The sequence below is a fragment of the Lynx rufus genome, unplaced genomic scaffold (genome assembly GCF_022079265.1).
Source record: "Lynx rufus isolate CCGP_SWC_20201006 ecotype Redwood Valley unplaced genomic scaffold, mLynRuf1.p SCAF_4, whole genome shotgun sequence".
NCBI classification, from domain to species: Eukaryota; Metazoa; Chordata; class Mammalia; order Carnivora; family Felidae; genus Lynx; species Lynx rufus.
The window spans coordinates 90,869,348-91,013,526 of record NW_025814856.1 but is presented as its reverse complement, the minus strand read 5'-3'; the positions used below and the strand labels follow the sequence as shown (position 1 = coordinate 91,013,526).

The 144,179-nt window shown below is 36.9% G+C and overlaps 1 pseudogene; it reads left to right on the top strand.

Annotated features, from left to right (window-relative positions):
* Nucleotides 1-59,856: 59,856 nt before the first annotated feature.
* LOC124523412 (ras-related protein R-Ras2-like) lies at nt 59,857-91,008 on the top strand (annotated as a pseudogene).
* Nucleotides 91,009-144,179: the final 53,171 nt, after the last annotated feature.

The window sequence follows — 144,179 nt, the reverse complement described above, 5'->3', positions numbered from 1 at the left end:
TTCCTTAGGATGTATAGATTTCTATTTGGTAAATATAGTCCCTGAGCCATGAAATAAACATAAAACTAAAACAGCTGTATCACAACTGCTCAAAGCTAATCAGAAAACTTTGATAGAATATATATCCACACTCGGTATCTACAATTTACATTTTACCAATTTATCTTTTTACAATTTCAGGATTAGAGGTCATGCCACATAGTAGTGGTAATTAATCAATATTGATTTTACAAGTAATAACTCCCTGGAAAGCTCAGGATTGGGGGATTTTACTTCGGGTCAGAGAAGACACTGAAGTTCTAAATCAAAACAAAGTGGTTATATTTGCAACATATTTGCCATATCTTGTCTTAAAGATAAGAATTCAACTGACTTGCACAACATGAGGACGATTTCATAAAAAGCTGTGAGTGGCTTTTAAGAAAAGCACCCTCTGTATTCATATGATTATTTTTACAGTGCCTGAGGAAACTAATAAAATCCGGCTTATCTCCTTATCTACACTTCTATCACTGACAGGGGAGAAAATGGCAGGGAAATTGATCCTATTGATTTGAAGATTTTCTGCATTCTCCTCAACTTGCTTGAAAATTGAGGTGTAAAAACATCTAAGTGGGTGCCTGCCTTTTGTTCATTACTGCCAAAATCCTAATTTAATTTAAAGAATGATTGGTCTACTGTCTGCCAGAGTTAATTTTAAATTCTACTTGCACAGTTCATTCTCCTGGTTAAAGTTTCCTGTCGGTTTCATTTTAAGTAGGCTGATCTGTTACATGTTTTCCCTTCTTTCTCCCATATCATGTATACTTGTAAGTTTTTAAATTGTTCTTTATTTTGCTATCGTTTCATGCCAACTGTGGATGTAAATATATATATACATATATATATATATATACACACACACACACACACATATGTGAGTACATAATGTTTATAATATATAAATTATGTGTAAATTATATATAAATATATATTAAAATATAATATATAAATATATATTAAAATATAATATATAAATAAACATACAATAGATATTATATACATTATATATTATATATGTTAAATATATAATATTTATATATTGTATGTTTATATATATTTAATCTCTTGAGGCACATGCCTGGTATAGTCTGTGTTGGTCCATGGCACATTTCCAGTGAGATTATAATAGTTTCTACAAACAGACATCTACCCGAGCTGAAAACCTTACATGAATTTGACGGCAGTAGAATCTAAATGGTAAAGACTGTACAATTGATTTCCACTGCCCCAGAGCAGGAAAGATCATGATCTGAATGCTGTGCGATTCAATCAGATGTGGAAAGCCATGTTGCCCCCAACCTAAGTGCCTTCCTACTAGTAGCTAAGAAAGGTCACTGGCATTTTTTCACTGCTAAGGGGCTGCCTGAATCAATGATATTATATTTAAACCATCCCCTCATGAGAATCTCATAGAAATTAATAAGTAAACTCTATAGAGGAGTATGAACTTCTTTGGAAAGTTTGAACTTATCAGACATTGTAAGAGCATATAGTATAAAAATGGCACCTTGTCTCCCAAACTGTCTTTTGCATACTGCTGTCCCTTGCGCTAGATTCCTCTGACTTCCCAGCATTCTTTTTTTTTTTTTTTAATTTTTTTTTCAACGTTTTTTTAAATTTATTTTTGGGACAGAGAGAGACAGAGCATGAACGGGGGAGGGGCAGAGAGAGAGGGAGACACAGAATCGGAAACAGGCTCCAGGCTCCGAGCCATCAGCCCAGAGCCTGACGCGGGGCTCGAACTCCCGGACCGCGAGATCGTGACCTGGCTGAAGTCGGACGCTTAACCGACCACGCCACCCAGGCGCCCCTCCCAGCATTCTTTGTGACAAACCTTACACACACGTGACAGACTTCCATAAGCAGATGCTCCCTTTGCGACTTGAGAATCCAAAATGAAAATAGTGTGCGCTGCTCATGAAGACGTGTTATTTCCACAGTAGGCGTCCTGGAGTCTGTTCCCTGACATTAAAAATGTCCCGCAGTGGCTAGCCTAAGTACAATTCTGTTGAATTATGAATAGTCAGAAGAATATGCCTCGAAGAAAACTTTGCTGGCTACTGGCATGTCAGGGTTTCGGGCGGATTTCCTATTTTTCATTTTCATTTGTTCATACCTTCTCTTAAAGTAAGGCGAACCGTGAACATCATCATAGCAGAATTAGCTCCACCCAGGACCACGTCACGTCTGTCATAGAATCGGCTGAAAACAATCGCTAAACGCAGTTTTAAAGCTCAATATTGGGGCACCTCCGTTGAGTTTCCACCTCTTGGTTTCGGCTGGAGTCATGATCTCATGGTTCATGGATTCCAGCCCTGTGTCAGGTTCTGTGCTGACAGCAGGGAGCCTGCTTGGGATTCTCTTTCCCTCTCTCTCTGCCCCTCCCCACTCTCTGCCTCTATAAATACATACATACATACATACTCAATTTTGTACCTTATGAGAGCTAGGTCTGCAACATAAGACCTTATGTTTTATAATACATTTTTTTTAATGTATTTAAAAATAGGTTACCAAGATATTTCTACAGTAATCGGTGTAAAAGTGATTTTTCAAAGCCCTAGTCTCAGAAATAATTTAGCAACATGGCAGCAACTTCATTAGGCCTTCTTAGTGAAGTAGCTTCAGCAAATATAAATTAGCTGGGAGACCTTGAGCGTGGGGGTCCTGGACCTCTGTACCTTAGACTGAAGATAGGGGCAGGCTGATGAAAGTGACATGGGGAAAGGTTTGAGGACATGAGGAAAAAGAGAGAAGAAATGAAAATCCCAGAAAATCCTACTAGGATCCCCAGATCTGAAAGAGTGAAGGCCAGAGACAGAGACGAACAGTGTGGAAGACGATCATTCCGGATGGAGCCCATTGTATTGCTGTGGCAGAAGGTTTAAAGACTGTGGCAACAGGGATATAAAACCACAAAAGAGTCCATCTCAAATATGTTTGACCTGCTCTGCACGTACAGGTGGGAGGTGGGGAGTAAGGGCAAGTCACAGGAGAATGGAAAGCCCCCTACTAAGAAACTCAGTCCATGACTTAATGGTCAGAGATTTCTCTAGCTGCTTTGAAAAAAAAAAAAAAAAAAAGTAAGTGCAGATAAGCCAACATGATACTTGAATGTTTATGACCAGAGTTCTTTTAAAAAATGGAAGTTTGATGCCAACTTATGCGGTAACCTTCTGTTGAGAAAAATATTGATTCAATAGGCAGAAATTATAGGAAAGTCTAGAAATATCTATGCTATATATATATATATATGTGCAGAATGAATATAAAAAACCAGATATATGGAAGTACAGCGTTTTGAGAAATGGATTTAAGAACTAGAAGTAAATGTGTATAGAAATGATATTCCTCTCCCATGAGTGCTTCAGGTCTGTGCTGCTTCTCTAAATAAATCAAAAGGCTAAGTAGCTGAACTGATGATACAAAGCTGCCAACGAAGACCCACAGGAACTTTTCCAGCAGCCTGCGGCCTCTGTTGTATCTAGTGTGGAAGGAATTACTAAGTATTGTTACTGTTAGGCCAACTCACCACCTATTTCTCTGTGAATGTGGATGAGAGCAATAAAACAGAATAATCCCAGATGATTAATTTCTCCTGAGGGAAATGGAGACTTGGGAAAGCCAGACTGGTAGACTCAGGATGCACTAGGAAACAGGAATTGGGAGGGCACATAATTGGTCACAAGACTCAACATGCCTCAAACTAAGAGAAGCGTGTAGTTATAACAAAATAAAAAAAAAAAATCAACAAGGCATTTTGCTTTTGGAAAGATGCAGTCGATGTTCTTTCCCTTAATATTCCAGCTAATTACAACTGAAAACCCTGGACGTGATAGGTAAAACAAACAGAAAAGAATGAAAAGTGGAAAGAAGTCAGTCAAGCGTGGGGCCCAAGAAGCAACATGGTGAAACTGTGTATCATTGGAGACCTCACAGGGAGCTGAGACTCCCTCCAGAGACAGAGAGGGATTGCAAGGGTGTTGGTAATTGCCTTCCTGGGTATGTATCCCAGGGAAATAAAAGCCTGTGTTGATACAAAACACATGCATGAACGTTTGTGGCCGCTTTATTTGTGATAATCCCAAACTAGAAACCATACAAATGTCCTTCATTGGTTGAATGGTTAAGCAACCTGTGGCATATCCATATCATGAAATAGAAGTAATCAATAAACAGAAACAAATATTGACCTATGCACCAACCTGGATAGATCTGTAGAGAATTATGCCAAGCAGTCAAAAGGCCATTGTCAAAAGGTTAGAAATACTGTAATTTCACTTCCTATAAATAAATAACTCAGGAATGTAAGATGTATTAGTTGTTGGCAGGGGCTAAGAAGAGCCGGAGGGTAGAAGGGAAATGCTCACGACAATAAAAGACAACACAAGACACCTTTGTGGTAATGGAAATTGTTCTGTATCTTGACTACCGATGCGAACATCTTGACGGTGGTAGCATAAGAAATAAAACCCATGAGACAGATTAGAAAAGAAGAGGGACCTTACAGCTCAGGAAAGAACCAGAGACTTAAAACATGAAGTCAGATACCTGAAAAAATGGGCTCTGACTCTAAGAATCTAAGATATTTTATTTTATTTTAATTTTTTTTCCCAAGATTGTCTTTGACTTCCAGTTAACTTATAGAGTAATATTCGTTTCAGGTGCACAATATAGTGATTCAACAATTCCATACAACACCAAGTGCTCATCACAAGTGCACTCCTTAATCCCCATCACCTGTTTCACCCCCCCCCTCCCATCTCCCCTCTGGTAACCATCAGTTTTTTCTGTACAGTGAAGAGTCTGTTTTTTGGTTTGCCTGTCTCTTTTTTTCCCCTTTTGCTCGCTTGCTTTGTTTCTTAAATTCCACACATGAGTGAAATCATAATGCATTTGTCTTTCTCTGACTGACTTATTTTGCTTAGCATAATACTCTCTAGCTCCATCCATGTCCTTGCAAATAGCAAGATTTTGTTTTTTAATGACTGAATAATATTCCAATGCGTGTGTGTGTGTGTGTGTGTGTGTGTGTTTATACATACACACATACATACATTCATACCACTTTATTAATTCATTAATCCATGGACACTTGGGCTGCTTCCGTAATTTGGGTATTGTAGATAACACTGCTATAAACCTCGCAGTGCATGTATCTGTTTGAATTAGTATTTTTGTTTTCTTTGGTTAAATACCTAGCAGTGCACTTTCTGGATCACGGAATAGTTCGATTTTTAACTTTTGAGGAACCTCTGTGCTGTTTTCCACAGTGGCTGCACCAGTTTGCGTTCCCACCGGCAGTGCAAGAGGGTTCCTTTTTCTTCACATCCTCGCCCAAACCGGTTGTTTCCCGTGTTGTTGATTTGAGCTGTTCTGACAGTTGTCAGGTGCTCCTTGTAGTTTTGATTAGCATTTCCCTGATGATGAGTGATGTTGAGCACTTTTGCAGGTGTCTGTTAGCCATCTGTGTGTCTTCTTTGGAAAAATCTCTTTACATGTCTTATGTTCATTTTTTTTTTTTTTGAGTAGCAGGCAAAGCTTTATTAGAATAAAAGATTAGAAAGTAAGAATAGTAAGAAAGCTCTCCTTGTAGAGAAGGGACATTCAAAAGCGAATTCCTGAAACTATCAGCAAGGGTCCTTTTATAAAGTTCTGGTTGCCCCCCCCCCCATCCTTTCTCCTGAATTCCTACCTTTGTTGGCTTGATAACTCTAGATGCTGGACTGTCCGTTCCTGATTGACTCGTTTCCATTATATGAGGGGTGGTCTATAGCTATACTGTTCCATATGAGTCACACATTTCATGATCTACTTGTTTTTAGTCTGGTCTTTTGACAAATTCCTGAGGGGAACCTGAGAGGGTGTATGTGGGGTCTGTTACATTCTTAAGAGGAACCTTACCCCTGAGAGGGTTTGCTGTGGCCAGGCACTCCCAGCATTGTTACAAAATAGCTGTTTTTCCTCACCCTGGAACCTCAGGTCCTATCCTTTCCCACTCTGCCTATTTTATCCTATCTTTTTCCCTATCATATTTCCCCCCTCTGAACATGTGACTCCTCACTGCCATTAGGAATTGGGGCAAAAACCAATATTGACTGCTTCCTGACTCAGGGGGACAGTGACAGGGGAATGGCAGTCAGGGCAGGTTCAGAGGTCGATCCAGAGGTCCGATAAAATGGGAGGGGTTCGGAACATCAAACTAGCCAAATTTTCTTGGATGTCTTATTTTTCTGGCATATGCAGCAGCTTCTACAAATGACATACAAAAAAAATATTAGACCAATAAGCATTAATATTCCAAATGCAATGCCTCCTAGGGAGGCGTTCACACTGTAGGAAGGAAAGATACATTGTAGCCATCCAAAAAATCCCTCACATATCTGGTCATTTTTTTAAAAAATCAATTGAACTATAGTTTTTCCTCCCTCTTCCATACTTATTTGGATCTTGTGATATTGCTGGTTAGAATATTTAAGCACCTGAACTAGTTTATGGTCCTGAATCCTGAATTTCTTCTTCGGCCATCCACTTTCCATAGGAACAACTCCATGAGGTATATTTAATTTTACCTCAAGGAAAGACTGATCTTCAGTATCCAGATTACTATAAATTTAGGCAGCTGTTTATCTGTCCTGGAGTTAGTAGCACTTATTTTCCCTAATTTAGTCATAATGTCTCTTTCTAGCAAGGCAGTGGGGCTCTCTGGCATTATCAGAAAAGAATGTGAAAAAATCAAGTCTCTCCAGTCCACCCCATTGGCTGAGAGAAAAAAAAAAATGTCCTAGGTTTTCCAGTGACTCTAATTGTCACGCTGTATTTGGGTAGTTGGCCTTGAGTGGAAAGGAGGGCAGAAGGAAGGAAATCATCTAGTTTTCTTTCTAGAGTTACCCGAAGCTCTGGGTTTCTGACAGGTAGTTGGTTTGAGGGAGCCACCGTGAAGAACCACTGGCCCGTCCCTTTCAGAGGCATTGGTCATCGGAGCCCTCACAGATTGAGGTCTCCGAGGGCATTCAGATTTCCAGTGATTGTCTCCATACAAGGGGCATGGCTTATAGGGTTTCAACTTTTATTGTCCCCTCTGAGGGCTGTCTCGTTTCCCGTGCCCTAAATGGCCACGTAAGTGGCACTTGGTGCCAGGACCTCAGAGAGTCTTGTCTGACACAGTACATAAGGCTGCAATTAAGACTTCATTTTTTCTTAAGCCTTCTTTCCTGTTTATTATTCTCCTCTTGATCTCGGTCGCAATATACCCAATTGTCAGCTTGTAAGACCTCCTCTAGGGTCCCTTCTGGGCCAACAGCCATTTTTTGCAGTTTTCTCTGAATATCCCAGGCTGATTGAGTGACAAATTTTTCCTTCAGAATTGACTCTGCCTCAGGGGTATCAGGGAAGATAGACTTTAAGGAGAGCCTCCCTTAACCTCTCCAGGAAGGCCACCAGGGTTTCATCCTGTGTCAAGGATAGTGGCTAATTTAGAGAAATTGAAAGGTTTAAGCTTAGACTTCCTTAATCCCTCCAAGACACAAGCTTATAAGTGGTGATGATACTGAATTCCCCAATGGGATGGTCATAGTCCCAATAAGGATCTTGGAATGGGACTGCCTGAGTTCCAGTAGGGAACTGGAAGTTCCCTATAGGACCTCCAGACCCATGATAATTAATGAGTTGCTCATCCCCCGTATCCCTCAGCCGCTGCCAGAACCCCAAGCTTCCCTGTCTCGTTAAGAGTCTGATTCAACAAAAGCATTATACCTTCCCAGGTCAACTCGAAAACAGAAGTAATATTCTGAAAAGCCTCTACTTATCTGGATCATCAGAAAATTTACCTAGATCACCTTTTATCCATCTTATATCTTGAAATGAAAAAGGTACTTGTAATCTTATCAGAGTGGTGCCTCCCTTTATCCCTCCTCCTGGCACTCTAGCTCCTTTAGGGGAAACCCGCCTGTTATATTATGGGGAGGGCCCGGATGAGGTGGGCAGCGGGGAGCAGAAGTGCGTGTTATATAGATCGGTTATATAGATTGAGGACCTGAGGAGGAGGAGGTTGATGTGGGGGGCTTCCCTTCCTCCTCCTCTAGGTCTGCCTTGGGTACAGCCAGGGGGCCCTTAGTTCTTTCCCCTCCTCATTGCTGGACCTTGCAAAGGGCTCCAGGAAGCCAAGGTTGACCTTGCATTGCCTACACAGGTCCCAATTTTTTCTTAAGGCCCAAACACTGAACAGAGGGGACTGTTCCCCATTTCGCCTCAGGTTTGCAAAACAAGTCCAATTGTAGGTTAGTATTATAATTGACTGTTTCCTCTGGCAACCAGGTTTCCTCTTCCAATTTGTATTGGGACCAAGCCTTGGTGCAAAAGCAAATGAGTTGCTTTTTTTTTTTTTTCCAGGGATTGTGGACCAAAATCATCTCAATTTTTCAGAATCCATCGTAAAGGAGTACTGACCTTGGTTGGGGAATTGCCAATTTATAGGCAAAAGGAGGAGAAGGTGTCCCTTATCTCAGTTTCCTATAGATGGCCAGGAGAAACCTCATTTCCTGGCCCTGTGCTTCGGCTGGCTATGTGACTGGCAGCCACAAGTCCTGTCAGTCTTGCGAGATTCTGGGACTGGTCGCTCTTACCCAGGCTTGACCCTCTACCTCTGAGAGCCGACCTTGTCTTGCCCAATTTCTCCTACCCCTCCGTTTCCTGCCTGTGAGACCTTGGGGGTATCGACTGACCAAGAAAGACTCCTCTGGTTGTAGAAGGATGTACTCATTTTGTTTTGGCCCAACAGTAATTTATGTATCAAAAATGATTTCTTGTAAGGATAAAATTGGGGGCTAAAAGGCTCAAAGTCGTGGTCTGTTCTCCTGCCTTCATCAGCAATGCCCACATAAATGTTCCAGCCATGTGGGTGTCCACTTTAGAGTATCTAGGTTTTTACAAATTGGCATACCCTGGGCTAAGTGTAGCAAAATGGCTCCCATGTATCCCGGTAACAGCCCTTCATTTATCACCCGTCCCTCATATGGCACAGGCATCCATTCCTCTGCTAAACAGAAACCACACAAATGTGAAACATTTGGAAGCCAGCAGCGAGGGGATCGCCACCAGGTCCCCAGCTATTGGATCAGAGGAGGGGGAATTTTAATCTTATACCAGTGTACTTTTTTTTTTAAATTTTTTTAACGTTTATTTATTTTTGAGACAGAGAGAGACAGAGCATGAATGGGGGAGGGTCAGAGAGAGAGGGAGACACAGAATCTGAAACAGGCTCCAGGCTCTGAGCCATCAGCACAGAGCCCGACGCGGGGCTGGAACTCACGGACCGTGAGATCATGACCTGAGCCAAAGTAGGACGCTCAACCGACTGAGCCACCCAGGCACCCCGCCAGTGTACTTTTAAAATCCATTCATTTTAACCTTAGTCCATCCTGACCACACAAAAAATTCCTTTCCACAGATTTCCCTTCACAAGCCTCCTGCAACTTTCCTTTGCATTTAGATTTTGTCCCAAGCCATTCCTCTGCAAACAACCAGTCTCATTTAGGACAACATTATTTTCTTTTACCTTCAACAAAAATATATTTCCATTTCTTCTCTGTATTTTTTACACATCTTTTCTACAAACAGCGTTGCTTTCCTTTTTTCCCATCAGTCTTAACTACATTTAGCAGAATTTTAACTCTTAGAAACCTTAGTCTTCAGTGAAAATGAATTACTAACCAATTGTGAGCAGTTACATCAGAATTCCTTAGATGGCAAGCTTGTAAATTAATTAAGCACAAAGCGTGTTTTCCAACAGACCCAATATCCTTAATTTTTCTGCAATGAATCAAAAGCACAGAGCCTTGTTTAGTAAGTAATGCCTCAGCATTCCTTCCAATTTGGAAAAGGCCTAAATGTCCAACAAATTTAATCCAGTTTATCATCCAAGCAAAATTCTAAAGTTTCAGGTTACCAAAGACCCTGAAAGCTATCTTAACCATTACCCATGAAAACTCTGAGACCGACAAAATTAACCATCATTTTAGGTCACCTTTTGGCTAACAAATTGCAACAGATAACACGAGCTTATTTGACCTTCAGTAAACTTAGGTAGAAAAAGTTTCATATATTTAATGCTGATAATTCTAAAGACATGTCTATCTTAATTAAACCAACAAACTTAAATTAGTTTATGTTCCACCTGTGTCCACGTAAAAATCAATCAATTTGTTCCCCATTGTTGATTTTTACCTGGGGCTCCAGTGGGGAAATCTGAAGGGGGTGGTCCAAGTGATGTGTTCTTCCCTCTTGACCTGGGGGTGGGAGGAGGAGCCAGAGGTGCCTGAGGGCACTGAGGATGGTATAGGAACCAGTTTTTAGGCAGCAGAAACAGGAGGAGACAGGGGGAGGCCTGAAGAGGTCGGGTGTTGCCAGGAAGCCTGGAATCAGATAAAAACCCAGAGGGCAGAGAAAGAAGTCTCCTAGTTCTAAAGCCTGTCAGCTCAGACCAATAAGCAGATGAAGATATATCTACCTATATCTGTATCTATATCTATATCTGCATCTATATCTGTATCTGTATCTATATCTATATCTACATCTGTATCTGTATCTACATCTACATCTACATCTACATCTATATCTATATCTATATCTATATCTATCTATATCCCAGTACAGTCCAGTTCCACTTGTTGGTAGATATATATATAGATATAGATCCAACAAGTGGCACTGGGCAGTCCATGACCAGCCAGAGAAGATAATGAAGTTCCTCGAAACAAAACGAGTTTTGGCAGCTGCTTGGGAATATTCCTTAAAGTCCCCATCCTGAGGTAAACTAAACAGACACAGTTGGTTCTAATTATCATTCTCATCTTGTGGGAGCCTGCCAAATGCCTTCTCTCCCGTCCCTGATGTGGGCATCAGGGGCAGGAGGAGGGCGGTGAGCCAAGAGGGGGTTGAAGTAAGCCCTGCTCTGTGCTCTGCAAGAGACATTTGAAAATTAAAGGTCCAAAAAATGGGGGCCTGAGAGGTGGTGAGTCATGCTGGAGTGGCAGAAATGGAAGCAAGCAGAGGACCACCTTCCTCTGTAGTTGAGAAACCTGTAAGTAGTAGGACCTCTTGGAAGTCACCTAGATCACTCCTAGGAGGATATCTGAGGGATCAGTCCTGGGCCTTTCCACTCATTTCCCAAAGGGAGAGGCTGGCCAAGACAGGAAGAGGGCAATTCCACTGGATACCCAAATGGGTGGTCAGGGATCGGGTTCTGCTAATGACCTGCAGGCATCCACCAGGGAGGAGTCTTGGTCAGGACCATCAGTTTTTGTTGGGACTCCCGTGAGTTGTGTGCATCCAGAAGTTTTTCTCAAAAGGAGATTGGGACTCCACCATACTGACTTTCCCAACTATGTTGGGGCATCCCCTGGGAGAAGACCCAAGGAGCCTGCCACTGGAGACTTTAGAATGTCAGCCATGATACTCTCTCTTAACTGGCTGAGGGGTGCCCATTGTTTGGTTTGAGACTTTTATTTAGGATAGAAAGATAAGAAGAGGTACCTGCTGCTCTTGACTTACGGTCAGAAGACCGTATCTTTATATATGGTCTTTATATTTATACCTGGGAACAAATCCCCAAAGAAATGTTGCAGGATCAATACCCAGGGTTTGTTGTCTTGCCATTTCAAAGAATGAAGAGGTGGACACAAAATGAGCAGTAGGCAAGAGTTGATTATAGAGTATAAAATTAGAAAGGAAGAATAGTATGAATGTTCTCTTTGCAGAAAGGGGGCATTCAAAGGTGAATGCCCCTTAATTAGATAATTTGTTTTGAGTTTTATGAATTCTTTATGTATTTTGGATACTAACCCTTCATCAGATAGGTCATTTGAAAATACCTTCTCTCATTCTGTAGGTTGTCTTTTTGTTTTGTTGATTGTTTCCTTTGCTCTGTAGAAGCTTTTTATTTTGATATAGTCTCAACAGTTTATTTCTGCTTTTGTTTCTCTTGTCTCAGGTGATGTATCTAGAAAGAAGTCACTGTGGCTGATGTAAAAAAAAGTTATTGCCTGTATTATCTTTTAGGATTTTTATGGTTTCCAGTCTCATATTTAGGTTTTTAATCAATTTTGAATTTATTTTTGTGCATGTATGGTGTAAGAAAGTGGTTCATTTTCATTCTTCTGCATGTTACTGTCCAGTTTTCCCAGCCTCATTTGTTAAAAAGACCTTCTTTTTCCCATTGGGTATTCTTTCCTGCTTTCTCAAACATGAGTTGACCATGCAGTTCTGAGTTCATTTCTGATTTTTCTGCTCTATTGATCTCTGTACCTATTTTTGTGCCAGTACCATACTGTTTTGGTCACTACAGCTTTGTAATATAACTTTACGTCTGGAATTATGATACCTCCAGTTTTGTTTTTCTTTTTCAAGGTTGCCTTGCCTATCAGGGACTTTTGTGGTTCCATAAAAATTTTAGGATTGTTTGTTGTAGCTCTGTGAAAAGTGCTGTTGGTATTTTGATAGGGATTACATTAAATTTGTAGATTGCTTTGGGTAGTAGATGCATTTTAACAATATTTGTTCTTCTAATCCATCAACATATAATGTCTTTCCATTTCTCTGTGTCATCTTCAGTTGTTGAAGAGCTTTCAGAGTACAGGTCTTGAATCTCTTGGGTTAGGTCTATTCCTAGGTATCTTAGGGTTTTTGGTGCAGTTGTAAATGGGATTGATTCCTTGATTTCTCTTTCTCCTGCCTCATTATTGGTGCATAGAAATGGAACAGATTTGTGTACATTGATTTTGTATGCTGCAACTTTACTGAGTTAATTTATGAGTTCTAGCTGCTTTTTGGTGGAATCTTTGGGGTTTTCAATACATAGTAAGATACACTGGCTTTCAGTTATGGCCCAAATCCCTACTGGGCAGTTAAATGGACCTTCAAATTATGGGAATGGAATATTAAGAAAAATACATGGAGCTGAAATAAAAATTAGTGGCATGCCATATGAAGTTAGGTTTTTTTGGTTTTTGTTTTGCTATTCAAAGTGTGGTACATAGACGAGCAACAGTGACATTTCCAGGTACTCTCTTGAGAATAAGGATTCTGAGGCTGCACCTAAGATCTGATGATGCATGTAGACATAGTCTTAGAAACACTGATATAATTAATTATTTGAGGGAAAATCTGGAGGGTTTGTGTGCTAGACAAAAATGATGACGAGATGAAGAAGAATATAATTATAAGTATTGAAAGCTTACCTGTTGGAAAGGGCTTCTTTGTGTTGCTTCTTTTCAAGTCAATTTAACTAATAAATATCAAGTAATTGCATATCCACATTTTTAATGTTTAATATCACTTAAGATGTTGGGTTCTTCCAGCATGCAACTAGAACAAGTTACTAGCACCCTTCAGGCTAGTGGTCCAGAGAATGGTCCAAAGAATGGTCCATATTGGAATATATTCTAAAGTTTTTGGACATCAAGGAAATGGAAAGATACCATGAATATTCAAGCAAAAAAAGAGGTGGTTTATTTACAAGAGGAAAAGTGACAGTATCTTTGTCTTCTCCAGAGCAGTAATTGGTTAGGAAAGTTACAAGACAGAGGAGTCCCTGTATGATGACCGGGTGCCAAATACATTATTCCTGGCCCCAGAATGTTACAGAAGCTCTGTCTTCTGATGTTCAAGTCAGTTACCCTTGCCTAAATGGCGACTCTTTTCTTTGACTTCTTGTCTTGAGTGAGAAGATCAAAGTGACCAGTCAGTAGACAAAGCTTAACATTTAATGTAACATTTACAGAAATTCTGGTGGAAATAATTTTCCTTCTGGGAATAAGAGACAGAAAGCACAACTTTTTCAAGTGGTTCATAGGGAATGATTATAAGCAGGACACTCCTACTTCTAAACTTTGGTTCCCAGAACTATGTATTCTACCTATTATGAGCACCATAAAGGTAGAATAATGGTTTTTGAGTTAGAGTATGGACTGCATCCTGGATAATGGTGAACTAAGGAGGACAGTGAAGATCACGGGCAGTATGTCTGCCTTCAGCTGCACCTTAAACAGGCACTTTGATTCTTCTAACAAGCCAGAAGCTTCTAGTGGTATAGTATGTGATAGCACCAGTGTATCCGAAGATCTGCATATTTTTAAATATAAACTGGGTGCCTTATGTTTGATTTAGGTAGTATACCAGGTTCATGGACAAAAACACTCTGTATGCCCTTGGATAGAGGTACAGGTTGAGAGGCTCTCTGTGCAGGAATGTTGAACTCATACTCAGAATATTTTTTGAGTAAACATCACTGCTTCTTCCACTGGAGAACAAGCCCCACGTAATCAACAACCACCCTCAAAGGATGGTACCACATTCAGGGGGCTCGGTACCTGGCAAGTTGAACTTTGATCAGTAACATCAGCTGGATAGGTGTGGCAGATAGGCCCATGCTGTTTCTTGCTGACTACATGTTGAGTATCTATAGTGTAATCTCAGACCCAAAGGATTGACATTGGCATTGGTGTCTGTGTTGTTTAATGCAGCTGTATCACATGTGTAGATCCATAGGACCACTGCTGAAATCAAGATAAGGAATTACTCTCTTAGCACAGTGATCGCTTTCATGCCACCTTTTTCAAACCACACCAACTTCCTTCTGAGAACCATTCCTAACCCTTGGAATCACTAATATGTTCTCCATCCCTATACTTACATCATTTTCAGATTATTATAAAATAGAATCATACATTATGTTACCTTTTGATTCTATATATACAATATGTCAGAAGAAAGGATGTTGGGTGAGGTTTACAGAGGATATTTCTGTACTGTCTTTGCAACTTTCTGTTACTCCAAATTATTTCAAAAAATAATAAAATACACACATTAAAGTTGTGATAATAATACTTTCTATTCTTGAAAAAATACAAATAAGCTCAGTGTCTAAAGCCTTGTTTTCCACTATAATTTTCACTAAATAAGGATCTTAGGCATATTTGGAAACAGATTGAATAGAATTTTTAGAAGTTAAATTATAACAAATGAATACATGGATTTTTTTCTTTCCTAATTGATTTCTAAAAGCCAGTAGATTAACAGTAGTGATTAAGAAATAGAATGGGGCTATAAATGGGAAAATGTTTAAAATGTTTAACATTTGGTCCTAAAGAACAAAACCAAATATGTATTAATGCATAGTATAGGCGCTCTCTATTTTTGTAATAAATTCTCTGAATTTTTATATATTATATAAAAAACAGAGAAGTCTATATTGGTAAAACACACAGCAAGTATAGCACATAAAATGTGTCTTAATGGAAAACCCATTCATTTAAAAACTAAATGATGACTTTCCAAATATTTCTGTTCAATTGTTTTGATAAATCTTTTAATGGTATAGATTTCAGTAGATTTTTCTTTTATAGTATTTTAATTTTTATATATTTATTTTTTATTCTTTTCTCTCATTTTTTTAAATTTAAATTTTAGTTGGCTAACATATTGTGCAATACTGGTTTCAGGAGTAGAATTTAGTGATTCATCACTTACATACAACACTCAGTGCTCATCATAACAAGTGCCCTCCTTAGTACCCATCATCCATCTGGCCCATTCCCCACCCACCTCCCTTCATCAACCCACAGTATGTTCTGCATCATTAAGAGTCTCCTGTGGTTAGTTTCCCTCCCTTTGTTTCCCCCCTTTCCATTTGTTCATCTGTTTTTTTTTCCCTTAAATTCCACATATGAGTGAAATCATGAGGCATTTGTCTTTCTCTGATTGATTTGATTTCACTTAACCCATTCTAGCTCTATCCATTTCATTGTAAATGGCAAGATTTCATTCTTTTATTTTTAATTTTTATTTATTTATTTTTAAATTTTTAAGTGTTTATTTATTTATTTATTTATTTATTTATTTTGAGAGAGAGCACATGTGTGAGGTTGATGAGCAGAGAGAGGGAGACAGAGGATCTGAAGCAGGCTTTGCACTCACAGCAGAGAGCCTGATGTGGGGCTTGAACTCACAAACTGTGAGATCATGACCTGAGTTTAACCAGCTGAGTCACCCAGGTACCCCAAGATTTCATTCCTTTTGATGGCTGAGTAATATTCATATAGATAAATATTCATATATAGACAGAGACCACCTCTTCTTTGTCCATTGATCAATCAATGGATATTTGGGCTCTCTCCATAGTTCGGTTATAATTGATAAATGCTGCTATAAACGTTGGGGTGCATGCACCCCTTCGAATCAGCTTTTGTTTTAATCCTTTGGGTAAATACCTAGTAGTGCAATTGCTGGATCATAGGGTAGTTCTATTTTCAATTTCTTGCAGAGCCTCCATACCGTTCTCCAGAGTGGCTGTACCAATTTGCATTCCCGCCAACAGTGCAAGGGGGTTCCCTTTTCTCCATGTGCTTACCCACATCTGTTGTTTCTTGTGTTGTTAATTTTAGCCATTCTGACAGGTGTGAGGTGGTATCTCATTGTGCTTTTGATTCGTTTCCCTGATGATGAGTGATGTTGAGCATCTTTTAATGTATCTGCTAACTACCTTGATGTCTTCTTTGAAGAAGTGTCTATTCATGTCTTCTTCCCGTTTCATAACTAGGTTGTTTGTTGTTTTGGGTGTTGAGTTTCCTAAGTTGTTTATAGATTTTGGATACTAATCCTTTATCAGATAAATTGTTTGCAAATACCTTCTCCCATTCCACAGGTTGCCTTTAGTTTCCTCATTTAAAAAAAATTATAGACACTCAAAGGACTGGAAAACCAGGCTGTGCTGTTTAAAAAAACAAAACAAAACAACAACAACACCAAAAGCAGCCACAAAAATGCTATGCTGTGTATTGAAAAATTTATTTTTACATTTACTTTTTTTGAATTTTCAGAATTTTTCCTTAATTTATTCCGTTGTCTGCTTGAGTCCTTGTACATTTCATGCAAACAAAAGCAAATGGCTGAGCATTGTTGTTCCTTGTAGAAAAACTGTAGACACATGGATAGTAGCAGCAGGAAACAGCATTTCTAATAAACATATGTTAAAATATATTTTGTATTCGAATCCATAATCTTGCACATCTTTTTTATTATTTACTTATTCTTATTTTATTTATTGTTTGTTATGTTTATAGTGTGATCTGCCATTTGTTCCCAGTTTTACTTCCTACTTCTTTAAATAACAAGAACAAAAAATCGACATGAACCCTTATGTTTATAATGTTGAAATAAAAATCAATTTTTTCTATAGATGTGATATAGTCTCACATTTTAAGTGGTATAATAGAAAATGAAACACATAAATTAGGCATTTAGACCAATTTTATATTCAAATTCACATAATATTTACTGAGCAAATAACAAAGAGATTGTAACTGTATTAAGCACTCCATGTAATCTATTTCAAATAATCCTTACAGAAGTTATGTGAGTTAAGAATTGTTAGAATCTGATTTTACATGTTTAGAAATGGATTGAGAGAGGTGAAATAATTTTTAAGTGTCTTACATATGAGAAGCAAAGCAACTTTTTTTAAAGTTTTCTTGATTCTTGAAATGTATTTGATAGCATATTTATTTCAACCTCTAATTACTGCATTATACGTGACATAATTGCACTAACGCAATAAGACTGATTTGTGACTTCACTTTATGGAAATCCAACTCTGTCCTTTATATTTAAACCACCAGCTGGAGAATATTGAAAAATAAATACACCTCTTTGTTGTTGTTGTTGTTGTTGTTGTTGTTGTTGTTTTGGTTTATGACATAGTCGCAAAAGGCATTCGATAGGAATATATCTGTCTGTATTTCTGTCTATATGTCTCTACATCTATATCTATTTGCAAATAGATGTAAATTTCTTTAGGGTGTAGAATTAGTCCTATATCTGTTTTCAGGTAATTTTGTGAATGACTCTTATTTAGGACTTAGGATTGGTCTGTTAAATAATCACTAATAGGCATATGTTCAGCTTTTAGACCACATAACAATTGCTTTAATATCCCATTCAAAGGTTCCCTTTCAGACCTTTCTGCATTTCATTTCATCTCTTACTCTTAGCAGTCTAGCTTTAGTTTTTCTGTTAAATCTCTTTTATCTATTTTGTAAAATTTTCAATCAAACTTGATTCTTATTAAATTGTATAATGCACTCTCTTAGGTCGAGAAAGACAACTAATGAAAATGGTGTAAAAAGTGCTTAAAATGAGGTAGGCAGACTTTTTTTAACATTAATCAAGTACTATTATTAGCAATGGAAAATAAGTTGAAATGCAACAGAAAAAAATTAAATTCATTTGGCAAAGACTGATGAAAAAATGATGTCAAAATAGAGAACCTGGAACTTTATATAAATACAGAATGAAACACATAAAATGACTTAAGTTGAACATAGGCAACTCTCATTCATTTTATTTTATTTAATTTTTTTTAAGGTTTATTTATTTTTGAGGGGGAAGGGAAGGAGGGGCAGAAGGAGAGGGAGACACAGAATCCTAAGCAGGCTCCAGGCTCTGAGCTGTCAGCACAGAGCCCGATGTGGGTTTGGAACTCATGTCAGATGCTTTAACTGACTGAGCCACCCAGGTGCCCCAACTCTCATTCATTTTAAACTTGAATGGGTGGCTAGTGTTAAGAAGCAAGAAACAGTAAAGATATATAAAAATGAGGTAGCAACTGCTAAGAAGTATGACAACGTAAAACAATTCCTCTGTATTTTAAAGCATAGGTAAAGAAACCTTTTTTATTTAGAGAGAGAGCTGGGGAGAAGGGCAGAGACAGAATGAGGGAGGGAGGGAGGGAGGGAGGGAGGGAGAGTGAATCTTAAGCAGGCTCCACTCAGTGTGGAGCCTGACAGAAAGCTTGATCTCATGACTCTGGGAATCATGACCTGAGCCAAAATCAGGAGTCAGACACTCAACCAACTGAACCACCCAGGGACCCCACCCCCACTCCTTTTAAAATAATTTTGTCCCACTGCAAAAACAGAGCAGAAATTTTGGCAATTTTACTGGGATTAGTGGATAAAAACTGATGATCAGCACCCACTCATGATGGGGATGTGTGAATCATTACCCACGCTTCAGGTTGTTTTACTAAGGGACACACCCCAAAATAAAAGTGAATTGGAAATATACTGGTCGTAAAATCCCAGTTTCCAAATGTCTCAAAAACTTCTTTAAATTAAAGTAATTTTGGCCACTAGACACCAAATGTAAAAGCAAATGTAAATGTAAATCCTATTTACAGGAGGTTAACATCATCTCAACCTTCCAATCATTTGGGTATTTTTACAATGTCCAGAAATCAGTCAAAAATATTCTGATACACTAAATACATGATGGCATGTTCATAAAATAGAATATTACGGAGCTATAAAATATTCATGATGCATGCAACAGCATGGATAAATCTCACAGGCAGAACACTGAGTTTAAGACAGACACAGAAAAATATGGCTATGTTTCTATGTTTATGAAATTAAAAAAAGTCAACTAAATGGGGGTGAAAAGGGTCAAAATGATGGCAACATTTCAGGGAGGGGATCAACCACTAGAGAGACTAATGTGTGATGTTTCTGCCACTGTCCTGGTTAAGGTCAAATGCTGGTTTGATTAAAAATTGGTCCTAATTTCTTAAGGTTTATTTATTTTTGAGAGACAGAGAAAGACAGAGCATGAGCAGGGGAGGGGCAGAGAGAAAGGGAGTCACAGAATCCAAAGCAAGCTCCAGGCTCTGAGGGGTCAGCAAAGAGCCCGGTGTGGGGCTCGAACTCACAAGCTGTGAAATCATGACCTGAGCCAAAACTGAGACACCCAACCGACTGAGCCACCCAGGCACCCCGAAATTGGTCCTAATTTCTAAAGCACCAGTAAAATAATAGTTCAAGGAATGCTAGTAGAAAGAGGGAAATGACAAAGATGGCAAAAGAGAAATAATCATAATTACAGTGTAATCTGAACTGAGCCAAAGACACAGTTGATATAAACTCAAATAATAATCACACTCAATTGAAAAAAATGTTCCATTTAGAAGAAAACATTTCACCCTGAATCAAAAAACAAATATATGCAGCTTATAAGAATTATAGTTGAAAAATCAACACAGGGAATAGAAAAGTAATGTTTTAGGTCAAGATAGATTGTACTAATATTAAACAGAAAAGTGGGTATAGCTCTTTGATAGCAATCATAGGGGTTACTTTCCAGGAAGACAAAACAATTGAAAATGTTTGAGCTCTTAATAACATAGCCTCAAAAGATAAGAATAAAATATTGAAGAATTTAAGAAAAGGAAATGACAAATAAAAAATCATAAAGAGGGGCACCTGGGCGGCTCAGTCAGTTAAGTGTGCAACTTCAGTTCAGGTCATGATCTCACAGTCTGTGGGTTCAAGCCCCACGTCAGGCTCTGTGGCTGACAGCTCAGAGCCTGGAACCTGCTTTGGATTCTGTGTCTCCTTCTATCTCTGTCCCTCCCCTGCTCTTGCTTGGTCTCTTCCTTTCTAAAAAATAAATAAAAGCATTAAATTTTTTTTAAATCATGAAGAGATTTTATTGTAACTCTTTAAGTAAATGTTTGAATAAGGAATCAGAAAATAAGGATGGATATAAAAGCTTTGAAAAAGATGTATAAAGTTAGTATAATTGACATAAATAGAACATGCTCCCAACTCCACCCCTTCCTGCCAAAGTGCAAAACATTCATTCTTTTCAAGGTTAGATAGCATTTTTACACAACATGCTAGGCCAAGAAGAGAACTCTAAAATCATTTCCAAGAATTATACCAATTATAGAGATAATCATACAGATCCTGTCTAGTCACCATGAAATTAATGTAGAAGTCAAAAATAAAGTTAACTTAAATATCTCTTTATATTTGAAAATTGAGCAATATAGTTCTAGTTAATTCCAGTATGAAAAAAAAAAAAATTAAAGGGCAAAAGTAGCAAATACAGTCTCAAGAAGAAAAAAATGAAAAGACTTATCCTAATGGATATCAAGAATTACTACGGTACCTCACTATTGAATCTTGGGTTCTTTGTGCTAGGATATAATACAAGACAAATACAGAGTGTCTGCATAGACTTCCATGAACAGGGACAATGGATTTATGTATAAAAGTGTTATAAAGGGGGGGGATTGCAGAAAAATGGAGAAAGAGATGTTTACCAAGCTGTATAATATAGTGGATATTTATATGGGGAAAAACTGTAACTTGACCCTCTTCCTTGCCCCATACTCAAAATCAAGTTCAGGTAAATTATCTGAATGAAAAAACAGTAGCCTTGAGAACACGAGAGAATAACTTCATGAACTTGGTGCAAGAATAGATTTCTTAAGAGAAAATTTGTAACTATAAAGAAAACATTGATAAGTTAACATAAAGTACTTCTGTTTATGAAAATGTTCTTAAGAGATTAAAAATGTAAGATCTACAGTGGGAGAAGACAGTAACACCATGTACAAGCTACAAAGGCTTGTTTGAGGCACATATAAAGAAGTCATACAAATTAGTAAGAAGATATATAATCGCTACACACATACCAGAAAATACACAGAACATTAAAAACCCCAGATATGTATAGAAATACTAATAACAGTATTTATAACAAGCAGCATTTTGGAAACATTCCAAATGTTCAACAGCAAATGGATAAATACAGTGTAACATAATTATGCAAATATTGTGCAGCAATTCAAAGGAAACCTAAAACAATTATTCTCAACACAGGAGTAAATCTCAAAAAGACAGTTTTGAGAAACAAAACACAGACACAAAACAATTTGTCCTATATGTTTCTTTTATTGAGAAAGTGCAAAAACTGGCAAAGTAAATCTGTATTGTTGAAACAGAGGATAGTGGTTACTTCCTATGAAGGGATGCCAGTGGTTGGGAAGCAAAATGGGCTCTTCTGAAATGCTAGAAAGTTCTAATATGTAAAACTCCCTTTGTATTAATGGTTTACACTTGAGATTTTTGTACTTTTTTATATTAATGTTATATACTAGTGTGAATAAGTTCTTAAAAATCCTACAAAAAATACAAATACTAAAATGTAAAAAGTGTAACAATCAAGTACACTCATAGGTAAGGAAATACAAACGAAACAACACTGACAGGTGAGTTTTTTCACCTACTAGGTTGAAAGCAAACATTTGGGCAGTGGGCCAGAACATGGATAAATAGGATATGAAGACATCATTGGAATTAGAATTTGTGTAACTTCATTGGAAGACCATTTAGCAACACATACCGAAATAAAAATGGGCATAAGTTTGATCACACTCTCCGCCTCGAGGGGTCTTTTCTACAGATATAGTCCTACACATCTATATAGTCCTATGCACCATTGTTTTAAAACTAAAGGACTGAAATCAACTTCAGGGACTTCAAAGGTAACAAGTATAACAATTGTGGTTATATGTACTGGATCACTTTACTACTATAGGCTTCCTCTACTCGGAAAGTAGGGCGTTCCTACGAAGCCTTTTATAAGCTGAAATGATGTAAGGCAAAGAAGGAATTATCATTCATTTACGTGGGAACTGGGGAGAGTTCTCAGACCCCTCAAAATAACCTCTGTGGCCTTTCTGATACTGTAGGACATATCTTGCTGCCAGATGCACAAAATAAATAGGACTAACGCACAGATACCCATAGATACAGTTCAGAGCTCTGGTGGCTTGACGTTGAGATGCAAGTGTAGTTCCTGGGGAAGGAGCTTGGTGGGGTCACTCCCCCACTCCTGGTGCGTGATGCCTCTGTAACCGCTCTCTGCAAAAACACTGTTTTCACTTTTGTCTTTTTTTAAGAGTGAAAATCCAATACAGATTTCTTTTGGTTACTGAAAACAGATACTAATGTAGGTCTTTCGTAAAAGTAAAGTGGTGACACGTGAATTTTAGAAAAGTGGGAAATACCTGCCTTCACACTGCATTTAGGTCCCTGTGTCCAGATACGGAAATGTTACCAAGCATATATGCATATCTTGCAGACACTAACGTACACAGAGGAAAAGGGAGAAAGAGGAGACATGTAGGTAGAGTTGGGAGAGAAGAGGATGGAGAGAAGTGGGGAGGGGTAGAAAGGAGAGGGGGTGTGGAGAGGGAAAGAGGGCTTTTTTCCTGAAGTCACATATCCAGAAGAATAGAAAAGGGGGGAAAGAAAGATAAATTGGTTGCCTCTCAGGTGGATTATTACGGTTTTGTGGAGAGGAAGACGACTCGTTTTAACTTTTATCATCCACAAATAACATAGGACTGTTTGACCTGCTTAACTTTACTATTTTGACATTTAAACATCAATTTCAAAAAAAAAAACACATCAATTTCAAAAGCACTCAGTCCTCGTTTTTGAGACGATCCAGTAAAATTTTTCTATGAGAAAATATAAATACGTACTAGACCATTTTTTCCTCATGAGTTTTTGACTCCTCCTCATGAAAATACAAATGAGAAAGTCTCAGAATGCATATTATGAACAATTTCAAATAAATTGTGCAGGAAAAAATAAAATTAAGTATATCACAGTATTAATGGTGATTATATTTTTATTATGGAAGATTTAAACTTTTAATATTTTCCATATTATATAAAGCAAACTCATGTCATTTTTATATTTTATAAAACGAAGTACTCAATTTCTACAAAGATAAAGGAACAAAAAGTCTTCATTTGACTTATTTTCAGAACTTTTATCCTGTCATATACAGGTTACGGCTTGTGTATAGGACATTTAGCAATCTGTATGTAAATTTGATTCTCAAACACTATGAGTAACATATTCAATTTCAAACTATTATTTACATATTTTCTCGAATACACCTTATATATATCTATCTAGATGATGAGCTAACATTTAGGTGGAACTGGACTTGAAATTTAAAATGTGTTTCATTTGGTAGAATAAAGAAATTCATATATTTGATATTTTCTGGCTTGTTTTTTGTCATTGCTACTCATGCCACGGCATTTTCAGTGATAGGGTTTAGAAGCGTCCAGCAAATTTAAGATTTGTAATAAAGTGAAAACAATGCTATTTTCCTGAACATTTAGGGTTTTGCAATATGCTCTCCTAAGAATTTCTGGGACTAAGGTAGAAATTTCAGTTACTATTTTGGTACTAGCACAGTAAGATGAGAAATATATATATATCAACTGTTATATATCATAAGTAACAGTCATATATATATACATATGTATACATATGTGTATATGTGTATATGTATATGTATATATATACATATATATTGTATATATATGTATATGTATATATACATATGTATATATACACATATATAAAACAAAGCCTGAGGGAAAGTCTGGTTGCCACTTGGGTTCAGAACTGTCATTCATCTATTCAAGCTTCAGAAGTGTCTTAGCTTTCTTTGTTCTGCAAGAGGCTTACTGGAACCACCTCACACTGTGTCAAACTACAGGCAAATCCTTTATCAGTACATCCCTTTGAAACTGTCATTGAACTGCATGAACCCAAGGAGTGATAAGCATTAATAATACCCTGTTCCTTTTATCCCTTCTGCCTTTCAGCTTTATTGCCAGATTCTTTATCTAAACTTAGGTTTTACAGCCCGGACAAATGCAATTCTCCTTGCCTTCAAAAGTGGTACTTAACCTAGCTTGTATAGATGTGTAGGCTTTTCTCTAACTGCTTATTTTCTAAAATAATCAATACTTTCTTGTAAACGACCTTGGGCTTCACTTGGAAGGTTTCATTATCAAAGATCACAACACATCCAAAATGAAGCACATCCTAAGAAAAAAGAAAAGACTCCTAAATTTCCATAAATTGCTGAATGGGTTTCCAAGGTGTGTATTCGAAGTCAGTGTTACACGTGGCTCTCACACATATACACAGACACACTGGTTCATAGGTTTAGTAATCTCAACTGCGAAGTGAATTGTGACTGGCCTGTGGATAATGTTTAAAGATTGACATGGATAAGAAATATGTCTTTTGAGGCTTTTTTTTTTGTTTGTTACATGAAAATTTCAAAATTATAACTTTTAAAATTCTTATCGGTATATTTATACTTTAGGTATCTTCAATATAAAAGATATATATTAATATGTAAATATATGTGTTCAAAACCACAATACATAAACTGCTTTATATAACTAAAAACCAAGCAAGGTATACAATTTTATTTTGCATATAGATGAAATGATGAAGACTTGATTTGACAGAATGGGGGTATTTTTTTGTTTTCTGTCTTTCGGTTTAAATTGTTAAGATATACAAATACTAAGATGTACACAAAAAACTTGATCATAATATTTTCCTACTCCTAACAGATAATTTTCATGTCAAACATGAAAGAATTATGCGTAATTATGAAGCCAGATGAATTATATTAGTTGTTATGTCAAGGTGATGATAAATTATATAAACCCAATCACCTAAGGGATCTATCATTTGCAAATTGTTATTTACAGCTTTCACTGAAATCCAGCTAAAAATTGGGTATAAGACTTGAAACATTTTTACTTCTGACTTATATAATGGATTATTTAATAAAAAAACAAAACCATCAGTGATAGTCTTTGAAAAAAAACACACGACAATGTCTTTAAGTATTTGCCTCCTTTAGCATATGCTGAAGAAGGTGTTTCCTGTAAAACTGTTTTGGCCTAACAGTGTGTGTGTATATGTGTTTTACAGACATAGGGATGTATTGCTGAAGGCCAAGTAATCCTCACAAAGTGAATAATTATTTCTTGAACTCAGTTCCCTAACTTGTTCTGGATTCCACAATTGATCATCTGAAACAACATTTTCACCAACATCCTTGAAACTTTTATATCTCTTTCCTTTCAGCCACACCTGCCAAGCAAAACATCAATACATCAATGCTAAAATTAAACTTGCTTGCATCTAAAAAATGTGTAAGACTATAATTTTTAAAAATCGAGGTATAATAGAAGAAAACATAGTAGTTTCAGGTGTCTAACATAATGGTTTGCTATTTACATATACTGCAAAATGATCACCACAAGGAGTCAAATTAACACCCAAGTCTGTGTTTGTTGAAGGCATCAGTCACCTTTTTAAATATAAACAATCAGTCAATGGTCTACTTCATCAGCACAAATACCACTGGCAAATCCTTTTCTTGACCTTTATTAGTGATAGATCATACTTATTTCCTCTGTTCTGGACACAAACCATGACTTCTTTCCTTCAAGTCACTGTTCTCCCTCAGTTTAAGCAGATTTTCTTGCTTCCTCGTTGACTGAGAAAATGGAGAAAATCACCCTTTCTCTGAGCCTCCTGCCTTTCCTACAAATGTATTTATGACCACATATGGCTTGAATTCTTTTTGTCTAGTCTGGGTGAGGGGGCTCCTCTATCCTGACCCAGGACAACCACGTCAGTATAGTTTTCGGGCTAATCCCTTCCCATCGTTTTTTTTTTTTTTTTTTTTTCTCTTTGTATCTTCACTGGGTCTCTGAGTCTATTCTACTAAAATAGTCTCCCCATAGCCTTTGTGTTTGTTTCTCCGGTCATCCAATTCATGCTTCTCAAAAATGTAGTGTGTACTTACCATCCTCTTTCTTTACTTCCCGTTTATGGAGAGCCTCCTGAAATCTGACTTTTGAACTCAGCACTTCATTCAAACTGCTCTTGATGAGGTCATCAATGGTCACCTCATGTTTTCATTCCTATCTTACTGATCTCCCTGGGAGCATTCAATGGTTAATGATTCTTAAGTGCACACTTTCTAGTGCTTTGTTTGAATTAAAAATAAATTAATATATTTATGGGTAAGTGTTCATAGAATAGTTTTCACCCATTGTAGGGGTACAGTTTTGTTTTCTGTGGGAGCATTGGCATTGTGTGAAGGGAGGTCTTGGTTCTTAGACTCCCCGTGAAAAGATTTGCATGAGGATCCACGAAGGCAGCGAGAAGGAAAGCAGCAAGCACAAAGCAGTTTATCAAACTAAAGTATACTCTCAAGCAGGACCTCAGCAAGCAGGTTCTGGGAGGTGGGACCTGCCTTTAGGTTGATTTCGGTTTGGAGGGAGATTTGTTGTGTCTCTGTGGGCTGGGAGGAGCTTCCGTCTCCGGTGGGGTGGTCACTAATGGAAGCTACTTCAAATCATGTGGGAGACTCCTCCCACAGGTTGGGAGGGAGAGGTTTTGTTCCTTTAGGGTTTTTACTGGAACATTCATGGCAGCCTTTCTCCCTGGTGGGATTGTAACAGCAATGTAAAATTCATTATGAGTCTAGGGGTTACCCTGGGAGCACAGGTGGTAGAAGAGAGTGCATGTTCTGCATCTGCGGCTCTTGCTTTGTTGTCCCCAAGGTCTTGAAAGCCACAAGGTCAGGATGTTGTGCCCTTGGTCTTTAATGTGTAACCTATTTATCATCGTCCTTGCCTCTTGCTCCTGTCTCTATAATTCCTCTTCAGTGACTTGGGACTCTGCCTCAGAGCATTTCTTCCACTGATCATGTGTACCTTCTAACTAACAGTTTGATGAATTTTAGTAATTCTGTACAGTTAACCAAAACCACAAATGAATAGAGGAAATTACATTACCCTCTAAGGGATCTGTCCCTTTTACATTCCTTGCACTTTCCTGACCTTGGCCCCAGGCAACTACTGATCTAAGTTCTGTCACTATAGTTTTGCTTTTTGTAGAATTTTATATAAACTGGGTCAGATACTATGAGTTTTTTGTGTTGATTTGTTTTATCTAGTGTAATGTTTTTGAGGTTCACCGTGCTGTGGATATATTAACATCTTGTTCCTTTTCATTGCTGAGTAGAATTCCATAGGAAAGATAGAAAAAATTGTTTATCTGTACATCTTTTTGTTGTCTCCTGTTTATTGACTCATTGAAAATAATGATGCTATAAATATTCTTCTACAAGTGTCTGTACGAACAGATGTTTTCATTTTTCTCGGGTAAATATAACTTGGATTGCTGGGTCGTATGATAATATACATATATATGCATAGCTCTACATCAGGATTTCTCAACAGAAGCACTACACATTTGGGGCTGAATAATTATTTGTTTTGGGGGATATTCCTATGCATTTTAGATGTTTAATAGCATCCTGGACAAGACCTACAGTTGATCCTGGTAGCATACTATCCCCCCCCACACCCCCCCAGGTGATAACCCAAACTAGATACTGCCAAATGTTCCCTGGGGGCAAAAATCACCTCCTGTTGAAAAACACTGCTTTATATTCTAAACTTGGAATTGTCAGCCATCTAACCTTATTGTTTTAGTGTGTGTGTGGGGGGGGGGGAGGGGGGTTAGTATCTCATTATGATGTTAATTTGTATTTCCCTAAAGACTCCTGTAGAAATAAACACAGACACACAAATGAGCACAAGCAAAGGTTGTGTATTCAGGGCTTGCTATAGCAAGGGAGTAAGCCACCATCACTTGAATTTGGCAGACTCACGGGCAGACGGAGGTGGAAGAAAGGAGAGGCTTCAGGTAGTCCCTGAGTGGGGTTTGTTGGCATGGGGAAGCTAGAGACGGCATATTGGGCAGAGCATTCTACGTGATTGATTAGGAAAGTGTATTTGGCATTCTCTGTTGGTTGTAAGTTGGAAATGGAGGCAAAAATTAGGGAAGCTGGCAGTTACTCATTAAACCCTGACCCTTTGGGCTGATTATTACAGAGATGATTATTTGACTTCTGGACTGGTTTCTGCAGGTAGTGGGTCAGAGTTCTATTTTTTATATCTGGTATGGTGGATATTTTTGTATATTCAGTCACTCAGTAATGATATTGAGTATCTTCAAGTGTGCTTTATTAGATATTGAGCTCTTTGACTCTTTTTTTTTTTTTTAGTGAAATGACTATTAAAAAATTTGCCCATATTTTTTGAAGGAGGTTTCTCTTCTCTTATTGTTGAGGTGCAAGAGTTCATTATATATTCTGGATCAGTCATTTGTAAAATACATATTTTGGAAATATTTTCTGTACATCGCTTGACTGTTCATTTATTATTTTTTTTAATATCATGTTTTAATTTTCTTTGGCTATAGAACCAGAAGTGGGATTTTTGGATCATACGCGGATTCTAATTTAAATTTTATGTGTACCTTCCATGCTCATTTGCATAGTGGCTGAACCAGTATTCATTTCCACAGTAACAACAGTGGAAAAAGGTGATCTTTTCCACACATTTTGAAGCGTTTCTTTTGAAGAGCAGATAATTTTAATTGTGATGTAGTCCAATTTTTATAATTTTTTATGTTACAGCTTATGCTTTTTGCATCATCTTGTTTAAAAATATTTGCCTAGCAAATGTCACACAATTTTCTTCTACTATTTACTTTAAGTTTTGTTTTGTTTTGTTTTTTCTCATTTGGTTTTATTTTATTTTATTTTTTCAATATATGAAATTTATTGTCAAATAGGTTTCCATACAACACCCAGTGCTCATCCCAAAAGGTGCCCTCCTCAATACCCATCACCTACCCTCCCCTCCCTCCCACTCCCCATCAACCCTCAGTTTGTTCTCAGTTTTTAAGAGTCTCTTATGCTTTGGCTGTCTCCCATTCTAACCTCTTTTTTTTTTCCTTCCCTTCCCCCATGGGTTTCTGTTAAGTTTCTCAGGATCCACATAAGAGTGAAAACATATGGTATCTTTCTCTGTATGGCTTATTTCACTTAGCATCACACTCTCCAGTTCCATCCACGTTGCTACAAAAGGCCATATTTCATTCGTTCTCATTGCCATGTAGTACTCCATTGTGTATATAAACCACAATTTCTTTATCCATTCATCAGTTGAGAAACGGGAACCCTCTTGCACTGTTGGTGGGAATGCAAATTGGTGTAGCCACTCTAGAAAACAGTGTGGAGGTTCCTCAGAAAATTAAAAATAGACCAATCCTATGACCCAGCAATAGCACTGCTAGGAATTTACCCAAGGGACACAGGAGTACTGATGCATAGGGGCACTTGTACCCCAATGTTTATAGCAGCACTCTCAACAATAGCCAAATTATGGAAAGAGCCTATTTACTCTAAGTTTTACCAGTATTTGCTTTTATGTTTAGTTCTATGATGCATTTACAGTTAATTTTTATTTATTATTTTTTTAAGTTTATTTATTTTTAAGAGGGTGGGAGGGGCAGAGAGAGAGGGAGACTGGGGATCCTAAGAGTGCTCCGTGCTGACAGCGAGGGCCAATCTGGGGCTCAAACTGAGGAAACATGAGATCATGACTTGAAGCAAAGTCAGGTGCTTAACTGACTGAGCCACCCAGGTGCCCCTAAAGTTAATTTTTTTTTTTAATTTTTTTTTTTCAACGTTTATTTATTTTTGGGACAGAGAGAGACAGAGCATGAATGGGGGAGGGGCAGAGAGAGAGGGAGACACAGAATCGGAAACAGGATCCAGGCTCTGAGCCATCAGCCCAGAGCCTGACGCGGGGCTCGAACTCCCGGACTGCGAGATCGTGACCTGGCTGAAGTCGGATGCTTAACCGACTGCGCCACCCAGGCGCCCCCCTAAAGTTAATTTTTACATATGGTGTGAGATGAGAATTAAAGTTTTTTTTTCTCCCTACATATGTTATAGCATTATTTGTTGAAAAGGCTATCTTTGCCCTATCGAATTGCCTTGGCACCTTTGTTAAAAATTGATTGAATGTGTGTGAGTTTATTTTTGGGCTCTCTAACCTACTATATCTATCCATAATATCTGTCCTTATATTAATACCGCATTATTATACCTCCTAGTTTAAGTCACTCGAATTGTTGTTTGTAAATATTGTTCTAGTTTGCCATTGCTTTTGCATTTGCATTTTACTTGTAGAATAAGTTTATCCATTTAAATTTAAAAAGCTCAAGATTTTAATGGGGATCATATTAAATGTATGGAAAAATTTAGGGAGTTTGTTAGTCTAAGTTCTAAGAAACAGCACAAGAATATTAAACATGTAAGAAATATACTAAGAAACAAGCTTGTGAGGAAAAAGTCAAGACGGAGACAGGAGACATTGGGCAAGCCATCAGATCATGATGCAAGTATAATGCCAAATGAAGTAGAGAAAGAAGAAAGAAAACGTGAATGTAAGCATCTTAGACTTTGAGCAGTTCTTTTTCTCTGAATTTTTTTTAATGTTTATTTTTGAGAGAAACAGTGTGAACCCGGGAGGGGCAGAGAGAGAGGGGGACAAAGGATCCCAAGCAGGCCCCAGGTTCTAAGATATCAGCATAGATCTCGATGCAGGGCTTGAACTCAAAAGCAGGCCCTAGGATCGGAGCTGTCAGCACAGAGCCCAATGCAGGGCTGGAACTCATGAACTGTGAGATCAGGACCTTAGCTGAAGTCGGATGCTTAACTGGCTGAGCCACCCAGGCACCCTGACTTGGGGCAGTTCTGAGGGAAGCTTGGAAGACATTTGTTGAGCGTTTGAGTCCCATTAATTCATAAGAGCATTCTGGGTCTACTAGGAATAATCCAGCCTTAGCTCCTCTGCTGTGCTCAGTTACTGGCTGTGACTAACCTGCAAGATGCATGGACATAGTACAAATGCAGTCATGGATGTCAGAGCACACAGCTATGGCCCTAGATCAATTATGGTTCATCAAGTTGGATCTGAGAGGTTGATCCTCAAGGCTTCCCCAGAAATAAATGCCATCTTAACACTATTGAATCTTCCAATCTACAAACATGGTATATCTCTCTTTATGAGATTTAAAGTCTCCCATCTGACCTTTTGTAGTTTTCACTCTTCATTTTTGGTGTAATAAACTTTATTACTCTTTTTCAGTGTCCTGTGAATGAAACTCTATTTATTTATCAACATATTTTATTTTTGCAACAGTACATTTGATTTTTGACACAATTAATATTTGTATTTTATCTTGTAACATACAACCATGCTAAATGTATTTTTTATTATCATTCCATTCTATTCTATCGTCATTTTTTTTTAAATTTTTTTTTCAACGTTTATTTATTTTTGGGACAGAGAGAGACAGAGCATGAACGGGGGAGAGGCAGAGAGAGAGGGAGACACAGAATTGGAAACAGGCTCCAGGCTCTGAGCCATCAGCCCAGAGCCTGACACGGGGCTCGAACTCACGGACCGCGAGATCGTGACCTGGCTGAAGTCAGACGCTTAACCGACTGCGCCACCCAGGCGCCCCTCTATCGTCATTTTTTAAGATTCTAGAGAGTTTTCTACCTATAGGATTATATTATATCCCAATACATTTTTTCTTAATTTTTAATTTCAAATCTTTATAATCTTAAACTATTTTTTCCCCATAATGGATTGGCTCAGATTTCCAGTGCAATAGATGAAGAATTGAGCAGGTCACCATTATAAACAACTGTGGTTATATTCTTCCAGGAACACTGGGATCTAAACTATAGTCCATGTCAAAATTATCCTAGCCAAGATGCAAGGAATCTAGTATATTGTATGCAGGGCCTGATTGTCCATTACTGGTCTTTATATATATATCTCCTCTTTCGTAGATAGTACCCTGACATAAGCCACAGAAGGAAAGAAAGTCATAGCTTCTCATCCAATTTCCAGATGTAATTCCATTCATAGACCCAATGTTCCTTGTGTGAATAGGAAAGTGGGTGCTCTTAAGAAAGATTACCCTGGGGCGCCTGGGTGGCTCAGTTGGTCGGGCATCCGACTTCAGCTCAGGTCATGATCTCACAGTCTGTGAGTTTGAGCCCCGCATCGGGCTCTGTGCTGACCGCTCAGAGCCTGGAGTCTGCTTCGGATTCTGTGTCTCCCTCTCTCTGACCCTCTCCCGTTCATGCTCTCTCTCTGTCTCAAAAGTAAATAAACATTAAAAAAATTAAAAAAAAAAAGAAAGATTATCCTAAATAGTTGATAGCAATATTTTTTTCTAAAACTTTGAGAATAACCAGTGGGTCATTCATTACTGCTGTTTGTAAGGGTAGACAGAAACCCTAGACCTCAAGAGTTGGAAGCTTCAAGGGAACAGTAATTTCTAGAGAGCTAGAAAGTCCCTATAGATCACTATGATGGTCATAGCAGTCATAGGATTAGCGAAACTTTATCCATAGCTCCTCATGGAAGGTTCTGTGGAACTTTGGACTTATCTACTAGTTAGTTATCTGTCCAGTTTCTGCCTAAAGAGATCTGTGCCACATTTTGACATAATCTCTGTCTTGAGTCCCAGAGGCTGCTATGATAGGATGGATCCAGAAGAAGCTCTTAGAGTTACTTCCCTTCTCCTAACAAATGACCAAGTCTTAGGTCTTAGGACTCAGGTGGAGTAGAACCCAAAGTAGTAGTTATGAGATGCTAAGGACTGTGTGGTGCCACCAACAGCATGCTAGCTAGATTCACCTGTGATAGTCTTGGGCTGTGTTCTCAACTGTCTTTTTTTTTATTGTGTTTAATTTTTAATGAGACAGGTACTCCAACTTTCTCATGTCTTCTGTGAGAGCACCAGTATCATTCCAAGTTAATAATTTTCTTCTTAAACTGAATCCAAGAGTACACACTTGAACAAATCCTATTAATTACTGATTATTAATAAGTAAGTAGGTCTCCACTGTGTTCCTGAGCCTTCATATCTAGTATCATTTTAAGGTTTATATAATTTTTCTCTTGGACCACTGCAAAAGACTCCAAAATGATTTTTCTGCCATGGACTGTTTCTCCAAAATTCATCTTCAATATCACTGTTACAGTTAAAAATCAGAAATGCAAAAATGATTTTGTTTTCAGTACAGGGACACTTGGCTGGCTCAGTCCATAGAACGTGCAAGTCTTTATCTCCAGGTTGTGAGTTTAAGCACTGCATTGGGTGTAGAGATTACTTAAAAATAAAATCTTACAAAAAAATCCAAATAACTTCCTCAATGCATTGCTTTGTTTAGTTAGTGTTTTCTAAAGTTCATTTTATTTATTTTTATTAAAGGTGACACACCAATGGTTTATTAGTTTCAGATGTACAGCATAGTAATTTGACAACTCTGTATGTTATGCTATGCTCATCACAAATGTAACTACCTATCTGTCACTATCTAACACTATTACACTGTCATTAACTATATTCCCTATGCTGTATTTTTATCCCTGAGACTAGAGGACTATATCTCCCATTCCTCTTCACCCATTTTGCCTGTCCCCCCATCCTCTCCCCTCTGGCAACCATCAGTTTGTTTTCTGTATTTATGGGTCTATTTTTGCTTTTGGTTTCTTTATTTGTTTTGTGTTATAGATTCTACATATAAGTGAAATCAGACATATTTGTTTTTCCCTGACTTATTTCACTTAGTGTAATACTCTCTGGATCCATCCATGTTGTCGCAAAAGATGAGACTTTATCCTTTTATGACTAAGTAATATTCCATTGTGTGTATGTGTATATATATAATAATATCTTCTTTATACATTGATCTATCAATGGAGACTGGCATTCCTCCCGTATCTTGGCTCTTGTGAATAATGTGACTGTAAACATAAGGGTGCGTGTGTCTTTTCAAATTAATATTTTCATTTTCCCTGGCTAAATATCCAGTAGCAGAATTACAGGATCCTATGGTATTTCTATTTTTAATTTTTTGAGGAACTTCCACACTGTCTTCCAGAGTTGCTGGACCAATTTAAATTTCCACAAACAGGGGGCACGTGGGTGACTCAGTCAGTTATGTATCCAACTCTTGCTTTCTGCTCAGGTCATGATCCCACAGTCATGAGATCAAGCCCTTCTATGGGCTCCATGCTGAGCATGGACCCTGGTTAAGAATCTCTCTCCCTCTCCTTCTGCCCCTTCCCACTCATGCTTTCATACCCTCTTCCTCAAAAAAAAAAAAAAAAACAACAAAACAGAATACATAAACAGTTCAGGAAGGCTTTCGTTTCTCTATACCCTCATCAACATTTGTTATATCTTGTCTTTTTGATTCTGACAGGTTTAAGGTGATATGTCACCTGGTTTCGATTTGCATTTCCCTGATGATTAGTGATGTTGAACAACTTTATTGTGTCTGTTGGTATCTGAACGTCTACCCACGTCCTCTGCTCATTTTTTAATAGATTGATTTTTGTTGGTTTGTTTTGTTTTTGTTTGGGGTTGAATTGTTTAAGTTCTTTATGGATTTTGGATATTAATTACTTATTGAACATAATTGGCAAATATGGTTTCCTTTTCAGTAGGTTGCCTTTGTGTTTTGTTGATGGTTTCCTTTGCTGACCAAAAACTTTTATTTTCATGTAGTTCCATTAATTTATTTTTATGTTTGTTTTCCTTGCCCATGGGGACATCTAGAAAAATGTTGGTAAGGCTCTTGTCAAATTTTTCTATATTTTCTTCTAGGAGTTTTAAGATTTCAGATCTCACATTTAGATATCTACCCAGTTTTTCAGCACTATTTGTTGAAGAGACTCTCTTTTCCCCATTGTATATTCTAGCCTCCTTTGCCATAAATTAATGGACCATAGAAGCATGGGTTAATTTCTGAGCTTTTTATTCTGTTCTGTTGAGTTATGTGTTTATTTATTTATTTTTTTTTGCTAGTACCATACTGTTTTGATTAGTACAGCATTGTATTTATTTTGAAATGTGGAATTGTGATACCTCCAAGTTTTGTTCTTATTTCTTAAAAATTTTTGAAATGTTTTATTTATTTTTGACAGAGAGAGAGAGAGACAGAGCATGACCAGGAGAGGGGCAGAGAGAGAGGGAGACACAGAATCCGAAGCAGGCTCCGGGCTCTGAGCTGTCAGCACAGAGCCCGACGCAGGGCTCGAACTCACAGACCACAAGATCATGACCTGAGCTAAAGTCGGACGCTCAACCGAGTGAGCCACTGAGGCGTCCCTAGTTTTGTTCTTATTTCTTAAGATGACTTTGGCTCAGGTGATCTTCTGCAGTTCCACATAAATTTTAGTATTATTTTTTCTAGTGTTAGGACAAATGCTGATGGCATTGTCATAGGGATTGGTAGAATATGTAGATTGGTTTAGGTAGTATGGACAAACTAACAATGTTAATTCTTCTAACCCATGAACAAGAAGAATATTTTCATTTGTTTGTGCCACTTTCAATTTGGTTATCAATGTTTTATATTTTTCAGAGTACATGTTTTTCATTTTATTCTTTTTGGTGCAATTGTAAGAAATTGTTTTCTTAATATGTCTTTCTGCTACTTCGTTATTAGTGTAAAAATACACAACTGACTGACGTGTAATAATTTGGTATTGTGCAACTTCACTGAGTTCATGTTACTCTGCTAAAAGCTTTTTTGTGGAGTCTTTAGGGTCTTCTGTATTTAGTATTATGTCATCTGCAAAGTGATAGTTTAACTTATTAACAGCCTGGATGCCTTTTATCTCTTGTCTGATTGCTGTAGTTAGAACTTAAAGTACAATGTTGAATCAAAGTGGTTAGAGTGGACATTCTTATTTCTGATCTTACAGGAAAAGCTCTGTTTTTTCTCCTGTGGATTTTTCATACATGGCTTTTATTCTGTTGAAATACATTCCTCTAAATGTACACTGTTGAGAGTTTTTATCATTAACACATGTGGAATTTTGTCACACGCTTCTTCTGTGTCTGTTGAGATGATCATATTATTTTTAATCTTTGTTTTAGTAATACGGTTTATCAGGTTGATGGACCTGCAAATTATGAATCATCCTTGCATCCCTGGAATAAATCTTACTCGACTACGTGGAAAGATCCTTTAACTATATTGTTGAATGGAACTTGCTAATATATTATTGAGGATTTTTGCATGTGTGTCCATCAGGGATATTGGCCTGTAGTCTTTTTGTTTTGTTTTTCATTTTGGTTTTGTTTTTGAAGTGTCTTTGTATAGTTTTGGAATCAGGGTGATGCTGGCCTTGTAGAATGTGTTTGAAAACTTTCCTTCATCTTCTGCTTTGTTTATTTTTAAAAATTTTTTTATTTGTTAAGTTTGTATTATAATTCCTGTATAATCAACATACGGTGTTATACTTGTTTCAGGTGTACAATATAGCAGTTTATCAATTTCATACATCACCCTGTGTTCATTACACATAGTCCTTCATCCCCATCACCCATTTCCCTATGGCCCCCATCCATCCCCCTTCCGATAACCATCAGTTTGTACTTTATAGTTAGGAGTCTGTTTCTTGGTTTGTCTCTCTCTCTACTTTCCTTTGCTTATTTGTTTCTTAAATTCCACATGTGAATGAAATCCTATGATATTTGTCTTTCTCACTGACTTAGTTCACTTAGCATAATACTCTCTAGCTCTGTCCATTATCTTGGAAATAGCAAACTTTCATTCTTTTTTGTGTCTGAGTAATATTCCATTATATATATACCACATCTTTTTCACTCATCCATTTATTGATGAATACTGGGCTGATATCCATAATTTGTCTACTATAAATAATGCTGCAACAAACATAGGGGTGCATAGATCCCTTTGAATTAGTGTTTTTGTATTTTTTGGTTAAATAGCCAGTAATAAGATTACTGGATTGTGGGGTAGTTCTATTTTTCACTTTTTTAAGAACCTGCATGCTGTTTTCCAGAGTGGCTGCACCATTTTGTATTCCCACCAACATGTCAGAGAGTTCCTTTTTCTCTAAATCCTCACCAACCCTTGTCATTTCTTGAGTTTTGCTTTTAGCCATTCCAACAGGTATGGGATGATACCTCATTGTAGTTTTGGTTTGTATTACCCTGATGATTGGTGATGTTGGGTACATTTTCACGTGTCTGTTGGCCATTTGTATGTCTTTTTTGGAGAAATGTCTGTTCATGTCTTCTGTCCATTTTTAATTGGATTATTTGTTTTTTGGATGGATTGGAGTTGTAGAAGTTCTTTATATATTTCGGATACTAAACTCTTTATCAGATGTGTCATTTGCAACTAGTTTCTCCTATTCAGTAGGGTATCTTTTAGTTTTGTTGATTGTTTCCTTTGCCGTACAGAAGTTTTTATTTTGATGTAATCCCGATAGTTTATTTTTGCTTTTACTTCCCTTGCCTCAGGAGACTTATATAGAAAAATGTTGCTATGGCCAATATTGGAGACAATACGTCTTGTGTTCTCCTCTAGGATTTTTATGGTTTCAGGTCTCCCAGTGAGGTCTTAATTCACTTTGAGTTTGTTTTTGTGTATGATGTAAAAAAGTGGTCCAGTTTTTCTCTTGTATGTAGCTATCCAGTTTTCCAACACCATTTGTTGAAGAGACTCTTTCTCACATTGCATATTCTTTCCTCCTTTGTTGAAGATTCATTGATATTATTGTGAGTTTATTTCTGGGTTTTCTATTGTGTTCTATTGATCTGAGTGTCTATTTTATTTGTATCTGCTGGTACCATACTGTTTTTATTACTATAGTTTTTTAGTATAACTTAAAGTCTGGAATTGTGGTATTTCCAACTTTGCTTTTCTTTATCAAGATTGCTTTGGATATTAGGGGTCTTTTGTTGTGCCATACAAATTTTAGGATTTCTGTTAAAAATGATGTTGGTATTTTGATAGGGATTGCATTAAATCTGTGGATTGCCATGGATAGTAGAAACATTTAAATTGTTTTTCTTCTTCCAATCCATGTGCATGAATGTTTTTCTATTTCTTTGTGTGTTCTTCAATATCTTTCATCAGTGGTGAAAGAGTACAGGTCTTTCACCCCTTTCTTAGCTGTATTCCTAGGTACTTTATTATTCTGGTGCAATTGTGAATGGGACTGTTAATTTCCCTTTTTGCTGCTTCATTATTAGTATATAGATATGCAGTAGACTTCTAGATGTTGATTTTATCCTGTGACTTTAGTGAATTCATTTATCAGTTCTAATAATTTTGGTGGTGGAATCTTTAGAGTTTTCCATATATAGTATCAAGTCATCTGCAAATAGTGGAAGTTTCACTTATCAACTTGGATACTTTTTATTTCTTTTTATTTTCTGACTGCTGGGTCTAGGACTTACAGTAGTGTGTTGAATAAAGGTGGTGAGATGGGCATCCTTGTCTTGTTCCTGAACTTCGGGGAAAGGGTCTCAGTTTTTTCCCATTAAGTATGATGTTCACTGTGGGGTTTTCACATAAGGCCTTTATTATGTTGATGTGTGTTTCCTCTAAACCTATTTTGTTGAAGGTTTTTATTGTGAATGAATGTATCTTGTCAAATTTTTTTCTGCACCTATTGAAATGATGATATGGTTTTTATTCTTATTGATGTGATGTTTCATGTTGATTGATTTGTGAATATTGAACTAACCTTACACCCCAGGAATAAGTCCCATTTTATTAATGTATTGTTGGATTTGGTTTGCTAGTATTTTGTTGATGACTTTTCCATGTTTGTTCAGCAGAGATACTGTCCTGTAGTTATCTATTTTTTTGTGTGGTATCTTTTTCTGGTTTTGGTAGTCAAGATAATGCTGGCCTCATAGATAAATTTGGAAGTTTTCTTTTTTTTTATTTTTTAGAATAGTCTGAGAAGAATAGATATTAACTTTTCTTTAAATGTTTGCGAGAACTCACCTGTGAATTTATTTATTGTTATTTTTTTATTTGTTTTGTCATTGTTCCTGGAATCTTTCTCTGATAGTTTCTTGTCTTTGTCACTTTTGGTCTTTCCCTTCCACTCAAAGAGTCCCTTTTATGTTTCTTACAGGGCTAGCTTAGTGGTCACGGCCCCGCTAGTTTTTGTTTGAGAAATGCTTTCTCTCTCCTTCCAACCTGTATGATAGCCTTGCTGGATAAAGTATTTTTGGGTGCATTTTTTGATGTAGGTTTTTCCCTCTTAGCACTTAGAATATATCCTGCCATTCCCGTGGCCTGCAAAGTTTCTGTTGAAAATCTGCTTATAACCTCACAGGATTTCCCTTGTATGTAACTAGCTCTTTTTCTCTACAGAAGACACCCGACATTGCCATGACTGAAGGGGGCTTTCTGGCTCTGTGCAAGTACCCTGTGGGGGATTCAGGGCAGCTAGGTGGCATGCTAGCAACGTTTGTGCACTGAGGTTCTCTGCAGGAGGGGCCCTGCTGCACTGGACTGAGGTAGGCCATCTGAAGGGACTAGATTAGGGGAAGCACAGCATGTGAAGGCTGGGCAGCAGTGTTAGCAAATTAGGTAGCCAATCCCAGCAGGTTCCTGCGTGTATGTGTTGGGGGTGGGGGAGGGAAATGGTGCCAACAAGTTGTTTTGTTCTTGGAGGAGCTCACCGGAGATGTCTGTCTTTCTGGGATGGGCTCTGAGATGAGGAAATACTTTTCCCTCCCATATGCCCCAGGGACCTTGGAAATTACTGCTTATATGCTCTATCTGCATGGGCTGTCATGCTGTCTCTTTAAGGAAGGGGGAGGGTAGGCTTAGTGTCTTCTAGCCCTCCTGGCTCTCCCAAAGCCAAACCCATTTTTTTTTTTTTTTTTAATTTCAGGCTTTAAGTTCTGCTGGTTGGTAAGGATTCATAAAATTTGGCCTCTCTGTTTTTTTTTTTCTTTTCAAAGCCACATGTTATGGGGATCCATCTTTCCTTTGCAAGTGTCCCCAGTGTGGAAATCTGTTTCTCTCCCCTTTCCATACCCACGGCATCCCCTCCCCACCACCCGGGATGGTCCTGTGTCCTTCATGTCTCTGTCCTTCCTATCCTTTTCCTATGTGGCCTCTTCTCTACATTTAGTTTTGAAATTTATTCTGACAGTCTTCAGGATGTTTTCTGAGTTATTTGCATTGCTTTGAATGTTCTCTAGTTGTATCCTTGGGACAAGTGAGTCGAGGATTCTCTTACTCTGTTATCTTCCCTGGAAGTCCTTTCCTCTTTTATTTTGTGAAACAGTTTCAGGAGAATAAGTATAAATTATTTATTTTCTAAATTATTTTTTTAATGTTTATTTGAGAGACAGACAGAGTGTGAGCAGGGGAGGAGCAGAGAGAGAGACAGAGACAAAATCAGAAGCAGGATCCAAGCTCTGAGCTCTCAGCACAGAGCCCTACGCAGGGCTCGATCCCATGGACCGTGAGTTCTTGACGTCGGATGCTTAACCAACTGAGCCAATAGGCACCCCAGTATAAACACTTTAAATATTTGGTATAATTGAGCTGTGAATACATCTGGCCCTTTACCTTTGTTTTTTGGGAAATTCTTGATTGAATTTCATTACTAGTAATTGGTCTGTTCAGATTTTCTCTTTCTTCCTGATTAAGTTTGGAACATTCAGTCTGTATCTAGGGGATGATCCAGATTTCTTCGAAGTTGTCAAATTTGTTGGGATGTAATTTTTCGTAGCATTTTTATAATTCTTGTGTATTTCTGTGGTGTCAGTTGGTACTTCTCCTGTTTTAATCATTCTGATATTATTTGAGTCCTCTTTTTCTTTTGAGTCTTTTGAGTCTTTTTCTTTTGAGTTTTATCAGTTTTGTTTTCTATTCAAAGAACCAGATTTTGGTTAGATCTTTGCCATTCTAGGCGTTTGTTTTGTTGTCTCAGTTTCATTTATTTCTGCTCTGATCTTTATTATTTCTTTCCTTCTATGAACATTGAACTTTGTTCTTTTTCTAGTTTCTTTAGGTATATGTTTGAATTGATTATTTGAGATTTTTCTTATTTCTGAGGTAGGCTTATATCTCTATAAGTTTCTCTCAGAATTGTTCTTGCTATCCCAGATTTTGAACCATTGTGTTTTCATTTTCATTCATCTCCATGTATTTTTAAATTACCTCTCTTTTATCATTGATCCATTGGTTTCTTAGAAGCATATTGTTTAACTTCCATTTACTTTTGTTTTTTTCTTTTTTTCCTCTAGTTCCATACCCTTGTTGTCAGAAAAGATGCATGATAGGATTTCATCTCTTTAAATATATGGGGATCTAACATGTGATCTATCCTAAAGAATATTCCATGCGCATTTGAAAAGAATGTGTATTCTGTTATTTTGGGGTAGAATGTTCTGTATGTAGCTGTTAAGCCATCTAGTCTAACGTGTCATTAGAGGATACTGTTTTCTTGATGATTTTCTGCCTGCATGATCTATCCATTGATGTAAGTAAGGTGTTAAAGTCCACTACTATTATCATATAACTATCAGTTTCTTCCTTTATATCTGTTAATATTTGCTTTATGTATTTAGGTGCTGCAATGTTGGGTGCACAAGAATTACAATTTTATATCCTTTTGTTTTACTGATCCTTTTGTCATTATGTAATGCCCTCTTTTGGTCTCTTCATATAGTCTTTGTTATATGTACTTAGGTGTTTGTTTTAGAGAGAGAGAGCGAGTGAAAGAGAGAGTGAGTGATCACTTTAAGCCTATATAGGTCTTAGGTCTGAAATGAGTCTCCTGTAGGCCACATAGGGATAGGTCTTGTTTTTTTTTTTTTTTTTTTTAATGCACTTTACTACCCTATATCTTTTGATTAGAGCATTTAGACCATTTATATTTAAAGTAATTGTTGAGAGTTATGTACTATTGCCATTTTGGTAGTTTTCTGGTACTTTTGTAGTTCTTACCTGTTCTTTACTTCTTTTCTTGGTCTCTTCCCTGAAATTGAATACTTTCTAGTGTTAGTTATGTTTGGCTTTCTATTTTGTGTGTGTGTGTGTGTGTGTGTGTATCAGAGGCTTTGGGTTTGTGGTTACCACAAGGTTCATACATCACATCCTAAGCATATAGCAGTCTGTATTAAGTTAATGGCCCCTCATTTTGCTTGACTTTTCTGTGTTTGTTTTTTATGAATTTGACAGAATACCTACCTCTCCTAAACTTGAAGGAATGGTCTTGCATATGGTCATCCCCTGTATAGGCTCTGTGTGCCTGGTGACTTTGGGTGGAGGCCGGAGCTGTGTCTGGTTTTGCCTGGGCATTCCAGGGCACATGTGCTGGGGCTGCCCTGGAGAGACGTCTGGAACTGAAGTGGGCATAGGTGGGAGTGGTCTAAGGGTTCTGTATGCTGGGAGTGCTCTGGCAGAGCAGCCAAAGCTCAAGTAGCTAAAAGCTGTGTGTGTGTGTGTGTGTGTGTGTGTGTGTGTGTATTGTGGTGGTAGTGTTGTCTCAAGGCTCTCAGCACAGGAAAAACCCTGGGAGGACAGCTAAAGCTAAAGTGGGTGCAAGTCAGCGTTTCCTGGGGCCTTCAACACAGGTCCCACTTTGGTGCAGTGGCCAGAGCTGGGGCAGGGCATGGGCCTCAGATCCTTATGGTGTTCCACACAGGGCCACCCCGGTGGGGCTGCTAGAACTGAGGTGTGGTGCAGGCTTGGGGTGGGGGTGTCCTAGTTCAATCCACACAGAAGGCAAGACAACTGAAGTTTTAGAGAAAGCCAGGGTGTCCCTGGATACTCAGCAGAGGGGGTACCCTGGCAGGGTGGCTCAAGGCGATGCAGGGTGTGGGCCAGGGGACCAGGGAAAGCCTATGCAGCTGGCACCTGATGGGGTGTTAGAAACAAAGCAGATGGAAACCCAGAGGTCCCCAAGTGCTCTGAGCCAGGGGTACCCTAGCGAGTCATCTTGCGTCAAAGTTGCGTGCACCTAGAGTGTTTCAGGATGCTTTGTCTCTGTGGCAGCTTGGGACAATGGCCGGAGCTGTAATGAGCGCTGACCGGGGTGTGCAGTGTGCACCACAATGGAGGTCTTGGTTGTTTGGCTGGGGCAGGTGTGGGCTAGAGGCCCGAGGCTCAGTGACGTCGTAGGTTTGCCTTAGTGCCTGGACCCCGCCCCCAGACATGCTATGAAGGTGGAAGGAGAACATCAACCATGGTGCTTGCTCACTGGCCCCTTTGACTCAGAGTTCCAGCAACAACCCTGCCATTTGTCAGGATTCTAGGGCTCATTTCTTGACATTCTAGTTGTCCTTTTAAACCAAAGTTCTTTTGTTTTCTGTGTCCCAGAATGTCTGCGGCTGGAGTAGGCTAGGGGCCTGGGGCTCACGGAGGTGACAGGTTGGTGATGGTTCCTGGAACCCTGCTCCTGCGGTGGGGTAGTATAAACCGGTGCTCAGGGCCTCCTGGACTAGAGAGAGTTCCAGCAGTTTTCCCACCGTCGGCAGGTTTCTAGGGCTGGTTTTAATAGACTAGTTGCCCTTTTTAAACCTTAGCTTTTTGTCTGTGCCCCAGGGCAGAGGAATCGGCTCATGGTCTGTAGGTAGTATTCCTCCCCATTGCATTCACAGGGCCAGGGGTGGCGATTCCCTCTGTTACTATGTCTCCATCTTTTTTGCCTTTCTGTATGTGCAGAAGCTGTTTAGTAAGACCTCAGTTCTTCCGGAGGAATTTCTCTATATACAGATGTACTTTTGCTGTGTCTGTGGAGGAGGTGAGTTCAGGGTCTTTCTCTGTTGCCATTGGACCAGAACTCCCAGAATGCATTTCAAAGATCACTAAACTTAAGATAGGAAACTGTATCTTTTATAGCATCCGTTTTAGTATATCTATCTTGTGTAATTTTGTATTAAGTTCCTGGAAAAAAAGAAACCCCGTTGATGAAATCTTAATGCTTGTTTACTTAAAGATTATTTTTATGCAGTACCTATTATCATTTCATGGAATTAGTGGAATTAGTACTGACATAAATTTTTAGAAATACTGGTTTATATAATAAAGCTTAAGTTTCTTCATAAGGCATGTTACAGCTCCCATGCTCTGATACCTGTCTTTACTTTCGGCTTCATCTTATTCCATTAAATTATATTCATTAAGTCTCAGGGCATGTAACCTGTATTAAGATATTCATCCATTCACTCAGTTATTCTTTCATTTACATGCATAATTTGTTGATCTTACAATTCTGGTGGGAAAGACATAATCACAAATTGAGGGGCATGATTTAGAAATTTAATTGGATTAAATAACAGCCAAACTTACTGTCTCCCTAATAAGAACTTCTAGGGCTCTGTAAAGCATTACTTAAATTACTTTAGTGGTTTAGTGGCCTCACCAAAACGCTGATTCTCTCTAGTTTTTACTCTGTTACTCTACGGGGGTTTGTATGGACATCAGGTTTTATCTTCTCATGGCTGCAAAAAGGTTACAATAATGACAGGCATCCCTTGCAATGTTCAAAAGTAGAAGAGATCAGTTCTTTTTGACTGTCACTTTTAAGAGTGAGGCAGTCTTCAACCGTAGAGTGGAAATCTCGATTCTCACGGCCACAGATCTCAAATCTCATTGGCAAAAATTGGAAAGGGTTGCTGTCTTGAAACCGAGAACTAGTAAGAGGAAGAGGATTACTATCTGGGTTGTTCTCATGGGAGTGTATCCATGGCTTCTCTGGGATAAGAGTGAGCAAATGAGTAAGATTTATTCCCAGATGACATGGGACGCTATCAGGGGGACCACTGATTATGCTTGCTCTATACTGCCTCTTTCACTCATTATCCTATCCAGTCTATAGTGCGTAGGTTCCCCACACATAACTTAGTGTTCCTTACTATTTTACATTTGAATATGCTGTCTATTTAAAGTGCGTAACTTCCTTCTCTTTTCTACATGTGGTTAATTCTGATTTACCAGTTAAAAGATAATTCATGGGCTAACTTCTCCCAGAGTTTTATGGACTCTCCTATGGATATCCATAGTACACTCTGCATATTTCTATCACTACCATTTCCATACTAAGATTATCAGTATCAGTGTGTGATTACGTGTCCCTCTTTATCTCTAGACCTATAAGAATGTCTAGATATAGATGCCTTAATGACAGAAAATAATGTTCACATTACACAGAGTATATTTTTGCAAGGAAACACCCAAACAGGAATTTGATTACATTGTCCTAGACTTTTATTCATAGTATTTGTTTTCTCACTACATATTTTTAAATAGTTTTTATTTTTTTTTGTTTGTTTTTAAAGTGTCTTCTTTTTTTTTTAACGTTTATTTATTTTTGAGACAGAGAGAGACAGAGCATGAACGGGGGAGGGTCAGAGAGAGGGAGACACAGAATCCGAAACAGGCTCCAGGCTCTGAGCTGTCAGCACAGAGCCCGACGTGGGGCTCGAACTCACGGACCGCGAGATCATGACCTGGGCCGAAGTCGGACGCTTAACCAACTGAGCCACCCAGACGCCCCTTAAGTAGCTTTTCAAGAATAGTTTCAGAGGAACAGAAGGGTGTAAAATTAATAGTTTTTATATACTCCATGCCTAGTTTTCCTTGATGTTAAGATCTTACACTACTATGGACACCTGACACATCTGATGAACCAGTATGTAAACACTGTCAGTAACGAAATTCAGGCCTTGATTGCTTTAGTTTTTACCTACTGCGTTAGTTCTTAGGAGTACTGGTCAGGTCTTTTATTTTACTGTTTTCTTACATAATTTTTAAAAGTTTATTTTGAGAGAAAGAGAGCCTGAGCAGAGCAGGGGCAGAGAAAGAGGGAGGGAGAGAGAATCCCAAGCGGGCTCCATGCTGTGAGCACAGAGCCTGACATAGGGCTCGATCTCAGAAACTGTATGAGAACACGACCTGAGCCCAAACCAAGAGTTGGATGCTTAACCACTGGAGCCACCCGGGAACCCCACTTGTCAGGTATTTTATATAGTTTCCCTCAACTGAGAATTTTCTAATGATGTTACTGTGCTTAGACTTGGATGGAGGGTTTTTGGAAGGAAGAACATAGAGGTAAGATAGAGTTCTCATCACATCATATTAAAAGATGCATATTGTCGGGGCGCCTGGGCGGCTCAGCCGGTTAAGTGTCCGACTTCGGCTCAGGTCACGATTTCACTGTCCGTGAGTTCAAGCCCCGCGTTGGGCTCTGTGCTTACTGCTCAGAACCTGGAGCCTGTTCAGATTCTGTGTCTCCCTCTCTCTCTGACCCTCCTCCGTTCATGCTCTGTCTCTCCCTGTCTCAAAAAAATAAATAAAATGTTAAAAAAATTAAAAAAAAGATGCATATTGTCAACACAATTTGTCATAATGGATGTTAAGTTTGATCACGTAGTTTGATGATGTTTGTCAGGTTTTTAGATATTAATTTATTTTTTTCCTCCTTTCCATATTGTATTGTTTTGAAGGAGGTCACTATGTATTACCCAGTTTTAAGTGTTGGGGAATTATGCTACACTACCTGCATTAATTGGAATTCCCTTGTTTAGGATATTTGTCTGTTCTTACCTATCTATAATCGATTTACTTAATCATTATGGGCTAAAGGATATTAATTTTCTAACTTGGGTTACGATCACATATTATTTTGTGTTGCTTTTCATTTTTGACCATAGAGAGTTCTGTCAGTTGGCTCCGATGTCCCTTTTAGCATATTTCAGTTGTTTTTATTTTTTTAAATACTTTGTTAATTTCTGACACTGAAAGATATTTCAGGCTCATCGTGCGTATTCCCTGCATTATCATTTCTCTAAGGATCCCAGGTTCCTTTTGATGGAAAAATTAGAATACAGGGTTTGTTGTTAAGGGGAGGTATTGTTGCTAGGGACTTCGTTAACAGAATAAACAAAGATGTATTTATAGTAAAAAAGTGTATGAAACTTAACTGTAATTCTTTTTTCCAAGTTTATTAAGACGTAATTGACATTTAAAATTGTCTAAATCAAATTTGTACAATGTGATGATTTGATACATGTATACATTGCAAAACGATTACCACAATAGCGTTCGTTAACACTTTTATTACCTTATGTAATTAGCATTTCTTTTTGTGGTGAGACTATTTAAGCTCTATTCTCTAAGCAACATTCAAACACATAATATTGTTCACTACAGTCGCCATCCTATACATTCAATTCAAGGAACTTCCTCGTAACTGGAAGTTCACACCTTTAACGAACTGGTCCTTACTCTCCCCAACATATCCAGCCCCTGGCTACCACTAGTCCAATCTCTGTTCCTAGGAGTTTGGATATTTACATTTTTTTTTTACTTAAATAAAATATTTAACATATTTAAAATTCCACATTTAAAATAGATCACATAGTATTTGTCTTCATCTGTCTGACTTCACTTAGCATTATGTCCTCATATTCCACCCATGTTGTCACAAATAGCAGAAGTTACTTCCCATAGCTGAATCATATTCATATTATCTATGTATGGGAGAAACAATAGAGAGATTAGAGATATAGACATACCACATTTTCTTTATTCATCAATGACTCCATCAGCAGACACTTAGGTCCTTACCATGTCTTAACTCTTGTGAATAATGTTTGGATGAACATGGGGATACAGGTATCTTCTTCACACACTGATTTCATTTCCTTATGATGTATACCCAGAAGTGAGACTGCTGGATTATAGAATAGTTCTATTTTTAAATTTTTTTGACAAACCCATACTAGTTTCCATAGTCGCTGTATCAATTTGCATTCTAATAGTACACAGAATTCCCTTTCTTTCACATTTCTTGCCAACACATCTTCACTAATGTGTTTTTGATAAAAGCCATCCCAACAGGTGGGATTTGATTTCTCATTGTGGTTTTGACTTGCCCTTCCCTGATGATTAGTGATGTTGAGCATCAGGTTTCATGTACTTGTTGGCCATGGGTGTGTCTTCTTTGGCAAAATGTCTTCTCAGCTCTTCTGCTCATTTTTAAATGAGCTTTTTTGGTTTTTTTGTTTTTTGGCTCTTGAGTTGTAGGAGTTGTTTATATATTTTGGATATTTACCCCTTATCCAATAGATGATTGCAAATATTTTCTCCCATTCCATCCATTGGTTGCCTTTTTATTATGTTTTAATGTTTATTTTTGAGAGAGAGAGAGAGACAGCGTGTGAGCTGGGGAGGGGCAGAGAGGGGGAGACACAGAATCCGAAGCAGGCTCCAGGATCCCAGCTGTTAATACAGAGCCCGACACAGGGCTCAAACCCATGAACCAGGAGGTCATGACCCGAACCGAAGTCATGTTTAACCGACTGAGCCACCCATGCACCCCTTATTATAGTGTCTTTCATTATTTTTATTTTTGGCTGTACAGAAACTTTTTCCATTTGTCAAACTAAACGAAGTCTTTCTTGCTTGTGCTTTTGATGTCACATTAAAAAAATCATTGCTAAGATCAGTCTCAAGGAATTTTTCTTTTGCTTTCTTCCAGGAGTTTCACACTTTCAGGTCTTAGACTTAAATCTTGAATCCATTTCAAGTTATTTTTTGTGAGTGGTGTAAGAATGTGATTAATTTTCCAAACACCGTTTATGGAAGAGACTGTTCTTGCCCCCGTGGATATTCGTGAGTTTCTTGTTAAATATGAGTTGGCTATATATACAAGGGTTGATTTATGTTTTATTTATTGAGAAAATTCTGTTTTCTGGATCTATGTGTTTATTTATATGACTCGAATACAGCTTGAAAACAGGAAGTATGATGCCTCCCGCTTTGTTTTTTCTTAGGATTTCTTTGGCTATTCAGGGTCATTTATGGTTCCATACAAATTTTAGAACTTTATGTCTGTGAAAATGTCATTACAATTTAGTTAGGAGTTCTATGAAATCTATAAATGGCTTTGGGGAGTGCACATTTTAGCATGAGTTCTTTCTATCCAGGAACTCAGGATATCTTTCCATTCATTTGTATCTTTGTCAATTTCTTTCACCAAAGTGTTTTCTTTTTTTTCCCCTCGGTATACAGATCTCTCATCCCCTTGGTTGTGTATTTTTTTTTCTGTTTTTGATGCAATTATGAAAGAGACCATTCTCTTTTTTTTCTTCAGATATTTTGTTGTTAGAGTATAGAAAGGTAGCTCATTTCTATGTGTTTTATATCCTGGAACTTTACTGAATACATTATTGTAACAATTTTCAGTGGAGTCTTCAGAATTTCCGGTATATAAGACAACGTCATCTGCAGATAGAAACACTTTTACTTCACCCATTCTGATTTCTTTTTCTTGCCTGGATATTCTTGCTAGAACTTTCAGTACTGTGCTGAATAGGAAGGATGAGAATGAGTAGCCTTGTCTTGTTGATGATCTCAGAAGATAAGCTTTCAAATTTTCATGTGGGTTTATGTTAGCTGTGGCCTTGTCTTTTATGGTCTTTATGATGATATGTCCCTTCTACACTCAATATGTTTAGCATTGTTATTATGAAAGGATGTTGAATTTTGTCAAATGGTTTATCATATTTATTTTATTTAAAAACAATTTTTTTTTGCATTTATTTATTTTTGAGAGACAGAGACAGCGTGAGCAGGGGAGGGGCAGAAAGAGAGGGAGACACAGAATCCGAAGCAGGCTCCAGGCTCTGAGTTGTCAGCACAGAGCCCGATGCGGGGCTGAACCCACAAACCGTGAGATCATGACCTGAGCCAAAGTTGGATGCTTAACCGACTGAGCCACCCAGGCGCCCCTATCATATTTATTGATTTGTATGTGCTGAGTCACCTTTGCCTCCCAAGGGTATAATCCTTTTAGTGTGCTGTTAAGTTTTATTTCCCAGTATTTTGTTAACATTTTGCATTTATATTTAGCAAGGATACTGATCTCTAGTTACTCGTAGTGTCCTTATTTGGCTTTGGTATCAGGGTAATAATGCTGGCCTGAAAAAAACTAAGAACTAGGGAACACTCCCAAACTCATTTTATAAGAATTTAAACGGTTGGTGGTAATTCTTCAATTGTTAGAGGAATTCACCAAAGAAACCATCTGGCCCTGGGCTTTCATTGTTGACAGGTTTTTGATGACTGCTTTAGTCTCCTTACTGGTCTGTTCAGATTTTCTATTTCTTAATGACTTAATCTTCATAGGTTGTATATTGGTTAGCCTATAATTGCTGATGGCAAGCTCTCATGATCTTTTGTATTTGTGGTGTGTCAGTTCTAATATCTCCTCTTTTATTTCTGAATTTGAGTTTCCCTTTTTTTTAATAAATAAGTCTAGAGTAAATGTTTATCAATTTTATCTTTTCACAACTCTGTATTCTACTGTTTTTTTGGTCCTTATTTATTTCTGCTCTGATTTTATTATTTCCTTCCTTCTATTAACTTTGGGCTTATCTTGTTCTTTGTCGAGCTCTTTGAAGCATACAGGTTGTCTCTTGGAGATCTTTATCTCTATAAACTTCCCTTATAAAAATGGTTTTGCTGCCTCCCCTAAGTTATGGTTTGTTGCGTTTCTCTTTTCTTCTGTCTCAAGATATTTTTTGATTAGTCTTGATTTTTTTCTTAGACTCATTGGATGTTCAGTAGTGTGTTTAATTTCCACACATTTGTGAATTTTCCAGCTTTTCTCTTGCAATTGATTTCTAGTTTCGTAGCACTGTGGTCAGAAAACATGCATTGTATCCATTAGCCTGGATAATGTTCTGTTCACTTGAGAAGATTTTGTATCAACTCTCCGTAGAAATGTTTTCTATAGATCCATTAGGTTCATTTGTTGGAAAGCATAGTGCAAACAGATTTCCTTCCTTATTTTTTAGGCTAATCTATCCATTTTGAAAGTGAGGCAATCAAGTCTTCTACCATGATTGCATTGTCTATTTCTGTCTTAATAACCATTAGTAGTTTTTAAATATATTTTGGTACTCTGATGTTGAGTTCAGGTAAATTTATGATTGGCATATACCCTTGATCACTGATCTATTTAAAATATGCTCTTCCTTATCTCTTGTTAAAGTTTTTTTTTTTTTCTCCTGTTACAGGTTTTGACTTAAAGTCATTTTTTTTTTTTCTCAAATAAGTACAGCTATTCCTGCTCTCTTTTGGTTTCCATCTGCAAGGAATATCTTTCTCCATAACTTCACTTTGAGCCTCTATGGCTCCTGAAAGCTGAAGTGCATTTCTCTTAGGCAGCACATATTCTGGCCTTGTTTTTTAAAGCATTCAATCACTCTTTGTCTTTTGATTGGAGAATTTAATTCATTTATATTCAAGTAATTATTAGTAGGTAAGGACTTCTAGCGCTATGTTATTAATCATTTTCTGGTGGTTGTGTAACTCTCTTTTTCCTTTCTTCCTCTCTTATTGTCTTCCTTTGAGAATTTAGGATTTTCCATAGGGATATGCTTTGATTCACTTCTCTTATCTTTGAAAAATCTAAGTTTTAGCTTTGTGGTTACTAGAAAACATAGATTTAATAGTTTATGTTAGGCTAACAACCTCAATTACATTTAAAAATTCTAGTCGTTTACTCCTCACGTGTTTTATGTTTTTAATGTTGTAATTTATATATCTTTATATTGTTTATCTATTAAAATTATTGTAGCTATAATTTGTCCCATTTTTTCCTTTAACTTTTATACTAGGGTTACCTGATAGACACATCACAAGTCAACACATGGCATTATTAGGGCATTCTGAGTTGATTGTATACTTGACCAGTGTGTTTTATATGTTCATATGTCTTCGTATTTCTGATTAATGTCCTCTCATTTTAACTTGACACATTTCTTTCAGCATTTCTTGTAAGGTAGGTCCAGTGGTGATTATCTCCCTCAGCTATTGTTTGGGAATATCTTTACCTTCCCTTCATTCCTGAAGGACAACTTTGCAGGGTCAAGTATTCTGGTTGGCAGGGTACCCCGCATGCCCTGCCCCAGTACTTTGAATATATCATCCCACTCTCTCTTGACCTGCAAGGTTCCTACTAAGGAGGCCACTGGTAGCCTTATGGGGATTCCTTTCTAGGAGAGATTTTTTTCCTTGATGTTTTTAAAGTACTCTCTCTGTCTTTGATTTTAGACAGTTGTACTAGAATGTGTTTTGGAGACAGTCATTTTAGACTGAAATTTGGGGGAGATCTGTTATCGTAATGAATTTGGATGTCCAAGTCTCTCCCCACATTTGAGAAGTCCTCAGCCATTTATTAAGCCTTCTGCTCCTTTCTCCCACTCTTCCTTCTGAGATTCCAACTTTTCTTTAATGATATTCCATGGTTGTTCATGCTGCTTTTCTTCACCCTTTTTCATTCTTTTTTTGATCTCCTCTGAATAATTATGAAGGCTTTGTCTTCTACTTCACAGAATCTTTTTTTCCCCCTTGCTCCATTATGTTTTTGATACTCTCTATTGTATTTTTCATTTCATTCACTATTTCCTTCAGTCCCAGAATTTCTGATTGGTTGTTTTGAAATTATTTCTGTTAAACTTTGCATTTTGTGTATTGTTTTCCTGATTTCACTGAGGTATCTTTAAATGATGGGGCGCCTGGGTGGCTCAGTCGGTTAAGTGTCCGACTTCAGCTCAGGTCACGATCTCGCGGTCCGTGAGTTCGAGCCCCGCGTCAGGCTCTGGGCTGATGGCTCAGAGCCTGGAGCCTGCTTCCGATTCTGTGTCTCCCTCTCTCTCTGCCCCTCCCCCATTCATGCTCTGTCTCTCTCTGTCCCCAAAATAAATAAACATTAAAAAAAATTTTTAAATGTTTTCTTGTAGCTCATTGAGATTCCTTAAAACAGCTATTTTGAATTCTTTATCAGGTCAATCACTGATTTTCATTTCTTTGTGGTTGATTCCTGAAAAATTGTGTTCTTCTGGAGTCATCATGTTTCTTTAATTTGTAATGTTCCTTGTAGTCTTGAATTTCTGTCTTCACAGCTGAAGAAGTCACCTCCTCTGTTCCTCACTAACTAGCTAAGAGAAGGACCTTGTAAGCCCTGCTAGAGACGCCTTTCTGTGCATACATCTGCTGAATACATCTTGGTAACTTTTGTGACAGAATTCTTTAAAAATTTTTTTTTATGTTTATTTATTTTGAGAGAGAGAGAGTACACACAAGTGGGGGAGGGGCAGAGAGAAGGAGAGACAGAATCCCAAGCAGGTGTTGCACCATCAGCCCAGAGCCTGATGCAGGGTTCGGACTCAGGACCGTGAGATCATAACCTGAGCTGAGACCAAGAGTTGAACACTTAACCATCTGAGACACCCGGCCACTCCTGTGACAGAATTCTTACATGTGTCTTCCCTCAATCTTCTTGTAAAGATATTTCTTAATACTGTAAAGCCAGCCCTGTTGCTGACAGCTTTCATTTTGCTTTCCCTACAATGTGCTAGTACTCAAGTTTGTGGTACTCTTCCAGGTCCACAGATTTGGGCTGGTTTCATGAACATGCTCACTAGCCCTCTGTGAAACCCTTTTGCTGCTGTTGGGAATGCCCACGGGCCGCTTGAGGATTTGCATTCTAGGTGTCCCCTGTGGCTCACTCAGGCTTCCTGATGGTGTCTGTGACATGGTGAGTAGAACCTCCATCCCTCTGGTACATCGCCCATACCTTGGCTGTCGTCCTCTTCATCACTCACCCCTCCCAAGTCATGAAGTTCAGTACTCAGTGTTCTGGATAGGGCTAAAGAGAAATGAGACTCTTTGGCAATGTCCTGCCCTCATGGAGAAGCTCCGCACTTACTCATATACTCTTACTTTTCCCCAGGGGAGAAATCATGGGCCAAAAACATTTCTCTTCACACTGAGCTGTGTGGGCCTAGAAAACGGGTGCTGTGGGTAAAGTGAGCTGTTACCCATTTCCATGCTTCCATCTTGGATTTTATTTGGTCTAACAATGTGCTGGAACTTCCCCCACTGGATCCCTGGACTTCTAGAAAGGGTTCCTTATCCACGGATGGTTGTCTCCGTGTTCTCTAGGGAAAAGATGGTATAAAACACTTAATTCGCCATTATGATGATGTCGCTCCTAAAATTATTTCTGTATTTATCCATCGACGTCTTTTCTAAGCTAAACAGAAGTTCACCCTCATGCCTCCACCTCTAATGTACTATCGCATGTTCATTTTAGTTCTTTCCCTATTTGCTTACCTCTAATCTCCCACTCCTACAGTGAGAACCTGAATTCCACTATCTTTCATCCATTTACATAATAGTTCAATTCTAGTATACAAGTATACTGCTTTCATGATTGTTAATGTACTCTGATCAAGAATAGCTTTACCAACTAATTCAGTGTTTTATATACAGTTTCTTTTATCTATTGCCTTAGACTCTTTACTCATTTCCAAAGTTCTTTAGATGAGTACCTTGTACTTTTCCCGTTAGTGAGGTTCTGTCCTACATTTTAATACAATTAGATTCTTTTCTTCTAGTTTGCTTCTATGTCCTTGGAACCCCTAACCTCCTAATTGATTTTTTTTTTTTTTACATTCAGTTTCAGTCTTTGTGCTGTAAAGTTGTAACGGTTTTGACAAGTTCATGATCCAATGTACTCACCACTCCTCTATTTTAGAGAAATGTTTATCTCCTAAAAAATCCTCTGTATTTCACCTATTAAACTTTCATCTCCCCTAGCACCCAAGGTTAGTACTCCTCTGCCTTCTGTCCTACAGTTTTTACTTCTCGTGAATGTCATATAAATTTAATAATTCAACATGTAACCTGTTCAGGATGGCTTTCACTTAACAGTATGCAATTAACATTCATCTGTATTAATAGCTCATGTTCCGTTACCCCTTAACAGTAAATAGTAGGCATGTGTCACAGTGTGTCCTTTAAAATATTGAAGGATATCTCAAGTGCTTCCAGTTTTGGGTGATTATAAATAGTGCTGCTATAAAAGTTCACATGGATGTGTGGACCTGAGTTTTCATAAGAGGTGGACAGATATTAAGAATGCGATTGCCAGATCAAAGATAAACCTCTGTTTAGCTTTGTAAGAAACTGCCAACGAATCTTCCCAAGGAGCTGTTCCATTTTTGTTTCCAGTAAATGGAAATTATTTCCTGTTTCTCCAAGTTCTTGCCAAAATTGCTATTCTTAGGATTCGATTTTTTTTATTTTGTACCTCTACTAAAAGGCATGTAGTATTTTGTTGTTTTAATTTTCATTTCCCTAATTACAAGTGGTTGTTGATGATCTTTGAAATTCTTAAGTCTGCGATTTTTTTTGTCTCAATAATATTGAAGGTTCCCAGCTATTAGTATTTTAAATCGTTCTTCTGCCCCATTCTCTTTCTTCAGTTTTCCGATTATGCTTACATTGAAACTTTCAGTATCGTTCAACAGTTCTTAGATGTGCTGATGTCTTTTTCATTTTCTTTTCATGTTCTCATTTCAGTTTGGAAAGTTTCTACTGACTCTCTTGAAGTTCACTATTTCCTTAGTGTGTTAAATGTGATGAGGTGATCAAAGGCAGTCTTCATTTCTGTTATTTGCTTCTTGATTTCTAGAATTTGCTTTTGATTCTTTTCCATTGTTGTCATCTCTGGACTGACAGGATATTTTAAAACACTTGTCTGCTAAGTCCTACATCTGTGTCACATCTGAATTTGTTTCTGATGATTTTGTCTCTGTAGACTGTATAATTTTTGTACAAAGTTGGACATTGTATCTGTAACAGGTGCTGAGTTATCCCTGTTGTAATGTGAGAATTTATTCCATTCTGCTCAGGATTTGGGAGTTCTTCAGTGATAGGCTTCAAACACCTCTACTGTTCTTGTTTTTACATTTTCTCTTGGCATTGGGGTTGTCTTTGCACTGTTCCTCAGAAAGACCTCATCTTGGGACCACTTTCAACTGTATTCCACTGTTATGTTACTTGGGGTTTATTGGGATGCTAGTTGGGTGTGACAGAAGAGAAGCACGCCATATTCTTTGGAATAAATCTCAGGCTAATAGTTCTCCCCTCTCATGGGGTTTGCATTTCTCCAGTTTTTTGGTTCTTTTCCAGTGATACAACTTTTATTTTCTTTGTACCCTCATTTTTTTGAAGCCTTGTCCCTTGTTATCAGTTAGTTTTTCCTTCTCTTTAGGAGATAGGAAGTTTGGAGAGGGTACAGTGCTGTGTAATTCTTTTCTGCCATGGAAAATAAACTCAGGCTTAGGGTTTCCCTGAGAGTTGGGCTTTACGATGAGGGTTTATGAAAGGTATTACAGTGGTTTGTTTCTCTTCCTTTATTCCTGAAAGAGTCATGAGGATGTTTTTCTTAGATTTTCTCTGTGCAAGCCTGGTGTAGTTTCTGGAAGGAATAGTGACCCTCGAACGTTTCTTACTCCGGTCCACACTCAGCTGGCAGCAATATCTGATTTTTCAGTAAAGTGAGTCTTAATACCACTTCTGTCTTCCAGCTGCTGTTGTTCCTGCCTCTCTAGATGTGGGGACAACCAAATGCCCTGTAACCGTAGTTTTCTGATGGTTCTAAGAAAGTTTGTTTGTTTGAAGATTGCTGAGCTTTTTTTATTGTAGGGAAAGAGTGCCAACTTATGACACCTTTACAAGTTGGACTTGAAGGCAAAAGCTTAGTTTTTTTAAATTATAAATTAGCTTTAAAATTATTTCAAGGGTCAATTTACTAACTACAAATAGCATCATATTGCATGCAACAAATTCACCGAATACGATGTTGTCGTTTAAGTGTTAGGCTTGAAGGAACATGAATAGCCAAAGGTTTTATCCATACTTGGAAACAAAATAGTCAAAATGACTTGAAACGTTTGTATTTCATCTTGTGAGTTACGTTTGTATTTCAACTTGTGAGTTCACAAATCATCTAAATTGTACTTCTCACCTCTCTCAGCAAATTAATTATAGCCTACTATTTATTTTCAATTGTCTGAAGTATTAACATTTCAACTCTGGTCTTCAGAAAATGAGGCAGTAGTGTAACAGATTTTTAAAAATCCTATTACTTCCACCCCTGTTTCGGCTCTAATCTTGGCCTCCAGGAATTCTAGGGCCCTCACTCTCTTGCATTTAGGCGCCATTAATATTCTTTGCTCTTCTGCCGTCTCTAACTTCACTGATACATGCAATATCCTACGAAGTGCCAAATGATGGGTGTTTGATTCTCAATTCCCTTCAGGCATATTGAGTTCCTTGGGATTCTTAGTCTTACTGAGTTTGGCACTCAAATTAAAATCTTGTTTCAGACCTCAATTGGCTTCCGAAGCAAGTATTTGTATTCTGTCAGTCATATAAGGTCTTGGGTACTTGCCACTTAATGGAGTCTGTTACTTTTGTCAGTTTATGTATTATTTTTATCATCAATCGATCTGTGCCTCACTTTCTGCTATGTACTTTTCTTACATCGTTTTGTGTTAACTAGACATCTGGATTTTTTCTTCCTTGCCTCACTTGTCCCCAGACCCCTAAATTTATACTCTACCTTTAGAACCAGATAAATAATGCATGAAACATATACTGCATAAAGACAGACATGTACATAGGGTGGGAAAGATATGTCTAGAATCTACTCTTTCCTGGAGCAGTTTAGATATATACATATTTATTTAACTTTACTGGAATCTATTTTTTTTCTTTTTTACACAGTATCATAGGATAATGATTTTTCTTCTCTATGGTCTCTGAAAATAAAATGAGTTAGCAGTTGGTGAGGTTTATTTGTGCATCTACTAAATGTTGATTGTCTTAATGTGAAAATGCTACTTTAAGGAACTCAGGAAAGTTTATTAGACATTTTTCATGGAATCTTACAAGTGTGAATGAACAATATGAAAGACAACTCCAACTTTAACTGATATTCAAATTAATTACAAAGGGAGCCTGGAGTTCAAGAAAGTTATGAACAACTAGACAAAACATTTTAAGTTTTAATCCTTGAATTTCAAAGCCATACAATACTATTTGTAGGAATTGAAGAAGAAGAAAATAGCACGGAAGGAAATGCAGAAAATGATAGGGAGAGGAGGAAAGAGAGAAAAAAATAAGTAAAGGAGATGATCTCAGGGTAAAAAAAATTATTTCAGCTCTTTAAATATATTCACTTATTTGATAATATGTTTTAAAATTGCATTGCACAATGTATATAGTTTCATACTTTACTAATCCATTGTGAATAGTGCTTAGGCCAGTTAAATATACTTACTAGATTTTCACTAGCATCCTAAGACCACTTTGTTGGAATACAGATGCCATCAGTGGTATCTAGGGCTGTCATTTTTAATTTTTTGTCTGTAGCAGTTTTATAAATGGAGTGTAAGTAAAGCCATTTGTTCATGCTTTAGAGAAGAGAGTAACAATGAGTAGAAATAGCTCAGATCAGTGAAATATTCTGCAAGGTTCAGGAGAGTGTGTTTATTTATCACTGACAGACATTTAATGTTTCTTCTATGGGTACAAAGTGAAAAACAAACATTTATCACTGCAAAGCTATTTCAGCTAACAAAGCACTAATACATTTTTAGACAGATTTTGAACCACAGCAAAGTCTATTGGGTCTTGGAGGGATAACTGTGGACGTTTTCCAAAAATAAGGCATGGCTATCAATACTCCCAAATCCTGACAATTGCTCATTCTTTTTTCTCCCATCCTCACAAACAGAATTATCAGCTTTAGTGTCCTACTTACCCTGACGTGAATATTGTTTTCTTTTTTCTTTCCTGTGCTAGGATTTCATTTTTTTTTTTTTTTTAGTGCTAGAGGCATAGTAACCTATCTAAAATATCTGATTTGCATGTTGAATAATTCAATTGATTCTCTGCACCCATGAGCGTGGGTGGAACAAAAAGCCAATGTTTCATCCAAATATGCCCCAGAGGTATTGGGTATTTGCCAACTTAAGAATATAGGAATGTGATAAAAAAAATACCTGCAGATGTCATTTCATGTACAGAAAAAAATGATGTGACTTCAAAACAACTTTGAGAAAAGGTGTTGGACACTAAGTCAGGAAATTAAGGGAGAATTGAGAGGAGAAAGGCTAACTGTAGAGTTTAAAAGCACTAATGGGTGAAGCAGATAGCATAGTTTAACACAATGAAGGAGAATTAAATGAGGGAATATGTTTTTAGAATATTAAGTAGAAAATGTTACTGAAACTATAGTAAAACATTTGTATTTGGTTAAGAAAAAAAAACACCAGAAACACTAGTGAAAAGATGATGAGAACATTTTGTTAATGTTTAATGATAAAAAAAAAGGGACTTCTGCTTCTAACAATGGAATAACAGGGAGTAGATTTATGTTCCACTTAAAACCATGAATTTCAAGAAATTGGAAATCCTACAAAGAAGGAAAATAATCCTTGAGAGATGGAAAACAAAGTGAGCCCCGCAATCACCCAGCTTACTGCAATGAAACTTTCCAGGCCTAATGCAGAAAGAGTAACTCAGGCAGAGGGTGTGGACTCCCAGAGTGGAGCAGATGTAGCTGAAAGTCTACGCAGATCTAGAAAGCTGGTGGTCAAATTACTGGACATTTTGGTACTTCTATTTTCAATTTTTTGAGGACCCTTCATACTATTTCCACAGTGGCTGCACCAGTACATTCCCACCAACAATGCATGGGGTTCCTTTTTCTCCACATCCTCACCAACACTTGTCTCTTATGGTTTTGATTTTTATTTCCCTGATGATGAGGGCTGTTGAGCATCTTTTCATGTGTCCCGTGACCATTTGTAGATCTTCTTTGGAGAAATGTCTGTTCGTGTATTCTGTCCATTTGTTAATTGGATTATTTGGGTTTTTTTTGGGGGGGGGGGGGTGTTGTGTAAATTCTCTGTATATTTTGGTACTAACCCACTATCAGATAAGTCATCTGCAAATATCTCATTCGGTAGGTTATCTTTTAGTTTTGTTGTTTCTTCTGCTGTGCAGAAGCTTTTTATTTTGTTGTAGTTCCAATACTTTAGTCTTGCTTTTATTTCCCTTGTCCTAGAAGACATATCTAGAAAAATGTTACCACAACTGATGTAAGAGAAATTATTACCTGTGCTCTCATCTTGTATTTTTGTGGTTTCAGGGCTTACATTTAGGCTCTTAATCCATTTTGAGCTATTTTTTGTGTATGATGTAAGAAAGTGCTCCAGTTTCTCCTGTTTGCCCAACGTCATTTGTTGAAGAGATTGTTTTTTTCCCATTATATATTCTTACCCCCTTTGTCAAAGGATAATTGACCATATAGTCGTAGGTTTATTTCTGGGCTTTCTATTCCGTTCCAGATATCTTTGTGTGTAATTTTGTGCCAGGTCCAAACTGTTTTGATTACTACAGCTTTGTAATATAACTTAAAGTCCAGAATTGTAATACCTCCTGCCATGCTCTTCTGTTTCAAGATTGTTTTGGCTATTCAGGTTCATTTCCTGTTCCGTACAAATTTTAGGATCATTTGTTCTAGTTCAGTAAAAAAAAAAAATGCTGTTGGTATTTTGATAGGGATTGCATTTAATCTGTCGTTTGCTTTGTGTAGTATGCACACTTTAACAATATTTACCTTTCCAATCCATGAGCATGGAATATCTTTCTTTACCCAAAGAATACAAAAACACTAATTTGAAAAGATATATGCACACCTATGGTTAGTGCTGCATTACTTAAAATCGACAAATTATGGAAGGAGTCCAAGTGTCCACTGATAACTGAATGGATAAAGAAGACGTGATGTGTGTGTGTATACATATATAGTGAAATCTCAATCAGCCATTAAAAAGAATGAAATCTTCCCATTTGCCACAGCATGGTTGGATCTAGAGAATGTAGCATATAATCCTGAGTGAAATAAGGTAGGGAAAGGTAAATACCATATGATTTCACTCATGTGTGGAACTTACTTAAGAAACAAACACACACAAAATGCACACAGGTGAGAAAAAGAGGAAAACCAAAAAACAGACTCTTAACTATAAAAAACAGCAGAGGAGGAGTGAGAGGGGGATGGGTAAAATAGATGAGGGAGGATTAAGGGTACACTTACCATGAAACGCACTAAGTAATGTATAGAATTGTTGAATATCTGTAAGGTACACTGGAAACATAACACTGTGTATTAACTATACTGGAATTAAAATTTTTAAAAATTAAAAGATAGGGTTTGCAGAACAGAGAGAAAACTCATTGACGTCTGTCCTAGAAAAATCGTAGCATATGAACTGGTGCACACACATGAAGAAACTACCCAAGGGTGGGGAGAAAAAAAACACAAACCAAAGGGTTTGGAGAAACAGTGTCCAAGGTTCCCATAGGGCCATGCTATTGCCTATTGGCACCAGCCAGAGTGGAAAAGCTGTTGGTAGGGAACGTCAAAAGGTCTTGCCTTAGTGTTTGGAGTAATTCTCCTTAGACTAAACATCATTCTGATGTTGCCTAAAAAACTCTTAAAACACATACTCCAACAATAAACCAAACTGTTTGCAAGTAACTTAAATATGGCCTCGCATAAAGCTCAGAAAACTGAAGGGATAGAAAATGATCTAACTTCTAAGAAAGTAAAATTCACAGTCTGTTTTCTCCAAACATTACCAAGCATACAAAGGAGCAGAAAAACATCCTCCGAATGAGGAAACGAAATGAAACAAACCTGACTCAGTAGTGACAGAGATGCTCAAAGTAGCTCCTGAGAAGTTACTAAAGCTATAGTTTACATGTTCATAAAGCTAAACAGAATTTGAACATTTTAAGCATAAAGATATGGAGAGAATCTGATTCTTTAATAGTAAATTAAATAAATTGATTTATCCTGAGAGAGAGCAAATGTGAGGAGGGCAGAGAGGGAAAGAGAATCTCAGGCAAGTTCTGTCCTCTCAGTGCAGAGCCCACTGGGGCTCAACCTCACAAACCAAACAGATCACGACCTGAGCTGAAATCAAGAGTCAGATGCCCCACAGAATGAGCCACCCAGGTGCCCCAAGAATCCATGTGATCTTCTCGAAGCAAAAAATTATGTTTCGCATAAAATAAATACATTGGATATAATTACTTTTAGAGATTGCAGGAAAAAATCAATAAACATGGGTGCTTAACAGTAGTAACTGTTCAAAACACAAAGCACAAGAATGGGGGGAAAAAAAACCCAATATGATGTGTGGTACAAATTTAAGCAGCCTATTTTACATATAATTAGAGTCCTGAAAGAGAAAGGGAAAAATATTTGAAGAAATAATTAGCCAGCAGTTTGGCAATCTGATAAAAACTAAACCCAGGTATTCAAGATACTCAAGGAACATCAAGCCCTAATAACATGAGGAAAGCTGTACCAAGGAATATCTTAATTACATAGCTCTAAATCAGTTACAAATATAAAATATTAAAGGCATCCCGAGGAAAAATATACATATGTAAAGAGAAAGATAAGGATGAAAGCAGATTTTTTGTCAGATCAAAGCACGTGAGAAGATGGTTGATCAACATCTTGAAAGTACTGAGCAGAAAGTTGTCAACCGCGAATTTGATGAATAGAGAAATGGTCTTCTAGAAATGAAGGCAAAATATAAACACTTTTTTTCCCCAAATGCAACCTGAGAGAATTGATGTACGAGATCTGTACGATAAGAACCATTAAAAATGGTCCTTCAGAGATTACTGGGGAAGATGGCGGCGTAGGAGGACGCTGGCCTACCGCGCATCCTGCTGATCACTTAGATTCCACCTACACCCGCCTAAATAACCCAGAAAACCGCCAGAGGATTAGCAGAACGGAGTCACCGGACCCAAGTGCAGACGAGAGGCCCACGGAAGAGGGTAGGAAGGGCGGCGAGGCGGTGCGCACTCCACGGACTGGCGGGAGGGAGCCGGGGCGGAGGGGCGGCTCGTCAGCCAAGCAGAGCCCCCGAGTCCGGCTTGCAAAAGCGGAGGGGCCTGACGGACTGTGTTCCAACAGCAAGCGCGACTTAGCGTCTGGGAGGTCATAAGTTAACAGCTCTGCTGGGAAAGCGGGAAGGCTGGAGGACAAAGGGAGGGTGAGCTGCGGAGCCCCCGGACAACAGAGCTCAGTTTGGCGGGGAACAAAGGCGCTCGCCAGCGCCATCTTCCCCGCCCATCCCCCCAGCCAAAATCCCAAAGGGAACTGGTTCCAGCCAGGGAAATTGCTCGCTCCGCGCAAACACCCAACTCTGTGCTTCTGCGGAGCCAAACCTCCGGCAGCGGATCTGACTCCCTCCCTCGGCCACAGGGCCCCTCCTGAAGTGGATCACCTAAGGAGAAGCGAGCTAAGCCTGCCCCCCCTGCCGCCGTGCACCTTGCCTTCCCACCCCAGCTAATACGCCAGATCCCCAGCATCACAAGCCTGGCAGTGTGCAAGTAGCCCAGACGGGCCACGCCACCCCACAGTGAATCCCGCCCCTAGGAGAGGGGAAGAGAAGGCACACACCAGTCTGACTGTGGCCCCAGCGGTGGGCTGGGGGCAGACATCAGGTCGGACTGCGGCCCTGCCCACCAACTCCAGTTATACACCACAGCACAGGGGAAGTGCCCTGCAGGCCCTCACCACACCAGAGACTATCCAAAATGACCAAGCGGAAGAATTCCCCTCAGAAGAATCTCCAGGAAATAACAACAGCTAATGAGCTGATCAAAAAGGATTTAAATAGCATAACAGAAAGTGAATTTAGAATAATAGTCATAAAATTAATCGCTGGGCTGGAAAACAGCATACAGGACAGCAGAGAATCTCTTGCTACAGAGATCAAGGGACTAAGGAACAGTCACGAGGAGCTGAAAAACGCTTTAAATGAAATGCAAAACAAAATGCAAACCACCACGGCTCGGATGGAAGAGGCAGAGGAGAGAATAGGTGAACTAGAAGATAAAGTTATGGAAAAAGAGGAAGCTGAGAAAAAGAGAGATAAAAAAATCCAGGAGTATGAGGGGAAAATTAGAGAACTAAGTGATACACTAAAAAGAAATAATATACGCATAATTGGTATCCCAGAGGAGGAAGAGAGAGGGAAAGGTGCTGAAGGGGTACTTGAAGAAATAATAGCTGAGAACTTCCCTGAACCGGGGAAGGAAAAAGGCATTGAAATCCAAGAGGCACAGAGAACTCCCTTCAGATGTAACTTGAATCAATCTTCTGCAAGACATATCATAGTGAAACTGGCAAAATACAAGGATAAAGAGAAAATTCTGAAAGCAGCAAGGGGTAAACGTGCCCTCACATATAAAGGGAGACCTATAAGACTCGTGACTGATCTCTCTTTTGAAACTTGGCAGGCCAGAAAGAATTGGCACGAGATTTTCAGGGTGCTAGACAGCAAAAATATGCAGCCGAGAATCCTTTATCCAGCAAGTCTGTCATTTAGAATAGAAGGAGAGATAAAGGTCTTCCCAAACAAACAAAAACTGAAGGAATTTGTCACCACGAAACCAGCCCTACAAGAGATCCTAAGGGGGACCCTGTGAGACAAAGTACCAGAGACATCACTACAAGCATAAAACAGACAGACATCACAATGACTCTAAACCCGTATCTTTCTATAATAACACTGAATGTAAATGGATTAAATGCGCCAACCAAAAGACATAGGGTATCAGAATGGATAAAAAAACAAGACCCATCTATTTGCTGTCTACAAGAGACTCATTTTAGACCTGAGGACACCTTTAGATTCAGAGTGAGGGGATGGAGAACTATTTATCATGCTACTGGAAGCCAGAAGAAAGCTGGAGTAGCCATACTTATATCAGACAAACTAGACTTTAAATTAAAGGCTGTAACAAGAGATGAAGAAGGACATTATATAATAGTTACAGGGTCTATCCATCAGGAAGAGCTAACAATTATAAATGTCTATGCGCCGAATACCGGAGCCCCCAAGTATATAAAACAATTACTCATAAACAGAAGCAACCTTATTGATAAGAATGTGGTAATTGCTGGGGACTTTAACACCCCACTTACAGAAATGGATAGATCATCTAGACACACGGTCAATAAAGAAACAAGGGCCCTGAATGAGACACTGGATCAGATGGACTTGACAGATATATTTAGAACTCTGCATACCAAAGCAACAGAATATACTTTCTTCTCAAGTGCACATGGAACATTCTCCAAGATAGATCATATACTGGGTCACAAAACAGCCCTTCATAAGTTTACAAGAATTGAAATTATACCATGCATACTTTCAGACCACAATGCTATGAAGCTTGAAATCAACCACAGGAAAAAGTCTGGAAAACCTCCAAAAGCATGGAGGTTAAAGAACACCCTACTCACGAATGAGTGGGTCAACCAGGCAATTAGAGAAGAAATCAAAAAATATATGGAAACAAACGAAAATGAAAATACAACAATCCAAACGCTTTGGGACGCAGCGAAGGCAGTCCTGAGAGGAAAATACATTGCAATCCAGGCCTATCTCAAGAAACAAGAAAAATCCCAAATACAAAATCTAACAGCACACCTAAAGGAAATAGAAGCAGAACAGCAAAGGCAGCCTAAACCCAGCAGAAGAAGAGAAATAATAAAGATCAGAGCAGAAATAAACAATATAGAATCTAAAAAAACTGTAGAGCAGATCCACGAAACCAAGAGTTGGTTTTTTGAAAAAATAAACAAAATTGACAAACCTCTAGCCAGGCTTCTCAAAAAGAAAAGGGAGATGACCCAAATAGATAAAATCATGAATGAAAATGGAATGATTACAACCAATCCCTCAGAGATACAAACAATTATCAGGGAATACTATGAAAAATTATATGCCAACAAATTGGACAACCTGGAAGAAATGGACAAATTCCTGAACACCCACGCTCTTCCAAAACTCAATCAGGAGGAAATAGAAAGCTTGAACAGACCCATAACCAGCGAAGAAATTGAATCGGTTATCAAAAATCTCCCAACAAATAAGAGTCCAGGACCAGATGGCTTCCCAGGGGAGTTCTACCAGACGTTTAAAGCAGAGATAATACCTATCCTTCTCAAGCTATTTCACGAAATAGAAAGGGAAGGAAAACTTCCAGACTCATTCTATGAAGCCAGTATTACTTTGATTCCTAAACCAGACAGAGACCCAGTCAAAAAAGAGAACTACAGGCCAATATCCCTGATGAATATGGATGCCAAAATTCTCAATAAGATACTAGCAAATCGAATTCAACAGCATATAAAAAGAATTATTCACCATGATCAAGTGGGATTCATTCCTGGGATGCAGGGCTGGTTCAACATTCGCAAATCAATCAACGTGATACATCACATTAACAAAAAAAAAAGAGAAGAACCATATGATCCTGTCAATCGATGCAGAAAAGGCCTTTGACAAAATCCAGCACCCTTTCTTAATAAAAACCCTTGAGAAAGTCGGGATAGAAGGAACATACTTAAAGATCATAAAAGCCATTTATGAAAAGCCCACAGCTAACATCATCCTCAACGGGGAAAAACTGAGAGCTTTTTCCCTGAGATCAGGAACACGACAGGGATGCCCACTCTCACCACTGTTGTTTAACATAGTGCTGGAAGTTCTAGCATCAGCAATCAGACAACAAAAGGAAATCCAAGGCATCAAAATTGGCAAGGATGAAGTCAAGCTTTCGCTTTTTGCAGATGACATGATACTATACATGGAAAATCCGATAGACTCCACCAAAAGTCTGCTAGAACTGATACACGAATTCAGCAAAGTTGCAGGATACAAAATCAATGTACAGAAATCAGTTGCATTCTTATCCACTAACAATGAAGCAAGAGAAAGACAAATAAAGAAACTGATCCCATTCACAATTGCACCAAGAAGCATAAAATACCTAGGAATAAATCTAACCAAAGATGTAAAGGATCTGTATGCTGAAAACTATAGAAAGCTTATGAAGGTAATTGAAAAAGATTTAAAGAAATGGAAAGACATTCCCTGCTCATGGATTGGAAAAATAAATATTGTCAAAATGTCAATACTACCCAAAGCTATCTACACATTCAATGCAATCCCAATCAAAATTGCACCAGCATTCTTCTCGAAACTAGAACAAGCAATCCTAAAATTCATATGGAACCACAAAAGGCCCCGAATAGCCAAAGGAATTTTGAAGAAGAAGACCAAAGCAGGAGGCATCACAATCCCAGACTTCAGCCTCTACTACAAAGCTGTCATCATCAAGACAGCATGGTATTGGCACAAAAACAGACACACAGACCAATGGAATAGAATAGAAACCCCAGAACTAGACCCACAAACGTATGGCCAACTCGTCTTTGACAAAGCAGGAAAGAACATCCAATGGAAAAAAGACAGCCTCTTTAACAAATGGTGCTGGGAGAACTGGACAGCAACATGCAGAAGGTTGAAACTAGACCACTTTCTCACACCATTCACAGAAATAAACTCAAAATGGATAAAGGACCTGAATGTGAGACAGGAAACCATCAAAACCCTAGAGGAGAAAGCAGGAAAACACCTCTCTGACCTCAGCCGTAGCAATCTCTTACTCGACACATCCCCAAAGGCAAGGGAATTAAAAGCAAAAGTGAATTACTGGGACCTTATGAAGATAAAAAGCTTCTGCACAGCAAAGGAAACAACCAACAAAACGAAAAGGCAACCAACGGAATGGGAAAAGATATTTGCAAATGACATATCGGACAAAGGGCTAGTATCTAAAATCTATAAAGAGCTCACCAAACTCCACACCCGAAAAACAAATAACCCAGTGAAGAAATGGGCAGAAAACATGAATAGACACTTCTCTAAAGAAGACATCCAGATGGCCAACAGGCACATGAAAAGATGTTCAGCGTCGCTCCTTATCAGGGAAATACAAATCAAAACCACACCCAGGTATCACCTCACGCCAGTCAGAGTGGCCAAAATGAACAAATCAGGAGACTATAGATGCTGGAGAGGATGTGGAGAAACGGGAACCCTCTTGCACTGTTGGTGGGAATGCAAATTGGTGCAGCCGCTCTGGAAAGCAGTGTGGAGGTTCCTCAAAAAATTAAAAATAGACCTACCCTATGACCCAGCAATAGCACTGCTAGGAATCTACCCAAGGGATACAGGAGTACTGATGCATAGGGGCACTTGTACCCCAATGTTCATAGCAGCACTCTCAACAATAGCCAAATTATGGAAAGAGCCTAAATGTCCATCAACTGATGAATGGATAAAGAAATTGTGGTTTATATACACAATGAAATACTACGTGGCAATGAGAAAAAATGAAATATGGCCTTTTGTAGCAACGTGGATGGAACTGGAGAGTGTGATGCTAAGTGAAATAAGCCATACAGAGAAAGACAGATACCATATGGTTTCACTCTTATGTGGATCCTGAGAAACTTAACAGGAACCCATGGGGGAGGGGAAGGAAAAAAAAAAAAAAGAGGTTAGAGTGGGAGAGAGCCAAAGCATAAGAGACTGTTAAAAACTGAGAACAAACTGAGGGTTGATGGGGGGTGGGAGGGAGGGGCGGGTGGGTGATGGGTATTGAGGAGGGCACCTTTTGTGATAAGCACTGGGTGTTGTAATGAAACCAATTTGTCAATAAATTTCATAGAAAAAAAATGGTCCTTCAGAGTTCTGAATAACCAATGGGTTATTCAACAAAGAGGAAATTAAAAAATACATGGATACGGATGAAAAATGAAAATACAACAGTCCAAAATAGGGACTCAGTGAAGAAGTTCCAAGAGGGAAATGTAAATAGATATGGGCCTACTTCAAGAAACAAGAGAGGGGCGCCTGGGTGGCGCAGTCGGTTGGGCGTCCGACTTCGGCCAGGTCACGATCTCGCGGTCTGTGGGTTCGAGCCCCGCGTCGGGCTCTGGGCTGATGGCTCAGAGCCTGGAGCCTGTTTCCGATTCTGTGTCTCCCTCTCTCTCTGCCCCTCCCCCGTTCATGCTCTGTCTCTCTCTGTCCCAAAAATAAATAAACGTTGAAAAAAAAAAATTAAAAAAAAAAAGAAACAAGAGAAACCTCAAAAAATAAACATCTAACGTTACATATAAGGGAACTAGGAAAAGTAAAACAAAGGCCAAGTTGATAGAAGGAAGGAAACAATAAAGTTCAGAGAAGAGATAAATGAAATAGAGACAAAAATAGAAAAAGAGCAATGAAACCAACAACTGATTCATTTATAAAAATTTAGCCAAACTCATCAAGAGAGAGACAAGACACAAAATCAGAACTGAAAGGGAAATAACAACCAATACCACAGAAATACAAAGGATTATAAAAGCCCTTATAAGGATCATATGAAAAAATTTATGCCAACAAATTAGATCACTTAGGAGAAGTGGATAAAGTCCTAGAAATACACAATATTTCAAAACTAAATCAGAAAGAATAGAAAATTTGAATAAACCAATTACTAGTAATCTAATTCAATCAGCAACCAAAAGCTCCCATAATACAAAATTCTAGAACCAGATGGAGTCACAGGTGAATTCTACCAAACACTTATAGAAGAGTTAATACTTATTCTCCTCAAACTATTCCAAAAAATATAAGAGGAAGGAAAGCTTCCAAATTCATTCTATGAGGGCAGCATTACCCTGATACCAAACCCAAAAATTCTACAGAAAGAAAATACACATGATGAATATAGATACAAAAATCGTCGACAACATACTACCAAAAAACATTCAACAAAACATTAGAAGGGTCTCTCACGATCATGTGGGATTTACTCTGGAAATGCAAGGATGGTTTTGTAATTTACAAGTCCATCAACCTGATAAACTCTATGAACAAAATGAAGGATAAAACTTACTTGATTACCTTAATAGATGGAGATAAAGCATTTGATGAAATACTTGATCCATTTGATCCATTTATGGTGAAATCTGCTCCACGTATGATAAAAACTCTCAATGAAGCAGGTGTAGAGGTTGTATACTTCATCATAATAAAGACCACAGGGGCGCCTGGGTGGCGCAGTCGGTTAAGCGTCCGACTTCAGCCAGGTCACGATCTTGTGGTCCGTGAGTTCGAGCCCCGCGTCGGGCTCTGGGCTGATGGCTCAGAGCCTGGAGCCTGTTTCCGATTCTGTGTCTCCCTCTCTCTCTGCCCCTCGCCCGTTCATGCTCTGTCTCTCTCTGTCCCAAAAATAAATAAACGTTGAAAAAAAAAAATTAAAAAAAAAAAAAAAAGACCACAGATGAAAAACCCACAGTGAACATCATACTCAGTGGTTAAAACTGAGAGTTTTTCCTCCAAAATCCCAAACAAGGAAAAGAGGTTTACTTTTACCACTTACATTCAATATGGTACTGTATGTCCTAGCTGCAGCAACCCCAGAAACAAATAGAAGACATCCAAATTGGTAAGGAAGAATTTAAACCACCACTGTTTGCAGATGACACATTACATTAAAAAACTCTAAAGTGTCAATTAGAAGTAAAAAATGAATTCACTAAAGTTGCAAGATACACAATTAATACATAGAAACCGAGTTTCTTTACACTAATAATGAAGCAGCAGAAAGAGAAATTCAGAAAACAATTCCATTTACAACTGCACCAAAAAGATTAAATGCCAAAGAATAAAGAAAGTGAATATGACATAAACGTAAAATGATTTCATGTTTGTGGATGGGAAGAATCACTGTTTGTTAACATGTTCCTACTACCCAGAAAATCGACAGATTCGATGCAATCTCTATCAAAATACCAACAGAATTTTTCACAGAAGTAGAACAAGTAATATGAAAATTTGTATGAAGTCACACACACACGCACACACACAGAACGTTAATAGTCAAGGCAATCCTGAGAAATAGGAACAAAGCTAGAGATGTCTCAATCCCAGATTTCAAAAGGTACTAGGAGACTGTAGTAATCACATCAGTCTGATCTTGGCACAAAAGCAGATACACAGAGAAAAAGGACAGAATAGGGAGGCCAGGAAAAAACACACATGCTTATATGGTCAATTAATCTATGACAAAGGAGGCGGACAAAAAAAATAATGAGGAAAAGATAAATTTCACTGAAAAAACTGGACAATTACATGCAAAGTAAACTTAAAATGGGCTAAAGACCTAAATTTGAGGCCTAAAACCTTACAACTTCTACGAGAAAACATAGGCAGGAATGTATTTGACATCAGTCTTAGCAATATTTCTCCAGATAGGTTTCCTCAGGCAACAGAAACAAAAGTAAAAATAAATACTGGGACTACAGCAATATAAAAATTTTTGCACAGTGAAAAAACCAGCAACAAAATGAAAAGGCAACCCTGTGAGTAGGAGAGGGTATTTTCACATAATCCATCTGATTAGGAGTTACTATCTGAAATAAAGAACTTATACCAAAAAGCCCTAAAAAAAGAGAAATAATCTGATTAAAAATGACCTGATAGACATTTTTCCAAAGAAGAAATATATATGGCAAACAGACACATGAAATGATGTGTTACCACATCATCAGAGAAATGTACATCAAAACCACAAGGAGGTATTACACTTACCAGAATGGCTAGAGTAAAAAAGACAAGAAATAACAAGTCCTGGCAAGGATGTGGAGAAAAAGGAACCTTCCTGCACTGCTGGTGGGAATGCAAACTGGTGCAGCCATTAGTGAAAACAGGATGGAGAGTCCTTAAAAAATTAAAAATAGAAATATCATATGATCCACTACTGAGTAGTTACTCAGAGAAAAGGAAAATACTAATTTGAAAAGATCTGTGCATCCCTATTTTTTTTTTTTTTTTGCTGCAATTATCTACAATAGCCATGACAGGGAAGCAATCCAAGTATTCATTAATAGATGAATAAAGATGTGGAACATACTCACACATTCTCTCTCTCTCTCTCTCTCTCTCTCTCACACACACACACACACACACACAGGAATATTACTCAGCAATTAAAAATAATGAGGTCTGGGCATTTGTGACCACCAAATGAAATAAGACTGAAAAAGGCAAATGTCATATGATTTCACTTTTATATAGACTCTAGAAAACAAAACAAAGGAATAAATGAACAAACAAAAAGCAGAAACAGACCCATAAATACAGAGAACAAACTTAGGGTTACCAGAAAGGAGTAAGGTTGGGAGATGGGCAAAATGCAAAATGAGTGAAGGGCAATGTAAGGTACAGCTTTCCAGTTATGGGAATGTTAAGTCATGGGGATAAAAGCTACAGCATAGGGAATACAGTCAATGTTATTGTAATGACACTGCATGGTGACAGGTTGTAGCTATACCTAGGTGAACACAGCATAAATTACAGAGTTATCAAAACATGCTGTATACTTAAAACTAATATAAACATGAATCCACACAAAGGAAGGAAAAGCACTAGGCAGGGTAAATACATGGGTAAAAATGACATTTTTTGGCATCATTTAAAATTTGTTAAGACGGGTGCCTGGGTGGCTCAGTCAGCTAAGCATCTGACTTCGGCTCAGGTCATGATCTTACAGGCCATGAGTTCGAGCCCTGTGTCTGGGCTCTGTGCTGACAGCTCGGAGTCTGGAACCTACTTCAGATTCTGTGTCTCCCTCTCTCTCTCTGCCCCCCCCCACCCCCCTCATGCTCTGTCTCAAAAATAAACATGAAAAAAATTTTTAAAAATTTAACACGTTACTGACTCTTAAACAACAAGAGTGATACAACCTGGTGTTTATATAATATTTAGAAGTTGTATAACAAAAATGAAACAAAATTTCTAAGTTGGTATAATATCCATTTTAAGTTATATTGTGATATATTAACTATTTTTACTGTAACTAAAACGTAAATTTCAACAACAAAAATTGCTGTCCATATGTCAACAAAACTCATAAAGTGGATCATTAAAAATTTATACTAGATCTTGGGACACCTAGGTGGCTCAACTGGTTAAGTATACGACTATTTCAGTTCAGGTCATGATGTCACAGTTCGTGAGATGGAGCCCCACATCAGGCTCTGAGCTGACAGCACAGAGCCTGTTTGGGATTCTCTCCCCCTCTTTGCCCCTCCCTGACTTGTGTCCATGTTCTCCCTCTTTCAAAAAATAAACTTAAAAAAATTATATTAGATCTGAACAAAGGAGAAAAGAGACAAAAAAGGTAGCAAAGAACAGATTGAACCAGTAGGACACAAATAGAAAGTTGTATGGTTAAACTTAACCTTAATAATAATGACATTATGTGGAAATGGTCTAAACACCACCATTAAAGAGAAACCATTACAGGACTGTATAAAAAGTGAGAACCATACGATGCCTACAAGAAACGTACTGTAAACATAAAGAAACGGGGTAAAGTAAAAGGGTAGTAAAATACATATGATATTAACACTAATCAAACCAAAGCTGGTAACAGACAAAGTTGGTTTCAAAGCAAAACATATTGACAGGGCTAAATAAGGTGATTTCATAATGATACGCTGGCTAATTAATTTAAAAAGTACATAAAAATGCTAAATATTTTTGCACTTGATAGAAAGTACTAAACAAGTAACTCAAAACCTAGTTGTTTGAGATTAATAAAATTCATAACACTCTAAACTGTTCAGGATAAAAAAGAAAAGTCACAAATTAAGCAGTATCAAGATGAGACACATGATGTCACATGACATAATCTATAAATATTTATTTACTTAAACAAAATTTTTTAACATTTATTCATTTTTGAGAGAGAGAGAGAGAGCATGAGCAGGGGAGGGGCAGAGAGAGAGGGAGACACAGAATCTGAAGCAGGCTCCAGGCTCTGAGCTGTCAGCACAGAGCCTGATGCAGGGCTCGAACCCACGAACTGTGAGATCATGACCTAAGCCAAAGTCAGATGCTCCCCAATCTATAATTATTTCAAGGAAAATCATAATATTATGAACAAGTTTATGCCATTTTGTCAAGAAGTTAGCTGACATGGACATACTTCATGAAACACACAGAGTATCGAAATATATTCATGAAGAAGTAAATCAACTGAAATGGGAAAAAACATCAAAAAACAATCAAAGTATTCTCAAAAAGAAGTAGATAACTTGAATAGACCTATTCTTAAAAAAATTAATTTGTAGTTTTAAACCTGCCAACAAATTAAACCCTAGAGCTAAATGGCTTCACTGAGGAATTACACTGAACATTGAAAGAACAAATAATGCCATATGTATAAAAACTTCCTCAGAAAACTGAAAAAGGTGAATGTTTTCAAAATAATTTTGTGAAATTAGCATTTTAGTGATACCAATACTAACTAAAGAATGACAATAGGAGAGTATAAAACAACATCAGGACCATATTCTTCATAAATATAGATGCAAAAATTCTAAATGGAAATTAACAAAGCTAATTCAACAATATTAAAAAGATAGTAACACATCATGACTACATGAGGTTTACGCCAAGATTGCAAAGTTGGTTTAACTTTGTAATGTCAGTGAAGTAATTCACAATATTAATAAACTAAAAAATCCTATTATCTCAGTTGATGCATGACAAAATGTGTTTTACATAATCCAAAATACATTCTTCTTATGAAACTAAGAACAGAAGGGAACTACCTCTACAAAACAAACAGCTAATAATACTCTTAATGCCAAAGAGATGTATGCTCTCCCTAAAAAAAAAATCAGGAAAAATGTCAAGGTGTTGGCTCTTAGCACTTTTATTTCCACATTACAAGGAAGATTTAGGCATTGAAATAAAGATTAAGAATTAAAAGGCATCCACATGGGAAAGGAAGAAGTAAAAATGTCTTTATTCATCGATGATGTGAAGATCTATGCAGAAAATTTGATGAATCTACAAAATTACTACTAGAAGTTAATAAGCTAGTCTATCAACATTGTGTATTATGAATTATGATATGAAATCATTGTATTTCTACACAAAAGCAATGGAAAATGAAATTTTACAATACCATTTAAAATTATATACAATTAAGAAATCTATAAGGTACACCCAACAAGAAATGTGATAAACATGAGTTAACTTTTCACATATTTTATCTTAATTTCCTTAGCTATTTTGTAGTCCTCAGAGTATATGTCTATGATAAGACTCGATGTTGTTGATAGGAATTTTGTAAAAATTTATGAATAGGTTTAACAAAATCTTAGCTTAGGCAGTTTGTAGATATTAACTAAGCCACTTTGTAGATATTTACATATACTAGAACAATTCTGTATCCCTAGTTCTCCCCCCTGCAAACAAAAACCTTTCATACCTCATATCATATTGAAAATTAAATTATAATGGATTATAGACCTGATAGAAAGTTAAAATTATAAAACTTCTAGAAGAAAACATTTTCTAATCATTATATCAAAAGTATGATTCATAAATGAAAAAATCTATAAACTGGATATCATCAAAATTAAAAGCTTCCCCTCTTCAAAAGACAGTGTTACGCACACAGATATAAACATTCTCAAATGTTATGTTTGCTGATACAAATATGAAATGAATGACAGAAATAATACAAGGAATGAATGGGAGGAATTATGATTACTTGTAATTATAAGATACTTGCCTTACCTGTGAGGTGTTAGAGTATTATTTAAAAGTAGACATGGATTAGTCACACATACTGCAAACGCTAAGCGATCACTAAAAAAATTAAGAACAAAACCCCCAAAACAATTGTGACAATATGCTCAAAAAAGGAAAGAACGTGGAATCATAAAATGTTCTATTAAAACCAGGAAAAGGACAGTACAAGAAAACAAACGTAGAGGCCAATAACCCTGATGAACACAGATGCAAAAATCCTCAACAAAATGTTAACACGATAAATTTAGAATTCAGTAATACATTACAGAGAACACACAGTATGAACAAGTAGGATTCATTCCATGGGTGTAAGAGTGTTTCCACATCTGTAAGTCTATCCGTGTGAAATGCCACATTAACACAATGAAAGGCTAAAATCTTATGTTCGTCCCAGTAAATGTACTAAAGCCATTTTGAGAGTTTAACATTGATTTATGATAAAAACTCTCAACAAAGTGGATTTGGAAAGAACATACTTCAACATATTAAAGGTCGTATATCACAAACCCGCAGCTAATATCGTACTTGATGGTGAAAAGCTAAAAGCATTTGCTCTACGATTAGGAAGAAGACAAGGATCCCATGCTACCCACTTTTATTCAACACAGTATTGGTGACCCTAGCTGGAGCAACTAGCGAATCAGAAACGGAGAAGTATAAAACTGTCACTATTTGGAGGTGACATATATAAAAAACCCTAAAGACTCTGCCAACAACACTGTGAGAGCTAATAGATGAATTCAATAAAGTGGCAGGATAAGGAATTAATATATAAAAATCTGTTGGATTTCTGTACACTAATAATGAACGAGTATAAAGAGAAATTAAGGAAGCAATCCCATTTATTGTTGCATCAGAAAGAATAAAATATCTAGAAATAAATTGAACAAAGGAGGTAAAAGAACTGAACACTGAAAACTCTAAGACAATGACGAAAGAAATTGAAGAAGACATAAAACATAAAACTCCTAGAAGGCAACAGGGAAAAAAACCTGGAAGGCCTTGTGTATCGTGATGAGGTGTTTGGATACAACACCAAAGGCACTAGCCATGAAAGATGTAACTGATAAGCTGGATATCATTAAAGTTAAAAACATCTACTCCATGAAAGACAATGTGAAAAGAATGACAAGACATTCCACTGAATGAGAAAAAAGATACTTGCAAATGACACATCTGATACGGGAGTGTTCTTCAATTATAAAAAGAAACCTTAAAACTCAAGAGTAAGAAAACCTAATCAGAAAACGAGCCAAAAACTTAAACGGATGCTTGACCAAAGAAGATATACAGATGGCAAACAAGCACATATCAAGATGGTCCACGTCTTACATCATCAGGGAAAGGCAAATTAAAACAGCAGTGAGGGGGGCACCGGGGTGGTTTGGGGAGTTAAGCTCTGACTTCAGCTCAGCTCATGATCTCGCGATTCTTGAGTTCAAGCCCCACATCGGGCTCTATGATGACAGACCAGAGCCTGGAGCCTGCTTCAGATTCTGTGTGTGTCTCTTTCTCTGCCCCTCCCCTGCTCATGCTGTCTCTCTCTGTCTCTGTCTCTCTCAAAAAATTAAATAAACCTTAAAAAAACAAAAACAAAAACAAAACCCCAGTGAGGTACCACCATCCACCTATTAGACTGGTCAAAATCTAGAACACAAATAACACCAAGTGCAGGGGTGATGAGAAACAACAGGAACTGTCGTTTGTCGCTGGTTAAAATGCACAACGATACGGATACTTTAGAAAACATTTTGGTAGTTTGTTAAAATACAAAACATATTCTTACTATGTGATCCAGCAATCATGTTGCTGCCTATTTATCCACGGGCAATGAACACTTATGTCCATACAATAACCTGTACAGGGATGTTTTTAATAGCTTTACTCATAATTGCAAAAACTTGGGAGCATCCCAGATATCTTTCAGTAATTCAATTTATAAACAAACTGTGGTATCTCTCGACAATGGAATAGAATTCAGTGGTAAATAAAACAGAGCGATCAAGGCACAAAAAGAGGGAGGAAACTTAAATACAAGTTACTAAATGAAAGGCCAACCCAAAAAGGCTCTATACTACATGATTATCAGTGTATGGCATTCTGAAAAAGGCAAAACTTTGGAGACAGGAAAAAAAAAATCATTGGTTGCCTGCGATTGGGGAGGTGGGAGAGCGAATAGGTCAAGCATGGTGAAATTTTAAGGCAGTGAAATCACTCCATATGATGATATAATGGTGAATACATGTCATTATACATTTATCCAAACCCACAGACGGCACAACACCAAGAGTGATTTTATGGTAAACTATAGACCTTGGGTACAATGATGTGTCAATGCAGGTTCATCAGTTATATCAAAGCACTTTGGCATAGGATTTTGATAATAGGAGAGATTCGTAAAATGAGGGCGGCAAGTACACAGAAAAATCTCTGTCCTTTCAACTCAGGTTTGCTGTCAACCTAAAACTGCTCTAAAATTAAAGTCTACTGAAAATAAAAAAAAAAGAAATAATAAATAAGAGCACCTGAAAGGATGGGTTTGTCACTTATATCGAGAAAACAGAGCAGATTGGTGTGGAAATCAAACATCATATTAGGACATTTCGGAGTGGAAAAGGCTGCAGAGAGGAGTTAAGATTTTGGAGCAGCACGGAGACCCTGAGCTCGTCTCGTCCCCGAACCGCCGCTAGATCAGCACCAAACCATTTTGAACACCTAGGGAAACTGACCTGAGGATGAACACAACAATCTGCATAACGTGAGCCACAGAACTCGCAGGCAATCGGTGGGGAGAGGGGAACTGGGGGGGGGGGGGGAGAAAATCCGCAGAGAGTAAGGAGCTGTTTTTGCAGAGAGACGGCAGCAAAAGGGAAAGAAGGAGAATGCAGTGCAAGAGGACTGTGCAAGAAAAGCGCTCCCCTGAAAGAGGCCTGAGAGGAAGAGTGAAAACTCCTACAGGAGAGTGTGAGAAGTCCGTTCCCCAAAACCACGGACAGGAAGAGAGGAGAGGGTTTCAATACTAATCAGTGGAGCCCAGAGCCTGAAGTTCTGGAGCTCAGTGCCTGGCGGTGCCCTGTGGGGAAGTGGGGAGAATCCCCAGAGGCAGACACTGTGTGCCAGGCAGGGAGAAGTGGTTCCCCTGCCAGGAGGGCATTGGGTAGAGGCCATATGGCCTCCCCACACGCAAAGGTCCAGCAGACCCTAAAGAGCAGCCACGTTTGCTGGTAATGGGACAAGTATGTCATAATGAAACCTTGTGCCAGCTATGTGTTGTGGTTTGCCAGAATCTCTGAACCTCTGCTGCTGGGCGATCACACAAAATGTTTTCTGGGGCAAGCCAGAAACTGGCCATTGCCCAGCGAGACCCTTCCCCGTAGAGTTGGTGCAGGTCCTAGTCACAGGGGTATTACTGAAGCATGGGGTTTTTATTTTTATTTATTTCTTCAGAGAGACAGAGTGTGAGTGGGGGGAGGGGCCAAGAGAGAGGGAGACACAGAATCTGAAGCAGGCTCCGGGCTCCAAGTTGTCAGCACAGACCCCACGTGAGGCTTGAACTCAGGAACTGCGAGATCACGACCTGAGCCTAAGTGGAACGCTTAACTGACTGAGCCACTCAGGTGCCCCTGAAGCATGGGGTTTTGAAACATAACCCCATCTGAGATCAATGGAACAAACTAGAGAACCCAGAAATGGACCCACAAACGTATGGCCAACTAATCTTTGACAAAGCAGAAAAGAGTATTCAATGGAAAAAAGACAGTGTCTTCAACAAATTGCATTGGGATAACTGGACAGTGACATGCAGAAGAATGAACCTGGACCACTTTCTTACATGATATACAAAAAGAAACTCAAAATGGATAAAAGCCCTAAACATAAGACAGGAAGCCATCAAAATCCTAGAAGAGAAAGCAGGCAAAAATCTCTTTGACCTCGGCCATAGCAAGTTCTTACTTGACATATCACCAGAGGCAAGGGAAACAAAAGGAAAAATGAACTATTTGGACCTCATCAAAATAAAAAGCTTCTGCACAGTGAAGGAAACAATTAGCAAAACTAAAAGGCAAGTGATGGAATGGGAGAAGATATTTGCAAATGACATACCTGATAAAGGGTTAGTATCCAAAGTCTATAAAGAACTTATCAAGCTCAATAACCACCCCCCCCCAAATAATCCAGTGAAGAAAGAGGCAAAAGACAGGAATAGACACTTTCCAAAGATATCCAGATGGCTAAAAGACATATGAAAAGATGCTCAACATCACTCATCGTCAGGGAAATACAAATCAAAACCACAATGAGATACTACCTCACAACTGTCAGAATGGCTAACATGAACAACTCAGGCAACAACAGATGTTGGTGAGAATGCAGAGAAAGAGGATCTCTTTTGCATTGTTGGTGGGAATGCAAGCTGGTGAAGCCACTTTGGAAAACAGTATGGAGGTTCCTCAAAAAATTAAAAATAGAACTACCCTACAACCAGCAAGTGCACTACTAGGTATTTATTCAAAGGATACAGGAGTGCTGATTCAAAGGGACACAGGCACCCCAATGTTGATAGCAGCACTATTGACAATAGCCAAGTTATGGAAACAGCCAAATGTCCACTGGTTGATGAATGGTTAAAGAAGATGTTTTATAGATATATAAATATATATAAATATATACACACACACACACACACACATATACTTACACACACACACACACAATGGAATATTACTCAGCTATCAAAAGAATGAAATCTTGCCATTTGCAACAACGTGGATGGAACTAGAGTGTATTATGCTAAGTGAAATTAGAGAAAGACAAATATCATATGACTTCACTCACACGTGGAATTTAAGATACAAAATAGATGACAAAAAAGGAAGGGAAGCAAAAATAATATAAAAACAGAGAGACAGACCATAAGAGACTCTTAAAGACAGAGAACAAACTGAGGGTTGCTTGTTGGACGTTGGGTGGGGGGAGGGGCTGAAGGGGTGACCGGCATGAAGGAGGACACTTGTTGCGATAAACACTGGGTATTATATGTAAGTGATGAACCAGTGAATTCTGTTCCTGAAATTATTATTACACTATATGTTTATACTATATGTTAACTAACTTGGATTTAAATTAATAAATAATAAATTATTTTTAAAAAGAGTAGAAAAGGCTGTTGTCACTGAAATAAATTGATATGAGACAATTATGACTGCCAAGTTACAACTGAAAGTCCTGAAGATTAATAACCAAATGCATTTACATGAAATATTGCTTACAGAATATTTGCCTTATATTTTCATACATATTTTTCATAAAAATAATGAAATAGATAAAACTTGACCATGACCATGTGTGTTATCATTCAAATAGATAAATATCACTGAGCTTAGAGTATTAGAATAACTTCACCAAATACAGACTTAGGGGTGTGTGGGTGGTTCAGCTGGTTGAGCGTCAGGCTCTTGATTTTGGCTCAGGTCATGGTCCCAGGGTCATGGGATCAAGCCCCATGTCAGGCTCCATGCTGAGCCTAGGGCATGATTAAGATTCTCTCCCTCTCTCTCCCTCTCCTCTCTCTCCATAGATAGATAGATTTGTTCATCTGTTTGGTATTTTATATATATATATATATATATATGTGTGTGTGTGTGTGTGTGTATCATATATATGTACATATATATATGTGTGTGTATATGTATATCACATATATATATATATGTATAGAGACAGAGAGAGACTTAATAATTTAGTCTTATAATTAAGTTTATTTATTTATTTCAATAGAGATGCAGAAATATGCATCCCTCTGCATAAGGGATGCAGGAACAGGAATCCTAAGCAGGTTCTGTACTGTTAGTACAGAGCTTGATACAGAGCTTGATTCCACAAACTGTGAAATGACCTGAGCCGAAATCAAGAGTCAGACGCTTAACCGAAAGAGCCACCCAGGTTCCTCAAGTCTTAGAATATTTTTTTTAAATGTTCGGAAAATAAGCATATATTGTCCAAGAAAACAAAACAGTTTTCTAAGTGCTAAATATATTTTTTGCCAAATACTACCCATGTATTCACACTATAATGCAAAAAAATTAAATTGGTAATTTGTCACACAACTTAGACTGTTCATTAAGTTGGCTTAGTGGATTGAATCACTGATTTTACTGCTATTCACCAATGTTTTCAGTTCCCTGCCATTTCTGGATGTCTATTTATATATATCTATATCTATCAATATTCTTATGTGTGTACACTTTGCAAATTCACTGACCTTGGAATACAAGAGTATAAGTGCTGGTGGAAATAGTATTTCTGTTTTCAACCTAAATTGCATTCCAAGTCCAGTAGTATTTATTACATTACTGATAATGGTAACTATCCAGTAGCTACTCTACTGGATAACTGGGTTTCTTGCAAAAAACCTGACAAAGGTTTACAAGGTGCAATCACAAAAACATAATTTAGCAACTGACAATCAGGCTTTAAAAATGAGTTTACTTTTAAGAACTACCACAATATGGTTACTTCTAATGGAAAATGTTTAGAAACCATTAAATATTTTTTTTGAAATTTAGTTTTACGACTCACTTATTGGCTATCATTATGCTTTTTTGCATTTTAATACAGTTAGATTTTTTGTTCGGTGGAAATCCTGAAGAACCATGAACTGTATGTATATAGGAATATCTTTAAAGAAGGGATGCGTATTTAGTATATTCATATAACATCTCGCATGGACACATATAAAGCAAATTACATTTTGGTTTAATTATCATTGTTAATAATTTGGAATATTATTGATTCAAATTATAGTAATATATGAACAAACTGAGTATTTGCAATTATTTGACTGACTTGGAACAACATGTATTACTGCCAATTCACAATACTTGTAGCCAAATTACAGGTATTCTATTTCATCAGATGATTTAGAATAAAAAATAGTCCTTTTAAAATTCAGAAAGTCCTTAGAATATCTTCAAATGTATACCAAAATCACAAAAGTAAAAAAAAAAAAACAAAAAAAAAAACACCTAGGGGCGCCCGGGTGGCTCAGTCGGTTAAGCGTCCGACTTCGGCTCAGGTCATGGTCTCACGGTACGAGCCTCGCATCGGGCTCTGTGCTGACAGCTCAGAACCTGGAGCCTGTTTCAGATTCTGTGTCTCCCTCTCTCTCTGCCCCTCCCCGACTTGTGTTGTGTCTCCCTCTGTCTCAAAAATAAATAAACATTAAGAAAAAAAATTTGAAAAAAAAAACACCCAAATAAACTTAAGAAATGAATGTATGGATTAGTGAGTTAAATGTCAATACCAGGTGCTGAGTCGTTTATACAATTATATGAGAAAAGTTTAAATGAATACTGTATAATATGGTCCAGCAACACATAAAAGATGTCTAACTGACTATAGAACATGTAAATCTTATGTTAAACTTAAAATGAACCAATAGAAAAAGTGGTGGCATAATAATATGCCTCCATACCACCACACACATAAACATCAATCTGAACAACTATTCTCCACACAGAACCAAAGATCCAGATCAGGGCTTATACGGGTGAAGCATATGCAGGAAGTACAGAAATAAAAAAAAAAAAAAAAGATACATTCAGGAGGGTAGTAGAAGAGCACTCCAGTTGGTCTTAAGGGTAAAGTTGCTTCAAGATAACACACTCCTCACCTGCTGACCTAAGACCCTCGATCTGTAACAGAATGAAATTACTTTCTTTGAGATTTGCAGACCACTGACCTTGAGGACTGAAAGACCAGAATTTTCCTGGCCACAGAATTCAGCAAGTCTCTTTGGAGCTGCCTCAGATTTTGGATTAGCTTCACAATTTTTTAGCACAATGTGTTTATTTTTTTAGGTTACACAAATGGTTTTGGGGATCGGTAGACCTTGCCCTTTTTGGCAGAAATAACAGAGTACTCCTGCACACCAAAAAACAAGAACCAGACCCCCTCCACAACCTCCTCCCACTGAGATAATGTTTGTAGCTGGCAACATCAGGTCTACACATCATTAAGAAATGTTGCAGTCCACTGCACTCTTTTTGCTGATTACCCTAAAACCCTTTAAAAACCCTTGGGCCAGGCTTAGAAACGTTGGAGTGGGCTTTTGAACAAGAATCCACCTTCTCCCCAGGTTGCCAGCCTCCTGAATAAAGCTCAAGTTCCTTTGCAATCAAAACTCATCTCTTGAGTATTGGCCTCTCAAGCAAGGGACAGCCAAACTTGGGTTTGGTAACAGTAGGAAGAATAGATTCACATATCCCCCATTACACATCTTACAAGTCTAAGTAGCCTATCACAGAGAAAAAGAATGAAAGAGACATTCCGTCATGAGAAATGGATGGTAGAGTGACTCATCTCAGGGAAGACTCCAGAATCCGCCTTTCCCAATACCAGGCTTACACATATCTCTCTGGGTCACTCCCTGTAGGCTCTGGGGGACCCAGGCATATCCATCCCATGGTCCAAAGTAGCTTCCTTGGTAGGGCTCCAGCCAGAAAAAATTAACATGCCATTAATAAGTCTTTACCTATTAAAAATTACTTTAAATGTAAAAGGACTAAATTCTCCAATCAAGAGACACTGTGGCTAAATGGATTAAAAAATAACTTAGTTATATGCTGCCTACAAGTGACTTGCCTTAGCTTTAAGGACACACCTAGGCTCAAAGTGAATATAGGGGAGAAAGACATTCTATGCAACTGGAAATGAAAAGAAAACAGAGGTAGGTATACTTATAAGAAAAATAGATATTAAGTTGAAAATTGTAACAAAAAACAAATAATTTTTCAATAAACAGGCCAATTTATCAATAGGCTATAATAATCATAAATATTCATCCATACTGGAGCATGTAAATACACTAAGCAAATACTAATATATCTCTAGGGAGAAACATAATACATTAATAGTAAGGGACTTGAATACCCCACTTTAAACAAAGGTTATATCATCCAGACAGAAAATCAGTATGGATACACAGGACTTGAACTATACCAAATGGACCTAAACACATTCAGATAATTGTACCCAACAGTAGCAAAATACATATCCTTTTCAAGCATGCACAGAACATTTTCCATGATACACCATATGTTAAATCATAAAACACATCTTGGCAAATGTAAGAAGACTGAAATTATACCAGTTGCCTTTTCTGACCACAATGTTATGAAAAGTGAAATCAATAATAGAAAAAAAAGGAAAATTCACAAATGTATGGAAATTAAACAAGAAGCTCCTGAGCAATGAATCCAAGAAATAAAAACAGAAATAAAAAATACTTGAAACAAGTGAAAATGGAACGGAATATATCAAAATTACTGTGGTGTAGCCTAACAGTTCTAAAAGAGAAATTAATCCCTACCTTAAAAGAAAAGAAAACTCTTGAATAAACACCCTACATTTACACCTCAAGGAGTAAGAAAAAGAAGAACTTAAGTCCGAGGTTAGTAGAAGAAAAAAACATGAAAAAATCAGAGCAAAAGTAAATAGAGATTAAAAAGTTAATAGAAAAGATCATTACAAGTGAAAGGTATTTTTTAAAAAATATATAAAAAGGTTGACAAATCCTTAACTAGACTAAGAAAAAGAAGAATCAGAAGTGAATGGGGTGCCTGGGGGGCTCAGTCAGTTAAGTGACCTACTTCAGCTCAGGTCATGATCTTGCAGTTTGTGAGTTTGAGCCCCACATTAGGCTCTGTGCTCATGGCTTGTTCAGAGCCTGCAGCCTGCTTCAGATTCTGTGTCTCCCTCTCTCTGCCCCTCCCATGTGTGCACTGTCTCTCAAAAATAAACATTAAAAAAATTTACAAGTCAAAAAGTAGACATTACTCCTAGTAACACAGAAATACAAGGACAATATACTACTATAAACAATTTTAACTTAAAATTCTTAGAAACATAGAATCTACCAAGACTGAATCATCAAGAAACAGAAAATCTGAACCGACCAATGATGAATGACAGGATTGAAACAGTAATGGAAAGCTTTCCAACATAGAATACACCAGGAGCAGATGACTTCATAGGTGAATTCTACCAAACATTAAAAAAAAAAAAATTAATACCAGTCCTTCTCAAACTCTTCTTAAAAACAGGAGGTAATACTCCAAAACTAAACTTTACTTTGTGAGGCCAGCATTACCCTCATACCAAAGCCACATTAGGACACTGTAAGAAAATTACAGGTGAATATCCCTACAGATAAATATATACGCAAAAATTCTCAACAAAATACTAGCAAACCAAATTCTACAGTACATAAAAGGATCATACACCCTGATCAAGTGGGATACCAGAGTAGATCAATATATTGATGCAAAATACTAAATGTAGTAAATAAAATGGTAAAAATCTTGTGATCATCTCAAGAGATGGAAAGGAACATTTCAAAAGATTCAACACCCATGCATGTTAAAAACACTCAAGAAATTGGGTAAAAAAGGAATGCATGTCAACATAACAAAGGCCATATATAAAGAACTCAATGGTGTAAGATTGAAAACTTTCTTCCTAAGATCAGGAACAAGACAAAAGTACTCACTCTCCACTCCTATTCAGTATAGCACTGGAAGTCCTACCAGAGCAATCAGGCAAGAAAACTAAGTACAAGACATCCAGATTGGAAAGAGAGAAGTCAAACTATCTCTGTTTATGCAAGATAAGATCTCATACAGAGAAAATCCCTGAAGACTCTACCAAAAGACCGCTGGAACTAATCAACAAAGGAAGTAAAGTTGCAGGATATGAAATTCATATAAAAAGATTAGTTGTGTCTATACACTAACAAAAAAAACTATCTGAAAAAGAAACACAATTCCATTTACAATAGCATCAAAATATATAGGAATATCTTTAATCCAGGAGTGAAAGATATATACAACATCCTGCCATTTGTGAAGACATGAATGGAATTTGAGGAAATTTGTCTGAGAGAGACAAAATGTATGGTATCAGTCATATGTGGAATCTAAAAAAGCCAAGTTCATAGAAACGGAGTAAAATGGTTACCAAGGGATGGGAGCGTGGAGGGGAAGGACAAATATTGTTTGAGGTCACAAACATATGAGTAGTAAAAAAAGCGCTTAGATCTCATGGGAAGTGTAGTAAATACAGAAAACAATGGTATTATAACCATTATTCAATGGTATTATAACAAACTTGCCAAGAGACTAGAACTTGATTATTCTAACCACTAAAAAGGAGTATAATAATGTAAGGTGATAGAGGTAATAATGTAAGGTAATGATTGCTGCTATGGCATTTATATCACAATATATGAATGTATCAAGTTAACATTTTGTAAACTTAAATTTATAGTATGTCAAATAGATTTCATTTACAAAATTTAAGACACTAATGGAAAAAATTGAAGACACAAATAAATGAAAAGATATCCTGTTTCTGCATCCGAAAAATTAATGTTGTTATAATGTCCGTACTACACAGAGCCATCTAAAGACTCAGTGCAAGCCCTATCAAAATTCCAATGACATTTTTCGTAATAAGAGACAAATGATCCTAAAATTTGTAATAACAAAAGACTGAATCACCAAAGGAATCCTGAGGAAGAACAAAGCTGGAGTCATTATTCTTCCTGATTTCAAACTTTATTACAAAGCTGCTGTGATCAAAACAGTACAGTACTGACATAAATATAGACACATAGAAGAGACAGAAGTAAGCCCTTGAATATATGGTTAACTAATATTTGACAAGGGAATCAAGTAGAATCAATGCAGGAAAGATAGTTTCTTGGGTAAATGGTGTTGGGAAAACTAGACTATAACATGCAGAAGAATGAAACTTGACTCCTATCTTATACCACTCCCCAAAATTAACTTGAAATGGCTTAAATTACTACACTCAAGATCCCAAACTGTAAAACTATTGAAGGAAACACAGGGAAAATGTTTCTTAACATGGGTCTCGGCAATGATTATTTTGGATGTGACAACAAAATCACAAGCAACAAAAGCAAAAATGAACAAGTAGAACTATGTTGAATTACAAAGCTTTTGCAAAACAAGGAATCAGAAAAAAAAGGCAATCGACAACATAGTAGAAAATATTTTCAAAACCATCGATCAGATAAGGAGTTAATATAAAAAATATAGAAATGATACACACAACTCAACAGCAAACAACCAAACAACCTAATTAAAAAGTGGGCAGAGGATGATAGACATTCTTCCAAGTAATACATACAGATGGCTGAGAGGTACATGACACGGTATTCGACATTGCTAACAATCATCAGAGAAATGCCAATAAAAGCCATAATAAGATATTATTCTGCACCTGTTAGAATAGCTATTATCAAACAGACAAGAGACAACAAGTGTTGGTGGGGATATGGGAAAAGGGGAACGCTTGTGCACTACTTTGGGAATATAAATTGGTACGGCCACCATGGAAAACAGTATGGAGTTTCCTCAAAAAAATAAAAAACAATTTTACCATATGATTTAGCAACTGCACTACTAGGTAATAGATAAAATGAAAATAGAATCTTGAAGAGGTATTTGTAGTTTCATGTTCATTGCAGTATCATGCACAACAGCCAAGATATCGAATTTACCTATATGTGTATCAAAAGATGACTGGATAAAGAAAAGGTAGTGTAGATACAAAACAATGGAATATTATTTAACCCTGTGAAAGAAGGAAATTCTGCCCTTTACGACAACATGGATGGACATTATACTAAGGGGAAAAAGTCAGGGAAGGACAGATACTTTTTTTTTTTTTTACCATCAAACATAATTGACAGTTTAATTTCAGGTGTATGATATAATGATTCATTAAGTCTATATATTTCTCAGTGCTTATGAAGAAAAGTACGCTTTTTATCCCTTTTCTATTTCCCCTTTGACCATACCCACCTCCCCTCCGGCAGCCACCATTTCTTTATACCTAAGAATCTTTTTTTGTCGTTGTTGATGTCTTTCTTTCTTCATTTGTTTTATTTCCTAAATTCCACATCTGAGTAAAATCATATGGCATTTGTCTATGACTATTTCAGTTAACATAATACTCGGTAGGTTCTTTATGTTGTCATTTATGTGCAGAATCTAAAAAAGCCAACCTCATACACACAGAGTAAAATGGTGGTTGCCAGGGGCTGTGGGTGGCAAAAATGAGAATGTGCTCAAAGTGCGTGCAAACTCCCAGCTACAATGTCACTAAGTCTGGGGATCTAGTGTATAACATCATGACAATAATTAGCATACTGTATTAGATACTTATAAGTTGTTAAGAGAATAAATCTGAAATATTACCATCCCTCCCCCATATTAAAGGTGAGAGGATGAAGATTATTGTGCTATTTACAATATATGCTTGTATCTAGTCACCAGACTATACACCTTAAACTTTACATATATTACGTGTTAATATTTCAACGAAGCTGAAGAAAAATGAACTTAAAAAATTTACGAAAAAAAGAATGTAATTAAATCTAAAAGAAGTTATTTCAAGCAAGGGCAGGATAAAGATGAACTGATGAACTGTATGCAGTGGAAAATATTCACCAGTTAATACTCATGTCCTGCTGACTACATTGTGTATCATTTATTTACAGCAGAAAAATTTCCTCCTTATTTAGTTAACCTCAATTGTGTCTTAATTCTCAGTTAGGAATCATTGGGAATGAATGCATCCATCTTTCCAAGGAAATTGCCAATTACTTTATTTGAGCATGTTGCTGATTTGAACAAAACTAGAGTTCATTACTAAGGAAAACTAAGGTAATTAGTGACAGCCTTAGAAATCATTCCTCTATTTTACTCCTATAACATTTAGGAGATTTTAATTTTTATTAAAACAGACCTTGGAATTTTATGGTATTAAATAATTTGACATTCCTCAATGAAACATTTTCTACATTTGTTGTGTCAAAGAACTATACAAACAACCTGGTACCTTGCAAATAATTAAACGTATTATTCCTTAAATACTTAGGTTTTAATTGACTGTACAAATCCTCTATTTCAAATTATTCTATAAGCAAAAATTCAGCAGGCAAAGTAATGTCATTGCTAATGTACCTAATACTGTATTCTCTTTGATAATAGTTTAGCACAATAATGGTGCAATTATATTTCTAAGCTGACATAGAGTGCACTCATTATTTTTTCCGAAAATCACACTGGGATTAATCATTTAATAAGCTCATAATAGCTTGGCTGATGGAATATTAAAAGTGTTGAATAATTTAATTTGAGTGAATTCGTGGATTATATCACTCAGGAAAACTATTAACTATATATATAGGTCATTCGAAAATGCTACTGTTGAAGTTTCAGCAAGAATTGTTTTAAAAACATTTAGTATTGGAAAAGTCAGGGCTTGTGGTAAAGACAAGAGCGATGGAATTCTTCATTCTTAGGATTTGCTCTGGTTAAGAAGGTTGAAAGATCTTTTTCGGGATCTTAAAAACGAGAAACCCAGACGTCTCTCCGCTTTGGTCAACCTAAAAGGTGTGGCATACGGTGCGAGAGAAGGAAGGGACCCCGTTATAACAGTCCTATTTTGTGACGGATTATGACCCAACCATCGAGGATTCCTACACAAAGCAGTGTGTGATAGATGAGAGAGCAGCCCAGCTAGATATTCTGGATACGGCAGAACAAGAAGAGTTAGGAGCTCTGAGAGAACAGTATTTGAGAGCTGGCTAGGGTCTCCTGTTGGTCTTTTCAGTCATAGATGGAGGCAATTTTGAAGAAATCTGTAAGTTTCAAAGACAGATTCTCAGAGTGAAGGATCGTGATGAGTTTCCAATGATTTTAACTGGTAAGAAAGCAGATCTGGATCATCAAAGACAGGTAACACAGGAAGAAGGACAACAGTTAACACGACAGCTTAAGGTAACATACATGGAGGCGTCAGCAAAGATTGGGATGAATGTAGATCAAGCTTTCCATGAACGTGTCCGGGTTATAAGGAAATTTCGAGAGCAGGAATGTCCTCCTTCACCAGAACCAACACGGAAAGAAGAAGACAAGAAAGGCTGCCATTGTGTCATTTTCTAAGAATCCCTTGAATTGTAGCTACCAACTGCCAGGAAAAGCCCTCATCGTCTCCTCTTCTCCTTATGGTTTACATCACATCGTGTTGGTACCTTTCTAGCCTTGGACAAACGATCACCGTGGCTAGTAGCCTTAGACCAAGAAGCTGGCTAATCCTTTCCGTGAAGCTAATCCTATGGTCATTTTGAGACACATTTAAAGGAAACACTAAGGCTGCCTCAAAGATTATCTGATTTCTTAAAAATAATGATCTATATACCTAGACACATTCTTTTTTAAGGGCTTACATTTTAATAGGGATGAATCAGTTTTGGAACCTAAGCTGTTTGCCAAGCTGAAGTCATAGGTTGTGAAATTAACTTGTAAGTTCTGGAATGATATTGCCTACTGTTACTCTAAATAGAAACATGAGTTGTTTTTAAATGTGAATTTTTTACCTATCTCTAAAAATTTTGATGTCAACTTAAGTTAACCTTAGGTACACTGAATTGAATCCACAGAAGTGAGACATCTCAGACCTTTACTGATGCTACAGCCTTTGTTTTCCAGTGGCCAAAATACCAAAATGCCTGTTATGTTTATAGATTAAAAACTGTGTATAAAGCCTTTATTACATCTCCATTCCTAAAGATGATAATAATGTTCTTTGTGGCCAAATATTTGGACTCATTCTGGATTTAGGCATTTCAATGTTCTTGGCTTTTTAAGTTAACTCTTTTCATAGCCATGTTGAGAGTAAAAATAAATAATTTCCATCTGTATGCCTTTTCAAGTATTTCTGGATACGGGATGAAAAAAAACTAAAACTGTTTTTTTGTTTGTAATATAGAATACGGAATTGATCTTTCCGGGGTCAGAGATGATTAATGTTTTTGCTATATAGTTTTATACATTATTTTCTTATCAAACTAGTTAACAATTATTTTTATATGTTTGTAAGCAAATATGCTTTCACAGCATACCTTGTGTATATGTAAAGATAATTATTTAATTCTCACTGTTCACTTTTAACTGACAAAGAAAAAAAAAAACAGTGAAAACTATAGAAACTGTAGTAGAGGTGTCCTTGCCATCCCGGTCCTGGTCCTGGTGGCTCCCACCTTTGGCCAGTCACACACCTGCTTGAGAAACCTCCTCCGTAGACAACAACAGGGTGAGAATCTGAAGTCACTTGTGATGTGCCGTACTAGGTATTGACTGTTCTATCAAGTATTAAGTGTAAAATTTCTCTTTGACGATTAGTATAACCGTGGATGGCTTCTGATTTTTGTTTTTATTTTTGTGGATGTGTTTCAACAATTCAGAAGTATGTTCCTGATGGTGAGATACTAAGTGGTATTGCACGCTTGTCAGTTTATTGAATGTGTACAACAGCCCCGTGAAGTTGACAAAGCATACCCTTGTATAGTTTCAGGTGCTAGAATTAAAACTGATCTGTTATCACAAAAAAATTTTTTTTAAATGAAAAATAAAAAAATAAAAACATTTAGTATTTTTAACAATTATATATTCAATATGATTTTTAAAATAACAAATATTTAAGTGGCTACATCTCTGGGAGAGAAAAATATTTTGACTTATTCATAGATCCTTGACTACCTTAATGGTATTTTATAATCAATCATGTAAAGAAAATTATAGTCAATTATTACTTCATTTTATAAGGATGTTAGAAATATAATGCATATGAGGTATATAATGATAGTTGATATTTTGTAATAAAGATAATTTCCAAAAGGGTATTAAGTAATTTTTTGTAATTTTTCTCTCACTCAGAAAGTGGTATGAAAAACTTCTCCTTTATAAATATTAAAAGAAAATCAACTTTTTATGCTCATACAAGATTCTTTAGAAAATCATCAGTTTTAACATATTTGAACATTTATCAACTACCAAACATTTGATAATCTTTGATTTTATCAAGAGAGATTTCTTTTAGTATCTGTATACATCTTTTTTTTCATGTTATGTATATGTTATTTTTTTCTACTAAGGTTTTTAATTGTTCTAGTAGTATATTCAAGGGGATATATATTAAGGAGTTAAAAGAGAAAAGTGTCTATAGAATTTGGTATTATGTATCATTAGCTTGAGATACTGTGTTTACTTTTCTGATTAGAAAATTAGTAATGCCCATTTCAGAGAATTTAGCAAGGAAAGAGTGGAAATAAAAATTTCTACTTTTAATACTTTTGTGAGTTATCACTCTTAACATTATTATTTCCATTTCCTTCTGCTTATAAATATACATGTAAGAAGTAACTACAATTTTGCTGAACACTTATTTTTATAAGTATATGCCTGAAATATTACAAGTGTTTTAACAGTTCCATGATATCCTATTACTAATTTTTTCACCTATTTATTAAATATATTTGAGTGCCTACAATAAACAGGAAATATGTTTTTGTTAATAGGGAATCCTGAAGACAATAGGCCAAACTCTCACGCGGTTTGTATTTCATTACAAGGAGACAAATAATAATACAAAATATCAGGTAATTTCAAGTGTGATGTCAGTCATAAAGAACAGTGAAAAAATGGGTAATGATAAAATAATGGCCATAATGAAAATGGGTAATATGATATTAATTGGAATGTAATGGTTCTTAGGTAGTAAAAAGTTTGGTTGGAACTTGGTTATCAGGGTTGTGGCAAATGCATTTTGTTGTGACATTCTTTGAGCTTGTAAGCTTTTGCTTCTGATTTGAAAAGTTTGACTCTCACGTGGAAATAGTTGTGCTGATCTTTGCACAACTGAATATATGGTACAGGAATTCAGATATATAGCATTAATTTAGTACCTTTTTCTTGATAGATTTGTTACTCACAATTTCAAATTAAATAATGTTGAACTTCTTTATACTTAAATCATTACCTGAGTTTCGGCTTTCTTAACTCAGAGTTCTAGGATGAGAATTACTAAGTCAAAGATTATAAAATTTTGAAGATCTCAAAAATTATTTTTAAATTATTCCTTGTGTCACTTACACTTCCAATAGCAAGGTGGAAAGAACTCACTGAACCTGGGAGCGTTTCATTACGGTTAGTAGGCTACTTTGTTAGTAGGTCACAAAATTGAGCCAGAATTCACTGTGTCACAGCTATTAAATCCACAACAGTCTAAAAACATCATGAATTACATAGATGTAAGTATGCATATTTCCAAGTAAAATTTCACATGTGCTTATGAAATATTTACTGAATGAATGGAAATATTTTTTAAAACGAAAAGGGGAGATGAAGCCCCAATAGTTTATTTTTGCTTTTTAAAAGCTTCTGCACAGTGAAGGAGACAATGAACAAAACTAAAAGGCAGCCTATGGAATGGGAAAAGATATTTGCAAATGACATACCTGATAAAGGGTTATATCAAAAATATATAAAGACCTTACAAAACTCAATACCCAAATAATAATCCAATTAAAATGGGCAGAAGACATGAATAGACATTTTTCCAAAGAGGACATCCAGATGGCCAACAGACACATGAAAATATGCTTACTATCTCTCATTTTCAGGGTAATGCAAACCAAAAACACAGTGAGATATCACGTGACACCTATCAGAATGGCTAAAATAAAAAACACAAGAAACAACATGTGTTGGCAACCACGTGGAGAAAAAGCAACCCTTTTGCACTATTGGTGGGAATGCAAACTGGGTAGCCACTCTGGAAAACAGTATGGAGGTTCCTAAAAATGTTAAAAATAGAACTACCTACCCTAGGATCCAGCAAGTGCACTAGGTACCTACCCAAAGAATACAAACATACATGTCCCTCCGTGTTTACAGGAGCATCATCGACAACAGCCAAATTATGGAAACAGCCCGGTCGCCCAGAAAGTTGTGAATGGATAAAGAAGTGGTGTGTATATATATACAATGGAATATCATTCAGCCATGAAAAGAATGAAATCTTGCCATTTGCAATGACATAGATGGAGCTAGGGAGTATTATGCTAAGTGAAATAGGTCAGAGAAAGACAAGGACCATATGATTTCACTCTCAGGTGGAATTTAAGAAACAAAACAAACCAACAAAGGCGTTAAACAAGAGAGATGAAGGCAAACCAAGAAACAGACTCTTGCCTATAGAGAACAAACTGACGGTTACCAGAGGAGAGATAAGGTGGGAGGATGGGTGAAATAGGTGATGAGGATTAACCAGCACACTTGCTGAGATGAGCACTGGGTGCTGTACGGAAATGTTGAATCGCAATATTGTACACCTGAAACTATTTTTTTTTAACTTTTTTTTTTCTTTTTTCTTTTTTTTTTTTTTTTGAGAGTGAGAGAGAATGAGTGGAGGAGGGGCAGAGAGACAGCTGTCAGCACAGAGCTCAACCCGGGGCGGGAACTCACAAACCAGGAGATCATGACTTTAGCTGAAGTCAGATGCTTAACCAACTGAGCCACCCAGGTGCCCCCACCTGAAACTGTACTACACTGTATGTTAACTAACTGGAATTTAAATAAAACTTGAAGAAAAGAGAGGAGAACACAAGTTTTGGGCTCAAACAGCACTCATTTTTTCTGTAATTTAATTTTTGAATTATATGTAAGACATTCAGCAGTTCTAAAAGAAAGAGCCCTCAGATATTTTAATTGCTCAGACCTGTGAATATTCCTACCCTGATATCAATAAAAGAAAAAATTAATTTCTCTATCCACTTTATAGTTAATAACACACAATTTTTATAATCTGTTAGGGTACTGAGCATTGTTCATAGATTGGAAAATCCTACATTCTCTGATTTAGAGATACCCTTTGACCTTGACAAATAGAAATTACAAAGAATGTTTGCTTTAAGTAGGTGGTATATGACAATCAGAAGTAGGCCGTGAGCAAAGGAAAATGCACTGAAAGCTTTTGGTTGCTTTGTACAAAAATACTTCAGAAAAAACACTTAGAATTCCATGGGCACATCACATCTGTGGTTGTCACAGGGAAGATCACTTTGCTATTGTGTTAGGTGGGAGACAAAGTTCCTAACAAAAATTCTTTCAAAATTAAAATATCAATGTTCAAATACATGAATATAGATATGACAATTCTATCACTGAGTTTGTTCTTATGAATTAATAGAGAAAATAAATAGCTATCAAGTTGGGCATTAGTCATCACTTTTCCTTCAGATATCAGAAGCAGAAGAAAATTAATGACATTTAACAAATCTGAGTTAACCTGTTTTTCACTCTTTTTATTTTTTTCACCCTTCTGTTTTAAGTTCTATAAGCAATCAGCAAAATAATATATCCGTTCATCATCAGCTGATTTCTGGGTAAGAGAATTAAAGAGATGCCTTCTAAACAAAAAGCAGTGGCAGAATGAATAATGTCCATTTCAAAAATGTTATTTTTTAACTTCTGTAATAAAAAATGAATCAAGGAAACATGCGTATACCTACTGCCTTTCATATTTTAAAAATGCATGTCAGAAAAAGCAAATAAAAAAACAAAGTGCTACCTTCCCAAAATAATCAGATTGAATTTCACTGGAAAATTCTATCAAACATTCCAAAGCAGTTAATTCTCATGCCAGTTAAATCGTTACAAAGATTAAGAAGTGCTGGAAAACATTCCACACTTTTTTTACGAAAGAAGACGTTGATATTAAACCCAATCAAGATTGTCATTTCAGTTTAGAAGGACGTTAAAGATATAATGGCATAAGAGATACACAATAAAAAAGCACAGATTAGTCCTGTTTAATCATGAATAAAATAATTGCAGAAGAATCTAAAATCACATTAAAAAATACATCACGTTCAAGTAGGATTTATTCCAAAAACTGGATGATTTAACACAGGGTTTCCATTAATTTAATTCACACCATAGACCTGAAGCTTTTTAAAAGTCCACTATTTATTAACAAAGCACCAATAAAATAAAAAATATGGTGACTTTCCAAGGTGCCTGGGTGGCTCAGTCAGTGGACATTGGACTTCAGCTCAGCTCATGATCTCACAGCTCCTGAGATCGAGCCCCTAATCGGGCTCTGTGCTGACAACTCAGAGCCTGGAACCTGCTTCAGATTCTGTGTCTCCCCCTCTCTTGCCCCTAAACCACTCACATTCTGTCTCTGTCTCTCTCTAAAAAAATAGATTATAATATAATATAATATAATATAATATAATATAATATAATAGATAATAGATAATATAATATAATAATATAATCTTTTCCTTGAAAAGATGAAAGGAAACACCAGTTTTTGACTATAACAATCAAACTTTATGAAGACATTTTCCACACTTGGTAAAATAAATTTACCATGGTCCCAATAAAATAGCCAGGACTTGGATTCATTATGAAGGTCATATGGAAAACAAACAAACATGACTAGACTAGGAAACCATAAAAAAGATCAACAAGGCAAAGTAGGATTTTGGCCCTACCAGATATTAAAATAAAGAAAAAAAACTTTCTCATAAAAACAATGCTATTTGTACATGAATACTCAGAAAGATCCTGGCACCAAAGAGTAAAATTGGACCCAAGTGCATATGAAAGTATAGTATATGATAAATTAAGTCACAGGGGAAAAATAGAGTTTTCAATCAATGTTTTAAAAAGTAACCCTAGGGGCGCCTGGGTGGCTCAGTCGGTTGAGCGTCCGACTTCAGCTCAGGTCACGATCTCACGGTTCATGAGTTGGAGCTGCGCATGGGGCTCTGTGCTGACAGCTCAGAGCCTGGAGCCTGCTTCAGGTTGTGTCTCTCTCTGCTCTCCCCCCACTCATGCTGTGTCTCTCTCTCAAAAGTAAATAAACATTAAAAAAAAAAAGTTTAAAAAGTAACCCAATAGTCACTAAAAAAAACCACTAAAATTGAACCTGTGTATCATTACTTTCCCTAGGATAAATTCCAAATCAGTCAGAAATATAAATGCTTAAAAATAAATTCTCCAACTACAAAAAGAAAATATCTACTATCATAAGTTGGAGTTGGAAAGCTACATATTATGTCTCAAAATTCAGAAGTAATGAAAGATCAACGAATTTCACAATTAAAAAAAAAAACTAGACATAGAAACACAAACACACTTCAAGCTAAAACCAGAATATATGTGCAGATTTTAATCATAGATGAAGTTTAATACCTGTGTCCATTCTTTCTCTTCCTCTGCCTTCCCTCCCTTCCTGTCCTTCCTATCATTTGTCTTTATTTATGTTTTATCTACTTCTTTAAGTAAATTCTAGTAGAAAAAAATGACAAATAACTTAAAAATACAGTTGACAGAAAAAATAGAGTAAATGCCTTTAAATTTAGGAAAAATGCTCAGACACACCCCCATAATAAAAGAATTCCAAATTAATGAAGACCCATATTTAAAATATTTTCTCACTTTGTAGTTCATAAAAATCTTGCCAAATTTTGACAAAACACTCTAGTGCCTGGTGGAAAAAGCTATTCTCATAGTTCACTGGTATCTATGCGCAAAATGTTACAAAATTTATTGGGGGAAACTGACACCACCACAAAACTCTGGACACCATTTTCATTTTGGCTTAGGAAATCCACTGCTAGGCATCCAACCTAAATGTAGCTCTCTGTAAATGGGGGGCGGGGGGGGGGGAGGAGGGAAGACACTAGTGTTGTCCACTGCAGCACTGGTTACACCAAAAATTTAAAACAGTACAAATGTTCAAATTAAGGGCCTATTTAATTTCTTTAAATGGTACATCAACATGAAGGAGTACCATGGAACTGTACAAAAAATGGAGGAGAATGTTAGGTTTCTCACATCTGAGTGGGAGTCAACGTGAGTGTAGAGTTACAAGCAAAACTTTTCTAAGTATACTCTTACATAATTTTGACTTTTAAAGACTAAGAGAATATTTTACACATTCAAAAAATTTGGGAAGAATTTTCTAACATCTAAAATTGAATAGCACTGAGAAAATCAATCCCAGTTCCATGTCCAATTATTAACAACCAAATAGAACAAAGAAGAGGCCTTTTATGTGACATTACAATTACATCCGTGTGTGTGTGTGTGTGCGCGCGCGCGCACGTGCAGAGAGGGAGAGGTAACGAAAACAGCAAAATATTAATTATTATTCTTCTATGTATGGTTTATGACGTTCACTGTGTTATTCATTCATGTTGCCTGTCTGATCGCAAGTTTATATAGGAAATAGTTTAAAAAATAAAACAAAGTGGCCTCAGATCTATTTCTTTAAAGCCTTTTATTAAACTGTGCGTTGCTGAAATATGTTACTCGATACAGCTCAGTTTGACTTCCTAATTTTATGTAAAGAATTGCACCAGGTGAAAGGTGCTACTCAATCTGAGGTCAACAATTGCTTACAACACAGATTGTGGTGCTTAAATGAGAAATGCTTCAGAAATACTTACATTGGAAACTATCTCTATATTCATATAGTTCCTTTGAGATATTTATTTGCCATGAATTCAATTTGAGGATCCTACACTAAGAAAACCAGGGTTATAGAGATTAAATTTCCTCTAGAATAATGACCACTTTCCCCGGAAGACCATCTGATTAATTAAGGCTTGAGAAATATCTCTACTAGGTACATTTGAAGTCAGGGAGAGAAGTAGCATATTTTGAATTTACATTTAATATACGCCCTGCTATTTACATATTATAGTTTTAGTATTCTCAAGTTCCCAGAATATGATCATTAGGTGATGAGAAACAAACAAACAAAAAATGGGAGAGGATAGGGATCTGTGGGATTAGAAATGGTAAATATACACCCATTGGCAATAGTGACATTCTGACGGGAAGAAAGTAGAAAATGAAAAGTAAATTAGTGGACATTAGTTTAAGGTCATATACTATAGAGGTAAATAGTACATATATTTAAAAGGCTCCCAAAAATACCTTTACTTAAACAACAATTAACAGAGTCGCCTGAGTGGCTCAGTTGGTGGAACACTGGACTCGATTTTGGCTCATGTCCTGATCACAGAGTCATGGGATTGAGCCCCATGCTGAGCTACATGCTTAAGATATTCTCTCTCTCCCTCTGCCCCTCTCCCCTACTCTCCTTGCTCTCTAAAAATGAAAATAAACTTAGAAAACACTACATAAAAGTGATTATAACATATCCTTATAATACTTAATATTGACATCAAGAATGTTCACCTTTATTTCCAATTAAAAAAAAGTAATTGAATTTTAAAACTTGTGTTTCCTAGCATCTCCTGAACTAGTCCCTCTCATTTTCCCTTTTACAGAAAATTAATTACAAACATCCAAACTTGGAAAACTAAGATTTCTAGATAACCTGTTAGTAGACACATCCAGAAAATCATGATAGAAGAAATACAGCTAGTTAATGCATACTGGCCTATTTTTTCTTAAAATTACAAAAGAAACACAAATTAAGGTTCCAATATTATTTTTTAACTTAAATTCAAGTTATTTAACATAGATTATAGTTCTAGTTGCAAATATTCTCATATTTGTGCTAGTGACAGTGAAAAGATCTTAAAGAAAGCACTTTATTTTGACAACAATGAAGTGAAATAGGGCTTTCTAGAATCAGGTAGGAGAAGAATATGATGCAACATTTCTAGAGAGTGATATGTAAAACAAGTATTCCTAATGTTCACATTCACTGAACTGGTAATTCTAGTTCTGGGAGATTAGTCTAAGACAAATTAACTAAGGCTATTATCTATTTCCTTTTTTTTTTAAACAATTAGAAGTTGCAACCAGGGTTATTTATGGGAATAAAATGTAGAAACTGGAAAAAAGTTCAAAAATAAGGCACTGGATATATTTTGTCTATGAGAAGTCATCAGTGAATTCAATAGTTTCAGGGTACAAAGCCATTATAAAAATCAGTTTGTTTTAACATGCTAACAACAAAATATCTAAGAAAGAAATAAGAAAAACAATCCCACCTATAGTAGCATCAAACACAATAAAATGCTTATGAATAAATGTAACTAAGGAGGTGGAATATCTGTGCCCTAAAAGCAATAATACTCTGATGAAAGAAAGTGAAGATGACACAAATGGAAAGATATTCTATGTTCATGGGTCAGAATAATTAATATTGTTAAAATGTCCATACTACACAAAGATTATAAAACGAGACAGAGGCATTATTTAATAATCAAGGGGCCAATCCAACAAGATCTAACAATTATAAACATTCACGCACCCCACATGAAGCACCAAGATGTATAAAACAATTAATAATAAACATAAAAGAACTCATTGATAATAACAATTATAATAGGGGACTTTCACACCCCACTTACATCAATGGACAGATGATCTAAACAGAAAATAAATAAGCAAACAATGGCTTTGAATGACACACTGGACCAGATGGACTTAACAGATATATTCAGAACTAAATATATTCAGAATTAGATATATTCCATCCTAAAACCGCAGAATACACATTCTTTTCAAGTGCACATGGATCATTCTCCAGAATAGGTCACAAATTAAGTAACAAAACAAGTTTCAATAAATACCCAAAGACTAAAATCATACAATGTGCCTTTTCTCACCACAATGCTATGAGACTAGAAGTCAACCACAAGGAAAAATTTGGAAGGACACAAATAGATGGACGCTAAACAACATGCTACTAAACAATGAATGGGTGAACCATGAAGTCAAAGAACAAGTTTAAAAAAAAAATACATGCAAACATGAAAAATGAAAACATAGGGTCCAAAAGCTTTGGGATGCAGCAAAAGTGTTCCTAACAGGGAAATATGTAACAATAGAGGCCTACCCCAACCGACAACAGTAACAAAAATCTGAAATAAATAAGCTAACCTTTCACCTAAAGGAACTAGAAAAAGAAAAACAAAGCCTAAAGCCAGCAGAAGAATAAAGATTAGAACAGAAACAAATGAGGTAGAAACTAAAAAAACGAAGGAAAAAACACAGTTGAATAGATCAATGAACCCAGGAGCTGGTTCTCTATAAAAAAAAAAAAAAAAAAACCAGAATAAAAAAAAATAATAAAAGTGATAAAACTCTGGCCAGACTTATCAAAAAGAAAAAAAAGACCCAAATAAATAAAATCACAAATTAGGATAAATAACAACCAAAACTACAGAAATACAAACAATTATAAGAGAATATTATGAAAAACTATATGCCAACAAATTGGACAACCTAGAAAAAAATGGACAAATTCCTAGGCACATACAAACTACCAAAACTGAAAGTGGAAGAAATAGAAAATTTGAAGAGATTGATAACTGGCAAATAAGTTGAATGAGTAATCAAAAAATTCCCAACAAAACAAAGTCCAGGGCTAGATGGTGTCCCACAATTCTACCAAACATTTAACAGAGTTAACACCTATTCTTCTCAAACTGTTCCAAAAAGTAGAAAAGGAAAACTTCCAAATTCATTGTATGAGGCCAGCATTACCCTGATACCAAAATCAGATAAAGACTGCACTGAAAAACAGAACTATAGGCCAATATCCCTGATGAACATTGATACAAAAATTCTCAATAAAATACTAGCAAGCTAAAGCCAATAATACATTAAAAAAATAATTCACCAGTATCAAGTGGGATTTATTCCTGGGATGCAAAAGTTGTTCAAATCAATCAACGTGGTACACTGCTCTTGAATTCTAAACATAAAAATATCCTTCAAAACTACAGACAAAAAACTTCACATAATGAAAAAAGAATTTAAGAATTTGACATCAGCATAAGTGCACTAAATAATAATTATTAAGTGTGTTTATTAAGCAAAATAAAAATAATTCTAGATGGGAGGTTGGAAGTTCATGAAACAATAGAGAACAATGTCTAAATGTAGATAGATACAGAATGATAATTAACCTTGTGGGATTTAAAATATTGAAAACTAAAAGACATGATATACAAACAACAATAGAACAATGTCAAAATGGCAGGAGGGAAGTATAAAGGTATTGAGAGCAACTTCTTTATCTAGAAAATACAATATCAAGTCATATTTTATAGTCTGCATGTTTTATAGTCTGTAGAGTAACCACTAAAATAATAGTAACAGAAATGTTAATATCAAGTTAGTAGAGCAGGAAAATGAAAACTAGTAGTTCATCAAAAAGAAGGCAACTAAATACAGTATCTATCTATCTACTTATAAAGAGAGAGAGAGGGATAAGATAAATGAGAAACAGTAACAGCAAAATGGTACATTTATTGTTAAATATGTCAGTAATCACATTAAATTTAAGCTAGCTTTGCCATTAATTTATTGAAAAATAGTGGAAAAGTGCTTGTTATCTGACAGTCTAGTGGATGACTGCCTAATGCAGATAGGTACAAATTCTGGTGTTAAGTTATGCCATACGCATCGCAAAAGATTTAAAAAATCCCCTAAAGAGACCTCATTATGCATACAGATGTGTTTTGGTTTTTTTTTTCCACTCTAAACTGTTTTTGAAAGACTTATGAGAAACATTTTAAATAACACATGACAGCAGTGTTTTATATAACACACCATCCTTAACTCAAACTATGTTTTACTTTCACCCCTGTCTCCTTCCCAAAATGTTCTGCGAGTTTTAATCTCTCTCAATTTAATCCACATGTGCTCCATTTCTCAACTCTACTAATAAAATGCATCCGATGTACTTCTTTTTGCTTGGTGTTTTTAAGTTATTAAATAGCCTTATGTAGAAAAATAAATACCAATGTTCAGGATCCACCTCAAACGAATTACATAAAAATCTGTAGTGCTGGAATTATAGCTTTGGCATTTTTAATGCTTATATACTAAGAAGTGGCATAAGACACCCTTCCATAATGTGGGAAATGTATATTTTCAAGTAGAGAATGGGTTAATACTTTTGTAAACATTCACTAAGCTGTATACTCAAGGGGCTATGCAGTTTATGTTATTTTTTTTTTTTTGATTTAATTTAATTTTATTTTTTATATATTTTTTTCAACGTTTTTATTTTATTTTGTGGGACAGAGAGAGACAGAGCATGAACGGGGGAGGGGCAGAGAGAGAGGGAGACACAGAATCGGAAACAGGCTCCAGGCTCCGAGCCATCAGCCCAGAGCCCGACGCGGGGCTCGAACTCACGGACCGCGAGATCGTGACCTGGCTGAAGTCGGACGCTTAACCGACTGCGCCACCCAGGCGCCCCTTTTTATTAATTTTAAAGTTTATTTTTTGAGAGACACAGCATGAGTGGGGGAGGGCAGAGAGAGAGAGGGAGACACAGAATCCAAAGCGAGCTCCAGGCTCTGTGCTGTCCGTGGGGCTCGAACCCTTGAACCATGAGATCATGATCTGAGGCAAAGTCAGATGCTCAGCTGACTGATCCACCCAGGAGCCTTTTATGTAAGTTCCAATGCAATATAACTTTTTGAAAATCAAAACTTCCCCAAATTATTCTAATGCATAGGTGTATTTTAAAACCACTAAAGACCAAAAATAAAAAGGTGGTGGCGGAAGATACACTGAAAACAAAATTGTATCATGAATGTAGATAAGAATTAAAAAACGATATAAAAATATATAATGCATTCTGTAATGTAGCATTAGAATTGGGGGAATGATTAAAATTAAATATAAAAAAGAAAGAAATACGGAGAGTAATTAAGAATCATAGATCAGAGCAGAGAACTGGGATGGGAAATATAATTGTTGCTCAGAAAACTGGGTAGAAAGTGACTACCCTTGGAGTAAGAGGAGGTTAGTTTCCACTGAGTTTTAAAGATCCCCAAAACACGCATGCTCAAAAGATGTATGGAGAGTTAATAGTGACATGTGAGTGTCGGTAATTGAGTTTGAAGATAGAGATTTGGAAATTTTCAAATTTCAAATGGATAATTTCTCCCAAATCATTGGTGTTGCAAGAGATTAGCAGATATTTTAGGACAAAACCCTTGGCTACTACAATCAATGGCCTGGAAAAGTAGAGGATTGAATCAAAGAACACGAGCAATGTGAAGAGGGAAGAAAATCAGGAACCTAAGATGCGCAGAGCTAGAGATGCAAATGGTTTCACTGGAAGAAATTAATTTCTGGTATCAAGAGATGGTGAGAGATACAAAAGGAAAACAATTAGAAGAGACCAGTGAATTTTTCCAGACGAATGTCACATAGAAAGTTTGTGTGTGTGTGTGTGTGTGTGTGTGTGATGTAAAAACAGAACAAGCCAGATTGAAAAGGGTTATGAAAGAAATCATAAGATAAGGAATCTGTTCTGCATGGGAACATTAATTACATAAATTAGGTATTATGCATTTTAGAAACGAAGCAAATTAATAAATATAGAAAGGAATAATTTAAGTATAGGAAGAGTTGAAGACCAGTGGACCCTTATAGAACTTTTATAATTACATGCTAAATACATTTTGCATATAATACATAATATATCCCATAGTAATTGCTTAATATGTATTAATGAATAATTAATTTGAATGTCGGACATCAACACTAGTGTTGTTGGGTGTGTGCTTGTTTTGTGCAGCAGAGAAGATGAAAATTATTACTATGGACAAAGTATTTTGCTCAGAAAACCTTAAATTTAAGAGAGAACTTTGGGCAAAGTTGCTAATATTTTGCAAATAGAGCTTTATTTTTATAAGCTTTCACTAGTAGGAGCACGCTGATCATCCTGATAGTCCAATTTCTACTTCCTCCTGAGTAGTTTATTCTACACATAGAATCATAGTGCTGGGAGCTTTAATGAACTGCCTTTGAAACTACTACCGGTTATAAAGGAATTGCAAGGCCCGGGAGCTTCCAAGCAGAGATTCTAAAGAGGCACATTGTCAAAGTTAGAATTTTTGTCAGCAAAGAGATTTTTCACATTGGCGAGTGATGACGAATTAACATCTAACCCATCTCCCTTTCAAAAACCACTGCTTTAATTTGGTTTTATGGAATAAGGAACCACTAAATATTTCTTGAGGAAGTCTCGATATGTCATATCTTGTTTATCCTACATCTATAAAATCCAGATTTCCTGTGTCTAGCAATTCTTAGGTATTGGGTGTGATCTATAAAAGAAAACGTGTGTGTGTGTGTGTGTGTGTGTGTGTGTGTGTGTTTGCATATGTATGTTTTCAAGTCATTTAAGAGATTTTTGAAAGTGTTACTTCTCAACTGAAACAACTCACACTACTGTTTATATCCTCAGAGATGCATTGACATCAAGGGGAACTAAAGTAAAAAGAGGTAAGGTTAATTACCATTTTAAAAACAAAATTACATTTCAACTCAGTAGTGTACTCTGATCAACCAAGATCTTCCAGTATTCTCAAATCCCAAACAAGAAAGCAAGCAGATGGAAATTAGTGATTTACCAAATTTCTCATAGAAAATTAACACAGCAATATTCTGTTATTTTTGGTCTTCCGTTATTTTTTTCTTGGATGGTGTATCTATGTATGTGTACTTACTTATATTTACTGTTTTACTGAGCTCTAATTGACATACAATATAGTATAGATTTAAGGCGTACAACGCATTTATTTGATTCACTTATGTACTGCAAAATTACTACCACCAAAACATTAGTTTTGAGTGATGTTTGAGTGATACTGATATTGCATATGATATTTGTCTGTCACTGACATATTACACTTGCTTAATACATACTAGATCCATACATGTCATTGCAAATGGCAAGATTTCATTCTTTTTGATGGCTGAGTAATATTCCAGTGTGTGTGTGTGTGTGTGTGTGTGTGTGTGTGTGTGTGTGTGTGTGTTTCTGTTATTAATTTATATATTTGGTTAATTTCAAGTTAGGGGCATACATATTGACAATTGCTACCTTCTGGTTAGAGAGTCCCCTTTATTATGATACAGTGCCCTTCTTTATCTTGTTACAGTTTGTGGTTTGAAGTTTAGTTTGTCTGATTAAAGTCTGATATAACAGATCTTCAGCTAATCTTATGTGGCTTCCTTTTTAAGTTAGGGACTTCTTTTGTCTTGCTGCTGTTGGAATTTTTTCTTTACCGCTAGATTTTGGAAATTTAACTATAATATATTTTGGTGTTGTCCTGCTTTTGTTGGTTTTGATGAGAGTTGTCTGTCCTTCCTGGATTTGGATGTATGTTTCCTTCCTCAGATTAGGGAAGTTTTCAACTATTATTTCCTCAAATAAACCTTCTGCCCCCTTTTCTCTTTCCTTCTTCTTCTGGGATTCCTATGATATAAAATATTATTACTTTTGATGGAGTCACTGAGTTCCCTAAGTCTACTCTCATAATCCATAATTCTTCTTTCTTTTGTTAAGCTTCATTATTTTCCACAATTCTGTCTTCTGTTCCACTTGTTTCCTCGCTTCTTCCATCCTTGTGGTCATTACATCCGGTCAGTTTCAAATCTCAGATATTGCATTTTTCATTTCTGCCTGATTGTTTTTTTTAGCTCTTTCATCTCTGCAGTAAATTCTCCTTTGCATTTTCCATGCTTTTCCCTAGCCCCGCAAGTATTCTCATGATTGTCATTTTCACTTCTCCATCAGGCATATTACTTATATTTGTTTCAATTAGATCTCTGGCTATGACCTTTCCTTGTTCTTTGAGTTGAATTCTTCCATTTGGCAGTATTGACCTTGGCCAGAGCCTGGCAAGTTTTAATGAAGCGTGCTCTGGTCTGCTTGTTAAATGATATCTGATGCTACTTTCACTGGAACTGAAACTTTCCAGATTTCTCTGTTTGGAAGATGTTGTACGTGCAAATGTTTCTACTGGTCTTCTGGGGAAAGGGCCCGCTGTACTGGTCCTTAAACACACTTACCCAAGAAAAGCTGTACCGTCAGAGGACAGGAGGACAGGACTTGGTGTAACCAGGTTAGGCAGCCATGTTGGTGCTGTGCTGTTTACTCAAGTTCATGTATGCGGAGGGACAGGGGGGAGAAAATGGCAATAGCTGGCTTTTTTGTCCCATGACAGGGGACTCTGTGCTTGCTGCTCTCTGGGAAGCACTCCCAGAAGAGCACGTACTTTCCCCTTGGGTGTCCTGGGTGTTTCTGAGGTTGCTGTTTTCACCAGTTTGCCTACGGGTTCCTTGCCTGCCTGGGGCAGTGCAGTAAACTTTGGGCTCTATCCCAACCAAGCCTACTGACTTTTAAAACTCCAAATTTTAGGGGCGCCTGGGTGGCTTAGTCGGTTAGGTGTCTGACTTCAGTTCAGGTCATGATCTCACGGTTTGTGAGTTCAGGCCTCACGTGGGGCTCTGTGCTGACAGCTCAGAGCCTGGAGCCTGCTTCGGATTCTGTGTCTCCCTCTCTCTCTGCTCCTCCCCCTCTCATGCTCTGTCTCACTCTCTCTCAAAAAATAAACAGTAAGAAATTTTTTTAAAGTACAACTCCAAACTTTAGGAACCTCATGTGTGGAGAACTGTGCTGGTCTTCTGGGGGACAGTTTGCCATGCTGGGACTGATGCAGGTTGGATGAAAAGGGCACAGCAGAGGGACACAGGATTTGGAGCCAAAGCAGGCTGAATCGCCAGTGTCTGATTTAGCCACTCTCAGCAGGTGTCTCTGTGCCTCTGCTGAGGAGTGGGGGAAGGAAATGACACCCACCTGCTCTTTTGTCCCCTGAGAGTGGACTCTGCAAACATCACCTCTCACAAATGAGCTCCAAGAAGAGCAAATAGTCTCTCCCTGTGTGCCTCAGCCCATCCTTGGATTGTGCCATCTGCCCCCTGGGTTGCTCCCCTGCCTTCTCTCCAGGGGTAGGGCAGCATCCTCAGGGCTCTATCCCAGCCAAGCCACGAACCCCAAAAACTCCAGTCTTTGTACCCCGCTGGTTACAAAACCTTATGAAAACCAGCCTCTCTGGTTTCCTCGGCCAGTGGCTTTGGGGAAGTTTTCTCCTTGTGTGATCCCCTGTTCATTCCACTCTCCCTCACCTTTCTCTCCAATCAGGGCTCCCTCCCTTTCACAGCACCCACGGTCTGTTTCTCTCTCATACCACGTCTCTGTACTTCCACCTTCTTCATCGTGGCCTCTTCTCTCCCTCTCATTGTGCAGTTTGTTCTGTCAGTCCTGAGGTCGATTTCTTGGGCATTCATAACGATGTGACATTTACCTAGCTGTGAACAAGGCGAGCTTAGGATCCTCCTCCTACACCACCACCTTAGCTCTAGCTCTGCCTCTCCCAAACAGACTCTTAAATAGAGACAGCAAACCGCTGATTGCCAGAGGGGAGGCGGGTGAAGGTACACGCGAAATAGAAAAAAAAAAAAAAGGAATCAAGAGGCACAAACTTCCAGTTATGAAATAAATATGTCATGGAGATGAAGAGTGTAGTACATAGACTATAGTCCATAATGTAATAATGTTTTCCAGCGTCAGATGGTGACTACACTTACCTTGGTGAGCACTGTGTCTCGTGCAGAACTGTCACGTCAATATGTTGTACACGTGACTCTAACCTGGTATGCCAACTATACCTCCGTTAAAAAAAAAAACCCTAATCTGCCATTGTTGGAAGAAAGAAAATCACCGCTTGAGAGTTTTTAATTCTCCTCAATTTCTCCACAGTTTCTTCATAAAATTGCAGTTAAGAGTACTGTGCAAGGAAAGGATGATGGCGTTAATCCAAAGCCAGGCTTATTATATATTAAGGAATAATTTATGTGAGATAGAGTCTATGATGCTAGAGACTGCATTGTCTCCAACTTTCGGTTGTAGGATGAGAGAAAACATCCAAAGTGATCAAGATCATTGGCCTTTCGTTTTATCATAAATATTGGGATTCAGGGTACAGATAAATTTGAGGGCCAAGAAAACATTTTATGTTCCCACAATGATATTTCAGTTTTAGGTGTAATGTAACAATATTTTTTAGTGTATAGGTTTTTTAATGACAAAAGTGTCCAGCTTATAAATTGGAAGTTATCCCTCAATAATGGTAGATACTAGTTTAAAGCCCATCAGGGAGCTTTTAAGCGCTGAGACACAAGAAATTCAATTTATTTTTTGTTGGCACTCAAATTTGCATGTAGTTATTTTGCATTCCTTCCAAAAGAACAGCATTAGAAATGCTGTCTCCCAGGGACAGGACATGATAACTTAGATTATCAGTGTCTCATGTGGATTCCCTGCTCCAAGAAAGGTGAAGTGATCAGTACCACTTCTCCCACTTCTCCCATGATTTCTCTTCCAACTTTTTGGCTGTATTCTGGGATTTAAAAGCCCAGGAATAAAAACGATCCACTAGTGTTCGGGTGCATATGAATCCAGTCTTAAATATAGGTCTGGAAGTGAGGATGGTAAATATCAGAAGTAGCTGATGCATTTTAGATCCACTGATAAATGTAAAGATAAAAACATGGTCAGTGCAGATATGAATGCCCATGTCTAATACTCAGAACTTTAAGAAAATCATTAAGAGGATCAGTTTATAGTGAAGAAAATAAATTAAGGCAAAATTATGTATGGAAAAGTTTATCCAATAACAATGGCTGTTTGAATCAAATGGCAAAACATTATAAGCATTTGCCATCTACTTTATTTTTTGTAAATAATAAACATAATAGTTATTACTGGTCTTATGTTAATATTAATAAAGAGGCTGAGGGTATATAATGGAGTAGGGTGAAATTCTTCCTTTTATTTATTTATTTATTTATTTATTTATTTATTTATTTACTTTTTCAACGTTTATTTATTTTTGGGACAGAGAGAGACACAGCATGAATGGGGGAGGGGCAGAGAGAGAGGGAGACACAGAATTGGAAACAGGCTCCAGGCTCCGAGCCATCAGCCCAGAGCCTGACGTGGGGCTCAAACTCACGGACCGCGAGATAGTGACCTGGCTGAAGTCGGACGCTTAACCGACTGCGCCACCCAGGCGCCCCTGAAATTCTTCCTTTTAATGTGCTTTAATATCAGTAAAAGATGATGAATTTGAGAGCTTAAGGTAAAACTATACATTGCAAACTACTTTTTTGTTGTTTGGTTTTCGTTTTGTTCTGCTGGTACAAAGTAGCAATGCTTGAATTGCCTTTTCTTTAAATTGTTTTAGAAGGTTAATAGGAAAGCTGACATTGTAAGCAGAGATGGGAGTATTACTTAGAAATTTGTAATCAACACTGAGAGAAGTCATTCAAATTAACCTGACTAAACTAGCAAATTCCTACCAGCTCCCAATCTAAAAGAGGAAACAAAATCTGTATCTAGATCAACTCTCAATTCCTGTGTCATTTATCATCATGTTGGATTATTTATTACTCTGTGGTGTTTGCAACTTCAGTTTTTTTTTTTTTCTGATAGTGTCTTTGTAACCCCTTACTGTTCATATAGCCTCCATCTGGTTGACTGGTTATGTAAAATTAGATATCCTGATGTAATGGACTGGTATTCAACATTAAAGACAAGGTTTCCTGCAAGATATATAATAACATGAGATAATTTTTGTTTCCTGTTGGTAAGCAACATTTTTATTTATAATATGGCATCTGAGATCTATACTGCCTATCTTATATGCATTGCAACCATTTATTCAATAAATGCATATCTGTAAAATTTTCCACCAATATTTTTATTTTATGAGGGAATACTGCAGGTGATTTTTAATTTGTTTGTAATTTTTTCTTCTCAAACACTTTGTACAAGGTTAGAGTTGTTTTTAAAATTAAGAGAAGTGGTTGGGAATGGGTGAGAAGTGTAATTGGTGTACATTTTATTAGAAATACTACTTTAATACCTCTATTAAAATAAATTTGAAAGAAATTTTAAAACAGAGACTATAACAGAACCACCTAACTTCTGCATTTCCTTTTATTTCTCTCTCTCTCTCTCTCTCTCTCTCTCTCTCTCTCTTCCATTTATGCAGGTGCACAAATACAAGATAGAAACCTCTAAGTTGCACTATTGTTGAGAGGTAGGGAAAAATAAGTCCCTCATTTTTAAAATTGCTAAATTTTGATTTTTTGAGAGAGAAGGAGAGCAAGAGAGGGAGAGGGGCAAAGGGAGAGAGAGAAAGAGAGAGAGAGAATCTTTAGCAGGCTCCACACTCATTGGAGAGCCCCATGCAAGGCTCAATCCCACAACTGTGAGATCATGACCTGAGCTGAAATCAAGAGTCCAAACACTCAACTGACTGAGCGACCCAGGTGCCCCCAACGGTCCCTCATCTAATGTATTGGTTAGTAGCAACATCTCTGTCACTGAAATGCGCCTCATTCATTTTGTCTGCCTTTCCTTCAGTGATTTAGTGACAACCCTGTTCAATTATCAATCTCTTTTTCATACCCTTGCAGCTTTTACTCAAATAAAGCAAAATGGTCTATATTAAGCAAATAAACCAATTTAGAAAAAAGAGATATCAAGCTACTTTTCTACATATCTGAAATAACGCAGACATTATAGACATTTTCTTAATCAAATAAGGTACTCGTGGTGATTGGAAATCTCAAGAAGAATAAGAATTTCATTGAGCCAGGTGTTGTGTTCAGGGCCCGCGATACAAAGACGATTGGAGTGATCAGTGTTTATTGAAGCTCACTCATCTGAAGGATTTTTTTTCGTTTGTTTACATAAGCCCCAGCATGGTACAAAGAGTTGTGTGTGGAGGTTGTCCTCCGCCAGATCACTGAAGCATGAGCTGCCCTTTGCCTCTGTTTCAGATCCTCCTGTCCCGTCTGACTTTGAACTCTTAATAGCTCTGCATGCCCCTGCTTGCATATCAAACACCAAAGACAATCGTAGCTATTAGCAGAAAGGGGACTTTCAGAATGCTATTCTTTGCACAGCTGTAAGTGTGACAACAGTGTGGCCCATGTATAATGCTACCATTGAGTTAGCGTCCTTTCAACATTCAACTGCCAAGGTAAAGGATTAGGACACTTCTTACTGGGGCATAGCAGTTTCAAAGTGTCAGATTTCTTTAAGCTACCCATGACAGTTGGCTACCTGGTGTGTAGAGATAGGGTCCACACAAATAGACCCACGTCAAGCACACTTAACTGCCTGGCTTCATGGAAATGAAGCATGATAGAATTCTTGCCTGGTCTTTTGTGACTATTGCTTTTGTGGAAGTATTTCAATCGGGGTAGGTACCAACAGGTATAGAGTTTCCGTTTGAATACCCTGAGTGCGAAATTTATAATACCTTTTTATTTGGAGAGAGATTTCTTGGCCTAATTTGTCCAGCAAGGATATTTCCCACTTGTTTTCCCTTTGTAAATAGGAAGATCCCATTGTTGGAGGAAATGGATGTTAATTAATCATATTCTACTGAGCTTTTTATGGTGTAGCTCCTTTTTATTTGAAAAGTATAATTGGGGTTGAGGTAGGGCAAGAGTGAACATTGAAAATAAAGCATATTATTTACGACAATACTGAATACTTATGCAAACCATGTTAAAGTTTTAGTCTGTTTTCTGCTGGTAACATTTTATGGCTGATTAAAGCTGTCAGAACAACATTCAAATTAAATTCAGTGGGAGGTCATTCAGTCATCAAGAAGTATGTTCAGTCAGCGAGCTCCCAGCTCTGCTGCGAAAGGCCAGGGTGCTAATGAGAAGTTTGGCAATATTGCTTTATTTTTCCATATCAATGTTCAATGAATGTATGTATATGTTTGGTTTTAATAATGTAAGTATTAAGTCAGAGCCTTAAATTACCCTTTAACAAGTAGACAAAGAATCCAGGAAAAAACGCAAGACTTACTACTAATCTCTAAAATACAAAAGTTAAAATAATTTAACATAAAGGATAATTAAGTTCCCATAAAACCATTTACTGAAGTTCCCACATCATTATAAACATAATTATAATTAGGGGCGCCTGGGTGGCTCAGTCGGTTAAGGGTCTGACTTCAGCTCAGGCCACGATCTCGTGGTCCGTGAGTTCGAGCCCCGCGTCAAGTTCTGTGCTGACAGCTCAGAGCCTGGAGCCTGCTTCTGATTCTGTGTCTCCCTCTCTCTCTGCCCCTCCCCCGTTCATGCTCTGTCTCTCTCTGTCTCAGAAATAAATAAATGTTAAAAAAAATTTTAAAAAGCATAATTATAATTATTAATAAATATTTTATTTTTTCCTTAAAAATTAAAGGAGTCTCTGTTGTTTTCCATGACATCTTTATTCACTGTGATTAACTGCCTTGAAATTCTCACAAATGAGTTCAAATATTTAAAGGGCTTTCATATAATAGGAATTGTTCTTATAATGCATGAAATCTAGTACTTGCATTAGCACACTGCAAAGCAGTGGGTGTTCCGTACATATTTGTTTGAAACTAGCAAACGGTGGATTTTCTATCTACGATGCATGGAAATAGGACTACTTAAAGAGGAGATAGGTTGACCCCAGGAAACGGAGTACGTATTGAGAAATTTTGGGTCAATTACAGCTCAAGACTTTTATCAGATATCGAATACATTGTTGATGTAGATGACTTCAGAAGTCTCCTCCATCACTGAAAATTCTAAACACACACGTGCATGAGCACGTGCACACACACGCGCACGTGCACACACACACACACACACAGGCTAAATAATTTGTTTATAAAGTTATCTAAGTTTATCATAGCAATTTACTTTTTTTTCCCCTGGCACTCTTAAAGTTCAACCAGAATACATTTCCCTTCTTTCTTACTCTTCCTTTTGTTTAACAGTGCTTATAAATATGTATACTTCCTTAATAAAAATCTGCAGGATGTTTAGAATCTTAGGTCTTTTTTGGGATTGTCAAGTCACAATTTTCAAACTCTTAAAATGCCTATTTTTTTCCTATAACTGGCAAGTGGTTCCTTTCAAATTTCCACGTTGAACTTTTACCCTTAGAACTTGCTTTTTTGTTCTGTTTTCAGAACTGGCCATATGTAAGACTCTATATCCATCTCCCAGTGCCCCTATGGATATATCCAGATTACTTCTTAAACTTACTCTCTTGATGGCTTTCTGCAACACGTATTTCACCTGAAATTAATGACTCTGGTGGTCATATTATGGGTAAACAAAAATCTGTTCATGTCAGCTCATAAATGAAGAAGTGATAGAATTAGGAAAATCACCATTTTTACATCCCCCAGTATAAAAATTGATTCAGGCAAGAAGTTTCAGAAGGATGTGGGAAATATAACATTTGCACAGTATTAAAGCATAACACAACAGATTACTTCTGTTTTGCAAAGGAAAATTCTGCCTTATAATGGAAAGCATTGGCAGTGACTACTTTACTCATGGCTTCAGTTATAGGGAGACACCAGATTTACTTCTCACGTGATTACAATAAGAAGTACGTAAGAATATCTAAAAATTATTCTTATAAAAAATGCTTAACCTAAATCTAATGAAACATCTAAACTCCTATCTACATTTAAGCAAATACAAGGGATAGAGGAATAAACTAAAGGATACCATGAGGAAACACTTAGCCAATTCCAGAGTTTGGGACACTGTAAAAGACAATGGCCTTGTACATTTCACAATGTCAAAGTAAAAAAAAAAAAAAGGTACAAAGAGCTTTCCTCAGATAAAAATAATAAAATCTGCATGAAATACCCAAATTAATAACCTGGAGTTTCTACAGCCTGAACAAAGTCGCAGATTTTGGAGAGGAATTAAGACATGGAAAATGGACCAGCTTGTGGTGGGTTATCTATTTGTGTGGATTAAAATGAGGGTAAACTATGATTCATAATGGTCTGGAGTGGCAGAGGCTATAATAGAAATTCCACTATGCTTTTGGCATGAGAATTTAGAGAAGAAATTATGGTGGCCACATCTTGAGGGGGTTGGAAATTCTGGAAATATGAAAGCCCAATGATGGAGGCTTCCATGGTTCTGTGTGTAATGACTACCACAGTCTTTTCCTGACATCTGAGCCATGCAAGTGGGGGCAAAATCAAAGTAAGGCACCTGAAGTGGCACCTGGGTGGCTCAGTTGGTTAAGCGTCTGACTTCAGCTCAGGTCATGATCTCCTCGTTTGTGAGTTTGAGCCCTGTGTTGGGCTCTGTGCTGACAGCTCAGAGCCAGGAGCCTGCTTCAGATTCTGTGTCTCCCCCTCACTGTGCGCCTCCCCAGCATGTGCTCTGTCTCTCTGTCTCTCTCAAAAATACACATTAAAAAAAATTAAAAAAAAAAGTAAGGCACCTCAAGCCAAATGAAGTGAACAGAGATTTGAGCTGCTGCCCAAAAGACAGAGCTTGAAATTAGAGTCTAACCAACTCAGAGTTAAGAGTCTCCATAATATAAATTTTATAGTATCCAAGAACATTTTAAATTATAAGAATAACTAGAGACATAGGACATATGACTGTATGTCCTCTGATAAGTCAAGCAGGTATACTGTAATTCCCAAAGCAACAATTAAAAATATGTAATTGTAACTAAATATCTAAGAGATAAATCAAACTGGGATTCTAAAATTATTTACATAATCACAAGGCAGGAAAGAGGAATAAGGACTAACAACAGAGAAGAAAAACAGAAATAAATAATAACATCGCAGATCTAAGTCTAATGCTCTTAATAATCATATTAAAGTCAAAATGACTAAAAACTTCACAAAGAAGGCAGAGAGTACAGAAGTGAAGAATGCAGAACCCAATTACATGCTACAGGTTCCAAATAAATGGATGGCAGAGACATCAAGAGTAAGCTTGAAAAGTCTCGAACATTATACTATTATCAGAAGAAATAGACTTCAGGATAAGGAGCATATTTGAGACCAAACTGTACATTTTGTAATGATTAAAGAGTAGGTCCATAGGGAAGACATGACATCACATAATGTGTATATAGATAATAAGGGAATTGCAAGATATATGAAGCAAAAGTTGAGACAAGGAAAGAAAACAAAGACCTTTCCACAACCAGAGTAGATACATTTAACACATTTATTTCATCACCTGATGGAAAACTATAAACATTAAAACTATAGGTGATTGGAAAAATTATATCACCCATATTGATTTAATTGTTATTTATACATTGCTATATCCAACAACTATATTATTTTTAATTGCATGTAGAATATTTGCCAACTTAGGCAATATGCTGAACCAAAAAAAAAAATCAAGGAATTTAAAAATATTTAAATCATATAATATATGTTGTATTTTCATAACAGAATTATAGATTAAAAAAAACCCTAAGATACCAAAGAAAACCATAAGTATCTCAAAATTAAAGAAATGCTAAACAACTCATAGGTCAAAGAAGAAACCACAAGACAAATTAGAAAATATTTCAAACTGAATGATGAGGAAAATACAACTTATCAAAATTTATAGGTGGGATAGTAATGCTCAGAACTATGTAACTTTAAATTATCATATACAAGATAAGAAATGGATCACTGTTGAAGTTTCTCTCTAATGGAGCTAGAAAAGAAAAGCAAAGTGAATTCACTTCAAGTAAAAGGAAGTAAATGATGGTGATAAGAGCAGGAATGGATGGAAGAGAACAAAGGCAAACAAGATGGGTAATTAACAAAGCTAAGAGCCTGTTTATTAAAAAACATCAATGAATTTTATGAAACTCCAGACAGAGTGAAAAAGAAAGAAGTACAAATTACTAATATCAGGAATTAAAAAGATTATCACTACAGATCCCATAACCATTAAAATTATAATATATTAATGTTATTAGCCCTTTTATGCCACCAAATGAAGTGATGAAAAGGAAAACTTGAGTGAAAATCTACAACTTAATGAAAGTGACATAATTAAATGAAAAACAGATGCCTTTATATGTATTTAACAGCTTGAAATTTTAATTTAAAAATCTCAGAACACCAGAGTCAGATATTTCAGTAATTCTGAGACATTCAGAGAAGACAGCTCAGTGTCTTACAAATTCTTTCAAATGAAGTCAGCATTACCTCAATACTAATGTGATAAAGATATTACAAAAAAGTAAAATGATGGGTCAAGATTATTTATGAACACAGATCCCTCAAATACTTAATAAAAATATTATCAAATTGAATTCAAAAACATGTAACAAGCATGTAACAACATAACTTCTTTTACAATAGCATGAAACATAAAAGATTTGGGGATTCATAAAAAATGCAAAACTTTTGAAATAAATCTAGTTATTTTTTTCTGAAAAAAGTTAAAGAAGCCTAGATAAAAGTTAGAAATACTATGTTCATGGATTTAAAGACTTACTACTTTAAACTATCACTTCCCACCAAATTGATGTATGTAGATGCAACAAAATACCAAAAAAGATCTCAGCATGCATTCTAAGAAGGGTATTGATAAACTATTTCTGAAATTTTTTGGTAAACTATAAAAAACAAAACAATGGTCAAGAAGGGGAAAGTTAGGGTGCTTATAACATTGATTTTAAGATTTACTATAAACTGACAGTTTCTGTAGCTTCTTATAAAGTTAAACATACACCAACCATATCCCCCAACCTTTCCACTCCAAGAGATTTCTAGGAGAAATAAAAACGTGAATGCACAAAAATATTTGTTTGTGAATGTTTACAGCAGCTTTATTCAGAGTAGCCCCAAATAGGAAATTACTTTAATTCCCCAAAAAGGGAAAATGAGCTAAAAAACCCTCACAAATACACACACACACATATACATGTTATATCATTAAATTATTACTGAGCGATTAAAAGGTAACTAATTACTTATACATATAGTACTGTAGAAAAATCTCAAAATCATTCTTTTTAAGAAAGTCACATGTAAAATATACTTATTGTAGGATTCCATTTATATGAAATTCTAGAAAAAGCAAACTAATCTACAGTGACAGAAGCAGACCGTTGTCTGGATCTGGGAGCAGAGGGAGGGAACAGCTGCTGAGTAATGATGGAAAATTTTTAAGCATGATGAAAGTATTCTGGATACTGATTGTGGCTTTATTTCCATATATTTAGTTATCCAAAGACAATGATTTGTACACTTAAGATAGATGCAGTTTATTGTACCGTGACTTAAAAAACAAAAGCAAATATAATTAGCCTAATTAAAAAAGTACATTTCATTTTGGTCTAAGCTATGTTTTGTTATGCTTTACTAAATCTGAATTCATAAAACCCTAATGATATATGCTTTTTACACTTAGTAGTTAGGTATTTTTTTTTTTTATTTTTCTTTTTCAACGTTTATTTACTTTTTTTTTTTTTGGGACAGAGAGAGACAGAGCATGAACGGGGGAGGGGCAGAGAGAGAGGGAGACACAGAATCGGAAACAGGCTCCAGGCTCCGAGCCATCAGCCCAGAGCCGGACGCGGGGCTCGAACTCACGTACAGCGAGATCGTGACCTGGCTGAAGTCGGACGCTTAACCGACTGCGCCACCCAGGCACCCCTATAGTAGTTAGGTATAAACACACTTTTTGAGTATATAAGTAAATGTCTAAGTACTATAGTCACTTTGTTTTTTTTTAACCAATGGGATGAAATTAGTGTGTGTGTGTGTGTGTGTGTGTGTGTGTGTGTGTGTCTGTGCGTTCTAAACTGTGGTAGAGACATCTGTCAATCTCTTGCTTTTAAATCGCTTGCAGTATTAAAATGTTTCAATACTGATAGGAGGAAGACCTGACATGATATACCTATTTTGTTTAAGGCTATAATTTGTTTGCTTTTTTAAAATCTATGACAAATCACAAATCTTATTTTATGAAAAAATGTTGATGTCATGGAAAAATAAGTGGAGGAGGGGTGATGTTCTATGTTTGAAAAAAGACTAATGAGACCTAACAACCAGATACAAATACTTTACTGGAATATGTAGGTAATCTTTGCATGTTGCGTGTTAATATTAAAAAAAAGTTATATGTTTTTTCAATTTATTTTGGGAGAGACAGTGTGAGAGGGGGAGGGGCAGAGAGAGAGGGAGACACAGAATCTGAAACAGGCTCCAGGCTGTGAGCTGTCAGCATAGAGCTCAATGCAGGGCTCGAACCCACAAACCGTGAGATCATGACCTGAACCGAAATAGCACACTTAACCAACTGAGCCACCCAGGTGCCCGTTAGTTAGTATTTTTAAGGCTGATAATGATACTGTGGCTATAGAAAGGGGAAAAACCCTTATTGTTAAGACCTGTGAGCTCAAGTTCTACAGGTAGATATCATGACTTTATAACTTGTTTTCAAATAGTTCAGGAGAAAGAAGGAGAGAACTATTGTAACATTTGGACTATAATTACATTTTGTGAAAGGTATTCAGTGTTTCCTACTTGTTCAATTTCTATATATTTGAACATTTTCATAAAAACACTAGAAGAAAAAAAATCTCTTTTTACTCTGAAGACAAATAAAAGATCATTAACTCAAGAAACGGACTCTCAAGAAGTCAAAAATGGACTCTCAGTTAAGACTGACCTTTCACTGACTGAATAAATTAATTTTTCTAGTAACAATCATCACTTTTTAAGGAGTTGAAGTCAGCTATTAGTGAGGTATGAAAAAAAAAAACCTGTTAAAATGCTATGGTTCACCATGGATACACTATCATCTAGCTACTAAGTACCATGAACCAGAATATTTTTATGTGGATGATAACATTTCAAAGTTGAAAAAAAATAATAGCAGAAACAAGAAAAATTATATTCACTTTACACATTTTTACTCAACTACATAGGCTTGTGAGCCTTAAATGCCTGTACATCTATCAGAAGGTATTTGAGAATTTTATTTCCAAACCAGTGTCTTTTAAAAAAAGGCAAAAATCAGAAATAAGGCTGACAAACCCTAACCCCAAAATCTCCAAAAAACATTATCATGTAACATAACTGCTTGGTTGTTTCTACCAAGTTATCAAAAGTGAAGTGCTTGAAAATAAAATTGTTTTTAATGATATTTCGTACATGTTTTTTAAATGGTCACAATAATCTCTCCCATCCCCCATTCCTATCATCAGAAAGTGGGGTCTATGTTCCCTCCTTTGAATCTGAGCAAGTTTGTGGCTACTGCAGACATAATGCTATGTGACCTCCTTTTGTGTCCCCAGTAGAGCCATCTCACCTGATCCCACTGAAGCAGAGACAATCTGTTATACCATGACCTGACCAAATTGTAGATTTGTGAGCAAAATAAGTGGATGTTGTTGTCTTAAGCTTCTAAGTTTTCAGGTAGCTTGTTATGCAGCAATACATAACTGAACCTATTGCCGACAAAGAATTTAATCAAATATTAATTAGAACAAAAAGTACCTTCACAAATACCACTGCTCCTGTAGTCATATATCTTATTATGGAATGCCATGAGTAATGCCATTTTCTTTTCCTGGCAGGTGCCATAAGAGATGGCAAGATCTATTATTCGTGATACCCGTGTGCACGTAAGTAGGGTAATTTGTGTTGTAAAGAACCTTCTATGAAAGGGTCATGAAATGTCGTACTTACAAAATAGGAAACAGTGGCTGAGTCATTTGCTCATATGTGGTCAAAAGGAGCCGTTTTTGTGACTTTCGCAGAGCCTATTTAGAAGCTCCAATTACATAAACGTAGGAAAGGGGCAACTGGGTGGCTCAGTCTGTTAAGCATCTGACTTCGCCTCAGTTCATGATCTCTCAGTTTGCGAGTTCAAGCCCCGGTTCGGGCTCTGTGCTGTGCTGACAGCTCAGAGCCTGGAGCCTGCTTTGGATTCTGTGTCTCCCTTTCTCTCTCTGCCCCTCCCCTGCTCATGCTCTGTCTTTCTCAGTCTCAAAAATAAATAAACGTTAAACAAAATTATTTGAAAAAAACCAGGAAAGCTCTTCCTAAACTCTAAGGAGCCATACAAATAACATTTTCTATTAAAATCAAGATCATTGAAATGTTGCTATGAATCTTTGTTTTTATTCTGGTCTTTAAAAGTCAAGGCTGAGAGAACTGAAGAGTCTAAATGAATTAGGTGTAGACTACAGCAAGGTCTTGGGTTGTTTACAGGCAGGTACAAAAGATTTTGCTTTTTCATTTCAAGCGAAATTACTTTTTGAAACCTTTATATGCTACCTTGGCTATATCCTGAGAATAAAAAGCTAGGAGGTCAAAGGGCACTCTGAATTCTGCTGTGATCAATTTAATCCTGCCTTCAGAATTCTAAACAACGTTCTTTTTGTGTCTTAAAAACATTCATGATCATGGGATAATGTTCATTTATATATTATTAATACTCTGTTTACTTCATTTCCCAAAACAGAGTTGTCAAAGAGCTAACTTGTTAGTAAAAAAAAAAAAACCCTCGCTTCTAAAAATAGGTATTATCTTTCAGAAAATCCACACAGTTCATAGATTTTCCAAATGGAAAGAGAAACAGCCTTTAACTGCATAAGATAATGAATATTATAAATATTTTAATATTGTTGAAGATACTTGATTGCTACCCCAGTTAGGTAATTTTTGTTCCCGTTCGGAAATGTAGGATATTTTTTCATTATGTATTTTCTTATTTAGCATATTTCAGGAATGTCAAATGCAGAATATGTGGCTATTTTAATATAGTTCCACTCTTTTTCCGGGATGACGTTCAAGCAGCAGACTTATCAGAAATGGGCATGCTTCAGATGACAATGCATATGTACAAAAAATGTGCAACTCTGCACTTTACTCTGGATTTTTCACGTGGGTATCTGAAGGGCATTTATTATTTTGGTGACCTGAAATTCTGAAGATACAAGTCAGCTCAAATTGACAATCTTTTAAACTTGGTAGGAATTAAACAATCCATTTACTTATTTATTTATTCTTTTATATACTCGCTAATTCAGGCATACTATATTTTACTTTCTATTCTTCTGTGCCAGGCACTAAGTGAAATCCTTAGGCTATAAAGATGTTCATGATTAAACTCTGCCTCAAAGAGCTTGCAATATTGATGGAGAGACAGTTTTGACTACACCAGGAGGCATTAGACCATTTGTTTGCTTGGCCTGGCTGCCATCAGAATCAGCAGTCCGTTTCTCTCTGAAGTGACTGGCTTTCCTATTCCTAAAATATGTGGGTCTCAGCCTAGAGAGTCAACATCAAAGGTTTCCTAACTCATGACTTTCTAAATATCCCTGTAAATGATCATATGACCTGAAAACTTTAACAAAACACAATTCTGTGGCTTTAGGTGTGTAAGGTACCTGATCTCCGTTATGAGCTATGCATGTTTGTGTAACAGCTTTACCTTATATGTTAGATGTTTTTTAAACTAGCAGCCTACTTCCCCTTTACTGCTATTGTATCCCCTTCCCTATCTGTCTACAGAATACACATATACAGTTGTTTTCCTTATATGTAAATATTTTAACGCATGTAACTTTTCGTGGAAATAGGGGATTCTGTGTTTAATCACAGAGTGAAACAAGGAAATTTTCACTTCTCATTCACTTCACAGGCAGTCTTCAAAAATCTCGAGATACATTTATTTTAATTTTGTATATTTTCTTTGATTCCAAACATCATCTTTTTGGAAAGTCAGCAGTATTACGTGTAAAACACGTGGGCTATTAAGTGGTAATGTACATCTCGCATGTGGAAATGTATCCACCTGTAACAAACAGCTTAAATTAAAAGGGTATTTATTGACTCACATAAGTGAAAATCCAGGGAAGGGGCTGTTTTCAGATGAAGCTTGATTCAGGGCCGAACACTATTATCTTTCTTCTATATATTGACTTGAAGGAGGAGAGTGAAATTTGGTAATTCTTTTGTACTAATCAAGTCCTGCATCTGGAGCTGAACAGACTTAGCCTACCCAAAACTATAAGGATTGAGAGGAGACAGGTGGGTTTTTTTTTGTTTGCTTTGTTTATCAGGAAAAGTGTGATTGTTGGATACGGGCAGGCAAAAGTGCCCTCTCCTGATTGTGTACTAGTGACAGCATCCCCTACTTGTTTTTCTAGTAAGTCAGTGCGATAACAGACCAAATCAATGGAACAATAAATTCAACCCTAAATATAGATGAGAACAACCGCCGAAATTTTCTAGAATCGTGCAGTCCACTTATATGTAAATCATGAATGGAAACGACACTTTGTAACAAGCATTCTTTCTGCTACTGTTCAAGCCTCTGGATCGCTTCACATGGACTGGCACTGAGGGAAGTAAAAATATTTAAAAAAACAACAAACAACAAAAAACAATTTGGAACTTTTCATAATATTCTGTAGAGGAAGGTACAGGAGAACATCTCAGCTAATGTATGAAAATCTCTTGCAGGTCAAATATCCTCCAGCATATGTCTGAGTTAATTGATACATTTTCTATCAGAGAAGGCTAAAAAAAACAAAACAAAACAAAAAAAAAAACCAAAAACAAACCAACTAACATCGTCACTTCCTTCTACCTGTGTTGATACTAAAGTTAATGAGTATTTGTCTAAGGTATGATTCTTGGTAGGTAGGTCATGTTTCTAGAAAGAAAAAAAAGACCCTATGGTTCTCTTTTAAATTTTGAATTGCATTCCAGGGTTCTTTGTGAACAAGGATTTTTTTTTTTAATGTTTATGTATTTTGAGGTGGGGGATGTGCAGAGACAGAAGGAGAGAATCCCAAGTGTGTTCCAGGCTGCGTGTCCAATGAGGGGCTTGATCTCACGAACTATAAGATCATGACCAGAGCAGAGATCAAGAGTCTGATGCCTAACTGACTAAGCAACCTAGGTGACCTGAGAGCAAGGATCTTTAATACTTTCTGAATTTCCCAACCTCCAGGGGATCTCTTGCATATTGGAAGTCATTAGAGTTTGCCAATTTTAGAGACATAACTATGCCAGATAGTATGTAATCACAGAATTCCAAGATTCAAAAAGAATTTTTGAATTAGCAAATTGTTGCGGGCCTTTCATTTACTTAAATATTTACTAAGTAAATGGGTCTTTCATCGGGCCCATGTTTTCATGGAGCTTACATGCTCTAGAAAGACAGGCAGAAGGTAAATCCAGAAAAGAGACAAATACACAAACTATAAATTAGGGTGATGTTACAGAGATCAACTGGGTAGGAAATACTAATTTAGAATAGGTGTAATGAAATGCTTCCCCTAGCAGGTGACATCTGAGTCAGGAGTTGAATAATGAAAATAGCCAACCATGTACAATATGAGAATTAAAGATCCTGGAATATAGGTCACAATAAATAAATATGCTCGGTGATTAGGCAAGATACAGTCTAAGCTTTTACATAGGTATCAACATGGTTTATTTGAAAACTTGCTTCAGGAAACAAATATTCTAGTTCCAACATTCTAGGGTCTTTTAAAATGTGGCATTATAATAAAATGACTTAAATAAACATCAATGTGGCAAAGCTGATGCTGTTATTGGCAAAGTAGAGAACTAGTTTCTTAGCTGTACTAGGAACAGAAATTTATTGCTTTTTATTTATTGTCACAATGTAAAATTTATTTATCCAAACTCTGGTCTAGGTCTCTGATAAGATTAGGTTGATATGTCTCAATCAGTGTCTCCTTCTTACCAAGAAGCAACTTCTCTCTCAAATGTCTGTATCAATTTGACAGTTTTCTCTACTTCAGATATTCCAAAAAAGCTTTGGCTGTCTTAGTAAGTTTCAGAAGCCTTGAGGTATATAATTTAGAGTGGTTTAAAAGCAATGCATTCATTTCCCCTTTAACTTACTCTGACTGCCAATATTATTTTCACTTAGCCCGACTCTACACATAATGGAAGAGATTACTTGGCTGATAAGTTTAAGTTAGAACAAGGACGTCTGCGTTTCCAATGGCAAAGTCCAGATAATTCTCATCAGTCCACTGATAATTAATTTTTGAAACGTTAAGAGATATTTTGGCATTTGCTTTTGTGGTATTATGTCTGGGCAATCAGGATTTGATTACCTTTTCTTAATATGCTATAACCTCCAATAACCTAAAATAGCAAACTGGAAAAATTCAGAGAAGCACTATAGTTCAACAGTGATTAGATGCAGTCACATAAAAACACTGACAATTTTCTTTTTTTTTAAACACAATTTTCTCTTGAAAAATTGTGGTTATTTAAAATGACACAAAGAGTTTTTATATTAAACCATAAAGCTAATGATAAATGTAAATTAGAAGATGATGTAACTGTCTCTACTATAACTTTAATTCGTTTCATTAGGTTCTGAAATATTGGATTAGCCCATTTTTTTATTTTTTGAAAAATATTTCTTTATTTTGAGATAGAGAGACAGCACAAGCAAGGCAGAGGGAGAGAGAGAGAATCCCAAGCAAGCTCCATGCACAGAGCCAGGTGAGAGTCTTGATCTCAGGAACTATGAGATCATGACCTGAGCTGAAATCAAGAGTTGGGTTCATCCAGGCACCTCAGGATTAGCCCATTTTATAGAAGAAACAGATTCATAGGTTGCACAAGGTCATTATAGTAGGCTTAAGTCTTTGGATAGACCAAGGATATCTAGGTACTAATCTCTGTTAGAAGAAGTGTATGAACCAGACAACAGGTCATCCCTTGGAACCTCCAGAGAGGTATAGGCCTGCTGACACCTTGATTTTGGCTAATGAAATCGATTTCAGACTTCAAATCTGTAAGAGACTGTGCATTGTTCTACCACAAAGTTGGTGGTAATTTGCTAAAGCAGCCACAGGAAACTAATGCAATCGTAAGGTTGAACTGGTGAATCCTAAATAAGAAACGATCTCTTCCCCCCATTTTCTTTCTCACGTGTCACCGTGTTATGTTGCTTTCTACAGAAGACTTTATAATGGCAAACACAGAACAAATGACTAAACTCTTCATGTGAACTTCATGTGAACTCTTACATTCATGAGAACGCTTCAGTTTGTAGATATGGTAAGGAAACCTATGTTAAAATATTGGCTTCTTCACTTAATTGGGTTATTTATAAAGTGTGCTGAAAGGTGAAACCCAAGCCTTGGAAAATTATTGACATTACTTATCTTCTCAGATATATCTCCCTTAGGAGGAACTTAGAGAATAAAGACTTCTTGTCAGATAGGCATGATTTGCAACCTATTCAATTCCTTTCGAATACACTATAGTCAAGCATTTTGTGTATAAAATAAGTTTAGTGACGTAATCTAGTCTAGGTCTCTGATAAGATTAGGCTGTTGTGTCTCAATTAGTGTTTGGCTTGAATAATCACTGGGTGTCCCAATCCAACCAATAATCACTGCCGTGTTGTGTTTTTGGAATAGACAAAAGTTGTGAAGAATGGCATATTCTGTTTGCTACTCTGAAAAATATAAGAAATATAGTAAACTCAAGGGGACAGCTAAAGGAATACAGTACACATTGCTAATAAATTGAATTAGGCAATTTATCAAGTTACTGACTGCTAATTTGGATCTGAGTCAAAAATGAGAAGATGTCTTTTCGTTTCTGGAAAAGTGGGTGCCAAAACGACACAGAACCCCACATGTAGAAAAAAGATCTATTTACGGGTAGATTCCAGAGTAGAACAAGTAAAAAGGGATTCAAAGGTGAAGAACTGTGGTAAGATTGGGTATCTGGGTGGAGTGAACAAAAAAGAAATGGGATTTTGGAATCAAAGGCATAGAGCTGAGTGACAGATGTGGGGAATTTGAAACTAAGAGCTCATTAAGGGCAAAGACTATATCTTATTATTTAAAAAATATATATTTCTGTGCCTGCAATGTGCCAAGAACTTGTCAAAGTAAAAATTTAAGCTGAGTAGTCCGAAATGAAACAGCATCATTTCTGAATGAGTAGCAATGGTTAAGGTTGAGCAAACAATGTGAGGTGGTTCAATTCCTTCGGTTTCAGGTCAAGTTCGGTCCCAGAAACTGAGGTCAAAGTGAGCCTGAGGTGGTCCTCAAGAGTACTATCCTAATGTGAAAAGCAAGTTGCATTTCCAAAGGTTAGGAACCTGGCTCTGTAGACCATGGTAAAGAGCCTGGACATTATTCTAAGTACAAATGGGAGTCATTGGAAAATTTGATGTAGCAGACGTACATCACATGACCACATTCTTAGAGGTAAGTTTGGTGATCCTATGATCACCAATGAATTAGAGAAGCAAGAGGAATCAGAGGAACCTCTGAGCAGGCCATCACAGTATTTTAAATGGAAAATGATGTTGAAGGTGGTGGGTGTAGAGTTAAAGAGAAAAAAAATTCAAATATTTTCTTAATTTTTTTTTTAAAGTTTATTTTTGGAGAGAGTATGCAAACATGAGCAGGGGAGGGGCAAAGGGAGAGGGAGAGACAGAATCCCAAGCAGGCTTTGTGCTGTCAGAAAAGAGCCCGAAGCAGGGCTCAATCCCACCAACTATGAGATCATGACCTGAGCTGATATCAAGAGTTGGATGCTCAACCAACCCCTAGGATATATTTTCTAAATTGAGGCACAAGAATTTGCCACTGACAGGTAATGTATATGGGTTTGTATGAATATGGTTGGCAATGAGCAGAAGAAATTAAAATTAAAATAATTGGGTGGCATGTCTAGGAATTCACTGACATGAGAAAGATTAGTAGAGAAACAGGATTATTAACCTGATTGGTTGATTTCTGGTGGGAAAAGAGGAAGGAAAATCAAGGGGCTGTTTTTTTGAGTTTGTCTTGCTTGTGAGACATTTCAGTGGAAATACCAAGAATCAATGAGATATAATGCGATAGTTCAGTAAGATAAGTATTTGGGAATCATTATCTCACATATGCTATTTAAAGACATGTGAATTTATAAGATAAACAAAGGAGAGGATATTGCAGAGAAGAAAATATAGCCCAGCTACAAATCCTAAAGAATTCATCTGAGAAAGGGATAGCACATACAAACTGAGAAAGAAAAATAGGGGGGAAAAAGAAGAGTGAGACATCATGAAAATTGAGGAAAGAAGTATTTTAGGAAGTATTCATTGGTCAAGTGTAGAGCATGATGAAAGGTGGCCTAAAGTGAGTACTGAAAAATGTCCACTGGAATACTCCAAAGGAAGGTTCTTAATCATGTTGATCAATGAAGTTTCAATGGAATATGGACTTTGCAAGTGAATGTGAAATACTGGAAAAATAAATATATGATATTGTTGAGGAGTTGTGCTTAGACGGGGAGTATAGAAATTTAGTGACTAATGGAAAAACATACATCTTTTGAGGGAGAATGTGTTTTCAAGATGGGAGATATTTTTTAACTTTATTAATTTATTATGAGAGAGAGAGAGAGAGAGAGAGAGAGAGAGAGAGAGAGAGAGAGAGAGAAAGCGAGCATGAGTAGTGGAAGGTCAGAGAGAGACAGAGAGAGAGAGAATCCCACGATCAAGGTACAGAGCCTGACGCGGGGCTCAGGCTCATGAACCGTAGGATCATAATCTGAGATGAAACCAAGACTCAGATGCTTGACCCACTAAACCACCCAGGTGCCCCCAAGATGGGAGATATTATAACATGTTTATTATGTACTAATGGAACAAATTAGTAGAGAGGGAAAAATTGATGATGTGGGGAAAAAAACATGTAAATGGCAGAGTAAACCACTGAGAAGGCAGGAGTGATATAAAAAAGAAAGAAAGAAAGAAGGAAAGAAAGAAAGAAAGAAAGAAAGAAAGAAAGAAAGAAAGAAAGAGTATTTACTATTACAGAGGAGAGGCATCAGAATCTAAGCAAACATGAGGATATTTTGTGATGGGAAGGTGAATCTTTCTTAATGGATTACTTCTATTTTTTAAATTTAGTTATCAAGAGGAATCATTAGCTGATCCAGAGAAGGGAGGAGAGGGCTATGAAAGGTTTATAGAGAACTTATCTGCTGAAATATCTAAAGCACCAAGAATTATGCTTTGCACATGGAAAACACTCATACTTGTGTGCTGAGGGAATGAAGGAATGAAGGGAGAAAACAAAAGAGAGAAAATTGTTATCTCAGGAAACAGAAAAGCTGGCTTACAAGGGATACATAATAGGGTTGTGTAACAAACTGCACGTCCAGTTTTACCTGTTCACTCCTTCCTGCAGATCTTGGATCCTAATTGCTCTGTACTAACAATGATATTGTCAATGCCCGGTTTTGGCAGTGGAATGCAACTGGGTTCTGGGCCAACAAAGTAAAAGAAGATTCTTCTAGAGGTTTCTGCTAAAAATATCTTTGCTATTAAAGAAAGATGCAGGTTAGGAAAAAATGCTTCTTTTCTGCCTGTAGACAGCACTATGTTGGAGGATGATACAGGGACCTAGATCAAAGTTCAAAAATGGCAGAGCTGAAGAATGAAGAGGACTCAGGCATGGGACCAGCATTCAACCAGCACATAAGTACCCTGCTATCAGCCTCATAATCTGACCATTTAAAAGACCTGTAACAATGCAAACCAACAAAAAACCATATTTGTTGAAAGAATGCACTGGTAAATTTGTCAACATGGTTTTGTGCTCAACAGGTACAGATGTTAACCCATAAACCTAAATATCACCTTTCATGGTTAATGTAGGATAGCCAGATAAAATACAAGACACTCACTTATGTTTGAATTTCATAAAAACAATGATGCCCTTCGCAATATTTCGGACATGCTCATAGAAAAATGTGTTAATTCTCTGAAATTCCAATTGAGCTGAGCAACCTAAATTTTTATTTGCTAAATCTGGCCATTTTAGACTAATCAGCCTGTCTGTAGCTTTTGTCCTAGGTCCTTAACAGGAAATGGGATGGCATTCAAATGCTGTGAACTCTGGTTGTACCACAGAGGACACTGGAAGACAGGCATTTCTTTGGAGTACAGACAGCATTTCACCAGCAAGTGCTCAAGTGAGAAAAGACAAATAGTTTTATTTATATTTTAACATACAAAATTCTTTGCATATAGCAAAAAATGCAACAGATTTTGCACAAATCTGCACAAATAATACCATTACTGAGTAGTGCCAAGCATCCACCTTCTTTTTTCCTTTGATGTTTGGATTTGTGGTTCTAGAGGTATTTATTTATGATTTAGTGCAGTATCGACATTTGCAGTTGATAGCTGGAGAATATTTGGCTATATTAAAAAATCTATATTATAGGTCCATTTATAACATGAGTGGAGCAAGATACTGATGCTTTATGTTGATCACTGGATATTCAACGAAACCTGAAACTCTAAGTGATTTTAATTCTTAGAATGTAGTAGTAAAATTAACTTTACAAAAAAAAAGTAAAGCATATAATTTTACTGAAGTGATTTTCTTTCTTTTTTCCTTTTCTTCTTCCCTTCCTTTCTTTCTTCCCTTCTCTTCCCTCTTCCCTTCCCTTTCCTTTCCTTCATCTTGTTTTCTTTTTTTTTTTTTTTTAATTTTTTTTTCAACGCTTTTTATTTATTTTTGGGACAGAGAGAGACAGAGCATGAACGGGGGAGGGGCAGAGAGAGAGGGAGACACAGAATGGGAAACAGGCTCCAGGCTCCGAGCCATCAGCCCAGAGCCTGACGCGGGGCTCGAACTCACGGACCGCGAGATCGTGACCTGGCTGAAGTCGGACGCTTAACCGACTGCGCCACCCAGGCGCCCCATCCTTCATCTTGTTTTCAAGTTTCCCAAGCATAGTACTTAGCTAGTATCATTCTAGATGCATGGGGGAAAAATTAATTCATTACACCAAATAGATGCTTTAGGCATTAGGGCTTAATTCTCTTTTTGTGACCCTAGGTGATAAAAGCTGAAGGGATATAGGTTTTCATTTAATAAACAGAAGAGCCCATTAGTCCTATTAGAGCTTGTTAGAAAATACATCACAAATGGACTTTAACACTCACAAAAATCTACAGTCTAGATGCTCTGGTGTTTGAACAAAGCAGGTAAAGAATACACAATACTAACTACTGATTCTTTAGATTCTTTGAAAAAATATATACACATATAATTACATATTATTTACATATTTGGTGTAGAATATATATAGGAAAGTGGCAAAAGAATTATATATTTGGATTGTGTTATTTTAGTTCCGGCGGAAGTGTCTTTTTTTCCTTTACAGTGCATATTTTGCTCTAGTTAACTCTTCCTGTATCCATGCCTTTGCAATATGACTTTGAAACTTCTCACATCAAGAAGAGTCTATTATCCTAACCTTTAAAACAGGGCTAGACTTGGATTTGTTTTGGTTAATGGTATATAGAAGAAGGGATGATTAATAAGCAAAAATTTGAATTCATTCTTTTTCTGTGTATCATAGAACTTGTATCCAGCTATAAGAATTAAGTGAGTGTTTTTTTCTTTAAAAAAAGAACCAGAATTAATAGGTTTTTATCTATAATCTTTAATGATACACATTTTTATCCTGGATAGTTATTTTTTGTATCTCTTCATCACCTACCACTACACTTCATTCCAAGCAAAATACATTTAGAGTTAAAATAGCTTTAACTGTATTTTTTTTTAAAGTAATCTCTATATACAATGTAGGGCTTGAACTCATGACCCTTAGATCAAGAGTCATATGCTCTACTGACTGAGCCAGCCAGGCCTCCCAACTGCTGTCTTTTAAAAAGTATTATAACTACTTTTCTAACTTTTCACTAGCATTTTTCACTAGCACTTTTTAAAAATTGTCAAGTCAGCACTTGAACTACATGACTAAAACCTGATAAACTTAAGATACTGAAACTCTTAATCTGTTATAAGAACATCTTGAGACATTATGGCTAAAACCAATTACCAGGTTAGGAGATTATTTTTCTCAGTGATGGTGTTTTAAAAAAATCTTTTAGGCATTTTCAGGTTACTACTTGACAGTTTTTGAGTTTTAAAATAAAAGCATATTCTTTGTGCAAGGGAAAAGCCTACTGTTTTATGAAAACATTGTCTAGAAAGAGTGAGGATTAGGTTTATTTGAAAACTATTCAAAGTATGTTTTTATGGCTAACACATACATTTATTTTTAGAGAATGATGTTATATGCACAATGCATAAATATTGCCTTCTACTATTTAGTGTTCCCTCCATTTAAATATTACAAATCAATATTTTAAGATTTTAACAAATGCTTATCTATTCCTTTAGAAATAGGAATTGTGCTTATTCCACAAATAAATGTCTAATATTTTTATAGTCATTTTGGACGTCTCTGGGTGCAAATGGCCAATCGCATTGTATGTTCACAGAATTGAAAGGTTAAAATTTAGCAGAGAATTTGGTGTCTGCTCTTCAGAATGGCACAATGGCAAGAGTAAGAGGGAATATTCCAGTGTTGGTAATGGGCAGAAATGTTCTGGCTTTCAAAAAAAATATATGGATGTCTGAGAACCAGGAATTCATGGAACCCAGAAGGATTTACTACTTATACGTGGACAATTCCTTCACTTATAACTTCTCCAAAATTGAGACAAAATTCAAGATAACTTTGGAAAAGAATGCTATCCAATACAATTTCTATAAATTCTAAATTCAAGGGGAGGGGCAATTTGTTCTATAGTAAAAGGAATGGGGCAGAGGGATTTTCCTGGAATTAATACAACCATGCACTCCCATCTGGTGTCTGAGATGATCTAGGTAATTAATAGAGAGCTTACACATATGAAAAGGGGAGACACTTTTGTCATAGTTTCTCAAGCACATACCTCCATAAGTTGTGTTAAGCTTCTAATAGAAAACACATAAATAATTTCTTTCTTTTTCTTTCTTTTTTTTTTTTTAGAGAAAAGCCCTAAACACAGGTTTTCTAGATGTCTGCTCTGACAAGTTTAATTCCTAATCAGAACCTCTCCATTTTTTCCCAATCCTCAACAATTAGTACGTCAACAGATAAAATGAATGTATGGGTTCTTTTGAGAAACTGATTTATCATCCTGTGTTCAAGATTTATCTAAAGTGCCCTATGTATTGACAGATATAAAACCGCAACATTTTTTCTGCAATTAAGTGAATTAGGCACGTCAAATTTACCTATTACGTAAGACATACTTTTAAAAAATGTGTATGTTGGGGCACCTGAGTGGCTCAGTCGGTTAAGCGTCCAACTTCCCCTCAGGTTATGATCTCACTGTTTGTGGGTTTGAGCCCTGTGTCGGGCTCTGTGCTGACAGCTCAGAGCCTGGAGCCTGTTTCAGATTCTGTGTCCCCTCTCTCTCTGCCCGTCCCCTGCTCATGCTCTATCTCTGTCTCAAAAATAATAAACATTGAAAATTTTTTTAAATGTGTATGTTTATATGTATACATGTGTATATCAATTAGTACATTAACACTTGACACAAAGGAAATGACAGGCTGACTTGTGAATTCTTCCAAAATTTTAAAGAATACAAATTGAATTCTTCTTCCCCCTAGATGTTCATCGACTATTTTAACTTCTATTTAATAGTGTTTTCATGGTTTTGAAAACATGAAATAGACTCCTGACTAAAAGGAACAAGTAAAACTATCTGTATTTGTACATCACATGATATCATATATAGGAAATTCTAAGGAACCTATTAGAAAACTACTAAAGGCAATAAATAACTTATAGTGTGATGGGATACAAGATCAATAAAAAATAGTATTTCTAAGTACTTATAATAAACTTGATTGAAATAAAAAATGCACTTAAAGTAGCACCAACAAGAATAAAACACTCAAATATAAGTTACTAAAAAGAGTGAAGAACCTGTATATTGAAAATTACAAAGCATACTTAAAGAATAACAACATAAATAGACATCCCATGTTCATGGATTAAAAAACTTTGTATTGTTAAGATAGCAATATTCCCCAGACTGATTCAACGGATTCAGTGTGATCTTTATCAAAACCACAGTTAGCTTTTATTACTTTCTTTGCCAATATTGACAAGCTGATGCTAAAATTTGAGAGACCCAGAATAGTCAAAACATCTTAAAAAAGAAAAGAGTGGGAGGACTCACACTTCCCAATTTCAAACCTGCTGGAACAACTGCATAGTTGAATGCAAAAGAATAAATTTGGAACCCTATCTTACACCATTCATGAAAACTTAAGGAGCTAAAAGTATAAAACTTTATAAAAAAATCTAGGAGTGTGTTTTTTAGATATGACATCACTATATGCAACAAAAACAAACAAACAAAACGCAACTGATTAACTGGACTACATGGAAATGAACAATGTTTATAATACAAATTATAACATTAAGAAAGTGAAAAGACAACACACAGGATGTATGAAAATATGTGCAAATCATGTATCTCACAAGGAACTTGTGTCCAGAATATATAAACTCTCACAACCAAATAATAAAAGGACAAGCCATTTTAAAAGGGGGAAAGGACTTGAATGGACATTTCTTGAAAGAAGTTATACAAGTGGTCTATGACCACGTAAAAAGATGATTAAGACCACTGTTCATTAGGGCACCACAAATTCAAACCACATTAACATACTACTGCCTGCCCAAAAGAAGGGCTATAATTAAAACAATGGAAATTAATAAGTGTTGGCAGATATATGGAAAAAATAGAACATGTATGAATTTTGGGCAGAACTATGTAATATATAGCTGCTGTGTTTAACATTTTCACACTTCCTCAAAATGGTTAACATAAAATTGCCATACAGTTCAGTATTCTATTTCTAGGTGTATTTCTGTGATAAATGAAAACCTATGTCCACACAAATACATGTATATGAATGCATAACAGCAGTACTTTCAATAGCCTAATTGGAAGCAACCCAAATATTCATCAAATAATTAAAAGAAAAATTAAATGCCATATCTATACAATGTAATACCATTTGGCAACAAAAATAAATGAAGTAATGACACATGCCACGACATAGACGATCCTGAAAACCATTTTGCTAAGTGGAAGAAAATCCTCACAAAAGACCACATATTGTGTAATTCCATTTACAGAAATATCCAGAAGAGGCCAATCCATAGAAATATACAATAGATTGCTTAGAAATAGGGCATGGGCAATAGGAGGGAGATTATCTACTAATGGGTCTAAAATTTATTTTAGGGAGGAAAAAAGCATCCCAAATTAGATTATGGTAATTGTTGCACAACTCTCTGAATATACCGAAAACACTGTATAATTTAAGTGAGCAAATGAAAATGAAAACATGACAGTCCAAAACTTTTGGGATGCACAAAAGCAGTCATAAGAGGGAAGTATATTGCAATTGAGGCCAATCTCAAGAAGCAAAAAAGGTCCCACATACACAAGCTAACCTTATACCTAAAGGAGCTAGAAAAGGAACAGCAAATGAAGCCTAAAGACAGCAAAAAAAAAAAAAAAAGGAAATAATAGATTAGAACAGAAATAAATGATATAGAAGCAAACAAAAACAGTATAGCAGATCAATAAAATTAAGACCTTGTTCTTTGAAAGCATTGTCAAAATTGGTAAACCCCTAGCCAGATTTATCAAAAAGAAAAGAGCAAAGACCCAAATGGATAAAATTACAAATGAAAGAGGAGAAATCATAACCAACACCACAGAAATACAAACAGTTATAAAACAATACTATGAAAAAGTTTAAGCCAACAAACAGGGCAATCTGGAAGAAGAGGACAAATTCCTAGAAACTCACAAACTACCAAAATTTAAACAGGAAGAAGATTTGAACAAACCCATAACCAGTAAAGAAACTGATTCAGTAATCAAAAATCTCCGAGGAAAAAAGAGTCCTAGGCCAGATGGCTTCCAAGGGGAATTCTACCAGACATTTAAAGAATTCATACCTATTCTTCACAAACTGTTCCAAAAAATAGAAACAGAAGGCAAACTTCCAAAGTCTTTCTATGAAGCTAGCCTTATCGTGATTCCAAAACCAGAAAAAGACCCAACTAAAAAGGAGAATTATGGGCCAATATCCCAGATGAACTTGGATGCAAAAATTCTCAAAAAGATGTTAGCAAGTAGAATTCAACAATTCACTGAAAGAATTATTCACCATAATCAAGTGGGATTTATTCCTGGGCTGCAGGGCTGGTTAATATTTGCAAATCAATCAGCGTGGTACACGTTAGTAAAAGAAAGGATAAGAACCATATGATCCTGTCAAGAGATGCAGAAAAAGCACTTGACAAAATACAGCATCCATTCTTCGTTAAAAACAAAAACAAAAACAAAAAAACCTCAACAAGGTTGGGATAGATGGAACATACCTCAACGTCATAAAGGCCATATATGAAGACCCACTGCTAAAATCACCCTCAATGGGGAAAAACTGAGTCTTTTCCCTATGGTCAGGAACAAGACAAAGATGTCCGCTTTCACCATTACTATTTAACCTAGCACTGGAGGTCTTAAACTCAGCAATCAGACAACAAAAAGAAATAAAAGGCATCCAAACTGGCAAGGAAGTCAAACTTTCACTATTGTCAGATGACATGATATTCTATGTAGAAAACCAGAAAAACTCCACAAAAAAAATTGCTACACATAATATATGAATTCAGCAATGTTGAAGAATATAAAATCAATGTGCAGAAGGTTGTTGAATTTTGGTGTACTAATAACAAAGCAACACAAAAAGAAATCAAAGAATCAATCCCATTTGTGACTGCACCAAAAACAATAAGATACCTAGGAATAAACCTAACTAAAGAGGTAAAAGATATACACTCTGAAAAATATAGAATACTTATGGAAAAAAACTTTAGAGGACACAAAGAAATGGACAGCATTCCATCCTCATGTATTAGAAAAACAAACATTGTTAAAATGTGCATACTACCTCAAGTGATCTACACATTTAATGCAATCCCTATCAAAATACCACCAGAATTCTTCACAGAGCTAGAACAAACAATCCTAAAATGTGTATGGAACCACAAAAGATCCTGGATAGCAAACGCAATCGTGAAAAAGAAAAACAAAACTGGAAGCATCACAATTCCAGATTTCAAGCTATATTACAAAGCTGTAGTCATCAAAACGGTATGGTACTAGCACAAAAACAGACACACAGATTAATGGAACAGAATAAAAAAACCCAGAAATGGACCCCCAGTTATATGGTCAACCCATCTTTGACAAAGCAAGAAAGAATATCCAATGGAAGAATCTATTCAACAAATGGTGCTGGGAAAACTGGACCACCTTCTTACACGATACACAAAAATAAATTCAAAACAAATGGAAGACCTAACTAGGAGAAAGGAAACCATCAAAACCCTAGAGAAGAATACAGGAAGTAACCTCTTTGACCTTGGTTGGAGGAATTACTTATTGGACACATTGCCAAAGGCAAGGGAAACAAAAACAAACTTGAATTATTGGGACTTCATCGAGATAAAAATATTATGCACAGTGAACAAAACTAAAAGGCAAATGATGGAATGGGAGAAGATATTTGCAAATGACATATGGGATAAAGAGTTTGTATCCAAAATCTATAAAGAACTTATCAAACTCAAAACCCAAAAAACAAATAATCCAGTGAAGAAATGGGCAGAAGACATTAATAGATACTTTTTCAAAGAATACGTCCAGATGCAGATACATCAAGAATCAGAGATAGGAGAACCCTCTTGCACTGCTGCTGGGAATGCAAACCGGTGCAATACGGAGGTTCCTCAAAAAACTGAAAATGGAACTATCCAATGATCCAGCCATTGCAGTATTAGGCATTTACTCAAAGGACACCAAAATACTTATTTTGAAGTGGTACATGTACCCCAATGTGTATAGCATTGTCAACAATAGCCAAACTATAGAGAGAGCCCAAATGTCCATCGACTGATGAATGAATAAAGAATAGGTAGTGTATATACACAATGGAATATTACTTAGCCATCAAATATAATGAAATCTTGCCATTTGCAATGATGCGGATGGAGGTAGAATGTATTATGCTAAGCGAAATGTGTCAGTCAGAGAAAGACAAATACCACATTATTTCACTTATATGTGGAATTTAAGAACATAGGAGAGGGGGAGAGAAGAGAGGGAAACAAACCACAAGAAGCTCTTAAGTATAGAGAACACGCTATGGGTTTACAAGGGAAGTGGGTGGGAGCTGGGCTAGATGGGTGATGGAAACTAAGGAGGGCACGTGTTGTGATGAACACTGGGTGTTGCATGTAAGTGATGAATCACTGAATTCTACTCCTGAAACCAATATTGTGCTGGATGTTAACTAAAATTTAAAGTATTAAAAATGTGTAAAAAAATTTAAATGCTGAAGCTGTATGGTATGGGAATTACATCTCAGTCAAGCTAATGAATAAGTCTAGCTTCTTTTGTTGGGACAACAAATACAGTTTTAAAAAATTCTAAGGTGGCTCAGTGGGTTGAGCGTCCGACTTTTGATTTCATCTGAGGTCATGATCCTGGGGTCATGTGATCCAGCCCTGCATTGGGCTCTGTGCTGAGCAAGGAGACTGCTTGAGATCCTCTCTCTCTCTTTCTGTTTTTCTCTCCACTCCTCTCCCCTGCTCATGTGCTCACTCTCTCTCAAATAAAAAAAATATAAAAAAATATTAAATAAGAAAAGCTAAATTCAAAAGAGAGCCTGAGAGGATGGCAGAGTAAGGGGATCCTAAGCTCACCTCACCCTATGGATACATCTAGGTAACAGTCATAACTAGATAGCACACATAGATATAACTAGGTAAGTATCAACAACCCAGAGAAGAATTGGAAGACTCACAGCACAAACCCTACAAATGAAGGCAGAACACAGGCCATATGGAAGAGTGTAGGAAGGGCAGAGACATGGTGAGCAGCTAATGGAGCATGGACTTATGCAGGGGTTGGGGATGGGGTGGGGAAGCAGCCATAGACAAGGAGAAGGAAGAGAAATAGAGTATCTTATCTCAAAACCCACATGGGGAAGCAAATCCCCAAAATATTTGGCTTTGAAAGCAAGAGGGGGAGAATTTCAGGGGTTCTTACAACCAGAGGGACTTGAAGTCTGGAATTTTAAATAGCAGCAGGCTCCATTCTGGGGAATCTGGGTGGCATAGGGAGCTGAGCCCCCACAACAAACAGCCCACAGAGATACAGTGTAGAAGCAGCAGTTTGAAAAACCTCTGGGGCACACGGAAGGGAGTTATTTATGCCTCCCGGAGCTCCTCCCAGAGGGGCAGCATTCACAGAAGAACTTCTCTAGGAACAAAGGAGTTGGCAGACACCATCTCCCTTGTCTACCCCACAGCATAAATGCTCGCCCACCTACTGGAACCTGTGCAGCACAAGCACCCACAACCTAACTTGCTTACACCAAGCCCCTCCCCCCCACCCCCACCCTGGCCCCGACCCAACACTGCACATCAGTGGATCTGGTCTTTCTAGTTGCATGTGCCTCAGTCCCAGAGCTACAGGTCCCCTCCCCCGAAGTCCAGTGCAAACCTTGCCAACACCGCATCTTCCCATCTGTGCCCTTTGCGGGGCCTTGGTCCCGGCAGTGGCAGCAGGCCCTGTGGAAATTGCGTGCCCTGACCATTCATGCTCTGTGGATCCGCCAATGCCGGCCCTGGTCCCAGCAGCGGTGGCAGCTCTCATTTCATCAACAGACTGGTGTACATCCTGTTAAAACTGCATGCTCCACCCAGGCTGGGGACCACCAAACACTACCTACAATAGGCAGAGAGAGTCTTTGCAGATGATTGAACTGAAGGGAAAAGTGCCCAGGGCACTACAGCAGGGTACATGGAACACACAGAGGAGACATCTCTGAAACTCCAGGTTCTGATGAACAGGGGACATTGCACTGCAGGGCATTATAGGGACCTCTTCTTCATAAGGACATTACTTATAAGGTCAGGAGACGTAGGTGACTTCCCTAACACAGAGAAACAGAGAGAAAGATCAGGAAAAAATCACAGCAAGAGACCTAAGCAAAACAGACCTAAGTAATATGCCTGATAGAAAATTAAAGTAATGATCATAAAGATATTCACTGGATTTGAAGAAAGAATTGAAGACATGAGTGAGACCCTTAACAAAGGGATAAAAAAGAACCAATTAGAGATGAAGAGCACAATAAATGACATTAAAAATATACCTGATGGAATAAACAGCAGGCTAGAGGAAGCAGAACAAATTAGCAACCTGGAAGACAGACTAATGGAGTAAACAAGCAGAGCAGGTGAGAAAAAAAATATGCAAAATGAGAACAGACTTAGAGAACTCAGTGACTACATCCAGCATAATAATATTCACATTATAGGGATTCCCAGAAGAAAAGGAGAAAAAGGAGCATAAAATTCATTTGAAGAAATAATAGCTGGAAACTTCCCTCATCTGGGAAGGAAACAGATAGCCAGATCAAGGAGGCACAGAAATCCCCAAGGGGGGCCACAAAAGAGTAGTGATAAAAGAAAAAAATTAAAGCAGCAAAAGAAGACAATGACATACAAAGAAACCCCATAATGCTATCACGATTTTTCAACGCAAACTTTGCAGGCCAGAAGAGAGTGGCATGATAGAATCAAAGTGCTAAAAGGGAAAAATCTGCAGCCAAGATTACTCTATCCAACAAGTCTGTCATTCAGAGTAGAAGGAAAGATACAGAGGTTTTCAAACAGAAGCTAAAGGGGTTCATGATCACTAAACTAGCCCTATAAGAAATGTTAAAGGGGACTCTCTGAGCGCAAAGGAAAGGCCCTACGTAAGAGTGTGAAAAGTAGAAAACACAAAAGCAGTAAAACTAAGTATATCTGTAAAACTCAAGGGATTCACAAAATAAAAGAATGTAAAGTATGATACCATATACCCAAAACATGGGCAGCGGGGGGGTGTGGGAGGAGTAAAGAATGGGTTCAAACTTAGTCAACCATCAACTTCATACAGACTGCTATATGCAGAAGATATTATACACAAACCGAATGGTAGCCACAAGTCAAAAACCAGTAATATGCCAAGAATTTAGAGAAAGGAATCCAAGTGGATCAGTAAAGAATGCCTGCAAACAAAGAAGAAAGATCAACAGGAGTCAGAGAAGAACCACAAAAACAACTACCAAAAAAAAAAAGTACCAAAATGACAATAAATACATATCTATCAATAGTTACTTTATGGGGCACCTGGGTGGCTTAGTGTGTTAAGCATCTGACTCTTGATTTTGGCTCAGGTCATGATTCATGAGATTGAATCCTGTATCGGGCTCTGTGCTGACAGCTTAGAGTCTGCTTGGGACCTCTCTCTCCATCTCTCTCTCTGCTCCTCCCTGCTCACTCATACTCTCTCTCTCTCCAAATAAACATTTTTAAAAAATAGTTACTTTGAATATAGATGGACTAAATGCTCCAATCAAAAGACAGTGAGAGAATGGATAAACAAAACAAAACACCAAGACCCATCTATATGCCACCTATAAGGGACTCATTTCAGACCTCAAGCCACCTACAGATTGAAAGCAAAAAAATGGAGAAACATTTATCATGCAATGGATGTCGAAAGACAGTGAGAGTAGCAATACTTATATCAGACACACTAGACTTTAAACCAAAAACTGTAATAAGAGACAAAAAAAGGACACTATATAATAAAGGGGACAATCCAACAAAAATGTGTAACAATCGTAAATATTTATGCACCCAATATGGAAGCACCTAAGGACATAAAACCGTTAATAACAAATATAAAAGAAACTAATGGATGGTAATACAATAAAACAACCAAGCAAAGGGTGAAAAAAAAAAAAAAAAAGAGAGGGCGGCAAACCAAGAAAAGACTCTTAACTAGAAAGAACAAACCGAAGGTTACCAGAGGGGAGGTGGATGAGGAGATGGGTGAAATAAGTGATGGGGATGACGGAGAGCACTTGTGATCAGCACGAAGTGTTGTATAGAAGTGTTGAATCACTATACAGTACGCCTGAAATTAATATAACACTGTATGTTATCGACACTGGAATTAAAAAAAAAAGTTGCAAAAAATTCAAGGAGGAATAAAGGAATTTTTATACAAAGAAAATGTGAGGAAATGCATTGCAAGCAGTCCCTACTGTGAAAGACTTTTTTTTTCAGGCTAACAGAAAATTATATAGGTCAGAAACTTGGATCTCTCTAAAAAAGGATAGAAATACCATGCTAACACTAATCAAAAGAAAACTGGAGTAGCTGTATTAGCTTGACAGGAGGCTGACTTCAGGGCAAAGAAAATTAGCAAGAATAAGGTAGGTCACTATATCATGTACACATCTCTCAAAATTGTGGATTTTGATGAGATTTAGAATGTAGCAATTCCTTTATATTTAATTCCATTTCATATTGATAGTTTATCATTTGTTCCAAAATGTCTGCTTGTAGGTAGTTTGTTCAAATTATATACATTGCTCTGTGTCTGAGGTCTCTGTTAATCTAGAAAGATTTCTTCTGTCCAAATCTTCCTTCTTCTCGTTCCACACTACTGTCACATTACAAAAACTGTGTCAATTGTCCACTGGTATGAACCGCATTCTTGATTGGTCTATCTCCTTTCTTTGATGTCATTTAAATTTTTGGCAGAATTATTTTTCCTTAAAAATTGGAAGCATTATTTACAACTTTGTATAAATTCAGGTTCAACTTGGGAAGAATGCTTCTAAGAGGTATAAAATATCTGGCTGTCTCCCTGTTAATAATCGTAAGATTGATCATGGTTTCTAGTGGTAACAGCCTAATTCATCCTTTATAAAGTTCCCCATTATTCTTTCATTTAATTGTTTACTTCTATGCCAGAAACAATGATTTCATTACTAATTGAAAAATGGCAATGTTCTAATTCTGATATTTCTTCCTCATTTATTATCTAAATTCTTCTCTAAAAAAAACTTTTCATCATTCGCTAAGAGTATTTGATTATACTAAAATACAGTTAATATGAGATCGGCAGGGAAGATATTAAATTTTCCTTTAATTGCCAATTCCAGAGTAAGGAACTGGTGCTCTAGATACCACGGTGGTAATCAGTAGCTTTTTGTTTGTGTTATTTCTTGATGTTATTGTTGGTTGACTCTATCTTCTCTGTAAATATCCTTATTAACTCACTACTTTAAAATATATATTCCATTTACAGTAATGAATAGAATCTGATTTTACTTTTGTTGCAGAATTTTCCCATCTTTGTTCAGTGAAAATTCCTTTGTTTAAGTCCCAAATTCCTTCGGCTATAACACTACCAGATTTTTATTGTTTCTTTGCTTTCTCATACAAATATCAGACTCACCCCAAGCATTTCTTATACTATTCCTGAAATCAGTCAATAGTTTCAAATTACCACTTGTGACAGCATTTCAGAGTCCACAGTTTTAGGAACAGAGGTGCCTATTCCTATGGGGCTGACATTATATTTAGGGTTTTTTTTTTTCCCTAGTGAACAGAACTAGGATGGATGGATGATGGATGGATGGATGGACAGATATATTACAGATTAACAGATAAATGTATAGCATGTTTTCAGACATATAGTCTTTAGGCTTAATGAATTAACATAACTAAGAAGTAACTTTGTTAGTTATAAAAAGTATACTTGGCAGTCTTCAAAGAAAAAA